We start from the raw sequence: 136,550 nt of genomic DNA, 5'->3' as shown, positions 1-136,550 counted from the left end.
CTCACAACATCATCTTGGTGCCCTACGGCCTAAAGCGAAAATGAGCACAGCTGGGCAGCAGCTACCAACAAGCCTTGGTGCCTGCAGGAATTGGCCTAGAGATGAAAGGAAATATCCCAGGACAATCCCTTCTTGTTTGCTTAGTATCTGCATCTTTTTAGCAAGGGCTGCTCTGCCAAATTATTGAATCCACTGAAACAAACCCAGCCCGGCACCGCGCAGGAGGCAGGGGCACCCCCCGCATGGGGAACAGCCGGTGCTGAACGGGGGGCAGAGAGTGCACACAATAAATAACACACGCGCGCGTTACTACACATTAAGTGTGTAATAAATCACACAAGCGCGCGTTATTACACGATAAAAGTGTAATGAATCACACAGGCGCAGAGGCTGCCCGGCCTCACTCCGGGGCGCTGCCCGAGCCCCTGCCGCAGGCCCAAGCGCTCACGGCAAGGCCCGCCAGGGGCGCCGTAACGGCCGGGTCAGCTCCCCGGGCCCGACCTTGCCCCGGGCGCTTACCTGCCTGGCAGCGGCGCGGCGGAGGGCAGCGGCACCCCCCATCGCGGTGGCCGCCGGCCGCCATGGCGCGGCCTGCGCGGGGGCAAAGGGCGGGGTCAGGGGTCAGGGCCGCGTCCTCCGCCGCGCTAGGGGGCGCTGTGGCCCGGCGGCGGCCGCCACTTCCGGCGCGCTGTGGCGGGCGGGCGATGGCGGCGCAGTTCCGCAGCTACGTGTGGGATCCGGCGCTGATCGTGGCGCAGATGGTGCTGCTGCAGGCGGGCTACTACAGCTCGCTCGGGCTCTGGCTCGCCCTCCTCGGCACCCTGGGCAGCACCGGGCCCTCCCTCCACCAGGTCTTCAGCGACGAGGTGAGGGCGCGGGCCCGGGCCCGGGCCCGGGGGGCCGCCGTGGGCACAGCGGGGCCTTGCTCGGGGCTCCCCTGAGGGGAGGCGGGCCCCGTGCGGGCATTTCCCAGCGTTACAGGCAGCCCCCCGCCGCGGGTAGCACCCCGGTATAGAGGCAGACCTGCCCACCCCACGGAGCTGCCCCCCAGTGTAAAGACAAGACCCCTGGCAGTGTGGGTGCCCCTGGTATGGAGGCCGGCCCCTCCCTCCCATAGCTGGTACCCCGGTATAGAGGCAGCACCTTGCTGTATAGGTGGTACCTCCCGTATAACAACAGACGCCCTGTATAGGTACCCCCACTATAAAGACAGCTGCCCCCTCCCCCGTATAGGTAACCCCCGTGCAGAGACACACACTGCACACCCTGTTTAAGTGGTACCCCACAGTATAGAAACAGACCTGTCCCTTTTCTATAGATACCCCCAGACAGACAGACAGACAGACCTCTTAGGACTGCCATAACTGCTCAGGCTCCTCTTATAATCAGCGCAGGGCCATGCCGACGCGGCTGGGCCATGGGAGGAGATTATGTGCTGTGATTTGTGCCACTGTTTCCTACTAACAGTCCCATGTAGATTTTAGGCTTCTCAACCCCACCGGGGAGGCTCTCCATGATGGCTTTCATCCTCAATGCGCTCACCTGGTAAGTTGGCAACTAGCTGGAGCACCTGTGTCTTGTTCTTTCTTAACATTAAACTTTAAGAAAATTCAGCGTGGCGTACTGCCTCTCTCAAAACATCTCCTGAACGCCCTGTGCCTTGCTGAGGGCAGTTGGGAACTGCTGACTCCTAGCTTTATCTAGAGTCTGAGTAAGTCATTTCACTCCACTGCCTCCATGTCCCAGGTGGGAATGAGATTTTCTTGCTTCTGCGAGAGATTTCACTGAAAGTTAGAATTAACAGATCTCTGCGAACACTAATCTGTAAACAAGAATGCATTTTGCTCCTGCCACTGGGCAAAGATTACTGGGGGAGATAGTTTAAAAATTCCTGCCTGGCTTTCTGTGCTAAAAATCATTTCCCTGCCATCTTTTAATTAAAAAGCTGTAAGCATTTAAGTCTTGCTGCTGCGGCTGGGAGAGAGGTCAGAAACAACTTATCCTTAAAACAGTTAAGAAGTTTTAAAACAGCTAAATAATCAGCACTGGCAACTGCTGATAGCTCTTGATGTATCCCCTTTTCCACAGGCATGGCACAGTTTATTTATTAATCTCTGTCTTTATTTTGCAGTGCTCTGGGCTTGCTATACTTCATCCGTCGAGGAAAGCAGTGCCTGGATTTCACAGTCACAGTTCACTTCTTCCACCTTTTGGGCTGCTGGATTTATAATTCGCACTTTCCCTCCACCCTGACGTGGTGGCTGGTGCACATTGTGTGCACTGCGCTGATGGCTGCAATCGGGGAGTATCTCTGCATGAGGATAGAACTCAGAGAAATCCCCCTCAATTCTGCCCCCAAATCCAACGTATAGACTCGCTCTGGCAACGACATGCTGCATTGTGTCATTGTTTCCAGCACAAGTGCATCTAACACCTGAGAATCATCACTAAAGAAGCACAGCAGGTCTGTTTAGACTTTTTTTTTTTTTTTTGGACCTTGGTGACTGCATGAGTGTGAGCATATGCTCTGGCATCAGCCGACAACAGTGGAGGAAGAGATGTTTATTTTGTTAACACAAAGCATTTAATATGACTATATGGCGAGTGTGCTCTTAAACTCTTCGCTCATGAGACTGTTAAAAGCCAGGTAGCAAAACTTTATGCGTGAGGAGCATCTTGAATTTAAGAGACATGGGAGCACCCTGCATGGGTATTGCAATGGTCAGCTCTTCTTGCAGGAGCTGGCACAGTGAGCAGTGGAGCTGGGAGCTGCAGCTTCCAACCTGTAATTGTTTGGGCTTTCGTTGGAAAAAATGTCGAGGAAGCGAATGAATGGGGAGAAGGAGAATAGTTGTACTTACCTGAATCACCAGCTGAGACCCTAAATAACCTATGACATTAGATGGGTTTGTTTGCTGTTTCAGTGTTTAATACATAGAGATGTCAGACAGCAGTTTGCTGAAGAAATCTTTTGTAATAATAAAAATATTATGTTGCTGTGAGTGTGTTACTGTTCTCCTGGGAAGCTGAGCACCTAAATACCTTGAGTGTCTATATCATGGCAACAGAAAGATGTGGCCAGAGAACATGTGGCAGTGAGATGCCCCCTGTCTAGGGCACATAAAATTTCCTACAATAAATATTTCATACCTCTGCTTTGAAATGAAGGCATCAGTGAGTACTGTCTTGGGAAGTCAGCCAGCATAATCCTCACTTCAGGAGGCATGTCAGCAATCCAGGGTCTCCACGCGTTCGGCCTGAGGCTGGAGTGGTCCTGGGGAAGCTTGCAAAGGTGTCCCGGAGCCATGCTGCCTCCCCCATATGTCTCGGTCTTCCTGTCAGGCTTGAGAAGTAGCAACAGATGTGGTCTGGTGGAGGTGGTGTTTAGTTAAGTGAGAGACTGCTGCTTGTTTCTCAAAATAACAGGATGTGCCTTTCTTTAGAGGCACTTCACATAAACACCACCTGTGGGCAGGCAGGAGCGACACCTTACTGCTAAGGGGCCAAAGCTGGAGGGTTCCTCCGGGTCCCACGGACCAGTCTCCTGCTTGGTTTCCACGGAGGGATGGCCAATTTGTGCCATCCCAAACAAGGGCAAAGCCAGTTTTAAAGACAGACAGATTTTCCTCCTGTGCAGCTTTTTGCTGCAGTAACTTTGCTTTGTATGTTAATATTTGTAAGTGTTCATTTGCATAAATTATTTGCTAATTCAGCTTCTTGAAAAGAGGTGGGATGACTTGACATGCAGAAGTTGATATACTCTTTGAAGCTGCTCTTTTGACTTTTGTTACTGGGATAGCTATTATTTCAGTTCCTGTGCTCATATTCAGATGCTATAAATTGAGGCAGGATAATATTCTGATGATTTAAATATTTGGCAGGTCTGCCACAGAGGAGGATTTTTGGTTACATTTGTTTAGACAGAACTTTTTATATTCTGAGATTTCACCAGGACCTTTTCCTGACCAAAACCTCCTCTAAGCACGGTTTTAAACAGTAGCAGCCCTTCACAGCAAGGAGTTTACACAAGTATTTCTCTGGGCAGGAGCCAACACTTGCTGGACTGCCACCCCGAGGTCACTTCCCAGGGCTTTCCCTGCCACTCTGTTAAGCAGTCAGCAAGACAAGTTTATCCCTCCTTGAAATCTGCTCGTTTCTTGTATATCGGGATACTTGCCTTTCTTCCAGTCACCTTCCGCCCAGATATAAACTGGTCTTCCAGTAGGTGCCAGTATCTCCTTCAGACAAGCAGAGTGTGCGTGCAATGGGGATCAGGGTGCGCAGCAGAGGATGTGCTCTGCCTCGGGGCTGACAAACACTGGCTTGGTGTCAGTCATATTTTAAGACTCCCTCAGGGTCATTTTGTCCTCTCCTGCTTTTTGTTGCTGTTCTCGAGAAAGAACAGCCCAGTCCTACACAGGGAAAGTCTGGGGGTTTAATTCAAGGCTTAATACCACACCAAACCCCGGTGTGAACTCCTGTGTTCTTCAGAGGTAGTCTTTGGGCAAGTGGGAGCTAGAAGACTTAATTACAGTGACTTTGAGAGTGAGGAGGGACGAATGTGGCTTTCCCATTTCTTAAAGGAGAATGGGCAGCTGACGACCGAGTTCCTGTGAGAACACATTGAAAGAGGTGCTATTTTTATTCCCCTGTAAGAACAGAGATGAAAACTGTGGACCAAGGAACACTTACACCCTTATTTTCTGAATACGTGAGGTATGCTGTAGCTGCTTCAGCAGTCCCCCTTGCTGGGGGGGGTGAAGTCTAGGTACAGCTTTGGATCTAGAGAAACTCATAGCAAGGCCACGAGAAGATTCCTTGACAAATGTGGATTTAACGCTGAGGCTGTGGGACATCCAACAAGCTGCACTGCATCAGCATGAAGTACTTTTCAGGATCAGGAATGCTTTCTGGAAGTCTGCTGACTGCTTATGCAGACTAAATCTGTATATATATATATATTTATTTTTTAAAAGGAAATATATCCTAGTCATAGGGGAGGTTCTGTTAAAAAATGAAAAATCAATTGAGAAGGGAACCTCTGAAACTCATCACTCCCATTCTGCGAGACCTAATTTTCACTCGCATGCTTTCAGTCAGATTTAGAGGCACCTTTGGCTTTAAAAAGAAATCTGCTGCTCTGTACCAGAATGGTGGCAGATGGTCTTCGTTTCTTAATGAATCTTTGGGTTTTGTGTGCAATAATTGAGAGATTTGCTTCCAGGGAAGATATGCCCCAACACCTGCTCTTCTTAGAGACAGCAGTAGTGTCAGCTAGCCATTTGCATCCATGGGTTTGGAAAAAGAAGACTTGGAGACCTCTGCTGCAGCTTTTACATTCCCCTTCCCCAAAGCTGTTTAAAAGTAGAAAATTTTAACAGAGAGGAATTTAAAAAATCCAAAGAGAAGCTAAGGGTTGTAGGATTGGGGGGGGGGGGGGGGGGGCTGTGCTTATTTATTTTCCTAAAGGTATTAAACATCTGTTCTAAACAAAGAGCAGGTAGAGGATTTAGATCCAAAAGACTCCAGCCTTGGCTGTATGCAATACCCACCTGCTTCAGCTTTCCCCAGCTACAAACCACAGGCAGGAGAAGAGCTAACAGGGAGGGGGGGAACAGAAGCAAACAGCATACGCTGCTGTTGGAGCAGAATAAGAAAAAAACCTGAAGCAACTGAGTGATTCACTCCAGGTTTTGCAGTGCTCTGGTTTACCCTTTTTCCACTACTTGCCATAGGGCTTTGCTCCGGAGATGCTTAAGGACTCTGTTGTCTGTAGAAAGCCTACATGCCTTGCGCTGAAGTGTTGTCTGAACACCAGCTGCTCCTCCCTGACTTATTTCTTGGAATTTGCCTCAATTTTTTCCTTCCTGCTGCTGCAGGAGCAGCATGTTAAGTGGCAGGGAAGGTCAGAGGAAGAACATGTGAATGCCAAAGGAGAGCAGTGTGCCCCAACACTACTTTTGGCAAGAAGATCCTTTGCTGTAGAAGCTTGCCCATGTGCCTGTAATGCATCCAGTGGGATTTCTGGGGCTAGCAGGGCCCCAGATCCCCCGTTCACGCTGTAAAGCACATTTTCACATTTCAAGACACCATTTCAGAACCTCCTGATCCATTTACAGCTGGTGGTACCTACTGCTGGGCTCACTCCCATGGCAGGCAGCACTCAAACCATCCCTGCGAGGTTCTTGTTCAACGTTTCTCAGGACCGTGAGGAGCCATGAGCTTCCCCAGCTCTGCACAGGGCTATCCTTCGCTGTTAGCAGCTGCCTGCCCTACTGAAGACAAAGCAAGTGCCCTGAAAAGGGGCCAAACAGTCTGTGGAAACAGCCAAAGTGATGTGTGACACATCTAGAAAAGGCAGGCTGAAATACCCCGCTAGTTATAGCTCCTATGGCCCTGTGCAGCCAGGCAGGGCACAGAGCTTCATCAGCACCCTTAGAACTGCCCTGTACTGCCCAACAGTACTGTGTTTTTCTAACATGCCTGGTAATCACTTGCAAGCACTCTATTGCAAATATTTTCATGCTTGCACTGAAGCTGCAAAACTAACAAAGCTCTGAGCTGGGGAGGAGACAAGAAGAGACCGTGCTGTTGAACAAGAGCCAGGACAAATAACTTCTACCATGCTGTAGGCTCTACAACAAACTTTAATAGTCTGGAATTACACTGCCATCCACGGAGCTGCTTATAGGTAACTTGGGGAAAGCTCTAAAGCAAAAGAGTTGCTATAAATCCTTTTTGTCCTGCTAGCTCAACATTCCCTTTCCCCAAATATATTTTTGCCCTCTGTTTCTTTAGAAAAGGGATTTACACATAACACAGGAGTTACTCAGGAATCCAGATGTGTGCTAAAGATGAAGTCATGCACCTGTGATTATTCTTCAGCAGGGGTTTCACCATGTCCTCAAAGAAAAAAGGCCAGTACAGGGCAGTAAGGTCTCCCTTCTGCCTTTGACAGGACATACACCATCCCCTGCACATTACAAATCAGTGGTAAAAACACCCTTCTTGTTTTCAGAGCCCAAATAAAAAATCTGGAGAGTTGATCTGGTGGAAAGAGTCAGCAAAGTAAACAGTTTTCCTTCCAGTAGCCATAGAAGAGTACAAAAGAATCCAGCGTCACAACCAAATCATCATTCCTCCCCAAATCCTCTGCCCCGTTATCTGCAAGTTCCCAAACTCTGCAGTCAGCCAGACCTGCACCTGTGTCTTGAGGCAGGAGGGAACAAGCGTTATTCCAAGTTACAGAGAAACAGCAAAACCCAGGAGATGCTGCTGAGCTCTTCCGTGTCTCATAGGTGCAGGATGGAACCAAGCATTTGCTGAGCACCACACAAAGTATTCCTCAAAGGTTTGGAAAAATGACCAGAAAGACGCCACGACACACGCTGCCACCACCTCTGTCACAATACTTACAGAGCTGCAGTTTACAAGTTCAGCCAAGTGACAATGAGGGGGATGCTGAGGATGGAAACGTTGGGAACATGGGTCCAGGTAAAGCTCTGGGTCATGCTGGGGCTGCAGAGGTCAAACAAGCTGCCTTGAAATTTGATTTTCTGAGACTCCCTTCTCAGCATCTCCCAGATGGCTGCTGCTTCCTTCTGGCACTCCCAGAGCGCTGTCAGGGCACACGTGTGAAATTCATCCCAGTACCTGCAGCCAGGGGAGACACCACACCATCAGTCCCTTTGCATTAGCACAGTGCCAGGATGCCAGGCAGAGCCTTGCTGCTCTGAGCCTGCCCTTCAAGCAGAAACAGCCTCTGTGTTTTATGCAAGTTGCCCAGACTATTGATCCCCTCCATCATCTCCCAGAACATCTTGACTAAAACTCCAAACCTCAAAACACACTGAAGTTATTTCATGGGTTGTTTTTGTTGGGTTTTTTTTTTCCCCCCTTTCTCTGGAAGTCAATAAAATCCATTATTTTCCATCAACAAATGCTTCCCTTCAGCACCGAGCACCCCGAGTATCTAAAACAGGCTGCAAACAAAGGCCCAGCACATTTCATTCATAGCTTCCTCCAAGCTGAGTCAAGGGCGAAACGCAAGCACAAAGCAAGGAGAAGGACAACAGCTCCTGCAGACTGTCGCAGCTTTATAACTGGGGTGTGGGGGAGTTATTCACTGTTCTCATTAGACACAACTCCATTTATCTGCTGGGTATTGCCCTGTGTGAGTAGAAGCTGTTCAATGGAAAGAGGCTCTTGGAGAGCACCAGGGAAAAAACAAGACAGGCAAAGATAACCCATGGTCCTGCGGGAATGAACCGGGAGCTGCTCGCTGAAGACCCCCTTGGGCAGCCATCCCCTGGGGCTGGCACTTTGGAATTGTTTTTTTCAGATCCACAGCTAGAACCAGGCAGGGAAAAACCCTGGAAGAAATGGGGCCAAAACCCACAGCCCCTGAAAAAGACTTCCAGGAGGGGCACAGTGGACACCACCCTACTGGTCTGGTACACTGGAGCCAGCACCATGCAGGATGGCCCTGCTCTGCATTTATCCAGAGCAGCATCCAGCCTGCCAAGGCTTTACCCTCTCCCTGAGCTCCTTCCTTACTCTTGGTGAAGAAGCGTGGTGGCTCTGAAGAAGCTGGTTTGGAGCTGTTTCCAGCGAGATCCCTGTGCACCAGTGACAAGCTGAGCAGGGAGGGATGGGCTCCAGCTGTCCAGGGACAAGGACAGCAGGTACCAGGCTGGGCCATGTGTCCCCACGCGGTGTGAGGAAGGACCAGAATGGGCACCCCATCCGATTTTTTTTTTTTTTTTTTTTTTGCTGCTGAGTATGGGAGAATTAGACTCAGTACCAGATCCCTCAAAGGCTGCTGTAGGCACTGCTCTGTGACAAGGAGGGCACCCAAAGCCTGGCAGGTTGCTGCACGCACACCAGCGTGTCCACAAGTCCTGACACAGCTGAATTCACAGGCGAGGTCTCTGTTTTGTAAGTACAAACCCACAAAATAAAACGGCAGGAGCCTGAAAGTCTCAGCAAATGCCACAGACCATCACATCCTCTGGAAGTGGTTCCTCTCCAAAACAAAAACTTCCCCAAGAGACAGAAGAGGCTCTGTGCCACGCTTGCCACTAACCTTCCCCCCATGGATTCTTTCAAACAGAGTTTCTTTTACCTGAAGAGAGTTCTGCAAAAGCATTTTTCTATTGCAGCTTCTTTGGAGCAACGTGTCCTGGCACCCGGTACCAGGGCAAGAGGGACCAGCTGCGGGCAGCACCCCCTGAGTCCTAGCCAGCTCCCCCAGCCCACAGCACCGAGTGATGAGTGACTTGCACCCCGAGGTACCTGATTGCCCTCCCCTCCACCCCAGTTTTGCTGTCCTGTCCTACATTGTTGGGGCTGGGCACCACCTCCAGGCCATAGATTACCTGCAAGCTGGGGACTGCTTAGAGGACAGGAGCAACTGCTCTGCCACCTTCCCCGTGCCCTCCAGGACACCAGGCACACATGCCACCCCTCGGGAAGGAGATGTAGCCCGGCCAGCTGAGCAGGGACCCTGCACATGGGAAGGGGACAGCTCAGTTTTGTCCAAATGCCCAGTGCTGGAGATGACACCTTGTGCAGACCCAAGCACTCTGTTTATTTAGTTTTCCTACCAGGGCCTACATCAGAGCGCCAGCTGTGAGGGAGTTCATTAAACTGAGTCACTGTGGCAGAAGAAATGTCCCCAGATAATGAGAAAAGCTGGTGCCAACACAAGTAACCTCCTGTGCTTGCTCCCGAGCTGTGGCAGCAGCAGCAGCAGGCAGCTCTGCCAGGTGAGAGTTAAACCTAGCCTGTGTCTTCAGGCAAAGGATGGCTGGGGGAAGGTGAAGAGGGATGACAGCTCCTGTCTGGTTCTGCTTTCAGCCCGGATGGCAGCTCCCAATGTTTCAGCCTTCACAGCCTCCATCTGCTCAGCCAGGCAGGCTGCTGTCAGACAGCTCGCCCAGGCTGGCTCTGGGGCAGCATCCTGCACATAGGGCTGAGATGCCACCAGCCCCATGCTGGCTCCCAGCTCTGTGTCTGTCCCCCACCCACACTCCCGGAGAGGGGACCACGGCACCAGAAAAACCAACAGCGGTGGGGAAGGCTGAGAGTTAAGGTCAATAATTCAGAAATACTTCCTGGCAGGAAGCTGGGAAATCAGCTTTTTCCTCCAGCCAGGGAAGCCCAGCTAGCCATGCACCAGGACCAGCAGGAGAAGCTGGCACGTCACAGAAGGCACAGAGTTTCAGCCCTGCCAGCGGGGAAGACCCCAGGACCTGTTCTGTGATGGTTAGAGCCCCAGAGCCTGTAAAAAAACCTTAACTCACACATTTTGTGCGAGTTTCAGCAAAGGAACTACTCCTCCAGCAATCAACCACAGCACATGTTGGGCTGTAGGCTCAGTTGTTTCCCGATACCAAGAAGCCACATTAAAAAAAAAAAAAAAAAAAAAAAAAAAAGCAGCATACATCAATGTTAAGACCCTGCTGAGCGGCACCTCTGACCCAGCATGGGCAAGGCCAGGAGCGAAGGCAGCCAAGCCCCCACACTTACAAAAGTAGCCCCCAGGGCACATGTGACCAGGAGTGCAGTGACCACGGTGGGCAAACAGGGCATGCTGCCGCAGCTGCTGCAGGGCAGGCACAAGAGGCTCCCAGAGGCGAGCTCCAGGAGTGGTCATCACCCTCCCAGAAGAAACCTAGCCATGGTTGCCACTTGGCCAAAAGCCAGCGTCAGAAGGCATCAGGCAACCCAGACAGAGCTCCCAGTGAACATGTGGGTCACGGGGAGTGCCTGAGCCTGTCGGTGCTGCCCAAGGGCAGCAGAACACCAGCGTGAGGGGTGACAGGGTGAATGATCTGCTCAGCCTGGTGGCAGAGCTGGAAGAGGACATAGAAACATTGCCGTAAGGGATGAGGAAAAGACTGAAGTATTTAATGCTTTGACTCAGTCTTCACTAGTAAGACCAGCTACCCTCTGGGCGCACAGCCAGCGCAGGGGCAGTGCACCACAGATAACTGCCCCAACCCTCTCTCTTCCAGGGATCAGCCCCAAGGGTGGGACACGCAGGGGGTCCTGGCCTGGGGCCGTACTCACCCACAGACTTGGTGCAGGCCCTGCAGCTCGATGCCATCCGCCTCCTCGTATGTGGCCATGTTTTCCCCCAGCTTGAGGATGCAGTCCGAGAAGCCTTGGTAAACGTTGGCACAGGTGGTGCCCGATGCCAGCAGCCCAGCCAGGTGCCCTGTCAGCCACCCAAGGGGTCAGTATGAGCACCGAGACCCTTGGGAACAGAGACCACCTCCTTCTTGGGGTGACCTGGGCAGCCCTGGGCCACCACAGTGCCAGTGCCACCGAGGCATGGCGAGCTCCCACTTCCATGCAGGACACACGTGAACCACACACCGTCCCTCACCCATGCCCAGCCCTGCCTGTGTTTGCAGAGAGCCTGAAACAGCCGCTCTGCGTGGGTAGGGAGCCGATGCAGGGGAAGCCCCCTGCCCACCCACCCCCAGCACCCACCCCCCGGCCCAGGGAGGGCAGGGACAGGCAGGGGGTGCACAGCCAGCGCAGCACTGGCAGCCAGGACCCAGGGAGGAGGGAGGGGACCGCGCATCGCCCCCACCTTGGGCACCCCAGATGTCACCTGGGAAGTGGCCACGACCCCGGCCCGGCCACCCCCGGCAGCCTTACCCAGGGCGAGGAGCAGCACGGCCGTGCCCCGCCGCTGCCCCATCCCGCCGCCGGCTCCGCCCGGGCTCGGGCTCGGGCTCCAGCCCCGCTGCTGCCGCTGCTGCCGCTAATGCTGCCGCTGCCGCTAATGCTGCCGCTAATGCTGCCGCTGCCCGTACCCCCATGGCCGGCAGCGCTCCGCGCCCGCCTCCGCGGGGAGAGCGCCCGGCCCCGGCTGCCGCTAATGAGCAGCTTTGGCCGCGGCTAATTAAGGAGGGGGCTGGACGGCAGCTAACGAGTTGCCGGGGGCAGCTCCCGTGCCCGCATCCCGCGGCTCCCTGGATCCTGCACCCCTGGACCTCACAGCATCGCATCCCCTCAGGACTCTGTCAGCACCCACGGCTCCCCCCCCCTGCACCCCACACCCAGGGACTCTGCGCCCATGGGCCCCATGGCACCCCTTGACCGGCACCCTCATAGCCCCCTGCGCCCTCACCCACGCAGGCTGCGCTGCCCACTCCGTGCATCACCCCGAGTGGGGAAGAGGGGCCGGTGCCCGCTGCCAGCAGCAGGAACGCGGGCAGGACCAGGGTTGCTTTGCTCCAGATTTAGTCTCTTTAACAGCACAGGGTAAAGCAATGCAGGACGTGAAGCAAAGACCTGAGAGCGTGTAGGTTCAAAGCCTTAAATGTCAGCACCTACAAAACCTTCTCCCCTGATCCTGGCACCAGCCGTTCCCAAGGCTGTCACAGCCTTCAGGGCATTCGTTGGGATTTTGCATCGCTATGGCCTGATCCTGGCTTTTGCCTAGTGAGTCTCTTGTCTCTTCCTCCAGCAGGAAGGGAAGCAGAAGGATTCCTGGCTGCTTTGATGGCATCACTGCAGGGGTCGGTCACACCAAAACTCACTCTGCTGGTGACAGCTTTGCTGTTGGGGACATGACTCTCCACTTGCCCATGAACGTCACTGGTGCCCAGTGCCATGACCTCCGTAAGTGGGAGCCCCTCAGTGCACAGGTACCACCTGCCCCCAGGGTGGCCGTGCCAGCACCCCAGCCACCTCCAGCACCCGGAACACAGAGCAAGTGAAAATCACAACTCTGCAAACCCTGTGGGTGCCCAAGGAAAATGCAGAGAGAGCTTGGGTCTGAAAAACATAAATAAATCTATTTACAGAACAACAACTCAACACAAGAAACTACAAACCTTCTTGGAAGCGCCCCCCCAGCTCTGCCAAGCCCTGCATCTCCATCAGCCCGGGAAGAAAAGCAAGCGGCAATCATTTCAGTTAGGCTGCTGGTGGTCCTTGTGTTTGCCGCAATGCTGGGACACATTGTGGCGAGCGGGACTCTGCTGCCAGAGCTAAGCCCTGGCTGGGCATGGGAGCTGGGCACTGCATGGAATGACTTGGGTTGCCTGGCCCAAGGAGAGCGCAGGGCAGTGCAGTGGTGGCAGTTGTGCTGCCAGGACAAGGGGACCGAGTGCTGTGTCCCTGCTGCTGGTGTGCCCGCTCACCCCAGCCCCAGCCCAGCAGCAGGCAACCCACCCTCGCTGAGGGTAGTGGATGTGAAGCACATGTCTGTCCTGCTGCTGGTGGGTCTGTCACCATCTCCTCCACCTCCTCCTCCATCTCCACACCCACTTCCACACTGCTGGCACCCACCTCTGCAGCCTCCAGCACGAGGCAGCATATCCTAAGCCAGAAATCAAGCAGAAAAGTGCATTGGTCCTGCCCTGGCCACCTTAGTGCACCTGTGGAATGGGCGTCTCGGCACCCCTGGCCCCTCTTGCCACCTGGGGGGAACCATGGGGTGATATGGGGCCACTGGGCACATCCCCTGCAGCTGCTGGCTGGAGGCTGGGAGGCTCCTTTGCCACCATCACCTACCACCACTGATGGGCCAGCACCTGCAGCTGGAGGATCCTGTGCTCTGTGTGCTTCAGCAGCTTGGGGAGCGGCAAGGTTTTGTGGATCTGCCAGAGGAGGGAGGGCAGGGGTGAGCATCCCTGTGGCCCCTGAGCACTCCCCTCCCAGGGTGGCTGCAGGACCATGCTGTAGCCGTTTCTGCTCTCACCCCCAAGGGAAAGCCTTGTTTTGCCATCTTGCCCTCCATGCCAGGTCAATCCTTGGTCACAATTTCCCGCTGCTTAGCAGTTACAATCTGAATTTTGCCTTCAGGGATCAGCTTGGGAGGGTGACACAGCTCGAGGCTCAGCTGGGAGTGGCTGTGCCCCTCCTGAGGCCAGCACCCAGCCCTGCAGTCCCAAAGGGACAGCTCTGGCTCCCTCTTCTCCTGAGCTCCTGGCACCCCCTTGCTAGGCCCAGGGAAGGGGGGCAGGGGACAGCCCAGGACACCGGTGTGGGCAGAGGGGACCTGCCAGCTTGCCATCCACTCCCCACCACTTCACCTTGATGGCAGCCACAGATGCACTGAGCCGGTCCAAGCTGCAGAAGGGCTGGGGCACAGGGCCAGCTCCGCAGGGTGAGGACCATCTCCTTTGCTCTTCCATTGTCCCACGAGCAGCCAGAGAGCTGACCCAAGCACTGCTGATGCCTCCAGTTCAGATACAGCCACGGGGGTGGAATTCATCCCTCTCAGGCTTCTGGATGCAGGTGGCCATAGGACACAGATGCGCTGCCACGTGTCCCAGCTGGGCACGTCATGGGATGAACCCATACAAGAACCTGAGCCCAACACACACCAAAGGCCCTGCTGGGACCTGCCCACAGCCCACACAATGCCTGAGGACACAGGGCTGCCCGATGGCAGGGAGAGCAGGCCCCATGGAGGACAGCTCAGCCTACTTAGCCTGCCCCTGAAGAAGTGGGAGCTGATGGAGGGGAAAACCCTTTTGGGCCCAGGGCTGCCCTGGGCAACCATGTTCTGGCAGCACCATGGCAGCCATGCTCCGCCAGCCCTGCTTGCCCAGGAGGCAGCAGGCAGCTGCTTGGGTGCTGCCCAGGGCTGCCTGGCTCTCGTCTGACTGGGCAAACCCAGCAGCTCCTGCGGGGATCTGGCAGCTGCAGGTGAGATCCACCCTGCCAGGCTGTGTGGTGGATGCTGACAGCATGGCGGGCACCACCGATGGGGCAGCACCGGGCTGCGGGCAGCCTCCAGGCACAGCTGCTCCTGCGGAAGGGGCTGGGGCATGTCCAACCCCGAGGGCACCCCTAGATTTATCATGGAGCCAGGGGCTGCCTGCACGCCGTGGCCTGGAGGTTGCTCCGCAGGCAGCATGCAGGCAGGCAGGCCAGAGGGCTGGGGACGGTGGTGGCCCTTGCCAGGGCACTGGTCTCCAGCCAGCCCCATGGCACTGGCAGGGGCTGAGCCTGGGGCAGGGGCAGAGCTGGACAGGGACCCCCCCAGCCGCACCACTGCCCGCAGTCTGTATGACCAGGCATAGGTGTGCTGCGGTCTGCCTGCCCCCGGCTTGGCAGTGGCTACAAACGAGTTGGGCAGGGATGGGGCCACCATGCAGGGTGCTAGGGCTGCTCCCACCACGCCGCCTGTGCCCTGCTTGGCAGCCAGTCATCTCCCCCCCCAGCCCCTCAGAGCCCCCCAGCCCCTCACCTCTGCCTTCAGCTGGTGCTGACTCCCTGCAGCTCCTGGCATCCTGATGGCTGGGTCGGATTTCTGGAGGCCAGGCTGGCCCCATCCCTTCAGCAGAGGGGGTCAGTGCCTGAGGAAGGTCGAATCAGGTGAAGCCCAGCTCTGCCACTGATGTGCTGCATGGCCTCGGTCGTGTCTCTTGATGCAGGGGGATAAAATGAAGCTGCAGGGCCCAGGGAGGCTGGTGGGTTTACCAGGGGCAAACACACCACGGCTGAGCATGGCTGGGAAGGAGCCAACCTGCCCAAACTGTGGGCCACGTAGGTGAGAGTGAACGGCAGGGGGGCTGCCCCCACCCCAGCCTGACGCAGGGCCTCTCCTCACTCTGCTTAGCTGTCTGTCGAGCTGCTCCAGGAACACCCCTTCTCCCCCCGGGGCCGGGTGTCCTGCTGCCCACACACGACCTCCCATCTCTACCAGCTCCCGTGCCCGCAGCCAGCCACTGGGGACATCTGCGTGGTGTGGAGCCCAAGGATGGAGGACATGACACCCCCAGGGCTTGGCAGGAGCCTCCTCCAGCACCGCACCAGGACCACTGGCACAAGGACTGGGCTCCCTTCCCTCTGGGCAGGGCATGGCCAAGGAGCCAGCTGGCTCTGGCACGGAGTGGTGCTGTGAACCCTGGCCAGGCAGCACCTTGGCACAGCCTGGCTCCCCCGCATCGCCCCCCCAGCCCTGCCGAGATGCTCATTTCTCAGCAGCCACTCGAGGGTGTTTATGGCTTTTCTGTCTCCCCGCTGTCCCAGACTAAAATCACCCCTTTTAAGGGAGCCACAGGACCACAGGTTGCTGGAGCCTTGCCTGCTGTGCGCTGCAGGCTGCTCCCTTGCGATGTATCACCTCGTTTACTGGGAAAGCAGCCTTGCCTTATTTTTCTCTTGACTCCACAATTTACTGATCAAGGCAAGCTGCAGCTCACTCGCAGCCCCATCCACGCACGCCTCCTAGAGAATAAGATCTATTTTCACCAGCAAGTGATTCACCTGCCTGGCATGGGTTCACCTTTCCCTTAGCAGCTGACTCCTCCCCAGCTCCATCCTGGCCCCACAGCTCCCTGAGTCACCTCCCAAACCTCTAATAGATGGGAGAAACCTGAGCGGGAAGGGCAGGAGGAACAAGTCATGTTACATTTTCTCCTGATGACCGGTGCACTTTGATGCTGGCTTCCCTGGGGACTTCTGGCAGGAGCTGAACTCTGCATCGTGGAAAGAAGAGGCGTCATTCCTACCTGGGCTTGTGACCAGATCTCCAGGGGACACCTCCCAAGGACCTGGGCATTTGCAGTTAGGGTGAGGGCTGTTGACACCAGACGGTGCCATCAGCTTTTGCTGGAGGCACAAGGGAAGCAGGGGTGCTGCAGCAGCCAAGGCAGACCCTGCAGGTATCTGGCAAGGCTTATTCCTAGGGCTCCTGACCAGAAGTGGAGACTCTCCACCAACTTCAGTGTCACCTCTGTCCCCTCTCACCTTTTTGCCAGGGGCAGGCACACTTGGCCACAAGCGAAAATATCATTATGTGGAGCTGGCTTGCCTGTGTTGGTTTAATTGGAATAAAATGTGTGCCCCGCTGAGCAGCACGGCTTGTGCTGAAGAGCTGGGATGAGTCAGGCTCCGTGCCGATGATATCACTGCTTTTCCAATCCCCTCCCGGCAAGGCAGGCTGGAGGGGCCACAGCAGCGGGGGACCCGGGTGCGTGTCACTCTGCATGGGCAGCACCCACACATGTCGTCCCTACGGCGGGGACTCAGGCCGTAGTGAGCCCCAGGGAACGCAGGGTGCTGGGGGCACTTGTGTGCACAGAAACGGTCTCCATGCCTGGCAGTAGTAACTGGTGCCAACCAACACAGGCACATAGCAGAGACCTGAGCTCATTCCCTGGCCCGGCCACCTCGCCTCCCCGCTGGCAGGGCAGGGCGGGGCAGGGCAGGGGGTCAGCGGGGATGGTGGTGGATGGCTGATGCTGCCCGGAGGCTATGCCAGACCGCACAGAGCTGTGAGCAAGCCAGAGCCGGCAGGTACACAGCAGAGATTTGCTCCTGCGGCTCCTCAGAGACCATAAGCACCCACCCTTGCTACACCAGCCTGCCTCCCCCAGCCCTTCAGGCATACTGTGCTCAGGTGGAAACCATCAGGCAGGACTGAGGGTGCTTTTTGGGTATGGATAAACATTCACATGGACAAAGTTCATCCCCTGTAACCACCACATGAGCCGAAGCCAGCAGCTCTGGGCAAGTGCACAGGATGCACATGGGGTCCCTGGCACAAAGCAGGAGCTCCCAGGAGGCATGGGGTTGGGGGGACAGCAAAGCAACAGTAGCCAAAACAGAGCTGGGACACAAACAATACCCAGTTATCTTTAGTCAACCAGGCAGTGAGAGAAACATGCTGAGAACAGGGCAGGCAGGACATGCCACAGACACTGGAAACTCCCTTTCAGCCCGAGAAAAGGGCAGAATGGATGCCCCCTGGCCCAGCTTGGCAGTGCCCAGGCTGCGGGCAGAGCTGGCGCTGGCACTGGGCGCGGCGAGGCACTGACTCACCCTGGTGCGATACAGGAAGGGGGCAGGCGGCCAAGGCCACTTCTCTGCCAAGGAGCAGCCTGATGTGCAGGGCTGAACGTGGGAGAAAACACCCCAGAGCAGGACCTGCTGCAGGATGAGGGTCTCACAAGGCTGGAGGTGAGCTGGGGAGGGAGCCCATGGCCCATTCACGCAGCGTGCCGTTGTCTCTCCCGCGTGAGTTGGGCATTTAAGAAAAGAAAAGCAAAAAAGACAAAGCCTGGACGGTAACTGTGCTCCCTGCCCAGGTACAGCCACCCTGGCCCAGCTCTCACCGGAGCACAGCACCTGCAGCCAGGCGCTGCTGGGGCGGCTGTGGGGGGGGGGGGGGGGGGGGCGGCTCTGCGCGGACCCTCCTTGGGGCCCAGGGACCCTTCATGGGGACTCTCCACGGGTCCCGGCAGCGCAGAGACCCTCCGCGAGCACCGGGTGCCGTCCACCCTCTGGATGACCCTCCCCGGGGGCCGCAGACCGGCCCCCACCCCCTCCGCAGGACCCCCCCCCCGCTGGGGCCGGGCAGCTGCCGGCGGCGCCGCCGCGATGCCGCGGGGATGGGCGCGCTGGCACCGCCCCGCGCCGCGCACAGCACCGCCCCGCAGCGCAGCATGGGCGAGCGGCCGGCGGCGGCGGGGGGGGCGGCCGCCCCCAGCTGAGCCCAGCCGCCCCGGCCCGCTCCAGCCCATCGCAGCAGCCACCCGCCGCATGTCCGGGCCCGGGGCGCAGAGCCGCGGCCGGCGGCTGCCCGGTAAGTGCCGGCCGCGGGAGGGGAGCGGGGCACCGGGCGGGCAGGGCTCGGGCTGCTCGCAGCCCCTCTCATGCTCCCCGCAACACCTGCCCGCTGCCCCTAGCAAGGCAGCGATGCCCCCCCCTCCCCGCCCCCGCATCCCCCCAGCCCCGGACGCCCCCCAGCCCCCGCTGCGCCAACCTGCTGCGCCGGCCCCGCTCCCCGGGCTGCGCTGGGCAGGGGCTGCCCGGGAGGCGCCGCGCCTGGGATGGGGATGCTCGGGGCGGGGAGGGGGGTTTCCTGCCTGGGAAGCGGCAGAGGTCGGGGACCTGTTGGCCCACGGGCTTGTGGCAGAGTGGCATCGGTCCCCCTCGGAGCCCCGAGGCCCCCGGGAGGAGCGGAGCCCCCCGCACCTGTGGGGTTTTGGGAAAGAGGAGGCTGAGCAGAGCGAACGCACCAGCGAGCGCAGCAGGGTGGGCGGCAGCCGGGGTGACGGGGGGCTGGCCGGGGGACAGCCTGCCGCAGGTCCCCGCCGGGTCTCGCACGCCGTGCTGCCCTCCTGGCTTTTTGGTCCTCACGCCGCTTTCTGCATGAATCCAGGCAGGGCCCCGTAAATAGCAGGGTCTTATGACACAGCCTCCGCTGGGGAAGGAGCTCTGGGCAGCAGGGATATTTTTAGTGCCGAGACTCAGGGGATTTGGAGAACGCTCAGAGGAGCGCAGGCGATGAAACCGCGGCACAGACAGGGGTTACAAGGTGCCATGTCCTCCCTCTCTCGTTCACCCACCCCCCTGCTTTCCCCAGCAAGCAACTCTGCCAAAACCACTGCCTCCCTCACACTTGCCTGGTACATTTCCTCTCGCTGGGGCTACGGTTATTTTTTGCTGTGCTGCACCACGAGGTCAGATGTGCCAATCGAGACAAGACTGTGCAGGGAATTAACACTCAGGCAGCCAGCGTGTTCAGGCATCCCGTCTCTGCACAGCCAGGCCCTGCGTGATTCTTTGGGGCATTCCCAGCTCTCCACACTGGCTGCTTCTCCCAGGGCTGAAGATGCTGAAAGCCCTTGGGATTTACCCTTGCCCCACAGCGGTTTTGCTGGGGCAGGGTGATAGGGAAAGGCTTGCAATCCTGCAGAGCCTCCTGGAAGGTGCTGTGGCAGCCAAGGAGCTGCATCTTCCCCCAGCTGATCTCCTCACAGCACTGCATGCAGGGACTGGGCAGCCAAGGCGTCGTCCAGCAAGCTGGGCAGCTGTGGCGTGCCCTGGGCCTCTCTGGAGGAGCGGAGCCAGCGGTTCGGGCTCTGGGAAAGCACAGGGAGAAGGGCAAAAGCTGGCTGGGCCAGCCTGCCCCAGCTCTCATTCACCAGGGAACTGGCCCATGCTTGGAGTGACCCCTCACTTAAACTCTGCTCACCTCCCCATCACCCCCTGTCCCTTTCCACAGCCCAGATTATTTTTCAATACCTTTTTTAAATCCCTCTAAATCTCTGCAAGGTGTTGCAGAGCCATGGCCTTGAGAACAGGCCGTCCCCATCCTCGCCTGGCCTTCTGCCTCTGCTAACAAGCCTTCTCCCACCCCCAAATACACCCCTCCTATTCACTGGCACAGAGGGGCGGTTGTGCTGGGATCCCACAGACTAAAGAAGAATGAAAAACGCATCCCCTCTCAGTGGAAACATGATTGAAGCAGCCAGATAATTGAACCATGCTCCACTCCCAGCCCAGATGCTGGGTCGGAGAACACCCTGAGCTGGTGCTCTGAGCATTCCCAAGCCCTGCCTGGCCCTCACCCCATGCTCCTTGCACCCCAGGAATTGCCCCTCCCCCAGCCTGCTTTGGTGAGGGTGTGGATGGGGGAGCTTGCAGCAGTTTGTTTCACAGCCAGCCCCCCCAACGCCTTTCCCCACCACGGTGGTGGCCGTGAGCCCACACCATGCGAGGGCTGGTTCCTCGGTGTGCTCTGCCAGAGAAGAGGGGCCAGTGGGACCAGCGTCCTTGCCCACAACCCATGCTGTGAGCAGTTGCCCAGGAGCAGATGAGAAGGAAATCCCTGCCTGCAACTCCGAGGGGGGATCCTGCCCTGCCCGCCCAACCTCTGCACCAGCGTTTGGCCCTGGTTTCTCTCCAAGCTGTGCTCGTTAATAGCATGAGAGCCGGAAGGATCTGAAGGCAGCGGGGCACTTGGTGCCTTCGCAGCCGCTCTGGGCGGTTCAGCCAGCGGGGAAGAGCCTGGCTCTGAATGCTGATCAGCCTCCAGCCTCTTGGCTGAGTGGGCTGTAGTAATAACCATGATAATAGTAATAAAAGCCAGGCCACCAGCAGGTACCGACAGATCCCCCACGGTGCACAGGGGCCGCATTGTGTGTGCGAACGTGTCCCGCGGTGGGAACATGCCAGCCGGATGAGACAATCCCCGCGACTGACAGCCGAGTGTGACTGCCCGTCACATGGGGAAGGGCCGCGGCAGGGAACGACGCTCTCCTTTATTTCCCTGGCAAGGGATGCTGAGAGGCAGCTACACTAGCTGGGCTGTTCACCCCCGCCAGGCCCGGAAGAGCCCCGGGAGGAGGGAAGGCTCTGTCCCCGACTCTCACCGTGGTCACGGGTCAGGCAGGGCCAAGCACAGCCCAGCTGCCGTCTCCTGCTGCTGGTGTTCCTTACATAATGGGATCTCAGTGCTCGTGCCCGACTCCACGGCGAGAGCTCAAAAACAAGTTCATAAACAGGTCCTGCTAATTTCTCCCACAAGAGAAATCCCGGTGCCCACAGGAATGCTGCCACCAGCACCCATCCTGACTCTCCCCAAGCACTCTTATCCCAAGTTTCGGTCACGTGCCAGGGAGAGATGAGAACATTAATGGCACAGATTAACCACACTCACGGCACTTGGGACAGCACCCACTAGCATTTTGGTTTATTTTGTAAGTGTGCTGCAGGAGGATTTAGAGACTTTCCTCCTTACCTCCATGCTGGAGTCCCTTTGGCAAGATGTTGCATGGAGAGCCGGTCTGTCGCCCTGAAGCTGGGAGCCAAAGCAGCCTCCACCTTGAGCGCGGCATCCTGAAGCTGGAGCCCGATGGGCTCTCCTCAGTTGCAGAGCTGCCAGAGTTTGCCATGGATTCAGCACAGCTGGGCTGGGGAGTAGAGCTCTGCCTGGGACAGACAGGACAGGGCTGGCTCTAGCTGCTGAAAGGAGCCAGCTCTGTAATCAGCGCCCTGGTCACCCCCTCCTTGTCCTTGGCTCCATTCTCTTTTGCACGTAGCACAGGGGAGAGAGGAGGTTTTTGCTTTACCCCCGTGGCACTGAGCTGCTTCACCAGCACGGTGCATCTGCCACCACAGCTGTTAGCCTGGGTGCTGCACAGCGCACCGAATCTCAAGTCTCGGCACCAGAGCAGGCACCCAGTGCTTAGGTCAGACATACCGAGGCAAAAGCCCCTTCAGGCAGCTAGAATCACTGCCCTGGGCATCAGGAAGATGCTGAGCATCCAGAAGAGGACCAGAGCCTCTTCCAGAAACCACATGGTGACTGGCCCTGAGTCACGGTGCATCCCCACACTGTGCTGCAGGCACAACCCAGCCTCCTGGGGCAGGTGCCTGCAGATGATGGGGTTTAGCTGTAGCATGCCCCAAAAACAGGGTGCAGAGGAGCCCTGGGAAGGCTCTCAGGAAGATTGATCTCCAGGACATCTCACCAGGCCCACTATCTCTTCCCTGTTTGGGTCCTATGCTGCTACATATTGCTGGCAGCCTGGCCCCTGCTATCCTCACCCCCACTCCTGCCAGACAGGGTGGGGATGCTGCTCCCTCTGCTCCCGCCTCCCCAGCCTGGAGGAGCAGAGGGTTTGGGCCACGCTTAGGCAGAGCAGAGGATGTTTGTTTGGTTTCCTTGGTTACTGCACCGCCTGCTCCAGTAATCACATTTTCCTTGTGCCGGATGGGCCAAGAGGAGCAGAGAGGAAATCTGGAATGGCTGAGGTCAAACACCAGCCTGGGAACAGCCGGGGCCACCAACCGCAGACCCTCTGTGCCATTTGGGTCTGCTGTTGTGGGTACCCAACTGGAAAGGGTAGTACCAGGCCCAGAGATGCAGTGACAAGCTCCTTCAGCAACAGCCCGAGGGCTCCCATCACTCCCTCCTGTGCAAGCCGAGGACACAGGCACTGGCGTTGAACTGCAGGAGGAATTACAGGAATGAAAATGTTTGTGCAGGCAGAAGCCAAGCTGGCTGTGCAAGCCAGGGATGTGAATGGGGGAGCCTGCGAGCGTGGGTGCGGCTGTATTTATAGCGACAATGGCAGCAGGGGTGCGCGTGTGCAGGGGTGACAGGGTTGCTGATGCCTTTTATTCCTTATGCATCCCCTCAGCCCAGAAAGCCTGGAGCACTAATGCCAGTTCTTGTCCCTGGGAGTTTTTCCTGTTGTTAGTGTTCACACACAACCCTCTGTTTTGTAGCAAGGTAACTGAAACCTAAACACGTGCAAACCATGGCTGATCTCATAATAACGCCCTTTTCCCTCCTCGACAATTCATTTCAGCAGTTGTGAACACAGCATATGAGCTCCCCACTCCTGACTATCCTGCATCTCAGAAGCAAGATCTGAAGCTGCAGCACAAGTGCTGGTGACGCTGCCATTCTAGTGCATAACATCTATTCACAGTGAATTAGTCAACTGGTAAAGCAGAGGGGAAGGAAATCATCTACCCTCCAGCACAGCCTTACTGCGTGAGCTGGGACAGGCAGAAGGGCTTGGGCAGTCCTGCCTGGTCTGACCCCCCTCACCTTTCTCCCCAGCTGACATGGAGCAGGCGCAGCGGAGCCTGGATGCAGAGCAGATGCAGCAGCAGCAGCTGAAACTACGGGACCGGCAGAAGTTCTTTGAGGAGGTGTTCCAGCATGATGTGGATTTCTTCTTCCCTATGTCTCACCTGCAGATAGAACATCGAAGACGTAAGCGCTGTGGGCAACAGCACTGGGCTGGGGGTGTTTCAGGGGACAGTGACACAGGCGTTAAGAGATTGGTGAGATATCCCCAGTCTAAGGGCAGCCAGGGACACACATGTCTTGCACTGAGGCAGGACCACACACACTGCGTGTGGGCGTGCTGTGGATTACTCACACCACTTAAATCACTGCACATGGGCACCCAGGCTGGCGCCCTGCATAGTCACTGGCTTCAGACAGGCTCCTCTAGACAGCAGTATGGGGCAGTGACAAGGACTGCAGTGAGACAGCAGGGGCTTCCAGAGGGATGTTTTAAAGAAACGTGATTTTCCTAAGTGCCTCTTACAGCAAGCAGAATCCAGTTCCCCATGGCAAGGCTGGCCTCCCTCCTGGCATCCTGCCTGTACAGGGCTCACGATGACCTTTGCCTGGCGGCAGCACTCACCTTTTCACTGGCCTCTGTCTCTGCAGCCCCCTTAGGCAGCATTTCCTCCATGGAGGTGAATGTGGACATGCTGGAGCAGATGGACATGATGGACCTGTCAGACCATGACACTGTGGACGTGTTTCTGGGCTGTGGGACAGAGGAGAGCAGCGTTGCTGGGACCCTGCCAGGTAATGTGCAGTTGTGTGCCTTTTGCAGGCCAGGCTGGGAGCCCTTCCTTCCCCCAGTGCCCACGTTGGCTTGTTCCTCAGCCCTGGCCACCCTGCGTGCAGATCCACACATGCTCATACAAAGACAGACACTTGGTGCTGGGGTCTGTGAGGCTGCAGGGACCTTTCCCTGGGCTGGTCCACATCAGTACCCACCTCTGCAGCCCAGAGGTATAGATCCCTGTAAATACCTTATGCTGCAGAAGAGAGCCCAGGCACTTTACAGAATCTGTGAAGCAAATTCTCTTGTCCTGCAGCAGCCAGCATCTTGTCACGATTTCCCAGGTCCCCACCGCACTGCAGAGCTCAATGCACCGAGTGGGAAGGCTGTAGGACCCCTCTATCTCCCAGCCAGATGCCAAGGAGCTAGGCTTGGGTCCCACAGGGAAACCCGGGGTGCCAGCACCTTCTTCCCCATACACACACTGTACTGGTTCACTGAGGCCAAGCCAAATGTCTCCTGCCTGCTGCAGCCAACAACTTCACACAGCATAGTTCCAACCCGTGCTTCATGCAAGACGCAGAAGGCTCCACTGCCAAAAACGGGGAAGGAATGTGCAGCACTGCCCAGAGCCAAGCCAGGGGCATGAGGTTAGGAGCAGCCATGGCAGCCATGTGAGGGGCAGCCAGGAAAGCATAGCTTGCCGAGGAATAAGATGTGTGTGTTGGAGGGACTATCCATGGAGCTTAGGGAGCAATAAACCTCCAGAAGCCTTTTTCTTTCTCTTACCGCTCTCTCCTCCAGGGGCAGATGCCAGCCAGTGCCCAGAGGAAATCACCCTGCAAGTGCCCAGTGGAGCAGAGAGCAAGTCACGCATTTCTTCCACATCCTCTGTCTCCACGGATCTGAACAGCCTGGACACCAGCGAGGAGGGGGCTGAGACCCCTGTGGTGCAGTCAGATGAGGAGGACCTGCAGGAGGACAGTCCCAAAAAGCAGGTTGCAAAAAGCTAGCAGCCAGCTTTGCCCTGCTCCCAGCCTCCTTTGTATGGACCTGCCAGCCCAGAGGAAGGAAAGCTGCTGGCACTCAGTATACCCCATCCTGGACTGCTGCCCTGCAGGAGGGGAGAGATGATTTTCCCCTCCTCTCCCTTTGCAGGTTCTCCTGGCAGCCAAAGGAGAAGGAAAGGGGTATTGTAGGCTCCCAAAATTAACTCTTCCAGCTTTGCTGCTAACACTCCCTGCTTCACTCCCCCAAAACGCTCAGTGGCCCACAGCTCCGCCATTCCCAGAAAGCAGCTTGGGACCCTGGCTCCCCATGCTGCTGACAGAGGTCCTGTCCAGACAAGCGTTTAACGATGGCATACAGAGAAATAACACTCTAATCTAAACAAGAAGTGGGTGTGTGTGTTAATTGGGAGAAAACAGCACTGGGGGTGAGGGTTATTATGAGGATTGCAGGAGGGAGAGCAGTGTAAAGACAGTGTGCTATGGGCACCATGTAGTAGCAGGTGAAGCTGGCTGTTGCACAGCCCAGCTCCAGCGCAGGGACGGTTCCTGCGCCCGGGGTAGGAACAGGCAGCACAGACCTCGGCAGAGAAGAGCTGCTGTTAGTGGAACAGGTCACCCTACCGAGCAACTTGGTGCTGCCCCCAGGAGCGAGAGAGCCAGCGGCTGCAGTACTGACACAGCTGACGTAAGCAGAGCTGCTGGTGACCTGTAACTACCTGCCATGAGTACACTGGGGGATTTCCCACGCAAAATAGCTGAGTGGAGAACACCAGCACATGGAGCACCAGTAGCAACTGCTCCCCCAGCACAGCATGAGGGCAGCAGCCCTGGCTGGAGGCTGCTTTAGAGGAGCAAAGAAAGAGCCATCAAAACGAAACCATTTTGCAGCCTGCTACACTTGTTCCCTGCAGGACAGGTGAAGAGGAGCCAGGCACAAAGCTAGCCTGAGGCCCGCTGCCACTATCAGTGGCTGCAGGCCAGGAAAGTGCTGTCCCTGCTCGGGCTGCGTCAGCACAACCGTGGTCACCCCCATGAGGAAAGGAGCCTGGGAGATAAGTGACAGGAGACAGGGAACGCTCCTCCTCCTGGCTGCTTCCCAGGGGGTGTTCAGGCCTTCCTGCACTCTGTCCTGTGCCAGCCGACGCTTCATGAGACTGGCTGGAGCGCACCAGTTACCTGGGAATGGCCGGCCAGAGCGGGAGGCATGGTGAGCTCCATCGGACCGCTGTCCCCAGCGCTGCCTCGCTGCAGCTCGCTCCCTCCCGGGCCGGGCCCAGGCTGGCCGGGGCTGGCAGCCAGTGGAAGCAGGGTGCTTCCCGACGGCTCTGCGCCCGGAGATAGACGGTGCCCTCCGGAAAGGGGACGTCAAGGAAAGAGGGAGAGAGCGGGAAGAGCTGAGACGAGGAAGTCACCCCGGGGACAAGTACACCCTCTCGGAGCCCTGACGCATGGCAGCGCCTTGCAGCGAACCGGCGCCGCTCAGGCCGCACAAGCGCTTCCCCTGCAGCACCGATCCGAAAAGCCAGGGGAGGGAGCCCTCGGGGCGCACCCCACAGCCAGCCGCCCTGGCCGCTAGGCAGGCCCCCCCACCCCCGCCCCGGGCCGGGCAGGCCCCAGGCTCGCTCCCCGGCCCCTGCGAGCGGGAGCCCCGCCGGGCCCTCACCGTGAGGAAGGAGGCGAGGCCGGGCCTGGGCTGCGGCGCCGCGTCTCCATGACGACGCCGGAAGCGGTCGCCATTGGCCGCGCGGCCGGAAGCGGAAGTGGGCGGTGGGGCGGCGGGATGTTGGCGGCGGTGCTGCTGCTGCTGCTGCTTCTGGCGGCGGGGCCAGGGCGGGCGGGCGCGGGGCGGGCGCGGCGGGACGCGCTGCGGGAGGAGCTGCTGCTGAGCCCGCTGCCCGCCGGCGACGTGGCCGCCACCTTCCAGTTCCGTACGCGGTGGGACGCCGACCTGCAGCGCGGCGCAGGTAGGGCGGGGCGGGGCCGGGCCGCTATTGGCTGGGGCGCGGCGCAGGGGGCGGGGCTATGTCGGAGGGGGCGGGGCTGCACTGGGATGATGACGCCACCGCGTTAGCGGATGACGCCAGCGTGTGGAGTGATGTCAGAGCGGGGATGCTGAGGTCAGCAGGAACGGGGCAGAGCGAGGCCGCGGGGGCTGAGGGTTGCGGTGACATTGGCACGAGGGGGCTCGGTGCGGTGATGCAGGCAGGCTGTGAGTGATGGTGTGAGCTGCCAGGGTACGATGTTGTGTCTAGTCGGGCCCTGGTGTGCCATCAGGGGAGGGGGCCGGGGGATGAGATGGGCAGGGGCTAACGCTGCCCACAGTCTCTCACTACAGGCTCTTCCCGAAGGCGCTGGGGCAGCTGGTGGCGGCGCTGGGTGTGCGGGAGCTCCACCTCGCCCTCACCCAGGGCTTCTGGCGCACCCGGGCCTGGGGGCAGCCACCCCTCCAGGCACCTGCTGGTGCTGAGCTCTGGGTCTGGTTCCAGCCCACCGTCACCGAGTAGGTACCCCGGCTGCGGGTCTGCTCCTCTGGGTCTCCTCTGTGGCCACCACTTCCAGGAACTGTTGTCCTTCTCACATGAGGCAGCCACAGTGTGTGTGGAGGCCTCCTAGGTGGGAAAACATATGCTGGAATAAAGTCCCTGCAACCCCCGGAGCAGCTCCAAGGAAAAGCAGAATGTAGCCCCTCTCAGGGCATGGGGCAGAATGTGGTGCTGAGGGCAAACCCTTGTTGACTAAAGGAACAAGTAATTCCTCTGTGGGCTCTGTGATGACAAACCCCTTGCTGCACTGATATGACAGGGTTATATCCTGAGCTGTCATCCATGACTCACTTCCTTTGACTTCCATCCAATACCTGTCTCCCTTAGTACACAGCCCCTCTTCGAGCCACAGCAGCTCTCTGTGGACTCACGGAGCTCTCTCCTCACTACAAGTGGCCCATTCCAGGTCTGCTGGTCAGGTCAGCTTTCAGAGCTGTACCAAAGTGTTGCTTTAGGTCTCACAGCCCCTTCCCCATACACTGCATGTCACCTACCGCGTGCTCCCTGCTCCTCCCAGGCTCTTTCCTCACATACCAGCTGCACCCACCACTGGGTCCCTGGATGTGTGAAGCCCTGCCAGCCCAGCGGCTGCCCCCATGGTGAACATTCCCCAGGGCTCATGCATTGGAATAAAATACCAAGAGAGCTGGAGAGTGCATGAGCAGCGGCCTCTACGTGCACGCTCCTTACAGCTTCTAAAAGCCAGCATTTTATTTATTTTTGTACAGCCAGGTGTATTTATTGAATGTCACTGACTTAATGCTTGTTCCAAGGATTCGAGCTGCTGAGCAATCTCTGCTATTTGTTCTCACACAGTGTTGACAAAGCCTGGAAAGAACTCAGTAACATTCTCTCAGGAATATTCTGTGCTTCTCTCAACTTCATTGACTCAACCAACACAGTCACTCCAACAGCATCCTTCAAACCCCTGGGCTTAGCCAATGGTAAGCTCAGCCTGCACATGGCTATCCAGCTCTGCTCTCTCATTCTTGCCTCTAGCTTTTGTTTTGCCCCATGCCACTGCAGGCAGTCTGGGTGCAGGTCCTGCAATGACTCGGGGTCCGGGTGTGTACAACAGGGTTTGTTAACCTCCTCCTGGATGTGTTTCCTGTCCCTACGAATGAGGCTCGGATTTGAACACAGGAAACCCACAAGCAGTATGTGGCAAATGCTCCCAGGCCCTTGTCTGTCTCTCTGAAAAGTATTTTACGAAACAGGACTAGAGGATTTAAGGCACTCATGAAAAAAAATATACTAGAATATACTGTTACCTATTCTTTCCAAACCACTCTGAACTCTGGCACTTCAGGAATTTTGAGGGGGTGGTGGGCTATGGGGTGGAACAGCTCCGCTTCTGCTCTCATGCCTGTGGCAGTACCAGCCTGTTGACCCTCCACTTTCCTGCCCAGGGACAGATCACCATCTCCTGCGATACGCCGTCCTGCCCCGGGAGGTTGTCTGCACAGAGAACCTCACACCTTGGAAGAAGCTGCTCCCATGTGGCTCAAAGGTAATGCAAGTCCCGCTGCCTCACTGGGCCACTCCTGACGGCGCTGGGTTCCCAGCAGCAATCCAGGAATGTGCACTGGGAGGTCTCAGCAGGGCCTTTCTCTCAGTGGGAGCAGAGAACAGATCAGGGGCTGAGTTTCTCCTTTTCTCCCTGCAGGCTGGGCTTGCTGTGCTGCTGAAGGCCGAGCGCTTGTTCCACAGCAGCTACCACTCGCAGGCAGTGCACATCCGCCCCATCTGCAGGGTAAGGGCGAGCTTGGCTCAGGGCTCCCTACTTTAACACCCCCCAGAGAAAATCCAAGGCCTTCTTGTGACACTGCAAGGTGACACACCGGTTTGCCCAGCTCCCCTGCGGTGGGTTTGCTGTGTCTATCACAGCTGTTGTCCTGCTTCTCTGGTTTCACCTGCGTAGGGATGGGATTCCTGGGAGTCCTGGTGGAGTTCCAGCTGTGTCCTCCCCCTCTAGAAGGTGTGATCAGGGCTGCCTGTCTCTCTTGTCCAGGATGCCTCCTGCCTGGCTGTGTCCTGGGAGCTCAGACAGACCCTTACTGTGGTGTTCGACACCTTTTCCAGTGGCCAAGGAAAGAAAGGTAAGCTTGGCAGCAGTCCGCTGTGGTCCTCGAGTGCCCCCAGCCTGCAGCATTGCACTTTGCCTGCCACTGACTTTGCTTCCCACAGACTGGTCCCTCTTTAAGATGTTCTCTCGCACACTTACTGACGCATGTCCCCTGGCATCACAGAGCAAAGTCTACGTTGACATCTCCCCTAAGAACAAGGTAATGCTCGTGGGCCGGAGAACAGCCCCCTGCCCCCCCAGTTCAGCCACTTTGTGTGGTTCTGAAATGTCCTCGCGTCCACCCCCTGCACGGCCGGGCCCCACCGGAGCCCACTGGGGCTAACAAAGGGAGGTGGTTTCCCTCCTCTGAGCAGGGCTGTGGGGATGTGCGCGGGTGTGTTCGTAAGAGCACCAACAGTGGGGTGGGAGAGCCCAGGGCTAGCCCGAGGGCCTTTGCCCAGTGCTGCCAGCTACTTCGAGGGGCACTTTTCCTTTCGTGGTCCATTTGCTTTCTCAGGAGAAGGAGCTACTGGAAGTGACCCCCCCTCCGACATCTGTACATGAAGCTATTGTCCAGGGAGACAAGAGAACCTATGCTGTCTATGACCTGCTGAGCCCCTCACTCTTCAATACGTCTCGCAGCCTTAATGTGCAGCTGAAGTGGAAACGGCCCCAAGACAGCTGTGAGTGACCAGAACTTCACTCCATCTACACCTCCGGTCAGGGCTCCAGGCCTAAAAATCCCATACCGTGCCCCGCCCCATTCCTGTGTCCTTTTATCTTTTCGCAGCGGAACTGCCGACACCCATACTCCATGCTCAGCGCTACGTGAGTGGATACGGGCTGCAGACCGGAGAGATCAGCACTCTCATCTACAACACCCACCCGTACCGGGCCTTCCCCGTGATCCTGCTGGAGACCGTGCCGTGGTATCTGCGGCTCTACGTGCACACTCTGACTATCATCACAAAGGGAAAGGAAAACAAGCCAAGTAAGTAAACCCTCCGGAGAGCACATGCCACCCGATTCCCTTGGCACAAGCGGCTCATTCCAGAGATGGTTTAGTCCCTCCCTTGGGCCCCAGTGATCACTGGGAAACTGGACTGGGAAACAAAAACATCTCAGGATGTTTTTCTAGTCTTCAGTTCAATGCTCACAGCAGATGAGACTTTATTAAGTCTTATACTAAGTTTTGTAAGAGGCGCATGGATGGTGTTTCATAATCCAACAAGGGTCTAAACAGAACTGAATTGATTTTCATAGTAAAGGAGGCTCAATTTAAAACAGATGACTGGGTCTTACTTTGCATTTCTACCTTTCCTTGCGAACACCTGACTTGCATGGGTCATCAGCTCTAAAGATGCCAGATTTAGCCTTAACACATGCTTTTTGCTAGCTGTGCATCTTCACTTGCCCAGAAGACCTCTCCTAGGACAGTGGAAGCAGGAGCACCCACCCCATGGGAGATGTCCAGGCAACGTGAACTTGTCCAAGGTGCCCCCCGCTGCCACTGACGCGTCTCTTTGCGGTTAGGTTACATCCACTACCAGCCAGCCCAGGACCGGAGACGGCCTCACCTCTTGGAAATGCTGATCCAGCTGCCAGCCAACTCTGTAACCAAGATCACAATCCAGTTTGAGAGGGCCTTATTGAAGTGGACAGAGTACACACCTGACCCCAATCACGGCTTTTACGTCAGGTAATGACATAACTTGGCTCCTCATTCCCTTCTGGGCCTCGGGTAGGACTGCCCAGGTTTCTGGGGATGCGAAAAACTCTTGTCATCTCTTTACTGGCAGAACTGACACTAGCACATCCTTTGTCTCCTTAGCTCATCTGTGCTTAGTGCTCTGGTGCCCAGCGTCATTGCGATGAAGGACGTGGATGTGGAGCAGAGCCCTCTCTTCACCTCGCTGTGAGTGTGCCTGTGCTGGGGAGCGGGGCCATACAGCAGTGCCTGCATGCTGCCGCTGTCATCCCATCGGGTGAGCATGAAGCAGCGGCCCTGTGCGGGCTGACATTCCCTTTCCTGATTCCACTCTCCAGGTTTCCTTCCTCTGATGGCTCCAGCTATTTTGTGCGCCTGTACACTGAGCCACTGCTGGTGAACTTGCCAACGCCAGACTTCAGCATGCCCTATAACGTCATCTGCCTGACCTGCACTGTGGTGGCAGTGTGCTACGGCTCCTTCTACAACCTGCTGACTAGAACATTTCACGTGGAAGAGCCAAGCCGGGGTGGGCTGGCCAAGCGGCTGGCCAACGTCATCCGCAAATTCAGGGGTGTGCCCCCCCTCTGAGAGAAACCAGGGCAGCTGGCGCTGGCCACGGAGACCCAGGGAGCAGAGTGCTGCTGCCTCTTGTCTTTGCTGGAAGCAGCCTGCTCCGTTTTGCTGCCTGCATCTCTCTTCGGGATCCAACAAGCTGAGAGATTGCTAACACAGGAAGATGCTCTAAACCCACTGACTACTGAACTGCACTGCTACAGGATTAGGAAAGGTATAAGACTTCTGTTTGAGAAGGGGGTAACTTCTGTGCTGGGAATGATGCTGGAAGTAAACTTGAGCTGTTTTGTACATTTTTGCTGCTCCTGGTTGGTTTTACTTTCTCAGCCCCACAGGCAGAGTTGACCCTGTAAGATTCTGCAGGCTGCTAAGTCTCTGGCACGCTACCCGAGTCAGCTGGGAGGAGAGGCAGACATGGCAAGGGGAAGGGGTGTGATCTGCAGCAGACAGATGGGTTCATCAGCTCTACCATCTCACCTTCTACAACTGCCACATTTCACAACTCCCTCCTGCCACACTTCACCACATCTGAGCCAGTTTGCAAGTTAATTGTTGGACATGGTGTAAGTCTGTCCCCTCAGCCATGGCAAGGATTTATTTACTTTCTCAGGAAAAAGCATCTTTTGCTCCCAGCTTCTATTTGCAGTGTTTTGAAACCCACCCACCAGCTCATTCCTCTGCTGCAGCACAAGATCCTCCTCTGCCTCCTCAGTATAAATTCCACACATCTGCCTGACAGCTCCCCTGCACCCACAGGGTCCCCAAAGTTTCGCAGAGCCTCCGGGCTCTGCACACCCCATGTGCTGAGCTGCGGCCAGTTGAGCTCTGCTGGTGGGTGGCAGCCTCAGCCCTCGCAGAGCCCTGGGCTGGGAATACAGGAACACTGGCACCACTCTACTCTTCAGATATTTTCATAAAATACAAGGTACCGCCTTGCTGCAGTTCACACAGAGCAGTGAGAGGACTCTGTGGTGCTGCTCGGCCTCCAACAGTGCTGTTCCCAGGGGTATGTCCTTTGCATCTCGGATGTGGCTTTTGTGATAGGAACAGACACCTGCCTACAAGCAGCTAAACAAAGCACAAGGGAATCATTGGAAGAAATATTCCCCAGAATCAATGCGAAACACAGCCAGGGGTCCTTTAAAAGCTTCCGCTTGAACAGAAAGACCACAAAACCCCTGTTGCCTCCTGTCCTGCACAGAACAGTCTGTTCCCACTGGCCTGGAATTACCTTTATCTTCCCTCCTGGAGGTGCCCTTCTCTGCAGTTCTTTACAGATCTGCTCCATTGGATGGCTCCATGCAGCCTGCAGAGCTGCCGAAGTAGGGGAGCTTGGGATGCGACAATCCTGGGAGCTCACGCTGCTTCCAGCCACAGGACTGCTGCTACAGCTCTGCTAGCCAGGGTTCCAGTGCAAAACGGAATTTCTTTCTAGAAAGCTAGAACTACAACCAAACAAAACCCAAGCGAGCATGCAGCTCCCACAATAGCACAGAGGCAGGGGCTTGCAGCCAGGAGTCTCAGGCATGAGGGTCCACGTTGCAGCTGGCAAAAGGATTTGGAGAGCTCAAGTTGTTTCAGGTTGGGTCTGGTATAAACCCCACAGACTGCAACCATCAGCATGTGCCAGAGCAGCTCAGAGCAGCCGAGGTCCCCCCAGCCCGGCTCCCTGGGTGAAGCATGCATGCTCTGTGTGTTAGGTGGGATCTGGCAAAGCCCCCCTGAGCACCGAGGCCAGCACCCATGGATGCTGCTGGCACCGCGAGCCAAACCAATCAAAAATAGCGCAAAAACCACAACTCAGTTGTCACTCCTGCAGAAAAAAAAGGTCTCTGTGCTGAGGACGATGAGGGCAGCCTGTGCCGGGGCCAGCTGGGAGCAACCACCGGCAAAGGGTGCCAGAGCTGGCATCAGCCAAAGGCTTTGGGGGCCATTCCCATGCAATACCATAAATCAGGAATTTAAACAGCCCATAAAGAGGCCAGCCCAGGGTAATAGCAGAGCAGGGGGGGAAACTGTCCCTGGCCAGATTCACACCTGACAGGCCATGGAGGGAGCGGGTCTTATCACACCCATCAAACGCATGGGCCAGCCAAGTGGAAAACCCTGCGGGAAATGTGGGTGGCCCTGCAATCACAGCTAGGTGGCTTTTAAACAGCTGGGGAAAAGTGTTTGGGGTGTTTGTCCTGGAATGTTTCTCTCCCTTTGCTCCATGGCCCTTTTGGGAACGCAGCCGGAGCTGGGCATGGCTGAGCTGTGCTCGGTAACATGCTGCTGGGTGTCCTCAGCAAGAGGGGCTGGAGCTGGAGCGCTCGTGGCAGCCCAGGCTTTGCTGCCAGCCCCCTGGCACTCGGCTGGAGGGCTGCCAGCAACCTGGGGTTCAGGGAAGCATCGAAGGGGAGAAGCCGCGGAGCAGTGTCTGCTCTACCAATCTCTGAGACATTGCGCCAGGAAGGGTGCAGGTGCCCATGCACCTGCAGCATCAAAAACTGGGGCCAACTGGGGCTGGATGGGGCCAAGTCAACAACAAAAGCACATTGCCATGCATGACAAGGAAGCAGCATGTAAGCAAGCCTAAAAATAGTATGCAGTGCAGTGCAAGAAAGCATGGACTTGGCATGCCACGCAGTGCCAGCTCTGCGAGCACACGAACAGCATGCAATGGTGTGCAAGGACACATGCCAACTGCATGCAAAGCAAAGCCTGCAAACAGCATACAACCACATGTAAGCAAGCATACAAAACAGCCTGCCCTCCACGGAATCATGAAAGTTGCCTGCGAAAACGCAGTGCCCTTCGCTGTACAAGCGAGCAGGCAAACAGCATGCAAAGAGCATGCGAAAATCTGTGTGAACGGCACGCCATAAGCACGGTGCGAGCATGCACAGCACAAACCCCGCCATGTGCATGCAAACCCCGCGCAAGGCAGGCCGGCGAGAAGCGTGCCATGGGGTGCAAAGAAGCGTACAAACGGTACTTTACGTAGAAAAAATATTTTATATATATATACCTATACCTATATATATATATATGTAAATACGTCTGCATTTTGAAGAAGCAAGGGACCGCTCACGCTCCACCGCGCGAGGCCGCGTGCGCCGCGCTGCCCCCTCCCCCCGCGCATGCGCAGTGCCCGTCGCGCCGGGCTGCCCTCGGCGCTGCCTGCCGGAGCGGCGCCCCCACCCCCGGCCGCCGCCGGAGCTGCTGCGCGGCGGGGCCGGGCCGGGCTCCGGGACAGGCGGGCGGGGCCCCGGTGGGACGGCGGCGCCCTGCCGGGGCGGGCGGGGGCCGTCCCCCGGGCGGCGCGGCCTCTCCCTTCCCTCCGCAGGGTGCGGCGCGGGCCCGGCACGGCGGCGTGAGGCGGCGGCACCGCGCCGTGAGTACGGGGGGCAGCGGGCGGGGCGGGGGGTGCCCGGGGCGGGGGGTGCCGCCGGGGCCCAGCCTGCCCCCGGGCCGGCGGCGGGGGGAGAGGAGCCCGCTGGAAGCGGCCCGGCTGCCAGCGCAGGCCTGCCGCGGGCGGCCGTGGCCGCTGGGGCCCGGCGGGGCCCGGCGCGGGGGCGGCGGGGCAGCCGCTGCTGCGGAGATGCGGTTTCAGGCTCCCGAGGGCAGCCGAGGGTCTTGGCGACCCGACGTGGCATTTCAGGACGGCACTGCATGCCCCCCCCCGCCCCGTACCTCTGGCCTCAGCAGGGCCATCCCGTAGCTCGCTGTGGCACCTTCCCACAGCGGAGGCAGGCCCGTGTCCCCCCAGGGCAAGGCGACCCTGCGACATCCTTTTGTCTGGCGGAGCGCACGGCCCTCCGCAGCGCTGCTCTGCCCGGCCAGGCGCCCTCCCTGCAACCCCGCGGATGCTTCGGGCTGGTGACGACAAAGCAAATTTGCAAGCTGTTCTGTTGTGTAAACGCTGCTGATTCCATCCCAAACACAGAAGTTCAAGAGAAGATTTAAAAACGAAGCTGTTGAATGCAGCCCGCAGCTCTCTGAACTCTACTATGCTTCATTACCCCGTACTGAAACATTACACTGATCTTGTAAATGCTGTTGTAGCAGAGTAACTTCTGCCTTTCCAAGCTATGCATCATAACTACCTAGAACATGTTGCCAATACTGCATTTTTGCCTCTCTTTACTGGACACACAGAAAACTGGCCTTTATCAGGCTGTATTCAGACTTCTGAAGCCTGTTGAAGGCACAAAAAGTAGAAAAGAGATCCAGATTAAAACTAAAAATAACTTGTGTTTTTCTGGGGACTTGGAATGGACCTGGAATTCATGATATTCAGCAGTTAAACAAAGGCAGAGGGCAGGAGTGAGGATCACGGAGAATTAACAGGTTAGCGCAAATGAAAGTGGCAGTACTTCAGATGACAACTGTCAATGTTGACATCTCTTATAACCACAGAGCTGGCTGACTTACGGTTCTGCTGTGATTTACTGTGCAGAGAAACGGGGATCACACTGCTGCCTTCCCACTCGCAGGCTTTGCTCACCCTGGTGCTGAGTGTGCTTCGGTCCAAAGGGAGTGGACTCTGCACTGCCTGTGGAGACTGGCTAATCAATCTTCCAAACAGTAACGAAGCTCGGAGAGCAGCAGTGGAGTGGCTCAACAGAGAGCTTCTGCTCTTCATGAAATGGGTTGCCGTGGCATGTCTCTAGCTTGAGAAATCTGAACACTTCATAACCCCGAGGCTTGGTTAGTCAAGGATTTGCTGCTATTTTGGAAACTTTGCAATTGTGTTGCACCATTTCTTGGTCTACATCAAGTGTTCAAGGCATGAACTTATCAAAGGCTGGGATAAGGCCTTTGCCAAAAATTGAAGACTCACTTTTTCCAGCTGAGTCATAGCAGCATATAAGGCTTTAAAAACCAGGAAAAAATAGCAGCAAGGCCAGAAAAAATCCTGAAGAAGTTAAATACCTGATACTGAAATGGGTCATAAAAGTTTGAACAGTTATGGTTCTTGGCATTTTGGGGAGAGAGGGTTGGCATCTAGAAAACTGGTTTCCTGTTGCTTTTTTTTAACTGAACTCCTCAAACTCATTACTTGTTGTCTCTTTCACCCGTTCCCCTGCCCCTCAGCAATGCTTTGGATATTGTGTATTGTTTAGCAGCTGTTTTGGGTGCTACCTGGTGTTTGAGAGTTGGTTTTGAACACAAGCTGGCAGCATGAAGGACTGCCTACACACATCAGTTCAAGTTATGTCGCTGCGACAGGGTTTTTGATTTAAACAATTTTAAGCAAACTGTGCTACAGGTGAGCCTTATAGGTAAGAAGCTCAGTGCAAGTCCCTCTTAAGTTTATGTGCACCATGTAACTGGAGTCATTTTTATTTAGACAATGCAGCTTTTCATTCCCAGGCAGAAACTCTGGCTTCTGGGAAAGGGGAAGATTGGTGCCACCACCACCCTGCCCTCAATAAAAATGTTGCTTGGTCTTTTATTGCAGACCTTTCAGCTGCCAGCCTGGGTGACTATTTCTGTAGCATCAGCTGGGGAAGTTCCTTGCAGACGGTGCTGGTTTAATAGCTGCTTTAGTAAGGTCTGAACAAGCTTACCTTTTAAGTGCTTAGTGAAAGCCGGCTGATTATTCTCCCCTGTCAGGGTAAATGGACTGTTAAGGAATTAAGACATTCTTGAGAAAGGTACAGACTTGGTGTTGGCATACTGATGTATAAAATCTATGGTACAGGAGCACCTCTTGGCCTCTTAATTGCTGAATTAGCTTGTAGAATGCCAAGGAACAGCTTGCTAGCTCCTCAGATGGATTTATTCTAAAATGTGACTGATCCATTGCAAAGTACTATAGACTTGTGCTGTGCTACTCGCTTTTGCTGTAACTCAAGTTTTGTTTCTGGCTGGGAAAGGCGTGCAGCTACCCTCGCACTGGAATTTTAAAATCCTCCCCACAAACATGTGCCAGTAGGAGCTGGTTTGGAATGGTCTTGGGAGGGAAGATGACAGAAAGAAGGGATGCGAACATGATTGTAAGCTGGTTAATAAGCATGTGGAAAAGTATTTTGTGTTTGCTTATTGGTGAGGTGTGCAGGGAACCTCCCCAGGCTGTTCCTCTCCCTGCAGGAGCAGGCAGGGAGGAGGCAGGGAGGAGGCTCTGGCAGCACATGGAGATCAGTGGAGCCACCGAGGGCTGACTGTGGGCAGAGCAGCAGGAGCATCACCTGCTCTCTGCTGCTGAGGAATCTGAAACAAGTTCAAGTGGCTCTCAGAGCCGTGGAGGAGCGAGAGGAGGCACTGGCGGTCAGATGACTTGAGCAGGAGGACGAGAGCAGTCTTGAGGAGAGCAGGACACCAGGCTGGCTAAGGAGGGATGAGTCAGGCAGGGGAGAACAAGAGCAACTGGTTGAGGAAAAGCAGGATGTGGTTGTGAAACAGAGAGGTGGTAGAATTACTGTTGGGTGACAGGTTATTATTTGCTCTGGGAGATGCTAATCTTTAGCTTGGATCATCAGGAGGGGACAAAGACAACAAGGTAGGAATTTTTCATTTGCAAGTTTCGTCTTGTTTGAGAATCTAGGCAAAACTGAATATTGGTATGCCTTTGAGACGGGACTGCCCATCCTGGGCACCAAGGAGAGTCACAGTTCCCAGCTCACTAAAGAGCTGGTGGTAGCAGGAGATGTTGTTTCTCTTTGGTCAGTAGCATGGAAAGAGAACTTTGTCTCATTGCCAGCTGTATAAAGGAATCTCTGGTGAAGAGCTAGGACAGTATGTAACTAGTAGCACTAGTGGAAAGTCCCTTGAGGAAGACAGAGCTGCAGAAGTCTCTAGTAAGCAGAGGTACCTTTGTAGGATCAGCTGTGGGATACAGCAAAGGGTCTTGAGCCTTTAACTGGCGGATCGCAAAGGGGTGCAAGAAGATTGAAGCAAACTGACTAGAGATACAAGACTAACTGTTCTAACGACTGCATTTGTTAGAAGTCCAAGAGGTTTGCAGATTGAAGGGCACTGACAGTGAAACTTCGTTAGTAAAAATAACTGCTATTAAGTCATTCTTTATTCTGCGGAGTAGTTGCATTGATTGCTACAAGCCACTGGCTCTTGCAGGAAATAACAGTGATTTACAAGTGGGTAACTTGTTCTAAGATGAATTTATTTTTGTAGGAAGTGTTTAGGCAACACTTACATGCTTAGAATCAACTTGCTCTTTAGAGCATTACCGCTTAAGTCTCTGCTGTGGTGAGGAGGCCAGACAATGGAGTGGAATGCAGCTGTGTCACATATTATGATTATACTCGAACTGTAGTCAGTTGTAAAGTTCAGGGGCTAAAGGTTCAATAGCAACACGTGGCCATATGAAAGCTGAGAGATTTATGACATTAGTCCTGGAAGATTTTAGAGCTTTGTTCCAGCCTTGTGCTCTTCTAACACACATTGTCTTAGGTTGGCTTTTATCCATTTTTTTATTATAGAGACAGAAAGCCCAAAGCAGTTGCCTGTAGGCACCTTAAACTAAAGCTTCAAGAATGGGCCACACGTGTCCAGTTACAGAAGTCAAGCTGATGTGACTTCAGGGCTGGATCTCGTGAAAGTATGATGTGATATTTATGCAGTGATTTGTACTGCTCAATGTTTGGAGCACTTCAGAAAGAAAGACTGTAAGAAACTTCAAGGAAGGAACATTTCAGGAGGATTAAGGCGGTTGCAGACCATTGATTTGGTGCAGCTTTGTTGTATTCAGTGCAGTCTGAACTAAAAAGTTGGGTGGTGGGGTTTAATTACCTTTCTGATCAAGTATTTGTTGTTAAATCTTTTCCCTCCGTTCTTCCCCTTGGAAAAGAGTTACCTAATGCTTCTGCAGTACTTTTACTCCAGAAACATCTACGTGGTTCACAAAGGCTAGCAGACATCATGTTTTGTTATGAAATAAATAATCCTTATTGCCAGTTTACAGATGGGGGAATAGGCTTGGGACTAGACTTGCCCTTAAAGGTACAACTGACCCGCATAAAACAGGACTAACGTTGGGAGTTTTATTCCTTTGGCTTGAATTTATCCATACTGCAATGTAAAATAACTTTTCCCTTACTCTTCGGCTGCCTAACTGCAGCTTAGTTTTACTAACTGAACCCCAGCTGCCCTCTCTCTGCTGGAGAACACTTTCTTGCAGGAGTGACAGCACAATATACTTTTCCCCAAAATACTCTTTTCTGTTTGCCCTGGTGGAGATTTTGGCCTGCATTCTCTCTTGCTAACATTAAATTAGATTCTGCTGCTAAGAACATGCAAAGTGGATGGCAGCGTGCTTCCCGTTCCTGACAACGGAGCAGGGTGGTACCTGCGAGCTTGCAGAGCTGTAAGACAAGTCTGACCTTAGTGTTTTTTTGGAACTGTGCGTGGTTTTCTCTTGGCTTTTCTGTGCAATCCCTCATTCTCTCTCCATTCTCCAGGAAATCCCTTCTCCTGCCAACAGGAGCCAGTGGAATGTGCTGTTTGTTTACCTTCTCACTCCTTCATCCTACAAACCTTCCCACCCCCCATTTGTAATCCCTAGCAGGCTGGGCTCAGGCCTTCTTCCTTCTGACAGAGCACTGCTCAGTTGAGTATTTTCAGATAAAAGGATTGCTGCAAGAAGCTGTACTGACCAGGGTCTACTTAGTAGGGGTGAGGCTGTGGCACTCTGCAAGGCTGGAGCTGTCCTCCTGCCTGTCTTTCTGTGCCCTGGCTGGCAGCTGCTTCGTTCAGTGTTGCTGCATATCATCATGATGTCCTGCAGGATGGCAGGGAACAGCGCGCTTCCCAAACTCTTCCCTTTTCCAGCACTCCTCTGCATGGTTTTACCTTTTTGGGGCAGCAAGCTAGGAGTACTCTCCTCTGATGGTTTCCCTGTTGCATGAACTGAAGGAAAACTTGCAGTTATTCCCTCCCAGCAATACTGGTGTCTTCTAGTCTGACCTGCTACCCCAGTCCCAGACTGCTAAACTCTACTCAGCTGTCCCCATTCAACAGTTCTGGCTCTGTAAAAACACCTGTAAGGCATTTATTACTTTTAAAGCCATCTGAAGTTCTTTAAGATGTTTGTACTGCTTAGAACTTAAAAAACCCTACATGCTTAGTGTAGTTGATGTGGTTGCTAAAAGTAGAAGCATGTTTTCTGGACATGTAGTGTGCTGCCATTGCTGCTTAGAGCCCTTAAAGCTCACTATTTTCCACAGGGTTTTATAATAATCCAAATGAGGAAATCCTGTGTTTACAGCACTTAGGAAAATTGCCGTTTTGAGACTGTCCCCTCTTTGATCTATTCACATACTTTGTCTTCTCCGACTTTAGCTGATTGGCAAGGATTATAAATCCCTTAAGCAGGGACTGTCCTCCCCTTTGTTTTGCAGCCTGGACACGGTCAGGGCTTTCCTGGGTAGCTCCATGTACAGCTTGAATGTCATGCTGTCCTGGTAGAAGACTTTATAATGGATCTGTGTCCAGGGAGGAAGCAGTCTGCGTGCTTAACGCTTCCTAGACATTTTTTACATTAATGCTTCCTTAACACTTCCTTGTAGCACCTAGCAGTTTACCCCTCATTGCATTCCTCTATATCATCACTGAAGTTTATGGCCGGTTTGGATAGATGGGTGTGCGGGGAGGGCTGTGGCAGCTTGTTTTCCTTTCCATTTCCCCCTCTCCATTTCTGTTCCTGAACTATGCTGAAGAAAAGGGTCTCATAGGTCCTAGCCTGGGTAAAAGGCTGAGGTGGGGAGTGCACAAGTGGTACGCTTCTACACTAGCAGTAGATAATGGTGTCCTCAGCTGGGAAGCAGAGAAAGCAGGAAACTTTCCACCAGCAGTGAGGCACGCCAGGATTTAGTACTGGGAGTTCAAGCATCAGCATATGATTCTTGGGAGCAAATGAAGCTGTATAAGAAGGATGTTGATTTTTTTGCTGTGTTTCTCTGATGGTCTCACTTTTTACCCCTCCCTACAGAACAGCCTGCCTGCCAGAGGAGTTGCTGGACACTGTTTTGGAGCACATCTGGTTGCTGCTGCCGCAAGGCCCCAGCCAGCCAGCCACAATGTACTGCCTGCAGTGGTTGTTACCTGTCCTGCTCATACCCAAGCCCCTCAACCCAGCATTGTGGTTCAGTCACTCGATGTTCATGGGCTTCTACCTGCTCAGTTTCCTCTTGGAACGGAAACCTTGCACGATTTGTGCCTTGGTCTTCCTGGCAGCTCTATTCCTCATCTGCTACAGCTGCTGGGGGAACTGCTTCTTGTATCACTGCACAGGATCCCAGCTGCCAGAATCGGCTCATGATCCCAGCATAGTGGGCACCTAGAAAAAGATGATCTTCCAGTCGGCTGAGGGCTCTTGTTTTGCTTTTAAAAAGGGGGTAGGGCTAGGGAGGAGGGAGGGGGTGTTAGGCATGTGACTGGAGTAAAAACAGCCTGTTTCCTGTAACTATGTGTGGATTGGAGTGGCAAATTCCTCCCACTCAGCCTGTGAAACTCGACTTGTTTACTGTGTGAACTCTGGCAGCGCCACCTGCTTTTTTAGAAGCAGAATTTTTTTTTTTCCTTCCTGTATCACCAGGATCAGACACCAGCCCTCCTAACTGAGAACTGGTGGAGGCCCGAGCTGCTGGCCTCTGCCCAGCTGTTGCACGGTGGTGGAGTTGTGTGTCACTCACTTGTCTGCATTAGGCCATGGTGGTCTAACTCAGGGCTCTCAGCCCACTGATCCTGCTCGAGTAGCTACAAGATTCTCTCCGTCTTTCTCTTTGCGGGGAGCCAGCCTTCCTGCCTTGCTGATCAAGGGCAAGCTCAACAGCTCACAGATGCACTGGGCCAAAAGCTGCTGGAGCCAGAGGCAGTTGAGTCATCTCCTCCTGCTCAGCCTGCCAAAGAGATGCGTGCACTGCCGAAGTGCTTTCTGAACTACTTATGCTCCGAGATCATAGCCTGAAAGCCTCAGTTATGCTGCTGCTTTTATAAAGCCTCACAGGTTGTGGAGACTGTCTCTTCCCCTCCTCCTAGATTTCCAGGGTTTACCGAGGACTGTTGGGTATGCTGTGAGATGTGGGGTGTTGAAAGCCACTGTGAACCTCACCCTATAAAACTGATGCTAGCCCAAAAGGCCAGGCGTGGGCAGGAGAGGATCTGGAGGTGGAGGCATGGCTTGAAGCATTAAATGCTTCAGCCATTTTCAGTGATAGCATTTTCAGGCCAGGGGTGACAGAAGGTGCTGGTGCTACTGACTGGAAGGGAAGAGGCTGGAGGAGTGCCCGGTGCCTCCACCTGCCCTGGCAGTAGGATGTCAAGAAACCTGGGGGGTGGTGGGTTAGTCCCACAGCCACAGCTGTGCAGAGCTCCACCCTGCGTGCATCACTCTACAGCCGTGGCTCCTGGGGCGTCCAGCCTGGGACAGAGGTTTGAGAAGCCTTAGAGGTTAACACAAAATACTGCCTCTGAACTTTAAAGGTTTTCCTCCCCTTTGCCATCTCTTTGTCTTTACTTCAGTCTCATAGGGGAGAGCAGCAGAAGTGGCTGTTGCTGTCCTGAGGAAGTTCAAGCTATGAGGTTGTGAAACTTCCAGAGTATTGTTTGTTCATTGCACAGCTGTTCAAAATGTTTAATAAAGCTTTATAAACTTTGGTCTATGGCCTCCTGCCCAGCATGATGCATTGACTGCTCATTGCAGATGCCTTAGCCCAGCGATCATGTGTCTCTGTATTGTTCTGTTCCCAGCACAGTAACCCCGGAAAGTCTCCAGCAAGAGACAGAGCCTGTTCGCCCCGTAGCTCCCAGTACTGACTCTTCTTAACGGTTCAACCTGACCGTGGGCAGACAGAACCATACTGGTGATTCCTAACCAGACTCATCTTGCAACCAGAAGTGACCTCCTGCGTTATGTGTATCTCTGCAGTTTCGTGACAGATTCCCCCTTTCCTTACTGCTTATGAAACTAAACCACAGAGCTGTGCCCTGAAAGCTGCTAATCCCCAGTGCTGGCAGGGTGTTATCTGATGGGCACCTACGCAGTGTAAGCACGTCCCACGACACCGTGTCTTCCTGACCTGTCCTGCTGTGGGCAGAGACCAGGCTGCCAGAGCCATCCAGGGGAGATGTGGTTGTGGGAGATGTCCCCAGCTCCGGCCATGACCCCACGTAGTACTGGGGGGGAAGAAGGGGGCACATGCTGCAGCCGGACACAGGACTATCGGACACTGCAGCGCCCAGGAAGCATCTTGGAGGGTTAAAGGGGTGGGAGCTGTGCTGCCAGAGCTGAAACAGGCTTCCTCTACCCTTGCGCCACTGAAGCCCGAGTCCAAGTTGGAGAGGGTTCAGGGCGTATTAGTGTTTACATGTTTAAGAAAAGTGTTTGCCACGTCACTAAGAATAGATGTGACAGGTCTGTCACCACCTGTCATGCCTGGGGAAATCCCAGTAGCTGTCATATCAGCTACAGCACAGATAGGAGAGGGAAGGGCATCCCATTTGCAAGCTATAGCGAGACTTGTCTGCATGCTGAGCAACTTTTAAATTTAATTGAAGCTAACACAGTCACTTCTTTCAATTGCTAACTAGCCAAGTTGCACTTTATAGCAATTTAAATAAATCCTAGCCACCAAGCCAGACAGTCCTTTGGATAAGAGCAAGCCCTGGCTTTGTTCATGGGGTTCACGACAAACGCAGCTGCAGGCTTTCCCTTCTGCGAGAAAAAAGCACTTCAAAAGAGGAAGGGTGCCAGTGTAGCAACAGGAGAGATCTCGGCAGGCTGATGGGTAAGAAACCTCCTTTTTGCAGCCCTCCCACCCCAAATGTAGATAAAGAGCACTCTTTGATATGCGCGCAGCCCGCACCAGTGCACAGTCTTACCCTCTTCAGGGCACTGAGATACCGTCTTCATTTTAAAGATAGAAAATTGAAGCAACTTCATCATGGTCAGACAGAAAGCCTCAGGCAGAGTGAGGAACTCAACCAGGTCTCACATCCCACGCTAATGCCCTGCTTGTCCTTCTCTATAAAGAGGCCACGAAAAACCAGCCTGCAACTGCAGAACAGGTCGAACCCGATGGCTTTTGAAAAGCATCACCCCAGCTTCCCTGCCTGCGCACCGCAAATTGGACGGAGCCCGTACAGACGCAGCACCTGTGCTCTCGGGTAGGCGTTTGCTGGCATCATGGCAGAAAGCTCCGAGGAGATGTTTTGCCTGGTCTCATGGAGCTTCTCTGCCAGAAAGGCAGTGCGGTGGCTCTGTCCCCTGGTATCTGGGAGGCACCAAGGGGTCTCTGCATGGGGACCGCACTGGTGGGCAGTCACTCCCTGGGGGTTAAGCTACACAAGTGACTTAAAGCAGTGGGGTTTAAAACGTAACCACTGTGTTGTGCCAGGTCCTGCTGAGCCTGGACACTGCCCGCAAGGGCTTTGGCACAGAGCAAGTCTCACCACCTTGCTGTGTTATAAAGTGTCCATCTGCCTGGTGCTCCCTAGATATGAGGAGGAGGAGCCTTGAGCTGTCCCCCTTTTTTTTTTTTTTCCCCATTTGAAGAAGAGATAATTTTCTTTTCTGGGTCGTGTAAGAGATCAGTGACACAGCAGGGTCAGGAAAGGGGAGGAAAAAAAAAAAATCCCCAAAACTCAGGTTCAGATCCCTAAGAAGAGACGCAGCTTAGCTCAGGCAGTCCTTGGGCTTCTCACTGCAGCCTCGGGGTCTGGGGGCTTCTCACTCCCTTCCTCACCACTTGTCAGGGAGAGGCAGCAAGTGGGACACCACAAGGCTTCCCACAAAAACGGTTTGGCCGTGACTGCCAGGCTGGTGTGGCTTTCTGAACCCTAGATCTGCCAGACGTCCGTGTCGGTGCATCTCTTTCAGGGGCTGATGTTTGCAGTCGAGCTCCCCAGCACCACTCGGGGTGCAGGTTGGGAACCATGCTGCTCTCCCAGCGTCTGCCTCTCCATCCCCGGATCCTGCTGGGTGATTAGTGCCTCCTGCCTGGATACTGTCCCTGCATACCTTGAGTCAAGCCGGCAACGTGGCCTTATTAACTTAGCAGCAGATGGAGGAGCGGTTGATCCCATTGAAGCGCCCTTTGGGCTGGAAGCACCTGCTGGCCGGCTCAGCCCAGAGGTGCCCGCAGCGCCGGGCTCCCAGCCTCGTCCCCTCGTGCTGTTACCCTGGGGCTGGTCCAGCCAAACCCCCCGAGCCAGGGAAGTCGCAAACATCTCTCAGGGCCACAGACAGCTCTGCCCTGCCAGTGCTCTTTGGTCTTGCCCGTCTCTTGCTCCTTGCACCCGAGTGGTTTCCTAGCCCTCGCCACCGTGGGAGCCGCCCGACGCTCAGGTAAGGACTTTAGTCCTTCTCACCAGAACCTGGGGATTGGCCCTTGGCAAGACGGTTCTGCTACTCCTTTGAGCAAAGGCAAACCCTCTGGTAGAAGGACAAGGGAGGACAGATGGCTCAGGTGCTGCCCAGACCTGATGACGAGTTAAGATGGGATGAGACCTGAGCGACAGAGACCTCAGGGGACAGAGGCAGGCTTTGCCCTCCGGGTCTTCACGTGCCAGCAGCCTCCCCCTCGCCCCTCGCTAGCAGCAGGCACAGCAGGGGCTATAGCGGCATGGCCAGCAAGACCCCAAAGCCTGGCACGGGGGCACAGCCCTGCTGTGAGCCAGCCCTTTAACCACCACCCCCCTGCTCCTGCCCCAAGAGACCTGCTGGGTCTGGGCTATGGGAGAGACCCCAGACCCACAGCACAGCCCAGGATTTGCTCTGGGGGATCCTCAGCACACGGAGCAGTTCAGGGCTGCCCCCTGCGTGCTCACAAACATTAATCCTCAGGGAGCCTGGATCAAGAGCAGAGGCTTGATGCACTTTGGGGGTGCTACCACTGAGCTTTGGGGAAAGTGAGGGGCTTGTTCAGGCCAAACAACGACTCATCCTTGCCATTTTAGAAACCCCTTGCCAGCCCAAGCTGCCGAGCACAGGACCCCCAGCTCCTTGCCAGACCTGCTGTGGGGGTAGCCCCAGCCCCCACCCCCTAACATCCAAATCCTCTCCCAGGCTTACAGGGTGCAACACAAGCGCGAAGCAAACAGCAAGATTAAGTCCATTAAAGGGAGCACGCGGTGTAATCCCCAGACACATCTGTCTGGATCAGGCTGGTGTCGCCTGGTGGGGGCTCCCACTGGTCCAAGCGCATCCTGGCGGCGATTCCCATTTCAGACCTCCTGCCCCAGCAAGCCTCTGCCCCTCCAGGCTAACATCACCCCCTTCATAGGGCTGGCCTCTGTTGAGAGGGGTATCACCAAGGCGGGGTGACCCCATGGCAAAACAGCCACTAAGCACGGCCAGGGTGAGCTGCAGGTACTGCCGACTGCCCCGACCGTCTTTTTAAGATGCCTCAGCTGCCACCAGGGCTGAAGACTGGACACAGAGCAACGGGAACAGCGAGAGGAGAACGCGAGCAATGCCATAGCCAGGGCTCAGAAGCACTGAATCCCCTCACCCCCAGGGCTCAGGCTGCTCTGCAGCACCCTGGCCACCCCACAGCACCCCTGCCTCCTCCTCAGCGCACCCTCCCCATGGCTGCCCCACTCCCAGCAGCGATGCTGAAGGTGCAAAACCAAGGGCTGGAGGAGCCCAAACCCCGGCTCCACTCCCAGGGAGGACCTTGCCAGTCCACACTGCACCCAGACCAAGGGACTTGCCAGCCTGAGATAATCCCTCACTTAATTGCTTTAAAAAGAAACAAAACATGAAGCATTAAACATTTAAGGTGATAAGACCAAATCACTTACCAGCCCAAGGAGCCAGAGGCAGGGTGCTCTCAGAGGGCCTGCCCCCTGCAAGGCTGTGCTATATATATCAATTACTTAATTACCAAGTGGGGGATCCCAATCAGCACCCACTAATTATCCTAAAAAAGCAGGTAAGATTCTTGTCCTTGCTGATGAAGCAGGTCCTGCTGAAGGGAGGGCTGCCCCCCATCCCACCCCCTCAGCCTTGGGCTGGCAGCCCGCTCTCCTGCCTGCTGCTCTTGGGGCAGCTCTGCTGGCCCCAGCTTTGGCCAGATCAATGTGCACGCCAGGGTCACTGTGTCACTCGGTCCCGTGGGGCCATGCTCCCTGTCTGCGGGCAGGGACCCAGGTGTCCCAGCATGCAGAGGCTGGGAAGCACAGATGGGTGCAGCAGAGGAGTCCCTGGGGTCCCTCATGGCTAACGGCACGTGCCAGCAGCGTGTGCCACAGCCCTCTGCTCAGCACCAGCAGCTGCGGCTGGGATCCCAGCTCAGCTTGGGGCTTGTTGGCCTGATACTGTGCCCACCATGGCAGTGCTCCCCCATGGGAGCAGTCCGGGCACCGGGTGGTTGCCCATCACCATCACCCGGCTGTCCCTGGCCTCAGAGCAGGGATGCAGTGGATGAGGTTCATCCTGCTGGAGCAAGCACTGCGACTGTGTGGGACCATGAGCCCACGCGGGGAGACAGGAATGGCTCTGACAGCACAGAAGTGGCACCAGATCCCAGAACACTGTCCAGAAACAGCATCTGAAGCACCAGGAGCCACACGTGGACATTGCACGTGCTCCAGGAACCACCAGCTCCTGTAACAGGGGTGCTAAGTCCTCTCACACACGAGCCACACTTTTTGTTTTTGTGAGGTCTGTTTGTATTTAATTATCAAATTGCAAAGTATTTACATCAACATTAGAGTTTCAAAGCCTCTCCACCCCCCACCACCCACAAAGCTGGACCTTTTCAGTATTTTTTCCAAAATTTTATTATTATCCAAAAAAAAAAAAAAAAGCTAAATATTTTACTTAGACACCAAAGAAGGCAGGTGAGGGTAGAGGGGAGCTGGGGAGAGAGACACAGATCCACATGTTCTCTGCATAGTTGGTTGGAGATCTTACAAAACAGTTTAAAAAAAATGCTAACAGCAGAGGAGAATAACTTGTCGGGCATTACTGACCCTGGGAAACCAAAGAGCATCCTTAGGTGGGGGCTCCCTTCTGGAGTTTATTGGCTTAAAAAATAAATTGGCAGACAACAACGGTGATGGAGGAGAGGCTCTTGATCCCCAGGGCCTCCAGGCAGTGCCAGCTGCAGCGGCAAGTCTGGAGATGCTGGGTCCCACCGAAACCGCTGCACCAACACACGGATGGGCACACGGACATGCAGCCACACCAACCCTGCCCTGTGCAGCAGGGCTCCGCCGGGATTGCTCTACTGTCCTCTGCCCCGAAACGTCCCCAGCCCATCTCCTTCATCAGAGCTTGCCAAAAGCCATGGGGAATTAAGCCACCCTGGGGTGTTCCTGCTCGGCTGCTTGCTGGAAAGAGCCAGAAAATGGAACTGCTGGGTTAAGCCCATTCCCGTCCTGCTGCGCTCATGCAAGACCCTGTATGTGCTGCAGACAACCAAACCTCAACATGTGCGCGTGCCTTCTCTCTCCCCAGCTTTCAGATCAAACCTGGCTTCTGCACGTTACAGTTCTAAGGGGTTTCTCCCGGGGATGGGGATTTTGTGTAATTTAGGCAGAGCTATGGCACAGGCCACCCCCTGGACCGGCGGCTGTGGGATGGGGCTCCTCGAGCAGTGCCGATGGGGACGCGGCAGCCACCTGTCCCAGGCATGCAAACATGGGAAGACCCAGAACGTCAAGGTTTGGAGAATCCCTGCCCAAACACAGAAATGCAGGCACAGCAAATCTGCTAGGAAAGGCGGCGGGAAAGGGTCCAAGTCCCAAAATGCTTAAAAAAAAACAACAAACCATTAAACCAGTTGCTGTTCTCCAAGCCAGCAGGATCTCTCCATACTGCTCAAGAAGCCATTCTGGCTGATTTTCAAGGTTTTACTCGTTAAAAACAAGCCACCAACCAACCAAGCCAGCACTTGGTTCCTAAGGAAGCAGCTGGGGACCGATGGGAGCGAGCGGGAGGCAGCAGTGTGCCCAGGTTCTGCTCCAGCAGAGGTTTGGGGAGGGAGTTTTGGCTGCTCCCCTGCCCACACTTGCCTCCCACCTGGCTTTCATGGGACACCAGCACTGTGGTGGGAGCTGGTGAGGGGTGATTGGGGTCTACTGCCTGCAAGGAGGCTGTTCTGGAGGGAAACCCCATCCCACAAGTGATGGGGAGGCAAAAAATCCCACCACCTGAGGACTGACGGATGGGTGAAGCCACTGGCTCCCCTCTCCAGGTCCTTCCTACCAGTGCAAGCCAGCACCCCTGCCCCACAGCACCCCTGCCCTGCAGCATCCCCTCAAGCCCCCATCCCACCCCTGGTCCAGGAGAGCATCCGAAGAGCCCCCAGGTCTTTTGGAGTGAGGGTGCCTGGGACCCGAGAGGTGAGGGAGCAAAGCCCCATGAGCCACCAGGGCGAAGGGTTTCCAGCTGGGTACAGCCACAGGAGGGGGAAAAAAACCAACACATGCAACAAAGTCAACGTTTTGGAGGGTGTGGGAACCACCCAAGGGCTATGTACAAGCAGGTGCTGGGTGGGGGAGCACAGGCGCTGGGTGCCCCCCCGCTGGCCCTGGGGTTCAGCCCCACAGGAGGTGTGTGGGGGCAAAACTGGGCACGGCTGGTCACCCACCACCGAAACACAGCTGAGACCTTCGAGAGCAAGCAGGCGGGAGATGAGGATGCAGATGTCTCCCGTGTGGCACAGCACTTCCCAGGACTCTCTTCCAGGGTGGTGGCCCATGGCTGGGGATGCTTCCAGTGCGTGGGGACTGCAGCCCAGCAGCTGAGATGCAAGAGGTGGAGGGAAGGCAGCTAAAAATGTACCAGGTGGACAGAAGCATCTGTGAAAGATGACTGTTTCCCCCAAAATGCTCCCACACCCTGAACAGCCACATGTGCCATGCACCCATGCCCCATGGTGGCACCTTATTTGGTAGAAGGGCCAGCTTTGGGGACTCTGCCAGTGGCAGAGCTGGCAGCAGAGCCGGGGAGGGTGGCTGGGTGGGCTGTGGTGCACTTCCCAGGGGGCTGGCTGGAAGACCAGGAATGCCTGGTGGAAGCGCAGCCGGGGTGGCCGGGCTGGCTCAGGCAGGGTGAGGGCTCTGCCAGCATCCCTCCAGGTGATGCTCCCAGCAGAGATGAGGTGGGTCCCTTGGGGGAAGAGATGTAGCTGGAAGATTCAAACGTGCACCCGGGTGCTCCCATGGCATGGTGTCAGTCACCGGAGTCATGAGCAGCCACATGTCATCTCTCCGTGCCTGCTACCCAGCGAGGCTGAAGCATGCCTGAGGAAGGGGGACCACCAGGCAGGTTCCACTGCCACCAGCACTGCCCTGGCACATCACCCCATCCCCACCAGGCAGGGATTGTGCCTTCCCCATGGTGAAACATCTCTGCCAGTGCCCTCGGGAGAACTGGAGCCAAGGGGGATGGGGGGGGGGGGGGGGGGCAAAGGGGCAGGGAAACTTGTGCTGATTTAGAAAGGGTGTGCAGGAGACTGGGGCTGGGTGTCCGAAGTGGGGTGATGCTGTCCCCCAATTCCTCTGGGATCACCCCAGAGCTGCTGTGGGGGGAAAAGGTCTCCTGAAAGTCAAGTCTCTCGGCAGGAGATGCCCCGCTCACCCTCCCAAGCTGGCTCCGCCGGCGCCCACAGGCTCCTCTCGCCAGCGGGATGGTGCCGCTTTGTCAAACGTGGGCCAGAAGTCTTAATGAGTGATGGGAGGACCCAGCACCTCCCCTGGCCGCATCTGGAGATGATGCCCCATCCTGCTCTGGGGCTGCTCCACAAAAAAATGGCCCCTTGGCGGGGAGGCCAGCCTTCAGTGCCCTGCGGCGAGGAGGGCAGCGTCCCTGGTGCCAGGAGCTCCGGGTCTATAGGTTCTCGCCAGGCTGGTACTGGGGCTCTGTCGAGGTGAAGTAGTCCTCCAGGAAAGCCTGCAGGTACTCGAAGGTGGGTCGCTCCTCTGGGTCCTTCCTCCAGCACTGGCACATGAGGTCATGCAGGGACTCGGGGCACTCGGGCGGGCAGGGCATGCGGTACCCTCGCTCCACCTGGTCCAGCACCTCCCGGTTCACCATCCCTGCGTGCGGCCAGGGGAGACATTGCATCGATTTAGAACCAGGCCAGACCCTGCACCACGCCTTTCCCAGAGGAGACAGCGGGCATTGTGCTGAGATGAGCCTTATGAGCAACCCCTTTGACCCAGGGAGAGAGGGAACCCCCAGCCCAAGAGCACTCGTGCCTGCCAGCTTGTCACCTTGCTCAGACTAGAGCAGAGCAGAGCTTGGGCTAGGGTGGGACAGGCTGGCTGTGACCCCGCATCCCGGATGGGCTCTGCTCAGCCTCCCCAGCAGGGCAGGATCCGACCCAGGCAGGGGCAGCTCACCCCCACACCTGCTCTCCCTGTCCAACCTGCAGGAGAAACTTTGCATCAGTTTGCTCCTCTGCAAAGCTGGCTCTGGGGCTGCGGAGTGCCAGGGGCAAGCGCTGGGCACAGGCAGCTGGGGTGGGGGCACCACAATGGGGACGGGGCTTCTGCCGGCGGGTGCCAGCCCTCACCTGGGTACGGCACTCTGCCCTTGGTGGTCAGCTCGGTCAAGAGGATGCCAAAGGACCAGACGTCCGACTTGATGGTAAACCTGCCGTACAGAGCAGCTTCGGGAGCCGTCCACTTGATGGGGAACTTCGCGCCTGGATGGAGAGGCAGGGTGAGGGGCTGCTCCCAGCCCCGCAGTGCCCGGGGGTGCCCGAGGCTGTGAGTGCCTCTGGGACCCCGGTGCAACCAGCGCCAGCTTGAGATGCAACGCACAGCCCTGGGGACCAGGGACCGGTGGCTGTTGCTCTGGTGCCACCCGCCTGGGCACGGTGCCGGCAGCCCCGGCGAGCCCCAGGCACGCACCTTGCCGAGCGGTGTACTCGTTGTCCTCGATGAGGCGTGCCAAGCCGAAGTCAGCCACTTTGCACACCAGGTTCTCCCCCACGAGGATGTTGGCTGCCCGGAGGTCCCGGTGGACGTAGTTCATCCTCTCCACGTAGGCCATGCCAGATGCGATCTGTGGGGACAGGCACATGGGGTATGGAGGCTGGTGGGGTGACACGAGGGTCCCTGGGGAGCGCCTGGCAGCGCCGAGGGGAACAGCTCTGCAGCGGGACCCACCCGGGGTGTGGGAACAGGTTGCAGGAAACCCCCACACGGGCGCAGGTTTGCCAGCCAGGGAGCGCCGGCAGCAACGGGAACGGGCAAAATGATGGTCCCCGACTGTAGCCGGAGCACCCAGGGGGGATGGTGGCACCCACTGGACTGCAGCTGCAGGGCACCCACCAGGCGACAGGCGCTAGCCAGGACAGTGTGAGGTGCTCAGGCAGCCAGCACCCTGAGCAGGGGATGCCGGAGGCCCAGGGACGCACAAACCCACCTGAGCTGCCATATCCACGAGCTGGGGCAGCCGCAGGTACTTGCCCATCTCGCCCTTCAAGAAGTCCAGGAGGCTCCCTGCGAGGAAGACCATGGTCACCACAGTCCAGAGGAGCAGAGCCCCTTGGCTGCCCATCCCCCCGGCATCGCTCCCACGCTCACCCTTGCTCATGTACTCGGTGACAATGTAAATGGGCTCCTCTGAAACCACGGCGTAGAGCTGAACCAGCTTCTCATGCCGGAGCTTCTTCATGACCTGGGCTTCCTGCAGGAAGGCCTCCGGGGACATGGTGCCAGGCTTCAGGGTCTTGATGGCCACCCGGGTGGTGCCGTTCCAGGTCCCTACAGCATAGGACACGCTACTCAGGACACATTTATGGGGTTGGGGGGCCATGTCCTGTGCCTGCTCCCCCACCCCCCTGCAGGCTCTGGGCACCTGCAGATGGCTGGGCAGAGGATGCAGGTGGTGACACAGGGGGGACAGCAGGGTGGGAATGGTCCTTACCCATCCACACTTCTCCGAAGCAGCCCTGTCCCAGCTTGACCTCCAGCCGCAGCGATTCCCGGGGGATTTCCCAGGCATCCTTGGCAAGGCCTTGGGTCTGGGGCTTGGACGTGGGGCACACATTGGTGAGGCGGTGGCACAAGCCGTCAGCGTGTTCTAGCACAGGAGGGGACAACACCAGGGTGACACTTGGGCACTTAGGCACACGATGCCTTTACGCCACATCTTCCCTGCAAAACACCTCGGGAACCTGTACCCACACCCTCCCCCTCCTCCCTAAAACAAGTTTTTCATCAGGTCCCCCCCAACTGCTTTGGGGTCCCCCAGCCCCACACTGGCTTCCCAGCAGTACCCGTCCTGTGGCGAGGGCAGGCACAGCACGCAGGGTGCCACCCAGACCCCAGGGGGACCCCAAGCGGCTACCCACTGGAGTAATAGGCCACCAGCTGCTGCAGGCTGTTGAACTGGGTGCGGGAGGTGATGTAGAAGCCACCACTGTCCAGCTTGCGGATCTTGTAGTGCTTCACATTGAGCCCCTTGGCATTGTCGAAGTCGGAGACGGAGAGGCAGTAGGCACCTGCGGGCAGGACCGAGCGGTTGAGGGGGGAGATGCACCACGGATGGGTGCTCCCCATGGGGTCCTGCTGATGGGTGGGCACAAGGAAGCAGGGCTAAGCATGCAGGCTGCTGCTTTCACCCGAAAGCAGAGGGTGGGGAGCAGCTCCTAGCTGCACGAGCTGGCAACTCGTGCCCGGGAGGGATGCACGTACCCCCAGCTACAGCCACGCCACGTAATCACAACTGCCAGCAGCCCCCGCTTGCACAGCAGCTCTGCCAAGCCTTGCCACCAGCCGGGCTGGCACTGCAGAAGGAGGTGGCTGTTGGGTCAGTCATCTGGGTATGGGTGATCCCCGCAGCTCCTTCAGCCCCAGCAGCCGAGAGCCTGCTCAGCATCCCCATGGGATGTGCTAACAAGGAGCACCACCCTCTCCAGCCCTGCCAGGTCCTTCCCTCCGGCAACATGCAGCGCCCAGCACTGCTGTCGCTCCCTCTGCAGCCAACGCTGCTCTTGGCTGGCACGCACAGGGGCTCTCACGGCTCGGGAGCCAGCACAGCAGAGGGGGGACTGTGGTGCCCAGGCTGGCACTGAAGAAGGGAACCCACTGGGTTTGGGGGGGCCCAGCAGGTGGGAGGGCAAGGAGCCCCCAGAATACAGGGATGAACATGGCTCTGATGGCAAAGAGGGGACACCAACAGGAGGGGGGAGCACTGGATGGGAGGCAGGCTGGGGGGAGCTGCTGACCCATAGCCCCAGCATCTTAGCATCTCAGAGGGGAGCCAAGGCGCTGGGGGGCCCTGTTCCTTCCTCCACAAATCCCACTGTGGGCATGGCTTCAGAAGCTCGTCTCTGCTTTGTCCCTGCGAGAGCAACACACTGCTGCTGGGGCCACATATAACAGAAAGGAAGATTTATGCCACGGCTTGAATGAGCTGTTTCCACCAGAATAAAACAAATAGTGGCAAGTTCAAGGCATCAAACCAGAAAGAAACATCAAGGAGCTTTTCCCAAAGGTGCATTTGGAGCCAAACTAAACCACATTTCCAGGTAAGAAACAGCATCCTCAGGCAGCCAAACCATGAAGATAACAACTCACACTTTCGGGAGGCACAAAACAAGTATAAAGACTTGTTAGACTTGAAAGAAAGACCTAAAGATTCATCACTACCTCTGCCTGGTTGCCCAGGAAGCACATGTTCAAGATTCTGACACTATGCAAGGACCAGGAAAAAACTAAAAAACATCTACTTGGGGGTGTAAAAATACAAAAAAACGGGAAAAAAGAGCATCCTGCCTGGTGGTCCTGCCAGAACTGGTGAATCACCCGCCTCCCACCCTGCCATAAACTGAACCAGCTCTTGGAAGGGCATCGCAGCAGCGGGAGAGAAGCAGCCGCATCCCTCCAGCCCTGCAGGCTCGGTGCTATCACAGTGCGTCCGACACAGAAATGTCACCGGTGATTTAACGGGTGCGTCAGCACCTGCTCCCTGGGGACTGGCACCGGCAGGGAGATGCCAGGAGGCTGCCCGTGCGGAGGGGCATCGCTCAGTCACCCTGAACACTGGCGCCTGCCTACAACTCTTCCCCTTCTCCCTCCCAGTGCGCCTAAGCCAGGGGAACTGGGGCCGCACAGACTGACCCAGGGGACCTGGGTCCCCCCGTGGATGCCCACCCACCCCCCGGACAGGGGCTCCCCCAGGCTGCCCCCCCCAGCCCCATTCACCTTTCGTGGTCTCGCTCTCCCGGACCAGGAAGGTCCCTCGGGGGTTTTCGGGGTTGAGCAGCAGCCGCTCGGATTCCCGGCGAGTGATCTTCCCGAAGTACCACCTGCAGGAGCAAGGCAGCGGCTCAGCACCCGGCACTCGCCCACCCCCTCCGCTGCCTGTCCAAGCAGCGGGCTCAGCCCTGCCCTCTCCCCCCAGGTTTTGGAGCCCACGGGCTGCATCCTGGGGCTCGGGCACCTCGGGGTGCACCCTGCCCCCATACAGCCAGGGCTGGGCATCGCCCAGGGAGCAACCCTGCACCACAGACCACGAGATGCCTTCACCCCAAAAGCCTCCTCAGATGAGGGGCTCTGGGGACCCCTCAAGCTCTTGCTGGGGGGGGTTGCCATGCTGCTGGCTGGGGATGGGCTACAGGGATGCAGCTGGCACCTCCTGCTCTGGGACTTATGGCCGGCTTCGCCCCTGTCTGCTCTCCCCTGTGACGGTCACCTCCGTGCTCAGCCTGATCCGCACAGGTGGAGCCGGCAGCACCCTCACGCACGGGTGCATGTCCATGCGGAAATGTAAAAACCAGACTCAGGTAATGCAAAAACCAGCACCAGGTCCGCCGTGGCCCCTGCTGCGCCACCTCTCACCCCTCCACCGCACAAGCACACCGCACCTCCGCACTTCACGTGCCTTAATGAAAGGCTGGGAAACGTTTAAGGGGTTTGCAAATCCGAAGGGGAAAAATAACAGAAAATAAAAACCCGGAGGCCTTTGCCCAGGAGTGGGACAGGGGGAAGGAGGAGCGCTCAGGGTGTGTTTGCTATCCCTTGGCTTTAAACTGTCTAAAAGATGGCAATTACTCTTCAGCCTGGATGGAGTCTGAGGGCGCGACATAGTTACTGGGGATGTAGCCCGTCTGTCCTGTAGTGAGGGAATGAGCCAGCCACCAGTCACCTTCCCTGCAAGAGAACCAAAACACACTCAGTGTGAAGCCAGGAGCCCCCCGGCTGGCCCCTCTCCTGCCCGAAGGCACCGGGGCCGGTGGGGGGCAAGCCAGCGCAGAGCCCCGCCAGGAAGGGGTGCAGCCCCCACAGCCCCCAGCCCTGCAGCCGGACCCCAGCCAGGAGGGCTCCTGCTGCCAGCCCCTGCCCATCCGCATACGGGATGCTTGACTTAAATCGGGCAGGGCAGCCAGCGAGCCAAAATACCTTCGGAGCCACCTGAATGCCAGCGGGGTCTGGCTGCAGGGTGAGGGGCATTGGGGATCCAAGGCAGCAGGGCAGCAGGGAGCAACAGCCGCAGGCGAGGAAGGGGGAATGAGGAAAAGCAACAGAATGATGGCAGTGCTTAAAAAAAAGTGCCAGGAAACCCCAGGAGTTTGTTAAACACAGGCTGCAGAAAAGCAACAGGATGGGGCTGAGGTTTAAGTGGTGGGGGTGAGACCTGCCCCACTGCAATGCCCAGCCTGGAGGCAGCGGGCTCCATCCAGCTTGGGTGCTCTGTCTGCAGCCCCGGGCTGGGCACCCTGCAGCCCTGACCGTGAGCTTCCCCACTGCCCCAGCACGGGCTGTGCCTGCGGGAGCCCCAGTGCCACCCCAAAACCCCAGGGCTGACCCACCATCCCTCCTGACCCCGGCGTGGTGGCCCCAGGCACGTCCCCGGGAGCTGGCAGGGAGCAGGCGCCTTCCCACTGCACGGGATGGGGCAGGAAAGGACAATAAATAGAGAACAACAGGACGGCAGGAGGTGGCTTCCCCTTCCCTGCAGACAGCAGGGCTTCCTCCCACCACCTGCATCTTCTCGCCCATCAAATGATGACGGAGTCACCTAAATTATCCTGACCACGAGGGAGACGAGGCTATGGGAAAACTAGATTCGTGGGAACAGCACCACAAGGATGCAAGAACTTGGCAGGACAACTCCAGAAACACTTTACAGAAAAACCTTAATAACCTCAATCACCACTAAAAGACTCATCAGACCACATCCAGACCCATCCCCGACCCCTGCAGACGTGTAAACCTCCATCCTCGCTCCAGACACACCAGCAGCTTGGGACTTTTGCTTGTCCCAGCTAAACCAGCGATGCTTTGAAGCAGACGGGAGAAGCCAGACGTGGCCCCTGGCTCCCCACAATGGTGTCAGCGGGGCCGGGGAAAGCAGGGACCCTCCGGGCATCTCCTCCCACCCAGTGAGCTGGGCTCTGCCACCAGCCCGGAGCTTGTCCCCAGCCTCACAGCAGCCCCAGCTGGTATTTTAGCTTCTCCTGGCCCCAGCGCATCTCATGGCAGGTAGCTTGGGCTCCCCAGCTGGAGCTGCTGCTCCAGCCACCTTTACTAAGGTGGCTCCAAAGAGGACAGGAGGCTGGTCGGGCTCCTTTCCCACAGGACTGGAGAAAACATCTGCTTGAGAAATGCCCAGCTTTTGACTTGTGGCTTTATTCCAGCTTGGGCTGCAAGGCTGCAAGCTGGGAATTCAGCAAAAACAAACTATTCCAAAAATGTCTTGGTGGGGAAAAAATAATAATAATCATCATCATCAAAACAAAGCATTTCAACAATTCCCTATACAATCTTACCCAAAATACCCCACCACATCCCCGCTGGCAGCCAGCTGGATGGGAGGAGATCTCCTCCCGCTGGAAAGAGTACCATGAGAGCCTTTCTGCACTGGGGTGGATGGATTTGGCCTGTCCCGGAGGCTGAGGGTCACCACAGACAGCCTGGGCTTTGCTGGGACACAGGAGCAGGGAGATGAGCAACGTGGAGGCTGCTCCTCTCGCCCTGCACAATCCCAGCACCATCAGAGCAGCCAAAACCCACAGGCACCCCGCAAAGCTGCTGGTGGCCGGTTGTCCCCGTGGCCATGGGCTCTGCTGTGCCCATGACCTGCCAGCCCTTCCCAGGCTGACCCCAAGCACCCTCCCCACAGCTCCAGGGCACCCACCATGCCCTGGCGGGAGCCCAGAGGAAGGGAACATCGCATGCCTGCCTTTTGCTGTCCCTGAAGTGCAGCAGCCCAAGCTGCTCCCGGACCGTCCGAGCATCTCTGGGCACTCAGCAAGATTTACTGCCCCGAGCACTGCACAAACCGCACAGCTTTCTCCACTGGCTCTCCCCCTGTGGACATGCCACCCACGTAGCCACAGCAGACACCAGAAGGTGGGCAGCTAGACCCTGCACCTTCCACCGATGGGCTGCATTGCCAAAACAAAGCCTTTTTGCTCCCCAGGATGTTGCAGAGCCCATCACACCCCGACCTTTCCCTCTGACGGAGCCTTTGACAAACAGCAGCAGAGGAAAAAAAGTATGGAAATCCCAGAAGTGATACAAGTGCTATCACTTGTATCTAAACAAGTGTGAGGCCCCCCTCACACAGGGGCCCAACCTGGACCCCCAGCGGGCTGAGCTCACTTTGTAACAGCCCAAACTAGAACCCAAGCCTGGGGCTAGTATGCTGCTGAGGCTGTGAAAGCAAGAAGCACCAAAACCCCCAAATTCAGTTGTGCCCTGTGGTGTTGAAGCCCTGCACATCCTAGACTTCATGGATTAAATGAATCACAATTAATAAACAGCGTTGGAACAAAGAGAACAAGGATCAGACTGAAAACACGTCTGTGCAACACTGCCCAGCCATTGCAAGAGAAATATCACCCCTGGGATGTTCCCTTGTCTTCCCACCCTTTGGCTCTGCAAAACTGTTTTGGGTGCCCAGGTGGGAAGGCAGCAGTGGGGGAACCAGCAGGAGCTGCAGACCTGAGGGATCCCCATGGCTGGGGACACGCCAGCCAGGCTCCAGACTGTGTATGCCATGTGTCAGGACAGACTGTACGTGGGTTTAATACAGGATCACGTTTAGGAGCATCTTCCAGCTGGTCATACTACCCTGCTCTATGCAGCAAGTGATGGGTGTGTGGCTACGACCAGGATGGAGAGCAAATAAGTGGGAGCCAGACCGCTAAGGCAGTGCTTGAGTCTCTGAGCCACTCACAAAAAATGAAAGTAAAATTATAAAATGCAAAAATAAAAGCCAAAAAGGCCAGGAGTGAGCAGAGAAAAGGGACTGCAGGGGTGCTGGGTGCAGACAAGGGAAGCGGGCCAGGTTCAGAGCTCGTGGGTGCAGACACAGCTCTGGGTGGAGCAGCTCCCCGGCATGGGAAAGGGCTCCCAGCTCTGCCCGGGTTGCTCAGGGATGACAAACACAACTGACCACAAAACCATCGGGCATCCATCTCCCAGCCCCGCTCCGTCCAACTTTGCCCTAATGTGGGCAGCAGACAGGCTTATATCATTTAAGAGCTTTAACAATAATAATAGTAATAATCTGCAATACACACCTGACATCCACCTTTCTCCTAAACGACAGCATGGCACAGAGGGGAGAAAAAAAAGAGTCAAGAGAGAAGCTGAGATCAGAGACATCGCGCAAGCACAGGGAAAGCACCTGTGGCAATATCCAGGCAAACGAGGGCGCTGAGCACTGATGGGGACAGGGCACCAGCAGGGATGTGGCCCGGCACTGGAGGGCAGGGACTGGCCAGCAAGCAGTGGAGATGGCTTGGTGACAAGGCTGCAAGGCAGCGGTGACCAGCAGCAGGGCCAGGAGGACAAATGATTGCCTCCAGCACCAGTGTCCTTGGACAAGTCACTGCATCTGTGAGTTTTGGGCACCCCTCTCTGAGCACCCATCCCTGGGGACAGCCAGCCCTGCTGGGGCTGGGCTCACGGGCTCCGCAGGAGGGACAAAGGTGGCAGCTCACCCAGGTGGGCTTGGCTGCAGGGACAGGGACACTCACGTGTTGTTGACAATTTGCAGGCGCTCTCCTTTCTTGAAGGACAAGTCTGTTTCGGTCCGGGACTCGTAGTCGTAGAGGGCCACGAAGGTGGTGACTCCACCTGCAACAAGAGAGCACTCAGGATAGGCGCAGCCACCAGCACTGCCATGGCATGGCACTGGCTGCCCCTTGTTGGGGACCCTCCTGTCCCATCGCCCTCCTGCCAGCTGATAAGACACAGATCTCCTCCCCCTCCAGCTCAGAGTCCCTCAAAAAAAGGAGACCCCATCACCACAAGCAAAAGCTGGAACCAAACCCACAGAGACCCAAGTGAGCCCCTTCCCACCCCACCAAGCCCCAGCCCACACCGACCGGCCAGTGCCCCGGCACGCTGCGGCGAGGTGACCGTGTCGGAGGTGTTGAAGCCTCCAAAGAGTTTGGACTCAGCGGCCATGGTCCCGAAGGAGCGGCTGGGGGTGCGATGGGCATCAGGAGCGGCTGCCTTGCTGGGTGTCTGCGAGGCCGGGTAGCCCCCGTGGTGGGTGTTGTCGGTGGGCTCCAGGCTGCGCCGGCGCTGGCTGGGGTCTTTGGGCTTGCTCTTGCTGCTCCCCATGGTCCCGGGCTGCCAGAGACAGACAGACATGCAGAAAGCCTCTATTATTGTTAGTATTACTATTATTATTATTAAGAAGTTGCTTCCCAGAGCTTGTGCGACAGATGCCTGCCCACTAGGAAATGAAACAACCTCTGGAGTCTGTTCAAGCATCAGCTGCTGGAAGGTCTGGCCATCCTGCCCTTGCCCTTGGATAGCATCGCCCCTCATTAACGCTAAGCCACCTCCCGCATGGCCGCAGCAGCCAGCAGAACGCCGGGAGCTGAGCTGCCAGGCATGCTTTGGGAGCAGAGGGAAGCAAGCTTAGCTGTGGGAGTGCAGAATGAGGATGCTGAGCACCGAGCCTGGACCGGTGCTGGGAGCGTGGCTGCTCTGGGGCCAGGCGTCCACTGTGGGATGTAGCTCAGTACCCCATACTGCCACGTTTCTCCTACGTGAGGGTTTCTGCCAGGGCACGGACAGGAGAAGGCAAGACCCAGACAAACATCCACGAATCTGGATTACTCCGACGGCAGAAGTTTGGAGAACCCATAGCTGCATCACTCTGCTTGCTCTTTAGATGGGGATTTAAATTTAGATGGGGATCTAAATGCTTGAGGATGTTCCCGTGAAGTCCAAAACGTGCAGCAAATGGGATAAAAGTTTAAAACAGGAAGAGTTTCAGGCAGTTACCAGCTAAGGAACAAGGGATCTCGGCTTTATATATATAGTCATGCCTTCCTTTCCACTCAAGATCATGCTCTATAAATACCTTCAAGGTAATGACATAAATGAAGGAAGGGAATTATTTGCAGTCTCCAAAGATGGCAGGATACCCAGCAGTGTCCTGAAGCTATGGAAGGAAATATTTAGGCTAGATCACGCATGGCTGGAGGGAAAAGGGAGGTGGAACAACCAGGGAGGAGAGTATTTCCGACAAGAAAAAACGAGCAGGGAAGGAGCAGAGGAGGCAGCCACTGTCCGTGACGCGTGGACCTGGATGCAGCCACCTGCGAGGCTTTGCTGAGGGCTCAGCCTCACGCAACAGATGGTTTTCCCAACCCAGCTTCTGAGAGAAGCTTGGGCCAAGCCTCCATGAGCGGGGCAGAGCCACAGGGCAGCTCCAGCAGCCTGCACAGCCCCAGCGTCGGCGGAGCAGAGCTCCCTGGCTCCTGCCGTGGGGAAGCTTAGGGGTGCCAGGCACAAGCTCTGCTCCCCTCCGCAGAGTGAGGGCTTTGCCTAACAATCGGGGCTTATTTTCCTAAAGACCCAACTTCCATCGGCTGTTTTCCAGCTCCCAAATTGCACAGACAACCAGCAGCATCCCCTGTCCTGCTTTCATGCAGGTTTGCTTCAGCTGCCACTGTGCTGGCAGGATCAGACCCTGCCAGGATTTGGGAAGCAGAATAAACCGATTTTTCACTGCTCGGTGGAGAGTGGAGCCGTCCTTCCTCCTGCACATGCAGGCGATGAGGAGGGACCGGTGCCTCTATCTGCCATGGGACCCGGCCCATGCATGTCTGTGCTGGGCTTTGGGGCCCTCAGAGCAAGGGAAGGTCACATACAAGCTTTGCGCTTGAAAATCGCCACCACTGGCAATCCAGAGGCAGTTCCTGCAGTGGAAGGGAGGGGGTCTATCCTGTAAATAAATGCACTTTCAAAAGCCTGGTGCAGAAGATGCTAAAGCAGAACTGCGGGGGAAAGCACGACTTTAGAAACAAGAAAAAGCCCCCACCGCTAAGGAAAGCAAACCTCCCTGTCCCCCAGCCAGCCCACTGCTCACCTCTGCCCGGGGCTCCGGCAGCCACTGGTGCTCCCGGGATGCCAGTGGCGGCGCGGGGACAAAAGCGGGAGCACAGTGGGGCTGTGACCGCGCAGCTTGTGACTGCCCACGCGACCGTGAGCAAGGGGTACAGCCGCTCAGAGTTTCCCCTGGAAGCAGCACTTCCCCAGGCAGGAAAACACCCGAGCCGGGGTGGCGGATTTAGCAGCGCTATGGGGACGCCGAGTGTCCCCTGAGCATGCCCTGTGGGACTGCCAGCCTGGGTCGGCAACTGATTTATCAGCACGCTGAGAAAAATCGGAGTATGAAATAGTCAATATGCCTAGAGATAAGCCAGGAGCAGAGCACAGAAGGGGAACAGCGGATCCCCAGGCACTTCCCCAGTGTCCCCAAAGCACAGCGGTCCTCATCCTCCCACTCATCAGCCTGTGGGCACAGGACATGCACCTTCCAGGCATGTCCTGGCCAGGGATGCCATGGACCATGAGTTCATCCCACCTTGAGCAGTGGTTTTAGGGAGGGAGAGCTCTCCAACACCCATTGCAAGCTCTCAGCTTGTGCCTGGGTGCCAAGCCTCCTTGGCAAGGGCTTTGCTGGGTCTGTGCTGCTCACCGGGATGTGCTGCTCTGACAGGGCCCAATCCGGCTGCCGGGGCTTTGGCTGCAGGAGCCAAAGATGGGAGAGGAGGAGACACGAGCCTGCGATCCTCTGGGGAAGGGGCTGCAGAGCAGCAAGCCCCACTCCCAGCTCTCCTGTTGCAAACAGCTTTGCACCTAAACAGCTGCACACACTTGCTTCCATCTGACTAGTGCAAAATGTAGGCAACCCCAAACCGTGCCCAGAGGCACTGCCAGCCTTGCCCCAACCCCGCTCCAGTCCCAGGTAACTCAGCCAACGCAATGAGGCTTTAGCCTTGCAGCTGCCTCAGGGGGGCACATTCCTCACCTGCCCCCAGGGGGGAGCGGGGGGGGGGGGGGACCCGAGAAAACCCCTGCAGCCCCCGCATCGCCTGGCAGACGGCGAGGGAAGGGTGCACACCCTGGAAGGATGCAGGGGTTGTGCAAGAACCTGGCAGAGGAGTTATTAATCATGGCAGGAATGTGCTGTGCCCTCAGGTCCTGGGCGAAAGGAGGGGGGGGTTGTGCACCAGCCCTGCCGGTGGGGAGAGAACCCCCCCCTGCCTCCAGCAGAGCGGGTGACGAAACCTCACAGAGCCAAGGGACAGAGAAGTGGGTGAACCCACCGGCCAGCCATGGGCACATCCCAGCAGCATCACTGGGAGCTGTGGGACAGCATCCCAGCACCAGATTGCAGATACCCACGGCCACAGCTGTGCTGTACCGGTGCCTCACGTACAGTGCTCCTGCACGGGACAGGCTGCAGGTGCGCTCAGAGCCGCCAGGGTCCAGCCAGTATCTCCCTGCTCCCGTGCTTCTCCCAGCCAACCGTGCTGCGATGGGGGGGCTGCGATGGGGGGGGCTCAGCACCGCTCCCCACCTGACAGTGCAATAGGGGGGGCTCAGCACCGCTCCCCACCTGACAGTGCTGCAATGGGGGGGCTCAGCACCACTCCCCACCTGACAGTGCTGCAATGGGGGGGCTCAGCACCACTCCCCACCTGACAGTGCAATAGGGGGGGCTCAGCACCGCTCCCCACCTGACAGTGCTGCGATGGGGGGGGCTCAGCATCGCTCCACACCTGACAATGCTGCGATGGGGGGGCTGCGATGGGGGGGGCTCAGCACCACTCCCCACCTGACAGTGCAATAGGGGGGGCTCAGCATCGCTCCCCACCTGACAGTGCTGCGATAGGGGGGGCTCAGCACTGCTCCACACCTGACAATGCTGCGATGGGGGGGGCTCAGCACCGCTCCACACCTGACAATGCTGCGATGGGGGGGGCTCAGCACCGCTCCCCATCCCAGCCAGTGCCTCGGCTTCCAGCCAGCCTTCCCCTCCCGAGGTCTGTGCGGCAGCGGCGGGCTGGAGTGCGGCCAGCGGGAGGTGCTCGCCTCTGACTGATGCGAGGCAGCGTAGCGTACGGAGGCAGCTTTCCTGCAGCGGGGATTAGCACCCCGGGCACGTCGCAGCCTGCAGGAACTCCCCTGCTTTCCGCTCCGGGGGTCAGCGCCAGCGGCAAACTGCAAACCACCGCGGCGGCGAGCTGCGAGGCCTCAGCTCTGCCCCATGGCCGGCCACGCTGTGGGACCACCAAGGGGTGGGCAGGACAACGGGAGGGGTCTGCATTTCGCTCTTGCACCCAGCGCCCAACCCACCCACCGATGCTCAAGGGCCAAATCTGGCTGTTGCAGAGCAGCCGGTACCCCAGATCTGAGCCCCCCCAGGGGGGCAGGAGGGTTTCCCGTTTCCTGGGTGGGTTCATTCAGCAAAGCAGCCTGGTCCCCCCTCCCCGGGCTGTCGGAGATGCCTTACCAGTGCTTTGGAGATGCCTTACCAGTGCTTTCTGGCTACAGCCTCGCCGCGGGGTGGGGAGGGGCCGCCGGCGAAGTCAGCTCAGCTCCAGCCGCAGCCTGCCAGACGGAGGGAACGTCAGCACCCGCAGCACCCGCCGCCAGCCCCGCACCCCGCTGCCCTCTCCCCCCGCACTGCCTCTGGCACCCTGGGCTGCTGCTGCCTTCCTCCTCCTCCTCCTCCTCCTTGCCATCCCTCCAGCACACGGCCGGCAGCGCACGCCCGCTCGCTCTGATCTCTCATGTGTGAAGAGGGGACGATTCTCTGCTCCACTTCATCAAACCCACCCGGGGATGGGAGAGGAGGCGGCTGGAGCCACCCCCAGAGATGTCCCGGGGCAGGAGGGGAGCGCAGACACCCCCAGCCCACCGAGGGATTTTCTGGGGGGGAAGCGAAGCTGGTTCCTCCAGACACACCAGCATTTCCAGCCCTGCCTCTCAATGGATGGGCAGGACTGGTGGCAGGGAGCACTGGCCACCAACTGGGGACCTTGTCCCCATATGAGAGTCACCTTCTCCATCCCCAACACACAGACAGATGCTACGGCATGAACCAAGCACAAGGTCTGGGAGCACTTGGTGCTGCTCGCGCCCTGACTCAGCCAGAAAAGCACATTTTAGCCAATTTTTTCAAAAAGGACAGTGTACGATGGGGGGACGCTTCTCAGCTGCAGTGGTTTGGGGCAGAGCTTCAGGTTAAAAGTAGAGCAGGGCATGGCCCCACAGCCTGGCTCTGCCACCCCCTCCCAGCCCTGAGGTCCTGCAGGAACTGCCCTTTCTTCCCTCTCACCTACCAAAAGCAAAATCTTTCTCCAGCCGGCCCTGCTCACCCAGCGCTGGGCAGAGGCTTCAGCAAGGGGCTCCCGCTTGCCTGGCACAGAGGGGATCCAGCCCCCCAGCCTCACAGCCCTGCGCAGCATCCCAACAGGCTCCTGTCCCCCCAGGCTTCACATCTCATGGGGTGGGGACGGGACATCCCAGACGGATGGGTACAGGGCAGGCAGGTTTTCGCTACCCTGCGATCTAACCCTGCTGGGAGCAAGCCTGGAAGCGAGACCAGCCACAGCCTCCTGCCTTTACGCAAGGGCCTTCAGCCATGAAGGTGCAGCGAGGAGAGGGCTCGTACAGACCAGCAGTAAAGGAGAAAGCGCTGCCGCTCCCCCAGCACCGCTGGCTGCCATCGCAGCCTACCCTGCCCCAGCCGTCCCGCCCCGATCTGCTCGGCCTGTGCGTTACCCAGATCATGGCACGCAGCCCCACAGCACACACCCCAGCCTTGTTAACCTCGCAACCGCTGCAGCGCGGTGGTGGAAACTACCGAGTTAACCTCCGTGGGGTCAGCGTGATGCCAGGCACCTGCCCCATGTCCCTCTTCCTGGGGAGGGGGTGCCCAGGACAGTGGCTGCCACGCAGAGGATGGACCACACCGCAGGTTTATTTTGATGGCCTCTCCTTCCCCCCACTAATAAGTTTTGTCACTATTTTTAGTGCATTTGATTAGGATAATAAGCAGCGGCTGATTGACAGCTCTTTAAGACTTTGAATGGTTTGTAATTTGTACTTGACTAATATTCGCTGGCAATAATTGCACAGCGGGATGGAAGGTGGGGGAAGCTGCAGACTCAACTCCAGGCTGCAGCACATACAAATAAGCCACGTACGCACACGGTGCCTGTGTCCCGCCACCCCTGCACGCTGTGCCACTTGGGCTCCTGGCCTCACGCTGTGCGGCCATGGGCGTGTTTAGACAAAATAGGACCAAAACAGCCACCAGGGAAACCCAAATACTCCTCAGGCTGGTGCCAACCACGTGCCCGGGCAGTGGGGTGCGAGGTCCTCTGAGGGGGAAGGGACAGGTCCCTGCGCAGAGGGATGCGCTTGCAGCCCTCGTGCTCCCAGGTTTGGGTATTTGGTGGCTGCAATGGTAGCAGCCCTGCACAGCCCTGCCACTCGCTCGGCTGGGGGGCTGCCACCCCCACAGCGCATCGCTGGCACAGCCGTGACCGGGCTCAGGCCATCTGCCAGCACTGCCACCCCCGTGTGTCCCCGTGTGCTGCTGGGCTCTGCAGCTGGAGGGAAGGGTGCACCCTGCCCTGGCCAGAGGCTGCAGCAAGGAGAGCTGCAGCGAGAGGCCACCCCCGCCCTCCCCTCTCCAAAAGCAATTAAAAATGAAGCACACTTGGCTGCACAACTCAGCTCTGATCAGATCACGGCACGCGAGACAGCAACATCCCCGTCCTCCCCTGCCAGTGCTGGAAATGCTGCCTGACCTGCCCAGCATCCCCATGCCTCTGACACTCGTATCCCCAGGGTTTCTCCCCCCCAAAAAATGAAATGGCAAGTTGGGATGCGGGGAAAGGCTCCATCCTCTGCCCTACCTCCCCACGGCTGAGATGCTCTTGCAAAGGCAACAGGGAGGGGAACCGGCTGCTCTCAATCAAGTCCCGCTCGGACTGTTTTCCACTGCACCCTGCTCTCTCAAGGATCCATACAATGCCTGTGGTATTGCCAGGCTGATAGCGGGGCTGGTGGCGAAGGGGAAGGATCTTATCTTCTTTTCAAAGACACTAACAAAAGACAGTGATTGGGAGCAGACAAAACACAGCAGCACGGCTTCTGGGAGGCAGCAGAAACCTTGGGAAATGCCGTGACAGGCTGGGGCCCAACACCAGACACGGAGCCTTGGGGAGGGAGAATTCTCCGGCAAAACAGGCTCTGTCCTTGGGGCTGCTGAGAAGCTGGGTGGGCACCGAGCATCCCTGCTGGCAGACGGGATGGGAGAGGTGGTGGGGGAGAGGTGGCGAGGGGCCAGGGGCACCAGTGCCCACCCGCTGCCAGAGGGAGCCGAGCCACGTCCCCGGCTTGCAAAGCCCCAGCAAGATTAATAACAGCAACTGTCTCACGCCAGACTGAAAAATGAAGCATGCAGGACGGCAGGCGAGACAAAGCAGCCTCACGGCACCCAGCCCGCAGCAGCAGCTCCCGGGGATGGGAAGGAGCAGGGAGCCGCGATCTCAAACCCACCCTGACCCACTCCATCCCCCCTTGCATACAACCAACCCCCTCCCAGCAGGGCTGGGGTCCAGCCAGGGCAGATCCATCCAGAACAAACCGAAGGCACCTTTGAGGTGTGCCATTAAAGCCAGAGATGCCCAGCTGGAGGCAGGCAGGCAGCCAAGAGCCAACGGGCACTTCGCCGTCCCTCACGTCTGTCCCCCCCTGTGAGGGCAGCACCGCCAGCAGGGTCAGTGCCATGGCACCACACCACGGCGACATGGTGGAGACGCTGGCCACCGTGCCGGGGGTGATGAATTGCTGCTTGGTCGGCCCTGCTGTAAGCACGGCGAGGTGGTACCCCAAGAGCCACCACCCTGTCCCCCCTCCCTGCACTGCCTCCTGCTCCCTCCCCACATTCCGGTAGGAAATGCAGCCCCGGACACACTCACGCAGCAGTTTCCCCCTTGGTCCCAGGGGATGCTACTGAAGTTTTGCTTTTTCCCATGAAAAGCATCGCGGCTGGGGCCAGCGAACAGCAGCACAGCCCCAGTGCTTCGGGGAAAGCCTCGCTGCCCCGGCTCAGCCCACCATCCCCTCCCGCCACCAAACACAGCAGGGCACAGCATTCCCCATGGAAAAAGCAATTCCTGGCCCCTGTCCCATGCCATCGGGCTTTGCCTGGTACAAGGGGGGTAACACAGAGGCACATCTCTGCCCAGCTGGCATCAGCTCTGCTGCAGTGAGTCCCAGGTGCTGGTGAAATGGGGGAACTGCTCCCCCAGCCCCACAAACCTGGGTTTGATGCTGCAGATCCTCTCCCTGCCCAGCTGACACAAGGAGGGCACGCCTGGGTTGTGCCTCCAGCCTTCCCCCTCCGCAAGGGCACTCGTTTCTCACCTGCACTGATTCCTAAAACTGGAGAGATGCAGAGATGCTCACTTCATCTCTTGGCTCCAACTCGGGGACCAGGGAAGCTGCAGGCAGGTGACCCTGATGCCCTCCTGGGACCCCTACTTTGCCCAGCAACTGCATGTTGAAGGCACCTGAGTTAAGGCACCCCAGCCCTCCCCTGGCTCCCCACAGCTGATGGGAACCTCTCCCAGATGGAAGGAATCGCTGGTGGAGGAGGGCAGCACAGCTGCTGCACGGGGGCCTGGCTACACGCTCCCCACACATGTAAGTCCCAGCCCCTCCCATCTGACCCTGTCAACCCCCGTTAAATTTAAAACCATCTTAATTAAAGCTCCACAGCTCAAGCTAGGAGGGGCCAGTGGGTCACAAAAGGGGAAAGGATAATTAAATCAACCATCCAAATTCACTGCCCCCCAAGCATGTGGGAGAGTCATGGTCAGGAGCAATGCAAAATGCCTCCCCAAAAGATGTGTCAAAACAGGGAGTTCAGAAGACCAAAACAAACCCCTGAGAAGCACAAAATCAGGTTTTGGATATTTATCTGGCCAAGAAACTGGGGAACACCAAACACACAGAGGGGGAGCCATGCAGGGAGCTCAAGCCCTCCCCATGGGGCAGGGCCAGCCCCTCCACAGGCAGATTTTGGCTTGCCGGGGTGATGGGCAGCAGCTCTCCCAACACTGCAGCTGCACACAGCTGCAGGCAGTGCCCCCCGCTATCCCTGTAGCACCCCGACACCAGCCGAGGCCAGAGGCAGCCTGACAGTGTAAGACTGGCAAGAAAAAGTCGCAAGCCTTATCTCCCCGAAATAACACAGCTGGCTGCTTGGAGCAAGCAGGATGCACGGCAAGTCGTGCTTGCTGGTGCCGAGCGCCCAGTTTTAAGCCTTTTTCTCTCCCAAGGGATGGGAGAAGGGAAGGTGTCACACCCCCATCCCCACATTGCAGCAGATCTGGGTACCGATGGGGCCATACCTTCAGATCCCCCGGCGTGCGGGTGCAGGCAGCCTGGGCTGACCCACTGTGACGCTCACCCACTCACAGCCCCACGCTTCAAGTTCCTGGGAGCTGGCAAAGCTTTGCACACTCAAAGCTGCCTCCACGGCAGTGGTTTTTAATATACATCACCGAGCAGCATGGAGGGCTCCAGAGGGAGCTGGCAGCTGCCCCTCCTGCCAGACATGTCACCGAGCAGAGCTTGCGGGAGCTCCTGGCACACCCCTGCATCACACCGAGCCGTGCTGGGAGCTGCAGCCCCTTGCAGAGGGCTGCACTGGGAGCCGCTGCTCCAACAAGGGAGTGTGGGCAACCATCAGTGCCCCACCGCTCCTGTCCACCTCCATGCAGCAGCAAAGCCACTCCAAAAATCAGGGCTTCCACAGCTCTGCCAGCCCCATGCCCTGGTCCAAAGGAGACCCCCTGGCTTCAGGACGCTGCTAGAAAGTGTTTGGGGTTGATAAAAGTCAACTGAAGGCTCCTGGAGCCCCCACTGTCCCCTGTTATCCATGCATGAGCGCTTTGGGAGAGCTCTGGGACAGGCGGAGAACAAACACACGCGTCCTGCAAACCCAGCCCAAGCCTGCTGCTTGCACGCACAGAGAAAGGGAAGCCACAGGGGAGCGGGGAGCACCTCGCTTCCCAGCCAGCACGCATCCCCTTCGGCATCCTGGCAATTAGAGACGGGGGAAAAAAAAAGCTTTCTCACCACAAGGGTGGTCCACCACGGGAACAGGGGCCAGAGAGGCGGTGGGATCTCCAGCAGGAGATGCTCAAAGCTGCCCGGGTGCTGTGCAGCCTGACCTCGTTGGCGCAGCTCTGGGTTGGAGCAGGGATGCCCATCAGTGCCTCCCAGCCTGACTCAGCCTGCACTTCCAGCATTCCCACCAGGACACCAGCCAAAGCAAGGAATTGCCCAACCAGCTCCAGCAAATGCTTTCTAAAGACACACAAAGCCTTTGGCCTGCGTTAACCCTAAGCCAGCTTCTCCCAGACAGGTGATGAGGGCACTGCTCTCCGCCTGCCAAGGAGAAGGAAAGAAAATGCTTCCAAGGGCAGGAGTGCCTGTGGGGCTGGGAAGCGCCGAAGCTGGGCAGGGAAGCACTGATGTCAAGCTGAGCCGGTGCTAGGAGCCAGAGCTCCTGGCCACGGGGACTGCCTGGAGCCGCAGAGTGATGCTTCCCCAAGAGCCCTCTAGCCCAGCACTGGGATTCCGTGTCCCTCAAAACATGCCTTTGTAATACTAGACCATGGGCATGGTGACAACCACAAGCTCCCACTGCCTGCCACCTAATTCTCCAGTTTCCCACAGCCCCATCACATCAGTGCTGTTCCCATCCTTCTCCAGGTGAAGTACCGGGGTGAGGGATCAGCCCCACTGGAAGGGGTGATGGAGACACGGTGACACAAGCTGGCCTCTCAAGCAAGAGGGAGGATTTCTGTTCCCCATTTCTGCAGCACGTCTCCCAGCGCAGCCAGCCTCAGGCTCCAGGAAATGGAGTTTGCTTCTGCTTTTGGGGGAGAGGGAGAGGTCCATCTGCCCTGGCTGCTCTCCGGGGATGGCCGTGGCGCAGCACCCAGCCTGCCCTGCACCCGGCTCCTGGGGAAGCAGGAGGCTGATGTGACTCATGGGTGGCTCAGATCCGGCCAAAACGGTGCTGCCACCTGTGCGTGCCCCAGCTGGAGGGCTGCCGCACCCCACAGCACCCAACAGTGCCACAGAAATTTCACCCCAGGGCAAGGACAGCGGAGCAGGCAGGCAGCAAATCTCTAGGGCAGGGGGAGGAAGGGGGCAAGGAACACGGCAGGAGGCAGAAAAGCTCCAGATCTGAGCAAGTTACAACCACCCCTGGCCACACTGGCGTCACTGTTAAAACATTTCCACTTTCAGAGAAACCAGCCCATCCAGTCCAGCCAGGAGAGGAGCTCCCTGTGGCTACACCAGCCCTCCGGGGCTGGAGCCGCAGCCCCACCGGCCCCGCAAAGGGGTCCTGCAGGACTCCTATGGCAGGCAACCCCCCCAACAAACCTCCTGACATGGAACAGGAACTGAAAAGCTCACTGGTAAAACAGGGAAAATGCAGGGTGGATATCTGCACCCTCAACACAAACCCCGTGCATCACCCCGCTGCCGGCCAGGAGTCACAGGGACCTGGCAGGATGCGTGCTGGGGCTCACTGCAATGGGAGGGTATGAAGAAGGAGAAGCCAAGCAGAGGCCAGGGGTCTTCCATCAGCAATTTTCAACACTTCCCACTTCACAGACTCCTGAACAGTTTCAAATGAATAAGCAGGATCCCACACAGCAAACTCATGCTGATTATTGGCTTATTTTCCTGGGTTACTTTGGGACTCTGGGACATGTGCCCGACACAAACCATGTGTTCCACAGAACCGTGGGGCCACCGGCCCTAATGCACACATGCTATGGGGGCAGCGGGTGGCTGCAGGTCAAGGCTGGGTGATCAGGATCAGCCTCCAGCCATGCACGCTCGACTCCGCTTTCACCTCAGCAGGCATGGATGCGTCAGGTGGCAGCTGGCACAGCCTGGGACCATAGCTCTGGTCTCAGCACCATCAGACCCCATGTCGAGGCATGCCTGGGGAGCCTGGACTTCACTGGTGGCTGAGCCCCAGGAGATGCTGGTCTCCACAGCCACTCCCATCTGCACCACCGAAACAAAGCAACTCGCTCGGATGCATCAGAGGAAGCAACCCGGGAGGGTCTTGAGAAGATCAGCCAGCCCCGGACAGCGTTTCTATATCCAAAAAGCTGTGCCGATTCCCCGGTCTCTCCCAGTGTGAGCGGGATGCTCAGCAGCTCCACTGGAGCTGCCGGGAGAGGAGCCGGCCAGGAGGTGCAGCCCCAGACGGTGCTCACTATAAACAGCCTGAGCAGATGAAAAACAAAGAAAAACGCTGAGCTGGTGTCTTTTATCCCTGCCACTCCTGGAGGGGGGAGCCGGGCTCCGCGCACCTCTGGCTGCAGCGGTGGTGGGGAGTGGAGATGGGCTATGGGTGAGGTGGACGGGACCAGCCCCGCGCTGCCGACACCAGTCAGTGGCATGGGACAAGCTGCAAGTGGACCCTGCAGCCTCCCGTGGCATCTCTCCAGCCCTCGCTTGTGCTGCTGTTCCTACTCAAAATAACCACACCAGAGCCTGCAGGGATGGGATGAAGGGACAAAGAGCATCTCCTGTGCTTTCCATCACCTGTAGCTCACGGTGGCTTCAGCACAGCCCACCCAGAGCACAGTGTGAGAGCTATCCCCATCCCCGAAGCACCAAGAAGGGCTCAGATTAGGGTACGTACACACGTGTGCATGCACATCCACACATGGCTGTGCACACGTGCAAGCAGCCGGGGTGGGCAGGCAGCTCTCCCCACGTGCTGCCCTCCTTGCCCAGCCCCAGCCACACACACCGGTCCCAGCACCTCGAGCCTTTCCACCCCACGCACTTCCAAACTCAACTGTCCATGATGCTGGAGCACGAAACTCATCCTGGTCACAGTGACTTCTGCAGCTACATATGCACCCTTCCTTGTCCCCCGACACCCTCCCTGCCCCGCACAGCAAAGTGCTCACCAGCAGCTCCCCTTCAGCCGTGCCGATCCCTTCCCTGGCACAGCGGTTCCCCACCAACGCTTGCCCGATGGGCAGGGGAAGGAAAGGGCCTGTCCAAGCTGGAAGTGACTCTGACAGCCTTTTCGTGTGGGTTTGTTTTGCAGAAGTCACCAAGCGCACGCTTCCGCCCCGAGAGCATCCAGAGCCCAGGACAGGACCTCCCGACCCTGCTGCTGCTGGCACCAACTGCAGCCCGGTGGCACTGCAAAGCCACCAAGCCACAAGGGCTGGCTTCGGTCAGGGAGACCAGTGCTCAGCTGGGCCACGGTCTGGGGAGGAAGCCCTCGAAAGCCGCTGCGGCCAAGGAAGGTGGTGGCACTTAACAGAGATAAGATTATATTTGCCCTGCCTAAGGAAGAGCTTTGCCCATGGCACCTGCATGGTGTAGAGCAGTGCAGCTGATGCTGGTGAAGGAGGGGGGAGAGGGGGAAACTGAGGCACACAGTGCTTCTCACCGAGTGGGGAAGCAAGGTGGAGCAGTGAAACCCAGACACGGTGCTGCACCTCCAACCCCAAATTCCTGCTAAAGGGTGCTCCAAGGCAAGACATTTTTGGGATTTGTTTAGCACCGACCTGACCCTGTCACGCTACCCCCAAACCAGGGCACAGCGTGGGAAGGGGCACATGGCTTGGGACAGGCTGGCCATGTTAACCTCACCCACGGTGGAGGGGACAATGCAGCTGTCAGCTTTTACCCTCATTGCCCAGGTTTTTCATGGCCGGGATTGCCAAACACGGTTGGGAAGGCTGGGAGCAGCCACACCGGGTGGAAGCTGGTTTTGCAGCATGCAGTCAGGTTTTCCTCCATCCACCCAGCCCTAACACGGCAAGTTTGGGGCCAGCCAAAACCTCACGGTCACTGGATGAGACCACAACAGGTCAAGGATGGGATGGGGCTGGGAAACTCAGGGCCAGCCTCCAAAACTTGCAGCAAGGGGAAGGAAGCACAGCACAGCCCGAGTCACAAGTGTCACCAGATCACACGTGGGCAGAGGCAGTGACCCAGCAAAGCCCGCTCGCCCTTCGCTGCAGCCCCCCAAGCCATCCTGGCGCCCTCCCAGCGTGGCAGCCCACGCGTGCCAGGCTGCACGCCTTGCCCGAACCTCTGCTACTTCCCCGGCTGCGAGGCGAGGGCAGGCTCACCACGCACGTGCCCCATTTCATATATTTTTGCCTTAAACGCCCAGGCAGTTCTGTTCCCCACATTCCTCCAGGCGATCCCACCAGTCCCACACGCCAGCCAACAGGTATTTCAGATGCTGCATCTCCACCGAGACCGCCTGGAGCCAAGGGGCTTGGGGAGGTTAACTGAAGGTCTGAATTAAAACCAGTGACCACCCCCCCTTGCCCAGAAGCTGACGCCTCACGGCAGCCCTGCCACCCCCTGCCCTCCCAAACAGCTCCCCGCTCCGCAGCGAGGGCAGCCAGGAGATCCGTAGCCCGAAGGGAAGTCAGCGCAAGACGCAGATTTGCAGGTCCTGGTTCCTGGCCCAGGTTCAAACCACATTTGTTCCTGAAATCTGTTTCAGGGCTGTATTTTCAAAGCGTGCGTGTGCAGAGGCATGTGCAAAGCCGCACAGGTTCCCGCTGCAGCAAGCGCCAACGTTGCCCGTGCCAACACGGGGCCAAGGTGGGGGCCTGGATGCACCTGAGCACCGACTGCAGCCCACGCTGATGTAGCCATCCATGCTCAGCCAATTAATTATATATATATTTTTTTTCCTCCTAAGCACACAATATACCATGCTATCTCACAGCTTGCTGCCCATTTAAAAGATGAGGGCTGAAGGCATTGCTATTCTTCTGAGGCCTGCTTTAAAATAGCCCCACGACACACTGCACATTTTCTTTTGCTGATGGGCGGAAACTTCAGCAAGATGCGAGCCCCGCGGGAGCTGGTCCGCACCACCCACAGCTACAGGCAGCTGAGGAGCCTGGACTGGCAACAGCGACGATCCACGCTCCTGTCCCAGGAACAGCCCTGCAAGGATGGTTATCTCCATCCAGAGGTCGGAGCTGCTCGCCGGGCTTGGGATTAAAGGGATGTCTCCTGCATGGAGCAGCACGGGGCCATGCCACTGTCTGCTGATGGGATGCTCGCTGTCCGCATCTCCAGGCGGGCGCTGGGGCGAGATGTGGAGTGCTGCGGAAGTGAGCTCAGATGGGAATTGTTCCGAGAGATAAAGGAACAAGTTGGAAACCGAGCTGCAAAATAGACAGTACAGGAAACAATAGCGCTTCAGATAGGCTTTCAAATTTCCCCCAGCAATGCCGGGAGCACAGCACTGTGTCCCAGTGGTGCTCAGGGGGTTTGTCCGCCTTAGACTTGCTGGGAGGAGGCACAGACTGTTTGCTCGCTGCTACCTTTTCCCTTTCGAGATGTCACAGGCATTTGCTGGTTGTTAAAATGAGAGGTTATGGACCAAGACCTTCAGGTCTCACTAGATAAGACTTTTAGCTCCGTGATGATTTCAAAGGCCAGGCACGATTCTGGTACCAGTAGCAGGGAGAGGCAGGCTGGATTTTGGAGGCACAGGAGCCCTGGTCCATCCCCTCCTCACCTCAGTGAGCCTGGCAAAACGACACTCCTTCCCAGGAGCTGCCCACGTTGCTAAACGCTGTCCCTACCTCAGGACCGCTGATGTCCTCGCCGTGCCACCAAGGAAGCAAAGGAGCCTCTTCTCTCTGCATCAGAGCCTCCGCATAGGTCAGTCACCACGAACTGCAGCTCTTGCTTCGACTCGTCCCCCAGCTCCTTTGCCAGGGGCCGGGACGGCCCTTTCTGCCTCCCTGTGGTACCTCCATGATTTTCCATCACTCCAGCACAAAGTCATTAAAGGGCAGAGCTATCGTTAGGGCATCTCCATCACACAGGGAGCACTGCAAGGCCACTAACGATCGAGACAGGGAACATTGGACTTCCCTGAGCTGCTGCTGCTGCGCCAGCCCATAAATAACCCCGTCTCCAAAAAAATAATAATAAATTCATCAGGCTGCATTTTGGCAAAGCCACCCAGGAGAGGTGTTTGGAGGAGTCTCTGCCCTGCTGCTCCCAGGTCAAAGCTTGGAACCAGGAACTGACCCTCTATCTTTCAAGCAAAGGTGCCCTTCTCTGACAAATGAGCATTAACTGGCTAATGATTACAGAGACGCGGCTCCCCGGGGAGCCGGCACACGAGACTCATCTCAGAGACACCGAGCAGCCAAGGTTTTGCTGTGGGCTGGATCCTGAGCCAGCACGAAGTGGTGCAGAACAGCTGGCTTAGCCCAGGGCAGCCCAGGATCAGCCTCGCTGGCTGCAGAGGTGTCAGGAGCAGCCCCACAGTGGAAATAACAAAAAGGATGCTGCTTTAAAGTGCAAGATTGCTGATGTCCCCCTGCATGTCCCCATCCTCATGCCTATCCAGAAAGCCTTGCCAGCCCCCTGCCCTTGTCTGACCACCACGTGCTGCACAGGGGGCCTGGGCACGTGTTGATGTCTGCGTGCTGAGGGGGGTCTCCAAGCCTGGCCGGGACAAATGGCTTCCCACCATTAACGGCTGGACCTTGGGAGGGTTTGCCGTGACTCGGTTCTCCCACCCATGCAGCAGTCGCTGCTGGCAGCGGGTATCCCCTTGGCTGAGAGAAGAGCGACAAAGCCCTCCTGCTCCCTCCTGCTGTACACCTCCTCCTCAGGGGAGAACCAGCTGGGCAGGAGGAAGAAAAATCAAGTCTTTTGTTGCCACCTTCTCGCAGCTCAGTCTGCACGCAGCGCTGCTTGGTACGTGCTGTCCTGTCCCCATCCTCACCGCGCAGGCAGCACCGCCCAGGGCAGGACCCCCCCGGGCTCTGCACCCTCCACTGCCCCCAGCTCCTAATGCCACGGGGCAGTGGGACCTGTCCTGGGGGAACCCCTGGCTGCATTAGGCAGCCCCAATCATGTCCTGGGGAGCCAGGATGGGCAAGCCAGCGGTGCACACAGGGTAGCACAACTCACGCCCTGCCACCTACAACCTTTACTGCTGCTCAATGGCACTGGGACCAGGGCCAGGACCACAGTCACCTCCCGGCCCCAAGTCCAGGGGGCTGAGCCCTGGCAGCTGCCACAGCAGCCACCGGGGCGGGAGGAGCGTGCTGGGCAGGGCCAGCGGACCGTGGGGAGATGCGGCAGATCCCTGCTCATTTCCAGCGGGTCTTGCAGGAGGCTGCGCAGCTCCCCGAGACGATGCTTGGTGCCAGACAGGACCACGCCACGAGATGCCATCCCCCCTCCAGCCCTGTCCCCAGCACAGGCAGCTCTGCATGGTGGGCCCCATCCCCGCAGGCTGCCCCCCCCCATGCCCATCCCAAACGGTGCCAGGACTGCCAGCCCCAGCTCCCGCATGGCCCCCCGGCAGCCAGCTGGGATAAAGCCCATCCCGGCCCCAGGGTGGCTCAGGGCAAAGCCCACGGTGCTGTTCCGTGGCACTGGGGGCTGTAACAGGGGCAGCGGGGACAGGCCAGTGCCACCGCTCGCTGCCACACAAGGGGGTTGGATTGCCCAGGCTGCAACGGGGGAACTTCCCGGGTGGATAAAGCCTTTCATCAGGCATACCGGGGGTCCGCAGCCCCCCTGCAGGCTGGAGCCTGCCAGCCCCGGCAAGGGGCACAGCGAGCAGCCTGGCCGGCCACGGCCCCCCAGGCCCACCGGGGCTGGACACGAGCCCCTGAATTACCGGTGGGTGAGCAAACACGGCGAGGGAAGCGGATCAGGAGACATCAAAGCAGGGGGGCGATGAATATTTCATGTCCTGGCCTACATACAGCCCGGCTGTCCCCGCCCTGCACTCCCGGGGGTCCCCCACAGCCCCTGATCACAACAAAGGGGAGTTGCAGGCAGGCGGTGCCGCCCCGCCGGACCCTCAGCACCCCCGGCCGGGCCCATCTCTGCCCCTCCGGCCAGTGGCACCCCCAGCCAGACCCACAGCTGCCCCACCACACCATGTGCACCCGCCGCTGGACACACAGCCGCCCCACCGAAACCCACAGCCAGACCGCGAGCATCCCTGTGGGGACCCATCGCCGGCCGCGGGCATTCCCCGCCACCGGACCCACAGCTGCCCCACCGGAGCCTGGGCACCCTCGGCTGGACCCACAGCCTCCTCGCCAAACTGCCAGCAGCCCCGATTCGACCCACAGCCAGCTCGACCCGAGTGTGGACAGCCCCCCGCCGGCCCCCACGGCCGGCCCCCGCGCATCCCACTCCGGCCCCACGGTTGGACCCCCGCGCATCCCCCCCCCCGGCCCCGCAGCCGGACCCCCGGACATCCCCCCTCCGGCCCCGCAGCCGGACCCCCGGACATCCCCCCTCCGGCCCCACAGCCGCCCCCCGCCGCCGCCCGCTCACCTCCCGCCTGTGCGCGGAGCGGGGCCGGCCCCACCGCTCGCCTCCAGCGCTCGGTCCCGGCTTTGTCTCCGCGCCGGGGGCGCGGCCGCCGCCCCCCGCCGCCCCCCGCCGCAGCCGCCGCCGCGCTGGGTGCCCGCTCCGGGCCGAGCCGCGCCGGGGCTCAGGGCTGCGCCGCCGGCAGCAGCATCGCGCAGCGCCGCGGATCCGGCGCGCTGCTGGCTCGCCCGCCCCCGCTCACCCCTTCTGCGGGGCGGGGGGGGGGGGGGGGGGGGGGGGCAACCCACGGGGAGGGGAAAAAAAATAGAAAAAAAAAAAAGAGGAATATGGCAGCAAACCGGAAACGGGGGAAAAAAAGGCAGCAGCCCCTCCCCTCGGCGGGGTGGGTGTTTTTAAGGGGCAGGCTTCGGGCCGCAGCGCTCCGGGCTGCCGGGCTCCGCGGGGCGCGCAGCAGCGAGGGGCCGCCCCCGTCCGGGGCTCCGCCGGCGCTTCCCGGCCCGCGGAGGGGGGGGGGAACCGCTTGGTCGCGCCGGGGACACGCGTGGGAGCGGCGGTCGCGGTCGCCTCTGCGCGGCGCCGCGGGTGAGGGGCTGCGCGGGGGTCGGCGCCGCGTTGTGGCGGTCACCTGGCAGCCGGGGCCGGTGACAGCGAACGGATGTTCAGGGGGTCGGGACCCGGCCGGTCTGGGGTTGGTTTTGTGAGATGTGACGCGCGGTGAGCGGGTGGAGCATCGCTTGGCTGCGTCCTGCACTGAACCTGTGCATCTCCATCCCCGGGAGGGACACCTCGCCCACCCAGGGGGCTGCAGTCTGCGACCCCCTCCATCTCTGAACTCGGGAGGAGGCAAAACTTGAGCGTTGAGGAAAAGCAAGGAATGATAAACCACCTCCTGGGGCCGCCCGGGTAGCTGCGAGGCCCTGGGGAGGCAGCGGTGGCTGTGTCCCACTGGGGCATCTGCCCCGCTCTTGGGTTAATGCCCCGGCCGGTGCCACCCTGCAGCCGGTGCCAGCCTCCGAAACAAGGCAGAGAGGAGCTGCCGGTGTTCCTGGGGTGCCTGGTCCCTGGCTGGCAGCGTCACCCCACGTAGGGCCAGGTGAGGTGTGGGTCCCCCTGAGTCCTGCTCAGGCAGGTGGGCACACGGAGAGCTCCAGCCGTTCCTCCCCTTGCTCCTCAGCACCTTCCCCTTCCAGCGCTGGGAGCAGGTGGGCGTGGAGTGGTGCTGGGGCGCACATGCGGGTCAGGCTCCGGGTGCCCCGATGCCTGCACCCAGCCCGTCGGGGCTGCCTGACCAGCTCCGCGGCGCAGCCCTCCCACCTCCCCCATTAGCCATCCACTAAGGTGTTCCCTGCCACTTTGTCCTCCAGGAAGAAACGGGGTGAAGCAGTCCACTCCTGAAACCCCCACTCGGCTGGCTTACGAGGCACGCTCGGCTGCCAGCTGGCTCCGGCAACCCGTGGGCTGTATTTTCACAGCCAGCACTGCCTCCACCACCCCCTGCCCACCCTCCGACCACCCCTCACAGCGACGCACTGGGGATTTCTGCAACCCTCATTATGCTGAGCAAGACCTGACGCTTCAGAAACAATGTGGGAAGCTCACAAGTTTGAGAGAACTATGTGGCGGAGTTTTTCTTTCTGTTTCCCACCCTCCCCTGCCTTGTTCTTTTGAGTTATTAAAGAAATATTTCCCATGGCACTGGCGAAGGCCAGCAAATCCATGAGTCACCAGGAACAAGGAGTCACGCACGCACCGATCCATCACCCCTGGCCAGCACATGGTGGAGGGGCCCTTCCCTGGGAGGAGCTGCCCGCTGATAAGGTCCCTACACAAGCAGCCAGGGCTGACGCTTTCCCTCCTGCCTCTCGGCTCCCTCCCAGGGCTGGGCGAGGGTGCTGAGCTCCCCCAGCACCCATGGGGCGGCTGGTGCTGGGGAGCGGCTGCGTTGGGGGTAGCAGCCCTGTTTGCTCCTTGCCGGAGCATCAAACCACAGCCCGGTTTGTCCTGAGGCTTTTTGGGGGTGTTCATTCATAGCCACCCCCTCCGCCAGCCTGGCGTGGGGATGCGCAGGGAGGCATTCCCAGACCCAGTGTCTGGCGTGGGATTCAGGAATTACCCACACGGTGTGGGGCAGTCCCGGGGTGCTGCCCTGCTCACTCATACATTAATACTTAGGGCATACTGTCGGCCAAAGAGGGGGGGCACATCAATACCTGGGGTCCCTCACACCTTCTCCCCGCTGTGCCCACACAGGGACACGGGGACGCTCCCATCTCCGTCCTGATCCCTGGGGCACCCGCTCCCACAGCCCCGGAGAGGAGAGCGCCCAGGGGAGCGGGGACCCAGCCCCAGCCCCGGGTGAGCTGGTTACGATGACTCAGCCTCTACTGGATCCAGACCCAAATCTAAGATGCAATTATGACTTATAAATATTTGAATTTTGTTTTCCTCTTTTGCAATCAACTCCCTTTCTACAGGCTGTCCTACAATGGTAGTTTTCATCTCTGGCGATGCTGGCCTGTTGCTGGAAGGCAAACAGCAAAGGCACCGTGCCTTTTCACACGCTGGACTAAGTCCACGACATAATCTCTTCTTCGAAGAAGATGCCAACGTGTAAATTTAAAATGGCAAATAGATACTCTCCAAAACCAGCCTCTTATCTTTTGGGCTCAGATTCAGGAATGTGCCCTTACAAGACTCTGACATTAAACATGCAGCGCTGGTGATAATGTGATTTAAGACCATTTAGGTTTAAGCAACCCAGCACACCTCAGTGCATCCCTGGCTCAGCCGTGGGGTCCTCAGCCTGACGCACCCCCCCCAGCTGCCCACCTTCCTTTCCCTCCTGCCCCGCTCCAAGTATTTATCTTTAAACAGTCTAATTCATAAATACGTTTCTTTTTAACCAACCAGAGATTTCAGTCTCTTCTCTGAAACTTACTTTCTTGAGATGATTCTTTATCTTCACTTTTAAATAGCACTGACATAAACCCATCCCAGGGAGAGGAAGACGGTTACAGAAACTGAAAACCAGGTACTTTCAAATTAAAAACCAGTAGCGCTGAATATTTCTGGTGGCTTAGTTATTACAGCATGTCTTGAAATGATACTCTAACAAGAAATCAAGACGTGCTTAGCTATTCCTGCGCCTTCTTGCTTTACATGAGTTTCATCAAGAAAAAGAATGAGAGTTACTACAGGCAGAGTGCTGTCACGCTCACGAGTAGGTAAGTACAAGGCTCCTTCCCCCTCCCAGTGTGCAGATCAAACTGCTCCACGGGGCTCCTGAAATCTTCCTATGAAATAAGAGGGTGCTGTTTGGGTCCAGTTATTGATCTGAGTCCTGACCTCTCCAACATAGCTGTGGATTTACAACAAAACATCTATTCATTTCCAGCCAGATTTATTTTTAAGCAACCCCTTGGCAAGCATGAATAAGTTTTGTCTAATGGATTCTGTTCCCGAGGCTAGCTGCATTTTGTTCACTGCAAGTTCCAGATATATTTGCACTAATTATTACTATTAATAATATAATGGTTGACGTTTAAGATGCTGGACAGACGCAGAAGCAGCCACAGCTTTTGCCCTGAGATTTTACAATCATTGAGCTTTACAGCCCTGCAAATAGTGGGTGTGTGACAGCAAACGATCGGCACTGCTGGCCCTGGTAGGGAAGCTGCAGTTATGAGCTCAGGAGCTGATTTACTAAGGGGGATTAACCAGAGGAACTCCCGTAGCATGAGCCATTTGGCAATATTTCACAGTAGAAATGCTACTTCTGGCCATTCTCTCTCACACTGAGCATCAGGGCTGCAGGAGCCGAGCGGCAAACACCAGTGTTCCGCAGGTTGTAGTATAAAAAGGCGAGAAGAAAACACCAGGAGGGTTCAGGACACCTCAGGACCCATCGTGTCGCTCAGCACGACGATAATCTGCTGTGCAAAAGGGGCTCTTAGCCCCAGCACCGAGGTGGCCCCAGCTGTGAAGCGGAACTGCAAAATTCCCTGGGGGAAAGCGGGGCGGGGCGAGGAGGGGGGGAACCACTGACTTGGTGATGTGCAGATGTTTGATAAAGAGGCACGAAGTTCACCAGCTGTGGGGGAAAATTACTTGCATGTTTGATAGAGGCACAACATTTTCCGTCAGGTTTCTGACTGATAAAATATGACGTTTTGATGCCGTCTGAATTAGCTATCTTGGAATAGCTCATTTGGGCAAAAATCCGACACTTTCTGCTTCTTACCTCAGCTCAGTGGAAAAGCCATACACAAAATGTTAGCATTTCCCAGCGGTGGAAATTCGGCTTTTTGGCCAATCTCAGTATCAATAGAAAAGAACAGTTCAGAAAAGCCCACGGAAACTTGTCCAGGTGAGATTTATTGCCCTTGTTCCAGCTTGCTTTGCTAACAGAGCAGCAGGGGGATGGCTGGCTAGTGCAAAGCTCTGGTAGCCACATCCAGGCGACCCTGCCCTGGGGGCTGTGGCATCCCCTGGGCACAGAGAAGTCCCAGGCAGTCTCCCTGCCAGCACCCGGCTGCTCAGCGGCCCGCAAGCGGCTGCAGCCTGCGTCAAACGGAGCCGGAGCAGACACAAGGGTGTTTCCCCTTAATCATCCAGCCTTGGTCCTTCCAGCGAGGGACGGGCTAGGGAGGCCAAAGTCTGAATCTGAAAAATTTAAACCATATGACGTTTGGATCCATGCTCAGTTTAAAGTGAGCTAAATCGGGGAGGAGGGAGGGAGCAGAAATGGCTGCAGCTTCTCCCCTTCTCTCAAAAACTGCTCCCTCGGCGATTCCCTTCACCACAGAGGCCTCACGCTTGGGGACATCTGCTTCAGCCACCCAAAGGAGCTGCCACAGCATCACAAGTTGCTGCTTTGCGGGGACCACAGCCATGAGGACCCTCTCCTGCGCAGATCCCAGCAGCCACGGTCCAGTTGGCCCCCCCAGCACACACCGATGTGCAAGAGCTGCCCCAGGGAGCCGGAGGGACACGACCCTGCAAGCCCCATGCCGGCAGCACCGCTCCAGCACGGCTCCTGCCCGCGCTGCCAGAGCAGAGGCACAAATAACAGCGGGAAGTGTCTGGAGCCGGTTCCCTGAGCGGAAGGAGCGGCTTTGCCCTGCGTAAGCTCGCTGGTGCCTGTCGTACTCTGGACTCCGGCTTCTGGCTGAGGTGAATGGCGAGCTCGGGATGGCTTTTGCAGAAGCAGCAGCCAAGGGGAAGGCAGTAGGAACCAGCCTTGGAGCCAGGGACACTGAGGTTGTAGCCTCAGCTTGGGCAAAATAGGAGACGTGTCAAGCTGGAGCTGATGCCTTCTGTGGCCCCAATCCATGAACTGGGACTGGCTGAACCTGACACTTCCGGGGCAGCAGCTCAGAGGCTTGGACAGCCTTCTGGCAAGAAACATGGGGATGGTCCAGAGTGCAGGTTTCACAAACAAGGAAGGCTGCGTTTAGCATGTAAACAGGACTTCCAGTAGAGTACAGTACTAGGGACACAGCTCCTTGCCTAGAGCCAAAGACAGGAAGAAATGCGAGCCCCTCAACCCCCTCCACCCACAGCATCCCCCATTTGGCATGCCGAGCTCTTCAAGTGCGACAAGAGACCTCAGCCAGGCAACAAGTATTTTTAAAAAGCAAAGCAGATGTGATCCAAAGCAGGTTTACCTTGTACCTACCAGCCAAAAAGGCTGGACTCAAGCCACGGAGGAACCTGCCAGCCTCTCTGCTCCAACCACCTGCTCTGTGTTGCTGCGGTCCTCAGCAGGACCGCGGCTTCCCGGTGTGTGGCTGCTCACGCCTCCAGCAAGCAGGGTGCGAGGAGCATCAAAGCCACACCGGGGCCTCCAGGCACTAAATGAAACCAGGGAAGCTGGAGGAGAGAAGCAAGCACTGCAAGAGGTTTGGGATTGCGCAAGACATATCTGTGTGTGCTGGCGAGGAGCAGGATCTGAATGGGCGGTGTGAAGCATGCACAGCACCACAGCACTCACTTATCACAAGAGCTCAGAAGCACAGTGTTTGATCGTTTTAACTCCTTGTGGCTCAGGCGTAGGCTGATGTGCATGGCACAGCTTCCTGGTATACCTGGGGCTCCCAAAGAGGAGAGCTGTCCTTCCCCAGCAGTTACATCTGCTGGTTGAAAAAATCATCAGGGAAGAGAAACATGCTGAAGGGGCTGATTACAAGGGGACACCTTTCTCCATCCTGGATGCTTCTCCATGTGTTCTTAATTTGTATCAGTCCTTATAACAGCAGGTGATACCCACTGTCTGTCACTGCAATGTAAGATTTGGCTACAAGGACAGAGGAACTGCACTGGGCATGAGCCTAAATGGTGGAAGCAACAAGAGGGAGCATGGGGATGAATTACAGTGACAGAAAAGCCACAAACTGGGAAGAATCAACATGAAACGGGAAAATCGGCTGCATTTCAAGGGAGAGGCAGGAAGTGGAGTTCATTGCCCTGCAATTGCCAGCCCCAAGCTACTGCACACTGGCCAGATACCAAAAGCCAGAAAACATCCCCACAAACAACCGCTCAAAAGCCACAAACTACCAGAGAAGAAGAGCAGGATCTTGGACCTACAGTAACTGCCAATTTAAGAATAAATGCAAACATTGATTACAGCCAGTTGTCACTTGCCAGAGAGAAAGGGAATGCTCCCCAGCTGAATCATCCCTTCTGGTTGGATGAGGAAGAGGAGGATGGTCAGATCCCTCCCCAGTGCCAAAGCTGGCAATCAACCTAATCACCAAACAGCCATACTCTGTACTCCAGCTCTCTCCATTCATCATCCCATTTTCTCTCTGCAGTCAGTCTCTGATGCCTCATGAGATTAACAAACAAACAACTCAATCAATACAGTCATCTCAATCCCTGCAGGCCACAGGCTGCGAACAACATTAACTTCTGCCTGAAAGAAGTATCAGCATGTAAGAGTGGCTCCCAGGAGAGAAGTCCAGCACCCCAGCTCTCAACTGCCCAAAAATTAACACACGCACACAGGGGAACAGTTCAGCAGTGCCCTGGGAAAGATACCGAGCAGGTCCTCCCTCCTACAGCTTCCTTATTTTCTCCTCGAGCTTCATCAGATCCAGCCTTGACCCTCCCTAAAATCCAGGCACTGAAGGAGTATTTTCAAACTCTTCAAGACAGGCTGGGAAATAATCTTAGCTTATTGACTCGACGAGGGGGCTGCTCTGCAAACATTCCGCTTCAAAGATGGCCTCGGGCTCTTCAGTTCCTGTCAGTAGGGAACCTCACAGAATCCCTCTGAAGCAGAGAGGAGTGTGTGTATGAGAATGAAAGTAAATTAGGTCTGAACAAGATTAACAGGGATTTAATTGAACTATGTGAACTGGAACTCGTCACGAGCTACTTATAAGCCGGTCTCAAGGGATTGTGCTGCTTGCACTGGAGGAGCACAAGGATGCATTGTGAGCGTTGGACAGCTCAAGGGGATGGTGATGGCCACAGCTCTCAGAGATGAGCGTGGCCAGAGAGGCAGAGCTGCTTGAATGTGATCAAAAACAAAGCAAGGAATTCTCTTGTTTCCTCAGAGCTGAGGTTTGGCCTGTTGAGGGAAAGGAACTTTGTAACATACATTAGCAGAGGAAACCCAGCCCTCAGCCCAGCTCCTGGGCTTTGGGTGGCAGAGCAAGGTGCTGCTCACCGAGGTGCTGCCTACTGGCTGGTATCTGGAAGCAGACCTTTAAAAAACTCCCCTTCAATAAAATTGACTTAATGAGGTCTTCAGCTCCCTTTGGGATGTTAATTACAAAACAGCCTGGAGAAAAGGGCTAGGGAATTAAAGAAGTCACCACACTAGTCCTGTCATTTTGGTTTTCTGGTGAGGGAACCAACAGATGCTTGCCAGAGCGTGGCTACCACCCTGGTCTTCCCGCAGCCAAGAAGAGGCACCAGACAGCTTCACGCTCCAGCCATGTAAACCTGAGCTACAATCACACACCGAGGGGCTACTGAAAATCCCTATTACCAGTCTACTGAATCCCCACCTAATCCCTTGCTTGTATTATGAACAAATGATGCCTTATTACTGCTACCTTCATGGGGGCTCTCGAAGCCAAAATCTTTCTCAAAGAGGATAATTTAGTCATCGCACCATTTCCTCCTTCCTTCCAGGAAGGTGAAGCTGTACTGGGAGAGTTTGCTACTTCCAAGTCGAACACAGATACAGATGCACATATGCCTGACAGTATAGCTAACCAATTTCTCACAGATTAAAGGATCTGAAAGGCTTTCCCTTAATGGATCATTTTTATGAATAGGATACTTATGTCCCTGTGCTCCTATAGTCTGAGAGTTCTGGCAGCTTTCACAATGAATGCATGGAAAGAGGCAGCGCAACTTTAAAAAGAGATTTCTTTTTAAACAAAGAGATTCTGATTATATTTATTACACACTTCCAGAGAAACTACAATACACAGGATATTGGTAAACTCTAGAATCATACTATAAATTCAGCTAACACAAGCATTCGAATAGATATAAAGCTGTTACGAACAGACTGGGAAATTTATCTTAACCCCTCTTCCTCCCAACAAAACCAAACCCCAATATTCAAGATTTCTACTTAGCAATGAGGAAGCCAGCCTGCAAACAGCTAGACGTAGATGTTGATGTAGCAGCCTGCTACTTCAGGTAACAGCCACACAGTGCTCATTACTAACTGGTTCTCAGCTGTAGAAGCGCTTCTATGTTTTGGGTAATGTGTGTGCTACTCTTTCAATAGTTGCAATTCTGCTAAAGCATTAAGCCCTCCTTTAGGTAACCTGCAGAAAGCCAGGGTTGTTAAGATAAAACCACCACCATCCTCATTTATTAAAATGGAAGAAGTGATCTGCAGTACCTATCCTGGGCGGTGGCAATGCTTTTCTTTTCTCTACAGATCACAGACAAGAACACAGGTCCGTAATGGAAACTTATAGCACAGTATTGTTGTTATTTGCGTGGGAAATTTTTGTAACGTTTCTTTGTACTGAGAACTCAAAGCAACTTCTATAGTGCTTGTGTCTCCTATGCTTTGTTCTGTCCTTCTAGTATTGCCTTTATGTAGCTCAAAAAAAAAAAAACCAGTAAGAAAAAGAAAATGCTGAATTTAAAGCAGAACTCTAAGCTGGATTTTAAGCAGTGCAACCCGGTGTCAGCATTCTGGTTAACAGACACAGAGAGCCTGGAGCAGGGAAGCAGTGAGAGGTTAGGATCAAACTGGTACTGGGATTCATCTGTCTCGCCCACCAAAAGCAACAGTGAGCACAGAACGCAGCCATTCTCAACACCAATGGTTTCTCTAAACGGTTACTCAACTCCTGCTAAAGAACACCCAGCACAACACTGCTACCATATCTGGGCTCACAAGGCATTTGAATTGAGGATGGGAGTCTATGTATGCAAAAAGGATCACAGACTTGCAGTCCTGCCAGAGAGAACCCTTTCCTTCAAAGCCACTCTGAACCCTGGGTGCGCCTAAAAGAGCAGGTTCTCCTCCCATTGACTCATTCGTGATCAAACAAACCAAGATGTGAGCTGGCACTGGGAAGCTCGAGCTGCCCTACAGAGACTCTGTGGCTACGTCACCACCTATCTCTTTCCAGTCCTGTCTAGCCGTATTTAAATCTAATACTAGATTGTCCTTGGACCTGGAGAGCCAGAGCCTGAAGGAATGTAGTGTATGTATCTCTTGCCATACAGTCATGCTACACAGCCAGGCTGCCACCCCTTGAATCTTAAAATACCACATCTCCTCAGGCTGAGATCCTATTTAACTCCAGGAAGAATTCAGCAAGAGGAGATGCAGCAGCTATAGCAGGTAAGGTTGGGAGGCTGTTTGCAAATGCAGCAAACCCCAGCTGTGTCGAAACGGAGCGCACGGCTGGGACTCGTCCAGCTGACAGGAGGGTTCGTACAGCCAGGCAGTGCTGTCATACATGACCAACACAGCACTCCGAGACTCTGCCTCAGAGCAGCTTTTCTCCAACATGCAGTACCTGGTCTTCCCAAGTTTCCAAGAACACCCCATTAGCACAGGCACTGAATTCTGTACCATCTAGAACCAAACCGTTCCCTGATTCTTGTAGTCATTGCAGTCCCTGCCACAGCCTCAAATCCCTGAAACATACTCACTTTCAAGGGTGGGAATAGAAATGGGAAAGTGCATGGGTGGGGAATAAGAAAGAGGCAGCGACGCTGGGGAAATGAAAGCTTTCATCTACAGCAGTCTGGTATGTGATGAGTTATTACCCGAAGAATTAAAGAATATGACAAAGACATTATTATTAAGCCATAAAATGCAGCTATGTATTTCAGACTAGATGACAACAGAGATGAATACAAAGCTGTGTAGTGTGGTATCCTTGACCCATTTGATCCCTCCGCCTTCAAAAAATACAACACAAACCGGTATCCAAAGTAGCAAACCCATGCTCCACCTTCCACAGGGACTTTCCTACCAATCCTAGCCAGCATGGAGGAGCTAGGACAACAGGCCTCTCCGCCTGTCAGAAATGACAGAAGTCACTTTAATGGTGACTGACACATTAATTATGTCAAATTAAGTCCTGGATATGTGAAGTCCTCTTTGCTTGTAAGAAATCTATGGCAGAACCCCACCCCTTCCACTCTTACAAGTTCCTTCTCCCTTGTCCACAAAAGGTAAAACATGGCAATGCCAGAAAACCATTTAATATAGATAGTTGCCTTTGATGTCACCTCTGAGGAAGCATGATTACAGATGACTGTTCTGTCTTTTGAGGCTCATCACTCATGCCTTTATCGTTTCTTTTTGGTTTCCTTCTTGGGTTTCTTGCTTATCTGTGGAGCAGTTGCCTTTGGCTTCTTCACTGTCTCTGAATTCTTAGGCTCAAAACTGTCCGAGTCCTACAAGAATCAATTAAGAAACAGTCAGTAACTTTTTTTTACAATTTGCTGACAGCTCACTTTGAGAATCTGAGTATAAAGCTAAAGGAAGCAAGTGCTGGGTATCTCTGTTGGAACACATCTATATCAAACTGAGTCCACATTTAATGAGACTCAAGCGGTACCATCTCTACTTCTTCTGCATGTGCTTTTTGATGAGTGTGAGTTTATGCACAGAAACAGCTTGTTACCAGAGAAGCCGTTAAAAGCTTAAGAGTCTAAAACAGGCTTTGGAGAAGAAAAACAAAACCAACTTTAAAGGCAAGAAGAAAACCAACACTAAATGAAAACTATTCAAATTAGGAAAAGGAGAAGATACCATATAATCACCAGTGTGCATGGAAACTTTCAGCAGGTATTTCTGCAAAGCGTTAATCATCATCATGTGCAAGAGAAAAAATATTCCCCAAAACAGTAGTAAGAATGTAAAGTTCAGAGCCTCTAAATGAAGCCTAAAATCCAGGGAGGGAATTGCAGGCAAAGCTTTCTTCACCTGGACTAACAAGGAATGCTTAGATATGCTGCTTGTTTCCTTCAGGGGAGATGACAGATAATATTTCAGCCATGGGAAATAAAGTCTAGTTATCTTGTAAAAACAGAAGGGAACAGCGCCAGTCTCATCTGAGAAAGTGCACACATGCAGATTGCCTCCTTTCATTAAATGCATTTGAGTATAAATATTGCTTTAGCATCTTGGTTTCTATCAGTCAGAGTGTGCCAACTGGAAAAGGACACACAAAAAATGGCTGAGCAAGACGTGCTAGTTTCAAGCTTCCAAGACAGAACTCCAGATAATGGAGGGGGAGGCGAGCATCTGACAGTATCCTTTTAATCAAAGAGCTTGGTTCAAACGTCTCTCAAGTTACTGGGCTATTACAGTTCACATCTGTGTGGCTTTCCAAGGAAGGAGACTTGGCTGACTTTCCAAAGGCTGCAGTCGGCGCACGGGGAGCTGGCAGGCTCGGGAGAAATGGAGCAACAGGCAGTTATTAGTCAGGGATGCAGTGCACTGCTGCTGGAAAGTGAACACTGCTGCCTTCTAATGTTCAAACCAAGGTAGACTTCAAAGCATGAAGTCTCCAAGACGGAGGCTCCTCAAAACCCTACCCAGACTCAAGCATCATTCCCAAGATCTGGAGGGGTAGCTTCTGGCATTTACGGTCTTGTAAATTAGTCATATGGACAGTGGCTCAAGAGGACAGTATAGATACAGAGAAAATAACAAGTAGAGCATGCAAACATCAAAGTGTGCTTGCAAACTTGAACAGTGACAGGTCCTCGAGCTTTACTGTTTTAACTGGGGGCCTGGTCTTCAGTTTCTCACTTACAACTAAAACTTTCATTCTTTTCAGCTTTCAAGAACCAGGCTACTCAGTATTTCTCAAAAAAATTCTCAGGGGAAACCACGGCCTCTGGCAGACAGGTGCTGGTGGCTGCAGAATAATGGCGTGAGACTTGCAATGTCACTGCATCGTGACCGGCAGCCTTCATCTCCTTGCTGGGAACTGCAGCTTTGGTGGCAGGACTAGCAGGAAGGAGCATGTGCCCATGTCGGGGCAGTGTCTTTAATCCAGTACATCAACGCAACTTCACATCACACCAGCAGTTAAAGGTGAAAAAGTTGGGTCATGAACTCTATGTATCCCTCACACTGTACCTCATCCACAGACATTCCCTTCCCCAGACAGGCTGAAAATTTCCATGCTTCCTAGGGAACAAACATGGCAATAAAGACAGCCTGAAACCAAAACTTCCCATGCTGAGGTATTACTGAAAATATACCATACATATTTATACAAAATCTGTATCAAACCACCAAACCTGCAGCTTGATCACCAACACTGAAAATATCTGTCCCCAGCACGACAGGCATCATCAAGCATGTGGAACTCTTATCAGAAAAGCCAGGCTGAGCCAGGTCATCCCACTGTGGCCCGGTCCAGAGGAATCGGAGCCCTGTAGCTCACCGCAACCTTTCACTTCAACTCTCTCCTGTACTAACTGCATCAAAGGACCCTCCACTTGCTGGCACAGGATTGCGTGTCAGTACAGAAAACTGCCTCCCTCATGTTAGAAAATACTAGGAATTTCACCTGTATCTTGTTTCCAAAAATCACACATAAACTAGAGCCCAAAGTCGTTTCCTGAAAGGCAGGTCCTGCAAAGGGGACACCCTGCCTGGCAATTAATAAAGCAAATCAACAGCAGGATGACAATATGGGACTAAAGCCTTCTCATGTACAGTCAGGACCAGTGTGCACATTTAGCACATCTTGCCGGTGCTTCAGGTCACTTTTTTCACTGATATTCTGACAGACCCTGGCTCAGGTATTTGTTCCTGACTTTCTAATCCAAGGATAAATCACAAGACAAAAGCTGAAGGTGGGAAAGCTAGAAGGAAGGAAAGAGAGTGAACAATGAAACCGTAATCCCAGGGGAAAACCACTGTGTCTCCATTAGCTACTCAGAGTTACCGCCCATCCTAACTTCTATGACTCTACCCATCTCTAGCAATATTAAAGAACACTGCTTACTGTTTTATGGGACTTTGAAACTGGCAGGATTATGGCTAGCACACAGACAAGCTGGAAAATGGCTCCAAAGAAGAGTCCGTAGCGTAGAACATTCTCCATGAATGTAGGCTCAGGGATTTCAGGTGGGGAGAAATCCAGCTCAGCAGCCATCGTGAGTGCACCCTTCTTCTCTAACGCTCTCAAGAAGACTAGTTACTACAAGAAGGGGGGAAAAAAGCGCAATTATTTGCATCATGCTTTCTGGTATTCACTTTCCATTATCAAAAAATGAGACTACCTCATGCAGGTTTTTTGAAGATACCCTTGATCTACAGAACCAGTAACAAAAGAGGGAAATGAAAGTTGCATTTTATTTGGATGCTTGTCTTTTACTACCTGCCTATGAAAATATTACTCAAGCATTAGTATTAGTCCATTTGCAGGTGAGGGGGAAAAAGATGAACAATATTCATGAAACAATAAGGGCAAAACTTAATAAGCAAGAATATACTTCTCCCTGAAGTCAATCAACCATGCAAGATTACTATTATTCACTTTCACTTACATTTTATATGTGGTCACAGCCTGGTTGTTTTAGATGGCGTACAAAACCAACTGCTACTTAGGTAAAGCACACAGAAGGCAGATCTGTTGAAGACAGAGGAATGAGTTACGTGTTTGAAGTTAAGCGTGGCTTTAGTGGCTAGTTACATTAAGCACATATACCTTGCAACGGTCACACAGGTAGTTTGTGGCACAGTTAGATACTGATCTCCTGGGTCCCAGGCTAGCTTCTCAGCCGAGACCATCCTTTCTTCCTTTATCTTTCGCTAATGGAGTTGTCAATTCATTCTATGAATGACTAATGGCTTTCCACAACAGAGAACTCTCCTGCCAGAATTGCTGGAGTACGCCACAGAAGGTCCCAAAAGGGAAATTTAATTAGTCTGAGATGCCATCAGAACTCAGTTGTGATTAGTGTCTTACTCAGTTTTCCAGACCTGTGTGAGCCTGGTGTGTACTTACTAAATCAGCACTACTTACTGATACTCACAATTCTCTGTATTACTGAAGCTTGGGCGTGAGTGTGTGCTGCATGCATGTTTCAGCTGAATGGTAGTAATCTGCCTCCTAAAAATTACCTCCAAAGCAGGCTCTGTATTTCTCAGGCTAGGAGGAGATTTCTACAACCTGCAGATGTGACCCATTTCAGGACAGAAAACTTAAAGAGTATAATTTCAGTAAAGTTATAGTTGATCAATTTGAGAATCAACCAACAATTCAATGCCAGCGCCTAAGAGGCAAATCTCATTTGGGGGCATACTAAAAGGAGTGGTATATAAATTACAAGAAATAGTAATAGTGGGTTTTTTTAATTCACCTGAAATACAGGATATTATTATGAATTTTAAAAGACAGGAAAAAATTCCCAACTGCACGGACTGCCAGGCACTGGAATGCACAGACTGTAGAATCCCTGTTACTGGTGATTCAGAAGAGCGTATCAGATAAGTGTTCGCCTGGGATGGGGTGTGAGTATATATAATCCTGCCTTTGAATCAGGTGATAAGAATAGGTGACCTCTCGTGGTCCCTTCTGGGTCTGTACTTCAGTGAAAGAATTTTTTTTGTATTCCAATTACAATTCAAAAAGCAAAGGCTGCATGGGACCTGTACATGAAGGTCAAATACACACTGGGCCACTCAGACTCAGCAAGTCCCAACACAGACCCAAAGGCTGTACTGGACATACAATGGTGTCCACAAACCATGCATAAATGTGGGTCATCCCTAACTGCTTACAAGGTTTAAACACCCTCTCCCCCAATCCACTAAGGCAGCAGTTCCTCAGCAAGAAACAGAATCACACGAAACTTCACTCTTGAGTTTCATTTCATCTCAACTTAATTTAAAGGCATATCTTTTGAAAACATTATTCTTGCCCACGCCCTTCCTCAAACAGAGCAGGAGGGGATGTGGCTTCATTCCTCACCTGGAGTTTTTCGCAGAACTGATAATCCCGATTCATTCACCTGAAATACAACACACAAAAATAAACTAGAAAAGGAAACCAATAAAATGAAAGCAAAAAATCTCCATCCTCATCTCCCACAAGTCTCCTCTCCTTTCCCTTTTTCTACTTCACTTCCCTTGAGGGTATTAGCAATGGTCTAACAAATCCCAGGTGACATGACCAGCATCAAGAACTCTCACACAGGCTGTCAGCAGCTGCCACTACCATTTTAAATGTTGCCCCATGAAATATGCTCAGACAAGACCTGACATTATGCACCAACTAGTCATAGTAGAGCATCCTTGCTGGCACAACAGCCACAGCAGGCAACCACTTTTGGAGCATTAGTTTTCTAGCTATCAGTGGAGCTGAATGACTATTAGCAAAATTCCTCCCTGTTTTAAAAAACTCCAGTGGTTAACACAATGCCCAAACCTGCACAGGCAAGAAGGTTAAACCTTACACAAATGAGCAGGCTGAAGTGGAACACTGAGGAACCAGGGCTCAACATCAGGCACACAGCCTTCCGCACCGAGCACAAAACTTGGAAATTGAGTTTTCTCACCAAGAGCACTACCCCCTTACACTCTGCCTTGCAGCTAATCCCGCAGGTCCCTGGATGATAATGGAGTCTTCCTCTCTGTTCATGAGAAGCTAACAGCATCACCACCTCTTCCTTGGCTAACATCTTCTCCACAGGTTATTGACCATCTTTTTCCTCAGACTGCCTCACCTATTAGCATGGCAACACTTAAAGTAATTGTTCTTAAATTGCATTTAAAGATCAGTACTCCTATTTCAGATCCTGAGAGGAAGCTCCCCCTCCACCTTACTCATTTGGTCTAACAGCAGGTACTGCCTCTCCCCACAAGCCTGGCCACCTCACTGGAACAGAGCAACAGAAACAGGTCACAAACACTTGCAGTGCACTACAGGAGTCGATTTTGACTATGTTTAAAAACAGTCAGTCTTGCCTCCATTCAGGTTTCACAGCAAACTAGCTACTCCCACACAAAAGGACTTGTAGCAAAGCCAGAGCTGTACCACAGCACCAGCGAGGGGCTACTCAGGGCTCCAGGCTCATGCTTTTGCTTGGTGACACCACTGGAAGAGGATGCGGCTGTCACCCATAATATATATACATGATAAATGTGCAGGATCAGGGCCATAAATTAGCCATCTCAACTGAGCTAGGAGAGGCACAAACCTTTCTTTTTGCTGTCCTGTGCTTCTCAGCTGGCATCTTCAAGCATGATACATACATAGCACTATATAAATAATTAGCTTAGGACAAAGCCACAGGAGCACTTCAAGTAATATGTATGAGCTTCCTCTTGGGGTGGAAATAAAGAGCACCAGTATTGGTGCAGAACATGAACGCTTCTGTCAAAGGATGAGGCAAAAAAATCCTCACACTAGATTTCTGAAATAACTTAGCAGGTGCTGGGATGGAGACTGGCCAATTCCTATTGGCTTCAGGAGGATCTGCGTGTGCTTGGCACCGCTGAAAACATGACCATTAATGAGGCCGAGGAGCCCACCTGCAGGCTTACAGGCCCGGCGCCACGCAGCCGGGTCCCAGCCGTGCCCAGGGGTTGTAAGGAGAAGCAGCCGTGCAGCCCCAGAGCAGGGGACACCCAGAGCTCCTCCTCCTTTCCGGAGAGGGCAGATCTGCACCGTTTCCTCCCGCCTGCAGCGGCCGCCAGCCCTGGCTGCAGCAGGCCGAGCGGGCCCTCAGGGAGCCGGCGAGGCTCCCCTGCGCCCCAGGCCCTCCCACCCGCTTCCCGGGGGGCCGGGGCGGTGCTGAGGCCACCGCCGCACCCCTCCCAACACGGCCCCTTCCAGCGGATCCCCGCACCGCTCCGGACCCCTCCTGCTGCCCCCGACCCCCCCGGGAACCCCCCCAGCCAGCCCCTCGCGGTAGCCCGGCCCGCTCACCGCCCCTCTCGGCTAGGCCGCGCCGCCCCGGAAGTGATTGCCGCCCGGCAGGAAGTGCACCCCGCCCCGCCCCTAGCAACCGCCCGGGGCGCTGCGTTGCTAAGGGCGGCCTGCAGGCCGGTGGGGCCCAGCCGCCGGGTTCCTGCCGAAAGGCCCCTGAAGCCACTCGGCTTCTCGCTGGTGCGGGCCCCGCCCCACCTGCGGGCCCCGGTGGGTGCCACCCCCCGGTGGGTGCCCAGGGCCAGGCCTGGGTTGGCCCCTCGGGCAGCGAAGCCCCCCAGGCCTTTAGGCCTCAGGGTTAATGCACTCGCCCCCTAAATCTGTGCTAGCATTTTAATCCTCACCATCAATAGTGTGGCCTTGCAGTCCTGGCAGGCTTCTCTTTATCTGAGAGGTTTTGATCAGCTCCCTTGATGTGCCCTGGCCGCAACAATTAAAAGACGTGTGCTTCTGGCTCTGCTCTTGCAGGGGATTTTTTGTTTATTTTTAATGTCCTGATTCAGTATCCAGCTCTGAAATGAAGATGTCTTGATAAGATGACTTACAAAGGGAAAAATGGCTTGTGCTCTGTTTTCCTTGCTTGCGGTATTTAAAGAATCTGATTTGTTTTGCCCTTTTCTTAACCCTAAAATATCAGTAGCGCCAGGTTTTGCTGCAGAGCTGTATTATCAGAGAGCCTAAATAATCTGGGGAAAACCTAATCGGTTGCTTATCTACTGACAGAGGAAGGTATGGCATTTGTAATAAAAGGATTTTCTAGGCTGTTACCAAGCATTTGAATTAAATGGGTATTAATGAAAACAATTTCAAAGGTTTTGAGCAATTGGATTAAAAACCTTTCATCTTTTGTAGTGCGGAAGACTTTACAGACAACTGGAGAATTTGCACGGCTGTGAGTTGCAGAGGCCAGAGACACTTGTACAAAGAAATTCTTTTAGCATAAAAATCCCAAGAAAAAAAAATCACTCTTAAATGATTACCAGAGCTTTCACTGCCCCTGGTGAGTGGCTGTACCAGCAGTGGAATAAATGCAGAGCTCAGGCAAGGCGGTAAATTCTGCCCTTTCAACTCCCAAACACTGACTATTTAGGACACAAAAACACTGAGAAGGGAGAAATAATTCATGTGAATGTCAGGAGAGATCCTATCAGCATGGGTTAATCGAACAGATTAAATTCTTCCCAATACTACCAGTGCACTAAATTTGGTGGTGCTGCCGTCACACCTTCTCATGAGCTCTCATCCTTGTGGTTTGAAGTTTGCAGGCAAAGGGGAAAATACACACTTAGATTGCAACCAATACCGTACGTTTTCTTTCCTTCTCCTCGTCTCCCCCAGCAGAAACGGCACTACTTATTCTAAGCAGAAGTAGGTAGGTGAAATTGCGGCTTTTATACAGCTCCTACCCATTCCCTTTACTGCTGTCCTGCCCCGAGACCATCAAACACTTGCACAGTAACGCCTGGCTCTGCGCAGAGACACTCAGCCTTTGAACCACAAGCAGGTGGTGCCATTAGCCCGCTTTGGCTGCGTGCCTTTCACCAGCACCACACTGACCCATTTGTTTCAGCTGATTGTGAAACGATAAAAAAGGAAGTTCTTTATAAAAACAGGGAAGATTTTTCCAAAGCCTGCAAGATGTGACTGGGTTTCAAAGCTAAAATTGATTCAACAAGTGGAAATGGCAATTTTGTCAGCACTCAGTTCTAAGTAGAGTCAGAGCTCGGGCATGAACTCTTTCTCCAAACCATCCTTAGCTTTTTAGTTCTTTCTACATTTCTTCTTTGGTTTGCAAAGCAATATTTCCTGCATGTCTTTTCAGTGAGACCCATTTATTACCACTCATTGTACATGTACAACATCCTTGTGCACCAAGGTCTTTTCATGCTCAGGTTGCATATTATTATTCAGCCAGGAAAAAAATAGTAACAACTGCTTTCATTTTTCAACCCTTACTGGAAATGTGGCCTTCCTCATCCCTCTCCATAAATTACATTTTACCTTCTCAATAGCAGTAACACATTTTACTCAAATGCTGTTTTTTTTATCAGAAGCCTTCAAAGCACTTTGCTATTACAAAGCAGTAATAGCAGCATTTGGATTCTGATGGGAAACCAAGTCACAGAAAATAGACCAACACCCAGCCTGCCCTGATGGGAAGGGATGTCATTGAGGTAGTCACTAGAGCCCTTTGAGTAGAGGGCGGGCGTTCACAGACCCCTTCCTACACTGCCTTTCCCTCCCAGAGTATAAAGGTCTCAGTGCTTCCAAAAATCAGGAGTAGAATCCTCAAGTGGGGCACCAGCACCCAGGAATTGGCAGCTGAAGGACCTGGTCACTGCTAGTTGGTGGCGGGGTGAGGGTTGAAGCCGGCTCTCATTGTTCATTGATTCTGGCTATAATATGCTGTGCAACCTTCTAGCCGAGGCTCCTTTACTAACTGAAATGAGAGTGGCAAGAGCAAAGACGAACTCCTTAATTACTGAGGTTCACTGCTGGCATCTGAGCTCTGTCTGCTGGGCTTGGGAGAAGGAGATGGTATTTAGAGAGCCAGAAATTCAGGAACAAGTAACTCTCAAGCCTACAGCTGAGTGTAACATGATGACGTCTGGCTGAAACTCTTGGCAGTTCACCTGCACGATGCTGAAATGCTCCAGCAGCTCTGCTAGGAAATAAACAGAGCCAGACAGGTATGGGCTCTATAAATGGATCTCACCCACAGAGCTCATCAGGCTCCTGACAGATACACATCATGCAGGCCACTGTCATTTGTTCTATTGTAGTCTCAGTGATACGTTAACATTTGAAGATTAAGTAGGCTTTTCAAGCAGGCTTTTAACACTATGAGACAGTCCTTTCTGATAGCTCTTCTTGCACATTTTGAATTACTGATTTATTTTGTCTGTTTTAATCTGATCCCTTGCTTCAGGCTCATTCTTATAGTGCAAACTGTGCTCTCATCCAGAGGGACTCCTTCCTTCAGATTATTTTGATAAATGTCTGTATTCACCTTCCTACCAACCTGGATTCCTCAAGGGAAAATTATCTCCAGGAAATCTATTGATGTTCAAAGAATTGAGCCAGAAGGATCTGAAGATCCAAATCCCAGCACTTTATCCTTCCAAGGTGGAGAAACCAAGTCTATATGATTTTCTAATGGCAAGCCTCCCCACACCTGCTGGGTTCAAATTTTGGGTCCTCTGCTTCTTCTTTAAACTGGCAACACTGGCCAAATCTCATCTTTCTCATCTCATTTTTGTTTGCTTGCCTTCCACAGAAATGACTGCATTTTTGCAAAGAACTTAGGAATGCAGTTACTTTGTATGCACCAGTAATGGACAACGCAAATGACTGATGATCAACTTAATTATAACGTGCCTTAGTTTTGCCACTTGGGATAAGACATTTGAAGCAAAATATGTCCCATCCTACCTCTAAGATGGCAAACCTATGCAAAAAATATAACCTTAGGCAGTTCTGTTTAATTTACCATTAGGACATATGTGATGTTAGTCACCACCACATCTCTCAAGTAAACGAAAACCAGTGAGAACAGTTGTGTGGGGCTCTCTCAGGAGTGGTGGAGTTTGGAGAAGCTGGGGACCAACATCCACTGTCTGTGCCATTTTTGAGAAGCGCAGAAAAGCTTTTGATAGCTGAGAATACAGGATGGGGTTTTTTTTGCCATTTGCTGAGCTCTTACTGTCATTAGTTTCAACCTCACAAGGTGAGCAGGACCATTTCACATGCTGCTCAGCTTATCTGAAGCTGTATGTTGTGCACCTGGAATAGACAGGGGCAATTTTTTAAAGCATGGCATGGAGACCGGAGGAGGTAAAGCTAAGAGGAAATCAATATCTGGGAAATTACTGCAGGATCCTAACACTGTGTCCTTTGTCAGTGAAGGATTGGCACTGAATAAAAGTAGCTGGCATGTGCTTCACCCAAGGACCCTAGGGAGGTTGGGTCCACATGGATGTGGCTCCAAAGCCGGGCAGTTCCAGCTGCAGAAGGACCTGTGGCAGCTCATACCTGGCTGTAGGCTCCATCAGGCTTGCACTGGTGTAGGCTTGGGTTTAGAGGGCAAATAGACAGTTACCCATGGTGCGGTGCTAACCTGAAGCGATGATCTGTGGGAGGTAATTTGAGGGTTACATACCTCTGGTTTGGGAGCCGATGGATGTTGACACCACTAGCTGTGGTAGCGAGAGGTGGGGAGGAACTGGGAAGGTTCTAGCGACAAACCAAGAGATTTTTATGGGCCCCTTCCAACCTGAGATATTCTATGATTCTACATTTTGAAGAGAAAAAGCCATTCATTTTGCAAAAGCATGTTATGCCGAATTATTACTGATATTACCCCTAAAATCAATGCCACTGATAAGCACAGAGCAGCTCTCAGGCTGTGGAGTGCAGAACTGAAGCAAGAGCATGCAGGGCGTACCAGCTCCACCTGTGTGACTACTCTACTAAAAAAAAATGACCACGAGAACAAAGACCATAGTTTCCAGCTCCAAAGATGCACTGCAACACAACACAGATGGATGCAAAACTGGCTCCAAACAACACTGGATCCTGTCACAGTCTGTGGCATCTTCATTCAGAGATGTTAGCAGCCAGAGCATCCATCGTGGGACTCAAGCTGAGGCTAACTGCTGGCAGTAGCAGGGATCACAGCCATTTCTGCTGCAGCAGAAGTAGCCTCGGTAGCCAGAAGGAGAGCTCAAAGAGTCTGGTAGAGGAGCTCCACAAATGACCCTTCTGGGTCCTATGAAGACATGAAGGTTTTGACTAAAGCTGGGACAGGAAATCCCAAGGACAGAAAAGCTGCTCTATTTCAGAACTCCTAAGCTGGATACACCCAACAGAGCTTGGAGGGTTTTTTAGAAATTTCTGCTGCCTCTCATAATTAATCTGAAGTCATGAAGACAGCTTGTTGTTGTGTGAGCCTTGCTGGATCCAGCTGTGAATGACAGAAACCCAATCCAGGCAGTGCAAAGAAACCCTGAGGACGATGAAGCTTTAGAGACCCTTCTTTGAAAGCAGCCCACTTGAGATATGAACACAGATCACAGCCCTCCTAATCCAAGCTAGGCAGCAGGCAGCTATAAACAAGTCAATTACAGACTGATTCTCCTTGATCTGAGAGATACTGCCCCGTATCTTACAGCAGCTCTGTGTAAGGCAAAGGGCCAGGCGGATAGAGAATTATCTCAAAACCACACTGTAGAATGAAATTACCTTGATATAGTGTTGGCTCTCAACTAGTTTAACAACATGGTCTGATTCATCTGTTCAGCCAGTGTAGCACCAAGACAGTGGAAGAAAAATGTCATGCTGAAAAATTGGTGCAACCAGCCTCACACATGAGAGAACATGAGCAGATTGTTTCAAAAAAGCAAACAAAAATCCCTTTCCAGTTTGCAGAGACAGTGTGCAGCTGTGTGAACCAGTACATGGATTTTGGAAAACCTGCTCTGTGCTACCCAAAAATCTGCTTCTCCAGCGTTCATGAGTAGATGATACAAATGATGTACCTTCCTGATTTGCACAGCAGATCCTCTCCCCATGAACAGGCTAGTGCTGTTTCTTTTTACAACTGGAAGAAGGCGGTAGTTCTTGCTTCTTTTCACATTGTTGTTCTGTTTCTGGATTCCACTGCAAGGCCCCTGGTCAGCTCAAGCTCCTGCTTTGGTCCATTCAATCATTGTTCATGATTTCTCTGTGGAGTGGCCTGGTTCTGATTTGATACCAAAGGGAACGTGAGCCCTTGGAGCACTCAAAGCTGGGAGAGCCCAAAGGCATCGGTGTACATCTGTCTAGGTATACAGCGACTGTTATTTAACACCAGAGTCATTCAGCATGCCAGGCTCACTCAAGCCTTTCCGACTGTTGGGTTATTGCTTACTGAGAGCCTACGGTGTGGAAGGAGGATATTGCTTGATAAAGGAGTGAGCCATAATCACAGTGCTGATTTCTCACCTCAGCAAGAAGCAAAGGGGCAGTGGCAGAGTCAGACCAGCCCTGAATGCTTCAGACTGCCTGCACACGCAGGTACCCACGTGTACACCAGATGCACTTGTCCTTCCCTACAATCCATCTCTGCCACCGATAGCTGCGATGAGCCCTCCAGTGCAAGGGGAAAGTATTCCGCAGCAGGCAGGTATGTGTCATCTCATCTGCTGAAACTTCTCCCCAGCAACGAGTTACACAAGCCCCAACGGATCCCCATCAATTCTGGGCATTATAAAGTCAATATGAAAAATCTTGCAGGTGGAGCTCATGCTGGCACCTCATTTTTAACTCCTCTGAACTGTCCTGGTCTTCTGGGCACCAAGGCTATGTGTTCTTTTTAATGGGGCTTTCATATACCTTGTTCCAGGAATGAAAACAGCTGCCAGTGCATGCAGCACCCCAGGGAAGACCCTTGCCTTTTTCCAGAGCACATGAACGGAGCGGAGCTCTCCAGCTGCTCTGTGTGCTTGATATGAAGCTGTGCTATTTGCGAGGGACTGAAGCATGAACTGCCCTGCTAATGCTAGCAGGTGTGAGTAACAAAGGAGAAGGAGGAAAAGGCTGATAATCAAAGAAAATAGCAAAAAGACAAATCTTCCTGAGCAGGCAGTGTGAGGAAGTATTAATGGTTAACTCACTCTCATTGTGGAGCAGGAGGAAAAAATGCAATTGCAAAGAGAAAGTTTACCTTGCAAAGCAAATTTGTCATTTACTCTGCCAGATTATCATTATTATTTGCTCTTCATTCTTTGAACAATAGAGAAGGCATGCAAATGACGCTCGACTACAGGCATAACCCTCTCCCTGCAACCTCCCTGCCTTCGTCCTTGCACACACAAAAAAAGAGGATGCTAAACACAGGCTTTGAAATTCGGGAGGATAATTGATTCTCTGACGTGTAGAAGCCCACAGGATTCCTGAGGGAGCCACAGGTATATAAGGAGGAGTTGCACCTCCCCAGCAGCCAGAGGACAGCTGGGGGGAGATCCGAGAGTGTCCTCCCTGCTCAGCACACATCCCGGGTCCTGCCCAGGCACTGCACGGAGGGGACGAACCCAGCAGGGCTCACAAAAGCAGGTCTGGAGAGGAAGAAGTTGTATTCACAACAGGGGAAGGAAACACCTGGGCAGGAGCCGATCGAGGAAACGCTTGTTTTCTAAGGGAACGGTAAGTGTAAGTTTCTGTATGTGCATTTAACAAGATAACGCCTACTTGGAAATTGGAAACAATTAAAATACACTGAAATGCAATCAAAACTGGCATCAGTAATTAGCTTTGCCAGGTATGATATCCTTTGTACCATACAAGATTTTTTTGTACCAAGTATAGATGGAAACAATAATCAAACTACAGGATAAATGCAAACCAATAGAACTGTAATATAGATAAGCCTTGTAAAAACATGTTAGATGTTACTAGCTGTAGCACAGTTTTCCTCTTTTACTGTAACTGATGAGAGTTCCTTTCCCCTGGAAAACGAACGCTGTTTTACTCACCTGTCAATAAAACCGTGTTTCAGCCAAACCAAAGTGTGAGGAGAAATGCAACGGTAAGGCATTTAAAAGGATTTCTGCTTTTCTAATGTAGTATTTCATAGTACAAAAGTCTGAACTTTATAAAACAGCAGGCATGTTAAAAGCTTCGTTTCATCTACATAGTGGTATTTTTAAGACTGACCAGGTTAAGGTTTCAGAAACAGTAAGGGATAGTTACCCCGTCTCTCCAACATCATTTTCACAATGCTGCTGTTAGCATTGCATAGGATGGAATGAAGCTGTTATGCTTTATATCTGCAGGAATGGTGCTAAAAGCTCTTCATCTTAAGGGGTATTTATTTATTTATTTATTTTCCACATGCTGCCAGAATGGAAAGTAAGGTGTCCTTCATCTCAGGAGAATTTCAAAGGTGACAAGGTTTTGCAGAGCTGTCAAGCTGCCTGTATGCAGGGTGACACTTCAATTCACCCCAGCTTCTCCTCTGAAATAGCAGACACTTCTGGGAAGGGGTGTAGGACTTTCTGTCTCCCTTTTTCCCTTGGAAATGAATTACCCAACAAGATGAGAAGTGAACTCCAGTTATGGAGAAGACAGAGAAGACAAAGCAAGACAGGGGAAGAAAGGCAAAGCCAGAAACAAAAAAAAATATTGCAAAGAAACTAAGAGTCGAGAAAGAAAAATAAATCTCAAAGGAACAAAAAATTATTCCAGAGAAAACCCTAGCATTCAAAGAGAAACCAGATACAGAAAGAAAGTGGTAATCAGGGCTGTATCCTAGGAAGAAAAAAGGGAAGCAGACAATGTTGGGCTAGGTTTTCATTTACATTGATACTTGAACTTCTCAGCTCACATAGCAGCTTTCCTGGTACTGATTAAATCTCCTGGTTGACACTTCCTATAGATGGTGATGCCACAGTCTCCTGGTACCCCCTGACAGATGCTTTAGATCATTTCCTCTATCTAGAAAGACCTGGTTTCGGATTTGTCTTGGAGATATTTAGGGGAGAGGCACAAAACAGGCATGCTTTTTCAAGTTCAAATGAACAAGGAAAAAAGCAAGCAGGAAATTTGCTCTAAAACACGAAGTCCTGGAAGTCTTCCAGTCACTTTTTTGCTTCTTCTGAGCATTCCTCCACTCTCTGGGGGGCCAGAGTGATTCTCTAAGAGACCAGATCTTGGGAGGTAGGGATGCCACACAAGAAGCTCTGCTGGAGCTAGGAGCAATAGTGCTGCTCCCAGGGGAACAGGTGGGGAAGCTGCTGGTCCCCCAGCTGGAAGCATGAGCAGCTGGAAACAGGGACAGGGCTGAGAATAAGTTTGTGATAAGAAATGTCATTTCTTAGTGCACCACCTTTTCCCTTGTCTGTCCATGCACTTCTGCCACTGCCACTAATTCTGTTAACTTCCACAGTATCAAGGCTGGACCCCCTTGAAGACCACCGGTCCTTAATTAGCCTTCCCCTCACTATCCTGATCTACAGTCAGGAGAGTGGGCAGCTCTGTCCCAGCAGTGAATCACAGCTCACTGCTGATGTTTTTCATCAGAAAGGGCCCCCTCCTACCATCACCGTCAGTAAAAGTCACTGCTTGGAAAGTTCGGTTAGGCAATTAGAAGCCCAACCAAACGCTTTCCATGTGAAAACTGCTCTTTTTGCAACAAAGTATTGTTATACATTTGGAAGGAAGGGGTTTTTTTTCCTCTTACGGAGATCAAACGTCTTTCTGCTCTTCTCTTGTGTAAAATAAGACAGGGAACGGGGAAACTTGGTATTTTAAAGATTTATATCCATATTCTTAAGGAATCTTTTTTTGAGCAAAAGATCAATTGCTCTCAATCAAAACTCAGGAAGAGCATTCACTGAAATACCCTCCTACTGTCCTTTGCTTCCAATGACAAAAGCATCGCATTCGGCTCTGGAGGGTGTGCGACCTCAGACGACTCTGTCCTGAATCATTCACAGCACTTCAGCCAGCAGCAGGACACGAAGCCCCACAGCGGCTGTTGGAGGGCAGACACGCACGGCTCGAGCCTGTCTCGCCTCCCACCAAAGCCAGTGCTCAGAGCTGCGTAGGCGCTGACTGACGGGGGGGGCTCCTCTCAACACAGCAGCAGTTCAGCTCTCCCAAAGGGATGTATTTTGGTCCATTCCCTCTTCTACCCAAGCATGACGACTGAAGGAATGGTCTGTGTTTCATATGGCTAACCAAGCTCAGCACTGCTGCCTTTGATAAATGGGTTTGCCAGGGTAACCTCTGGGCCGGTACTACCCCTCTGCTCAGGAATTTCATTTGGACTTTCCTATTTCTCCCTGAGCTCTGGACGCCCACAAGACATCCCCAGTCAGTTTTTATACACGCATCTGTGCTGTACAGCCATGTGAGCAAGTACACGTCCCCGGGACAGCGGAGGGCAGGAGAGGTCCCAGGGGCTGGTTGCAGATGGTCCCATGCAGGCAGCAAGGTCGCTTTTGGCAGCCCCTGCTAACTGCTGCCCTCCAGCACCCAGGTGCTTTTGCAGCCCATGCAGCAGTCCCTGGGGCTCACCCCAGCCTCAGAGCTCTCCTTCAACCACAGCAGCAGGACAGGTCAACAACAGGGTCCCACAGCGTGAAACCCTGCCAACCAGCCCTGCCTCCCAACCCAAGGAAGACAGCAGCTCCCTGAGGGGTCACACGCAGCCACTGCCTCCAGGAACCGCACACCCTGAGGAAGACTCTGCCACATCAAGATACCTCTGCATTGGGAAACTCCATAACCACAAACATGGAGGCATGTTCCCAGTCCCTTGGTGCTGATAAGTGAGCAGGGGGACCAAGTATACAGAGGTGCCACCTGGGCTTTTCTCCTGGCCTGGAGCACCTCACTGCCGCTGACTCAGACTGCTCTGTGTTTCAGGTGACTCCAAAGGGTGGAAGATGCTGGATAAGGCTGCCCTGCTCCTGTTCTTGCATTTAGTTTCATGCTCCATCTCCCCTCCTCTCTACCCAGCTCTCAGGTAAGCTGCTGAGTGTTTTATCCACGCTCTCGGTTCCTACCTCTTCTCTGACCTTGTGCAAAATAAGCACGTGCCGAATTAAGGTTGCCAGCACTTCTGAAAGCCAGATGAACCGTATGTGCATTGCTAAGCCTAGTTCTTTGTCCTGGCTTAATTTTTTGGGTACATTGCTAGCCTAGGAGTGGTTTCTGAAGGCAGGCACCTGACAGAATATTTCAGCCCAAACAGTTGGTTTTATAATTGAATGTTGGGTTCTATAAAGGGAAATATGACAATCTTCAGAGCAGGCAGCACCTCCAGCTCCATCACTGATTTGTGCTGGCAGGCCACCTGCATTGAAGTCAGAACTGCAGATATTCTAGTACATGAACTCAACAGCTGCCTATTAATATTTCAAGCATTTCCTTGTCAACTGTTAGAAGTTGTAATATTACTTCATACCACTACAAATCGATGGAAATACAAAACTGAGCATTGGGTTCTATAATGTGGATTTGCAACGTCACATAGAAAATTCTTTAGCCCTGTGCCAAAGCCATGGCATAACGATACCAGAATTGCCAAGGATGCCTGAGGATGCTGGAAGCTCAGCAAGAGGCAAGTATGTTTGAGGCAGGACACTTTCTAGCTGGGGAGAGCGATGGACAACATTTGCATTACTGATGAGATGGAGATGACAAAAGGAGAAAGAAAAAGCAAGCGAAGAGGGAGCAGTGGTCAAGAAGACTGATCCCCGACTGGCAATTGAGCACATCTTGTAGTATGCCCTGGGTTTGTCTTGCAGGTACAGTCCAGGGCTGGTTGCTGGCAAGGCTGTGAACTTCCAGCTACAGCACAGCAGCCCGCTGCAGAGCCATAACCCCTTGGCAGAGGAACAAGAGGAGGAGGGTTTGTTAACAGAACCCACTGAGAAAAGGTTTGTACCTCACCCCTCGGCCCCGCTGCAGCACGGGTACACTGGTTACAATCTTCCCCCATCCCAGCAGGTCACTCAGTCCCACCAGAACCACAAAGTCCAGGCTCCAGGAGGGGAACTCAGCAGAGCCCTGCAACCAGAGCAGAAGGCTGGGACCATGCCAGATCTCGTGGCTTGTGCTTCCCTTACCGTGGAGGGTACCCTTCTGGGAGCCTGGGTCTAACCACAGGCTAGAGACCTGCTGGAGGCTCCTGTCACCCTCCCGGGAGGTGACAGTGCTGCTGCAAAGCACAGAAATGTCCCAGCCCCAGCGCTGCCCACTCCCATCCTGTGGTTCTCCTCCTCCCTTCCACTGGTTCTCTGACCTCATCTCTAGCTTGCAGGCACTTCTCCTTACTTGTTTTAGTGTGGGTAAACGGATTAACAGACATTTTATTTTGCTTGCTGCTTCCACATCAAGACTGAACTCCCTCAAATCCTTTTTACCCTCCAACAACTAACAGTCCAAAACCAAAAGGCATTTGCTATAGTTATCTGCTCCCGATATCAGCAGTATCACATCCGAAACACCCATTTCTCACCTAGAAGGTTCATCACTAGCTCTGAGAGCACACCCTGTGCTTGTCTTTCATACCCAGGATGCAGCGCCACGCTGATGCCATATTCACTGACAACTACCGGAAATTCCTGGGGCAGATTTCCGCCCGCAAATTCTTACAGACCATCATTGGCAAGCGGCTTGGGTAAGCCACGGCGTTTTGCTGTCCTAGGGCTAACATTTTCACACTGGGCAGTTTCTTCCATGCGTGCGGCAGAAATGGCTGCCTTCCACTGCAACAGAAGCAATCTCTCCTGCTGTCCCACATCCCAAAGGGCACCTTGCATCCCTGTCTCAGATCCCCCTAATCACAACTATCATTAAGCAGCCTAAATTAATCCTTTCCTCTAAGGCTGTAAGTATCAGATCAGCTGAGAGCTCAGCATAATATCAACAAGCAATAATATTTGCAAATAATAGTTGCGATGATCATTCAGTGGTAGGGAACAGTTATCCCTGGTCTAGTTTGAACACAGAAAACAGCCTCTCCACTAACACTTGGGTAGCTTTGGCTAGATAGATCAGTGACTGCCACTGAGACCAACTAGTCAGATGTGAGCCAGCTCCAATCCCTCTTCTAACACAGCAGAAATACAGCTGATCAGTTTCTTACTGAAACCGAGTAGAATGGCCCTAGGCTTAGACCCAGCAGGTTCTCTTGCAGTGCTGCTCAGCCTGAGCCATGCTTTGAGTGAGAGGCTAAAAAGCATCTCTGAAACAAAGATGTTTCTCATCTTTGCATAACAGGAGCGGTGAGAACAGCCCAGCAGAAGGGGTGCATGAATTTCTGACAAGGCGCCAGTCTGACAGCATCCTGATGGACAGCCGCTACCACCAACAGACGGTACTAAGGGACTTCCTGGGAGCCATTCTGCAGAATCAAAGGTAGGTGGGAATCAGTTCATTATCTGCTCACCACAGGAATAAGACAAGGTCCTTATTGCTGTCTGGCTTCCAGATGTGAAGCTACTGGATCAAGTATCATCTTTCAGGTATACTCAGGGAAAGAATAAAGCTCCTAGCTGAACCCAGCCCTTCCCTAACGTGGCCAAGTGGGGTGCAAATAAGGAACAGCCTGTCCTGAGCCAGCCAGCACCACACAGCAGTCCATCACTGTGCTGTCTTCTCAAGCCCATAATTCAGTAAACAAGTAGAGGAAAAAAAGGATTTATCTCTCAATCTCAATTACGCCATCACCGTTCTCTTCTTTCACAGGCCTCAGGACATCACCAGCAGTCGGTTAAAAGGCCTTCCTGGCACCCTGGCTAAGCTCATGTAAATACTTCTCCCTTTTTCATCTCCCCATGCTCTGGTGAGTAACATTCCCTGCTTAATTCTGTACATAACACACTGCTACTGCACTGCTCAAGTGGTTTGAAGACTCTTCTTCAGCAAAGTCAGCTCCCACTGCTGTCCATGAAAAGGGGTGCTTGCTGCAATTTAAGAGGAAAAAAAACTTCCAATCAAATTTGCCAAGTACCTAAAGTCCTGTTAGTCTGAGCAGATAAGACCACGAGTGTTATGAAGCTGCACACGGATGTCTGGGAACAGGCTTGCAGCAACCAAAAGCAGCCTGTAAAGCCATCTGAGACAGTAAGCCTGAATGCCTAAGCTAGGCTAAAGGCAGATAAAAGTCTTCCTCCAGGAGAAGAACCTGCCTCTAGGTCCCTGAGACATTTCAGGTTTTCCCTGTGCTGAATAGGAGAGGAAGTCTTACTGTTTTCAGTACCCCTCAGTCCTCAAAGTGGTCACTTGGAACTTAAATTACACTCTGAATCTCACCAGCCCTGGGGGACTGGCGTCCATCCTTGGGAATACCTTCACTCGTACAAATGTCAGTTGCCCTGTTTGAACTAACCTCATCTTGCTCCTCTGTCCGTACACATTAAGCCAGTCCAACCATAGCCAGCACAGTATAAAGGGGTGTGGAGAGACCTGTGTGCATACTGAAAAAAAAGGAGGCTGGGGAGCAGGGGAAGATCAGAGCTTCACATAAATTGTGTCTATAGATTCAGCTGGGAGAGCACAGCATTTCAGCATTTCTCTTACCATGCTTAACTCTGTTACCTTTCCACAAATAAGGTCAGCTAGGAAAAACCTCCAAAGAATGAAAAACCTTCTGTGCGTGCCCACAAAGTTTTCTAATAATTCTCTTTTCCTCCTGCTTCTTTCTAGAATAACTCAGAGCTCATGGACCTAACTGTACAGTAAGCCCTTCACAGCAATCAAGACATTCCCAGATGCGAGCAGCTAGAAACTGATGCATACACTCCTCAGATCTGTTCAAAGGAACGCAGTTCTGATGCACTACTTAATTTACTTCATTCTTTACCATTTAACTGCCCACTCTAAATAGTGGTCTGTGTACTGAACCAGAAAAAAAATACCTCCGTGGTTTAACCTCAGGCTGCTTTGCATACAAAGACTAAACCAACCAGTAAACTTGTAATCCTGGGGACATACTGTCTACTAATTAAGGCTTTCAAATCACGAAGCGTAGCAAAATTTCTGCCAAGTCATCATTCCGTTTGAGGGCCTGATTAGTAAACATGAGGCCACCAAAAGGCACCTTTAGGCAACTTTGTAAATTGATTACAGTCTGCTCTAAATAGATGCTGGCGGCACAACCACACACAGAGCTCGGATTGGGATAAGGTAAGATGTGAATCCACACACCTGCCACCCATTAGAAATGCCGCTGTGGGCTGCTGCTGTCTAGCTCCTTGATACAGAGCCCTGGCAGCAAAACTGAACTCTTAAAAAGCTCAGCTACAGTTACTGCTCAGCTTTGAGGTGTTCAAACTGAAGCCACAGCTCTGCAAGAGTTAAAGGAGATCCCTGAGCATCAAATTGTGCTGTCACTATGTTTTAATTCAATGTGCCATCCAGCGGACTCCACCATGGCTAGTTACAACTGTAAATGTTTTCAAAGAAATTATTAACCCAGTGATCTCATACAGATATTTCCTTTCCTGTCACCCCGGTTCTCCCATTGTCTGTGTAATAATTATGTCTTCAGAAATGTAAATAACGTCAGGATGGGGGCTGCTTTCCCCTCGTTAGCAGGAAATAAAAGTTGTTCTAAATAAACCTGTCCAACAGCAGGTCAAGATGGCTCTTTGTCTCTTGAGACGTTTCTTGATTCTGGGCCCAGAATGGAAGATTTCACTCAGTCAGCGGCCAAGGGCACTGCAGATGACCCAGAGCTGTGCTACTGAAGGCACCAGGTCAGAAATACAGTGGCATGCAAACATATATTAAGGCCTCTGGAATCATCCCTCCTTGCACCTGAACAATTCCTTGATAGTCTGCAGTAGATACTGTCTCATTTTTCCTCAGGTGACCATGTTTCAGGATGGTAGGTTTCAGTATGCATGGAAATTAATTCATACTTGCACTGAATCCTTACATTCTCCCTGTTCAGTTTTTACAGTTCCAGCACTATGACAGTATTGCTAACCGCCCAGCACGATGGGAAGCATCAAGGGGATGTTGAAGGAGATCAGGGAAGCTGTGACAGCACCAAGGGCACTAATGAGCAATCTGTTACTCTTCTGCAGGCAGGCAGCTGTCACAGTGAGACACAAGCCGTTCTTCTGCTTCACAGCACAGCTGGACAGAGAACCCGCAAAAGAAAAAACAACCCAAGTAGGCCTGGTTCAAATTGTGTTTGTAAACCTGTGCTGTAACGACTAATGCACTTGAAGCCATTAGGACTTACTTGCTCCAAGGAAAGGAAATATAAAAAACAAAGCAGCTTCCTAAAGTAGTAAGTAAACATGACAGCAAAAATAATTACAATTCTGTTAAGTGGCATAAAAGTCATATGCAAACACTAGATTGGATACTCCCAATAAAATGAAAAGACCTATCAAAACACACTTTGGAAAGACCTAAGTCTGTATGATGAACAGCTGGGTGAGTGCAGCTATTTGAAATAAAAGGGAGTCCTTTGGAAGTTCAGTTGGCACCGAAGTGAGGAAACAAATTCTCAAGACTCTGGGAGGTTAAATATAAAAACAAATAAACCAAACCAGAAAACATCTGAGGAATAAGAGGCCAAAAGAATAAAACCCACCTTTCCTAATGCATAGCCAAGGAGATAGAAAAATCAATAGCAACACACGCAGCTTAGAGGAGATACATCACAGTAACGCTCCATGGTTTTTGCATCTGTGCTCTCCATGGATAACATGTCAGGGCTCTACGGGCACAGGGAAATACTGTCCTAGCACGAAGCATTTTTTCAGTAGAAAAAATTAGTTATAAACCAAAGCTGGTAAGTGAGCACTAACAAAATATCAGGCTCAAAAAACCTCACCAGGGTGAAAATGAATTTCAGGGTAAAATACTACAAATAGTAGTTTAACTATTTCTTGCTTAAAACTTTAGTCCCAGAGGATTCGCATGCAGCATGAGATCAGGTTTTTGAAGGAGTGCAGAGGAGGTCAAAGGAATAGTTCATTAAACCTCTACACACCCAGTATAATGTTCACAATGAACAAACGGGTAGGAACTACTACAAAGAACAGAAACAGTGAGCTAAGTGTGAATTACTGCAGCGGGGAAGAGGCAAGACAGCTTTATAAAGTGGAGTCATGTCTCACACATGTGAAGTTCTTTGGAGGATTTGGCTCCACAACCTTTATCCACATGCTTGCTGGTTGATATAATTTTCTTGGATCTCCAAAACACAATTGATAAAGTTCCTTTGCCAAAAGGCCTTTAAAGAAACGAGTCTGACATAGGACAAACAGGAGCCAACACATAGACGCAGGGGAGGGAGCAACTCTTAAAGTTTCCCATGCGGAAGCTGCTCATCAGGAAGATTTTGGCCTTTGGTTATCAGCACATCCTTCAATAAAGCCCAAATCTGCTGCTTCACCACTGCTTAGTGATCTTGGAGGTAGTTAATAGAGAAGTTAGAGTTCAAGTAACTCAAACATAGCCACATGGCAACCAGCAGATTCCTGGCATTCGGTTTCATAGAGGAAGAGAGGCAATAACCTCAGTCAAACTCATACTTGGAATGAAAAGGTTCCTTCCAGGGGAAGAAAGTCAAGTCACTCATGGGACCCACCACACTTGCCAAGGCCAGACACAGCCAGGCATGCCAGCACCACAGCTGGCTCCTGGCAAGGGCCAGGCCCCGAGGGCTCCTCCTGCCTGAGCCCTGGTGGCCCACAGCAGCCCAGCACGGCACAGAGGGCACGGAGAGAACAGCCGTTAGCGGAGAAATGCAGATGACAGCATCGCACAAGGGACAGGCAGGAGTGGGAAGTCCCCCCAGTAAGCACAACCCTCCAGCAAAGGACATGAAAGAACAGGAAGCTTCACACACAGCAATGACTCACGCACAGAATTATCCACCAGAAAAAGCTCTTTCCATTCTCATGTGAGCCCAACTTGCAATCACAGCCTCTGAGACAGCCAAAAACCCAAACTTTAGGACCATTCTTTCCTTTTTATTCACACGTCTTTTAGGATGAGGAGAGGGCATCTGGGGAAAGGCAGAACAGTATTTTCTTCTTCCTCTTTTTCTAAAGGAAATTCAAATGTCCTGGGAGAAAAAGGGGGGAGGATCCAGGGAGGAAAGCATTTTCTGGATTCATATGAAAAGCACTCAAGTAGCATGAACACAATGATGAAAATCAGATTTTTAAAAAAGTATAACTGGCACCCTTTTGACTCAATATAAAAAAAACCCCAAAAACCCGAAAACTGCTTCTGCCTTCCATCTTCTGGTCTTTCAGTTATTTATTCAATTCTGTTCTGAAGGCATTTGCTTTGTTTTTCCACATTTCTTCCTTTCTTCTGGTACTAGTGTGTCCTGGAAAGAAAAATCCAAAAAGTTAACTCTTCCAGGCAACAAAGCACTTCCTTACACAGTAAAGGTGTCCCCAGACCCCTCATTCTTTGTCAAGGGAAGCTTGTCAGAGCAATAAAACCAGTACTGCAATGGAATGGAGGACTGATTTCAAGGAGAATGGAAATGTTCAGACAAAATGAAGGTTAATTTCTGGTGCAAAAGGGATGAATGAGCCTTGTAAGTTACAGAACTGAACAAAAAATTGGTTGAATGCAAAGCTTGCAGGTGCTTTAACCACCCTTCTTTAAACAGGGCCAATTATCTGCTTGGAATCAGCTGGTCCATGTACAAACAAAAGATCTTCATATCCCCAAGATGAAGTAGTCTAACATGGGCACAGCAGACCCATCTTTTTGAGGTCCTTTTGCCTTCAACATGCCAGACACAGGCATAGCCACGGATGCTGAGTACCTAACAGTCAGCCCTAGGACGGTAATGATACACTGGCATATCTGGGGCATCAGAAAACCCAGCAACACAGAAAAACACTTGTGCCTGCACATGCAGCAAAAACTAACTTACAGTTAGTTTGTGGACAATTTATTCGCAAGATCTTCCAGAGTTACTCACAGCCCATGGGGAATTAAGGAGTTAAAATATGAGGCCGAGAAACAGAAAACATGCAAGCTCTAGAGAATACACTGATGAGGCATTTGGTAACAGGCCACTAAAGCCAAAAATGACTGGCCCAAGCTACGGTATAAAGAATTGTCCAGGGTCCAGAACAGTACCAGCAAACACAGCCGGGATGCAGCCAGCATTCATCTGCTAGAACAAACAACAGCCATCTCCAGTTCCTCTCCCGTTACCTGTCGTAGCTTGTTCTGTGCTCAGATAACTCAAAACACTCCAGGGAGAGAAGAGATTAACAGGGTGTTTCTCTATGGGACGTGATGCCAAATTTTCCATAGGTAATTTTCATGAAACCATTCTCCATACTATCTGATCTGCAGACAGAAGCTTGTATCACAGCGCACATCGTTTCTGTGACACAGCCACCCACGCTGGTTTTGTTTTGCACCACAAAAACTGAGCTCCATTCAATGCACTGTGTGTGTGTGCCTGGTGCACTGATTATGAACATGAGAGCAAGCAGACGCTCATGAGATGTACCAGTCCAAGCATGCTATACAATGATTTCAGTCTCTTTACAAGACTTGTCCCAGATGCTCTGTCCCTTCCCCAAAATAAAACAGTGCACTGAGTGAGAAATGAAGCCACACACACACATTCAGGATTGGGCAGCATGCAGAGCCGCAGGCAGTCCTGCCTCCCACGCCACAGTAGATATAGCAAACTGGGACCTTACCTGCTCAGAGTGAAAGGAAACAAAGGACTTTCACTGGTAAATGGTAATGGAGACCTATTAGACAATTGTATTGAATGGGGGGGGGAGGGCTGGGTGCTGCTGCTGCCTGAGCCATCATGACCAGTTCAGTCTAACAGGAGGATGAACCCTCAAATGGGTCATGTTCTCAGCTGAATGAGGTGGTGCTGACCTGGCTCTGCTGCACACAGAGCTCTTGCCACCCCAGGCAAGGATGTCATTCAGCAGTCAGAGTGCCTGGAAGCTGAATAACCAGAATACTGCAGATGGGGATAGGGAGTACCAATAGCAGGACAGGAACAGCCCAGATATCAGCCATCTTCATCGTGTTCTCCTCCAGCTGACATTACTAATAACTTATTTACAGCAACAATACTGCTTAAACTAGGTTTATTTCATCACCTGATAGCTGCTTGATGCTTAAGACAGCATATTCACATACACACATATTATCATACAGACTACAAATGATTACGGAAATCAAACAAAAGCAGTTTAGTCTCAGAGGATACGTACTGCTAATATGCAAACCCAGCTGTAGCCAAGGACACCCAAGGACTGATTTAAAGCCCAGTAAGTGATGTCAAAAGGAAGCAGCTTCAGCTCAGGTATCTTTTCATACAAGGAGTGATGCAGTGAAATGAAACAGGCAGCGTGCCCAGGAAATGCATTCCAAAAAGGCCCTTACTTCTAGAAGAGATGGTCACTAGCAAAACCCCCTTTTACCGCAGCGTTCTATACTTTGCCAACCTACTGCTTTGCTCTGCAGCGATCCTGCCAAAAGGAGAGAGGAAGAAAGGTTCAGAGAAGATGGGAAGGAGGAAAGCAGCCCTGCTCCAGGAACCAGAGCCAGTGACAGAACTGCAAAAAGCAAAACCAGGCCTTCTGGTAACTTCTGTAAAGAGACGGTTTATACAGTCCCCTTCCCACACCTGCCAGCAGTCTCCACAGTGGAACAGCAGCTTTGCCTCAAAGTGCAATTTAGTTAATTATCACTGCACTTCAACATCTGAGACAGGCTAGCAGCGCGTTAACAAAAAGATGTCTTTTTGAACTTTAAAGTAATGTACAAAGGGTTTAACTTTAGCTGAAGGTAGAAGTTTTACTTTTAAATTTGTCATTGTAGTTGCAGCTTCATGTCATTTACAGTGGAAAAGCACACAGACACCCCCTGCAGTGTTTTGAAGTAGGAACCAACCGCCTGCATTTATGTGCTAACAGAAGCCCTGGTTGAGCGAAGACACTTAGAAGTAAGCTTCATTGTACCACTGTATTATTTTTCCCCAAATCTGTATCCTAGGTAATCTGTAATTAATAACGATTGTATCATTACTCTTTAAATTAAACAGGAAATATTATTGAATGTCATAACAGCCCCGTTGGCAACAAAATCCCAGTAGGAACTGTTATGCTAACAAGAGAAAGTGCCACAGTGGAGAGGGCTGGACATCCAAGACAGCAAGGCTGAGAAAGCTGGGAGGATAGTAGGGAAAGGGTTAATTACCACAATGCTCCTCCCTGCCACAGCCATGCAAGCAGAGTTGTTTTAAAGACAACAAATCAATGCCAAACACCTGAAAATTAGATTCTTGTGGTTTGTTTTTCTTACAGCTTTTATCCTGGTTTTAATACAGTGTAATCAAACAAGTGAGAACCCAGGGTTGTCTATGCAAATCGGTATGTAAGGATAAACAACAACTAGTGGCTCAAAAAGGGGAAAGTAAGAAAAGCACAGGTCTGATGGCAAAGCAGGTCACTAAGATCATCTTCAAAGACAAACTCTACATTATACAAAAGAGCTAAACCTGAAGTCTCACATGGAAACCCCGTGTGGCAGAAATGAAGGAGAGGGAACGGTTTGACCTCTAATTAATGCACTGTGTGGGAAGCTTGGGTCAGCAAGCCTGCAGGCTGTCTAAGCCAGGGCACATTCACAAGACACTGCGTGGCCAAAGACACAAGTGTGAAGAATCAGTACAGTGCCAGTACAGAAACGAATGTTGTATCCCTAACATTTACCAGAATTTTCCCTGGTTTTGCTTGAGTGTGTTTCCCTTTGCAGCTGCCAACCTCTGATAAGCATCTGCTTCCCTTTTGTCTATAAACTCCCTTTAAGGTAGGGGAAGACAGCAGTAAGATACTACTGCCTTACCTTGCTCCTCCCAAAACTTATCTCACAAGCACAGCTACAGAAGAGTTTGGCCTCTTCTGCATTTACGGCTTTCGTTACATAACAATATTGTAAGAGCTTGATATATTGTGTAGTAAAGCAAATTTGTCAGTGAATGCATCTCGCCAAATGTAGACTTCCCCACGTCGAAGTGCACATACTTCCACTCTTTGCTTTCTCTGTGTGTGCCTGATGGCTTCAGCCAGCGGGCCATTCTCTCTGAAGGAGCTCTACCTCAGTGAGGGCACCGCACGGCCCTAGTCAGTTCAAGCCCTTATTCTGAAAACAGGCACTAAAGTGGGACCAAGCAGCCCATCCCCACACCCAAGAACCAACAGCAGCGTTCATTACTGTATCAGTTACTGACACACAGTAACATCAGCGTGATCTCCTCCCGGCTGATTTTAAAAGCAGCTCCCACCAACACATCCACCCCTGGCCTACCGCTTTACTGCTTTCTGAGCCAGCATCCTGTTGCCTGCGAGGAATGTGATGCCACCCAAAATGGCCAAGTACTTCAGAGTTTGGAACATGTTGAGCTGAGTCCAGTAGACATACATGAGTCCTAACATCGCTGTGAAAAAAGACAAGAGTCCATGGCTGAAATTGCATTTCAAAGACTCATCATGTGTTATCCTCAGAACAGCTGCTGTGTTGCACTGCCAGGCCTAAGCATTTGGTTTGTATCTCAGCTCTGAAGCTTGGAAATGGCAGATCTAAAGACTAGGCATTACTGCCAGGGGAAGAAGGCATCTGGGTCTTCATACTGGAGAAAAATGTGACACCGATGGCTTGCAGCCAACCCTCTTGTGGCAGAATTATGGACATATTATAGACATTAAGGGCTATCAAAAGGAGGAGAATACTTTTGATTTCAGTAGAGGATGTTAACCTTTGCACATCTGTAGGAGCTTACAGCTTCATAAAACTTCCAAGGAAACTAGCTTGGATTAAGCAACACACTGTCATTTTGGAAACAGTAGATCCAACATTCTCCCAGCCCGCTATGTTTTTGAAATTCTACCAAGACAGTAAATAACTCTGCAACCAAGGGCACAATAAAATTGATGAAAAAATAATATTGGTCCAGCCAAAGAACAAGAGCTTTCATGGGAACAGCTTTAAAGAAAAGATGTAGTCTTTCACTGTAGATGACAGTCCTGCAGGTTTCAATCCTCCCAGAAACTCCCTGCTTACAAAGGATAAACATGCAATAAAGAAAGGGTGACCTCTGGAAATAAGAAGTTCTACTAAGTACAGATAAATGGTGTGAGAGAGGAGCCCAGATAATGACAGCTGTTATAAGCTGATGGCCAAAAAGGGTTTATTGCCGTATTAACAATCATGAAAAGCAGGAAGGCAGATGAAAACAAGAGAACAAATGTTATGCTATTATGTCATTACAGTTAATAGACCACAAGCCCATTAACCACCAAGGCTCTCATCCGTAACTCCCAGGTGAGAAGGTCAAACAAAGCAGAAAGCCTGTGACACTTACCAGCATGTCCCATGTGAAAAACAATGGTGCTGGGAGCAAAGCTGAAGTTGGAAATGTTGGCACCTATCTTTATCCACTAAAAGAAAAAGAAACAAAACCTGAGTTACGACAGCCTTGTAAACACAAGCTTTTATTTTAAACTTCAGTATCTTTTTTCAAGTCTGTTTGCTTTAAGTTCTTCAATGAATACAGTGTGTTCTCTACAGAAGCACTTGTTTGCTACTGCAGGAGGACAGAGCAGTAATTTCTACTACTAGTAGAACTAGTAGCACTGTCAAGCTCCTTTAGTGAAAATTTCTCCTGCTGCTTCCATTTGCCCAAATGCAGTTCCTCAATTATCTTTCTTAAACTGATAGGAGGATACTGCTCCAAATCCACATTTCTCAGAAAAAATAAACATTGCTATTTCTATCCATCTGAATTAATTTCAATTAAAAAGACATAAAAGCCAAGGTTCTAGTTTTGGACTTGGCAGAACAGCTATAGATACAAGATGTTTGCTCATAAAACCAATTTCAGTTTCTAAAGTACAAAAGAGAAAGGCATATAGGATGGGAAACAAGAGCAGCACCAATAAGATCTTTCATTAAAGTGTCACCAACACATATACTGTGAACTTCAGAGGCCAGTGGACACAACTATCTGAACGCCAGCTTTCAGTGAGACTAGCTAATGGGAAATTACTGCCAAGCAAATAAGGGATCAGTTTCATCCTCCCAATAAGGAGTAATATAACTTACCTAAATGAGAGTTTTGTATTGCATTAGGTTCAAAACACTGATCTGATGATACAGTGAGTAGCAGTAGATGTTTCAACTACAGACATACAAATACTAATTATGTCCATAAATGGGAATCAATCTGATAGGATTAAGTAACACATTTTGTGATGGACATACCAAGGGCAAGGCAGAAGCAATGCTTTCTTACTGTGGAAGTCTAATGTTAGTTATAACTTAATCTGCCTACTGTTATTCAACATCCCTAGCAGAAGCACACTGGAGAAACTCACAAACTCACCCCACCTACTTCCACTTGGCAGCAGTGTTTTTCTGTTTTGACCATAAACTGAAAAAATAAACAATTTAGGAAAGAGACAACACCAGATCAACTCTCTGCACTGACATTTGCTAGCTACAACTCCAGCACTGCTGTGCTAGTCATAGTTAACCAAGTTTTAGTAAGAAGTTTAGCTGGCCAACCTCCTAGGTGACTTTGGACTGTACGGAAAAAAATTTTCTTCTTCTGTGGCCCAGTTCACTCACCAGAATGAGCAGCAAAAGCAGGGGAGAGAGAATGAGTGCTGTGAAAGTGTTTGATACCACAGTGGGAGGCCTCTTCTCGGGTTCCCTGAAGAGGTGCTGCAAACAAACAAAACCAACTCATAAGTAGGAGCATTCCAACAGAGCAGCTTCTCACCTCCCCAGAGGACCAGCTGCAGCCCTGGTGCTGTTCCCAGGCACTATTCTGGATGCTAAGCATTCCTCTTAAGGCAAAGACTGACTCTTTAAAGTACTGTCCAGTCCAGCCTCTGCACATTTGACCTCTTGTACAGTTAACTTTTCCTTGCACTCACAGAAGCACTTATTAGCTTGTCGATGAGCACAGATGGCTGGAATGGAGCAAGTTAAATCTTCACAAGCAGAGAGCTTTCTGTGGTGCTTACCTAGTCAGATTTTCATATTTGAATCTTCACAGTGACACCAGTTGCTCTCTCACAGGTAGGACAAACAGCTTATTTATATACTCCAGGACTGCAACAAATTTCTTCCCGTTAAGCACTTACTCTGGTTTTCATTTAATTACTTGCAGAGTATTACTTTTTTTTTAATTATATGACTTTTCAAAAACCAATTATGATCAGAACAAATTATACTAGTAGGACTAGCTCCCCATCTCTGCATGTAATTTTTCTTTTTGACTGTACCTGGATTTCAGGTTTGGGAACAAACAGGTCCTTGGACTGGACTGTGGATGGTGCATCCTCTTCTGGGAATGTGATCACAACATCAGCCTGAAAAGAAATCATGCAGCTTTATGAAGTTTGGTCTTAATGTATTAAAAGTTTTATAAAAACTATTACATTACTGTGGCCTATTTCCATATTTGTCGATCTATGACTGACATGATTTTTAAATGAAATTACAAAAAAGCCACCAGACTTTTCAAGGGGCAATTTCTCCTAAACACACAGTAATGCTATTCACCCATCACTAAGAACTGGAGTTATTTCCAGCATAGCAAGCACAGAAGGCTAAACCTTGAAGTGCTTGCTTTGAAATTACAAGCAAACCCATAAACACTCTGAAGTTTCTCTTCCACCACATGATAAAATGAATACTCATTTCTTTCTTGCTTTAATGCTTACTTAAAAACTTAAAATGAACAGCAAACCTCAGAGCCCATAAATGGACAAAAGGTTTCTGGTTCACTACAAAGAACAAAACATTTGAGCCTTTTCTTTCCAAGCCTGTACCATGCACTCCTGTTAGACTGCCAGTAATCTCAAAACCACATCACCACGCTTCCAGCTACATACCACATTCCACAGGATAGGATTTTCAAGCGTGGCATCTCCAATTATCAAGTAAAGAGTGTAGGTACCAGAGGCAGAGTCAAATTCAGTCTTTCTTTCAGAGGTATCCAGCTCAAACTTGTACACATTCTTGCTGTCTGGTTCTGCAACAAACACTACCTCCTGGCCAGTCTTTTGGTTGTGAAGTCGGACAAAAGTCTGAAAGGAAAGATTATAATGTCTCCAGAATATCTCATAGCATGTTTACAAATGCCAGTGAAATGAGAGATTTACCCCCACATCAAAAAGCACAACATTAACTGAAGTTGGGAGTATAAACTAGGAGCCTGAGTGTCTAGATACCTGCAAATTAGCAAAGCTCTGTATCGCTCTGAGTAACTACATTAACAAAGGACCAAGACCATCCATCCAGTGGCCCACTTGGGGTACAGGGCAATATATTGGATGTTACTCAGCTGGATATATCTGACAGCATGTAATAGGGACATATGCATATATGGCTTTTGTTGTGTTGTGTTATGCTGTCCACGTCCCGCCCCCCCCCTGCCCCCCCCCCCCTTTTTTTTCCCTATTTTATACAGGAAAAATAAAACTACAAAAAATGTCTACATTCAAGACTTCTTCAGCAAACAATCTATACAATATATAAAATCCAAACTGTGGTTCTGCAGTGCAGGCTCTCTGCACCCATTTTGTTGAGTTAAATAAGACATAGTACCAGAGCCAGAAGAGGCTTCATTTAACATACAGCCAAAACAAATGAACTGAATCCACTTCCCATCTACCAAGATCAGCCATCTTTCACAGTTCCTGACAGAAACATATGGCTTCTCAAAACCTATCAAATCTTTTCAAAAGCAACTGTCACCTCAGATACTTCCAAGATGGAACATCTTTGTGAAACAGCAATGACAAAAATTTGTCCTAACCTGGTGAGGGATAAGTTCAGCTCCACTGTTCACATCTATCAGCTGGAAGGATAAAGCAAAATTCTGATGGCTGTCAGCAGTGAACAAGCCCTTGGCTTTGGCTGGGTAAGCTACCCTAGGAGGAAAAAAAACAAACAGAATTGAGGCGATCTTCCAAGAGAAGGCCTGGCGTTTAAAGAAACAGAGGCATGCAAGACTCTTTAGCAGCACTGCAGTCTACTCAGCATATATGAGCTATTTTATCAAAAAGTCAGGTGAACTAAGATGTCTTTCTCTTTCCCCCCAAATTTAATGAAAATAAATGAATGGCATTTTTGTAGTAGGATTTTTGTGAGCTACATACCTTGCCTGTTTTCAAGTAAAACAGTTGTTTGTTGTAAGGTTCAAAGGAACACTGGAAGGTTTTGTTAATACTACACCCCACATTCCACTTAGCCAATGCTATACTACAATCAAAGGTGCGAAGGAAGCAGAATGGAAAAAACAGGCACTCAAACTTCAGCACACGAAGGCTGTACCAACACAGAGGGGCTTCAGCAAGGCTGTGCGACCTAAGTTAAGTTCCACACATTACGTTCTAACTGATGTCAGTTAAAAAAACGATTACATGAAGTACACATAGCAATGGTACAGCCACACCTCCCAAATACAGCACACGTGCTGCTTTAGAGCATCTCTGTGGAAGCCCAATAATACCAGAAACACTTTTTAAACTTGCTTTCACTATGGAGATGCCAATAGAGGAACAGAAGACTCAGATTGCCTGGCTTCTGTTAGTACTTATTTCAGTATTAAGGAAAACCACCTATACAAATAATCAGTATTCTCCCAATGAACACACAGGTGTAAGAGAAACAGCATGGATGTAACTCTGTAGTTATTTCAATACAAGATTCCTCTGGTTTAGCTGAAGCAGTTAAAGCTCAGAAGACCTCCAGTCTAGAGCCAGAGCTGCCCCTTAAAGGATCACACATACTGAGTTGTTTTACCTGGTTGTTTTTGGTGCAATGCTCTGATCCTTATCCACAGTAGAAAGATCTACATTAGTAATCCCAACTTCTGTGGAAACTTTTACTTTCAGCTGCAACAAAAAACAACAGAAAATTACTCAAAATACTCTGCCTATACTAATTACAATCATGTTCACTGCAAAAGCTTTAGCTCTTCTGTCCCCTTCCAGAGTTTCACACTAAGCAAAAGACAGAACCTGACCAGAAGGATTTACAGCACTTTACCTTCTGGCAAAGCCCCTGCATCGGTCACTAACCCAAACCCAACCCTTTCCTCCCTGCACAAGCAGCCAGCTCTGAAGACACAAGCTTCTCAGTCATGCTGGAGTTTGCTGCCCTTTGGAGAACTGTTTTTAGTGAAACAGTCCAGCAATCCAGATCCAACTATTTTCCTTTTGAACCAGCAGAAACTAGCTGTTAAAACATTACATCACATATGATACAACTTAAAACTGCACGTGCATATGTACTTCTGCTTACTGGATAGCAATTTGAGATGAGAGAGGTCTCTGGACAGCAACCACTTATGCCTTTGTTGGCTCCTGAAGCCTAACAGGTTTCGGCTGATTTTATTACCAGCAGGCAAAAGTCAAAGCATTCCTGCAGACCTGCACTTTGTTCGGCAAGCTTTCCTTTGGAGTCACAGCATTCATCACTTGGTGCAGGGCAGCCAGTAAGGCCCTGCCATTTATCACACTCCTTTGTGCTAAGCGCAATATAAACCCCAAGCAGAGAAATGACTTCCTGCCCTCTCCCCAGTCCCAAACCACAGACCATCTAGGCAGTGAACCTCGGTGGGTTTGACCGATTTCAATCCTTCTCTCAAACACAAGCAGTTACTGCAGTCTGTGGTTTTTAATTAGCACATTTGTTCTCACAGCTTACAAATGCTCCCCTGGAGAATTAAAGTTTCATTGCCAAGATATTTTTCATCATATACTACGATTTGTTATTACAGGTTTGCTCATGTGAACCAGACCCACACCCTCACCCTGAAAAATAATTCACAGGGAACCTGTGGGAGAAATATGTAAAAACATAAACCAAACTATTCAGGTCAGACTTCAAACACAACAATCTTGGCAGTTCCTGTACAAGAAGTGTAATTTAAGATAGAGGTTACCTCTGAAAATCGATCCATTAACATGTAGACTATTTTTTATTAAAGCCTTAGTTTGTTCCAAGATGGGAGCAAAGAAAGGTGGATTAATGAAATATTAAACTTATGTGAAAGCAACTCGGAGCTGCTGCACACAGCCCCTCCGGCTGAACAGTACACAAACATCTCTCAAATATTTTAATGCCAGGAAATGTAGTCTCTGCCGGAGTAATAACCCACTGGTTTAGCTCATTACTGTCAAAACGATGGTGCATTAAGGACAATTAATGCTAATAACAGTAAGGAAAAAAAAGCAGTTCCCCCAGCAGTCCTCCCCCGTAACAATGTGTCTTATTAGAAGCGATTCGCACAAAGCTGCCCCAGCGTTAATACATTCCTAACTGGTACCTTTGTGTGCCAGCAGCAAGCTTAAGCAGGACCAATCAATCCCCTTTTGACGCTCCTAAGTGCCATTACTGATACAATGACAACATCAATTTGATACACAGAATAAAGGTCAGCAGTTGTAAAATAAATGTCCACTCCAAGCTGACCATGATGGAAGACTTCAAAAGCTAATCTTTTCTTTAAACAGGAGACTGAGGGCAAAAACTAACCCTGAGAATAGACATTATTGGAGAAGAGCATTCTCAGCTGTTGACACTGGGGTGACTATATGAATAGTCACAGAGGTCACGTTCTTCCCACTGTAACAAATTTGAGGAAGGTAAAAAACTCTTTTATACAGAAGAGTTATATATACTTAACTTTTCTTCAGAAAGCTGTGGTATAACAGCTTTTGCCACCAAAAAATGGGGTTATGTATGCATGAAATAAAGACTTCATGTGCATTTGCTTTGGTCACTGTTTCTCCACTACAAAAGCATCACCATATACGCAGTTAGGAGATGCCAAGACGACCCCCCTGACTCTTTCCTAGCGTCCTAGAGCTTATACAAACCGACAACAAATGCTCAGCTTCCATACATCAGGCAATCACCAGACAACTGCTAGCCAAGCCTTGAGATTTACAGACTCCAATCTTGAATGCTCTGAAGAACTAACATTCTTAGAAACTGTTTTTGCATAGCTGCTTTGGGCTGCTATATAAACACTTCCACTGTTAGCTTTTGTTCATACGCTGTCAGATCAGCATCTAAGTGATAAATCAGTTTTGGAATTTACACAAGTCTCTTTTGATCATATACCAGTCTGGTTATTTGCCATACTCCCGAGTCAAAATTCATTGCACTACAGAAAAATACGTGATAAAAATGCTGTACAACTGACAACATCCTTAACAGGTATAAATAAAAAGCTGTTTCAGTGAATAGTCACAGAATTAAAACGCCATCAAAAAGCATACCCACCTCAACTTTGTTAGCAATAAATCGCTTATCTCCATCAACGCTGATAGAGAAATCATAATATCCACTTGCAGGTTTCACATTCATGAAGTTCAGCTCAAAGACATCTCTATAACAAAAAAAGGTGTTAAGCACCCTCTAGGACAGTAACAGCAGCCTATAAACAGGTAACACCTTGCTACCAAGAAGTTTCCAAATACGCCAGATTAAACAGGCTGACAGACAAATGGAACACAAAACTCATATTGCCAAGTGCAGCAGAAAAAGAATTCTTCGAAATTCCCCTGAAGTCAGAAAAGCATTGCAATTTCCCATTCCCAATCGAAAGAAGAAAAAACAGAAATTCACCATCACTACTAAATGTGATGCTCAGTCACCTGTTACCAACAAAACACAACTACAGCATTGAGGTCTCCATCATACAAACAACTCTCTGGTGGAAGAACACATAAGGAAAGTAAGTCCAACACTATTTAAACAACAGTCATTTGCCTTATGAACTGTAAAAATAAGATTGTTTTCTTACCCCGACAGAGTAAATGCTGTCTGTTGAAGGACAGTGGCTTTGCTAGATGCAGACTTGGCATAGTCGAGCTTCACAGAAGCTTGAGTCAGTGGCTGGGACATAACATTGGTCACTTGTAGCTACAAGAGAAAAACAAGAATTTCCATGAATCCATTGTCCCAGAAGGAATGCAGCGGCACAGATGACTTGCTACCCCTCTCTCTGTATTACGCAACAGGAATTCTCCCCTGCCCAGCATGCCAGACTCACCTAGCTCTTTCTAACATAGCTGGAAAAGCTACAGTTTGTAATTAGCAGAACTGACTTCCACGCAGTGCCTTCTCGATGTGCTGTCTGGTAAGCCCTGGGTAAGCAGAAGCTCCTAAGAATCACTTTATAAAAGCACTAAACCCCCAGATCTACTAGAACCTGACTCCTGGAGCTAAACACGAAAGACATCACCTTATACATTCAGTCAGCCCAGACCTATGTTACTAAAGACTGAGCCAAGAGATGAGTTAAGATTTGGGGCTAAGGACTCACCCTGAGTACGGGCTGATGGTGAGAGACAGCTGCAGGCCCATCAGGGACAACAATGACAGGCAAGTGGTAGCGGTTCCGGGATAAAGAACCTGCAGCACAAGCAACGCTGAAAGCCTCCGAGAGTGTCTCAAAGTTTTTCTTGCTAAAAATTGCATTCATTAACTGGATAATTTGATCCTGAAAGAGGAAAATCAAATCACATATAAGCACCAGCAGCTTCCCACAACACTGCAAACTGGCTCAGTTATAATGTTATTAATAAAAACATCATTCTGATGTTTAAAAGACTGTTTAATTTCCCATTTGCTTTAAAAGTATTTCAAGTTACAAGGTAACTCAAAATTAGCTGCTTTTTGAATGTCACATTAGCATTCTTATTCTTGGCTGGGTGGTTTCAACCACAATCACTGTAATTGCGCTACAAACTTGCAAAAACAGAATTTGGATCTCCTGCTTCTAACTATGTGTTTCAGAATGGAAGATGCCGTCAGTTCAACTACCCAGACTTCATGCAGCTGCAAAAAGACAAATCTGGCTTTAGGAGCCATGCAGTTGTCTTCATCCAGTGGAGAAGGACTAGGCTGGATGTCCTGGCTACCTGCCAAGCTGGGAAGGCCACAGAGTGATGATGCAAAGCATCCTAATGGCTCTGGAAAGAACCAGTCTAGGCCCATGCCAGCTTATCCCCTTAGGCTCAGCAGTGTCCTCAAGCTAAGAGGATTAGCTTTAAAGCAGTACCACCAGGAGCACAGAGCCAGCTCTGGCTCTGGGATGTGCCAAAGCTAATTTGTTCTCTCCAAAGTAGGAGTGGGACCATGTCCCCCAGCTGGTTTTGCAGTCTGACTACGTAGAGTTAGTGCATCTGCAGCACACTCTGCAGGGTATGCCATGTTAGATAGATTACTCCATCATTCCCTGCTAGTCTGGAAAACAGAAGCATTGGTAACCTGTACTTTGATCCAAGCAAGGATTGTGGGCTAAATTCTAATCAGAAACGAGAATAATCAAAGACAATCCCAAATAAAGCAATAGCATACACCTACAAAGAATGCTTTTAAATGAAATCCTCTGCATCTCAAATTTTCACCCTACTACTTGTATTAATGAGCACCAACGTACATCACAACTAGAGAAAGCATCCAGACAGATGCTACAAAACTTCTTAGTGCAAATCCTGCAGTGTTTTTCATTTATATTGAGGGCATGGCATAGCTCCAGAGCCTAATCAGCAACTGACACTCTCCTTCAAATGGGGGGGGGGGCGGGGAAGGGAGCTATTTTTTCAAATACTGTATTTTAATTTTTAAAGAGAGTTTTGTGGCATTCTGGAGGCACTCTCACCATTCACAAGAGGTAAAGCTTTAAGACCCAACAACAGCACTTCTGACAGAACAATTCTGAAACAACACTAAACAATTTTCCTTAATTGGTCTTTTTTTTAAACATCATTTGGATGCTGACAGTTTGAATTGTGTGTAGCAGAATCACCACCTCAAAAATGACAGCAAAATTACTTTGCATTAGTCTGTTTGGCAGCAGCATGGAAGAGAGCCAGGAACGAACTCAGATGTCTTACACTGGCTTCTGTCTCAACCCTGCCACTTTGGCTTGTGCTTCAAGGAGCTGCCATTCTCAATCAAAAGTACATCTACCTCAGTTAACTCGTTGTGGGGAAAAAAAATTACCGAGTGCACAGCTTGCAATAATGACTTCTAGCTTAATCAAGCTCAAAAGGAATTTCCAACAGTTTTTATTTTAAACAAGTTTTTGCATCTGGATTCCTGTAGGCGTATGGTACTAATATTGTCCCTCTTTCAGGCACCCCAAACTAGGGTGCCTGCATTTCCTCACAGGTAAATAACATTTGCAAAACACTTTGAAATACTGGAAAGTGCTAGACAAGTGCCAAATACCAGAGCAAACTCTGAAACAAGACTTTTTTTTTTCACACAGCTTGTCTCAATAAACAAAGAAAAACTAGGCTGCACATGCAATTTCCTTCTGTACATTTGAAAAAGGAAGAAACAAACCAAATTCAGCCTGTGAGCTCGAAGGTGGAATTTCCTCTAGACTCTGCTACTTAGCATTCCTTCTGACATGTCCCTTTTCACTGAGTGTGCTCATTTTTTTCAGTAGACATACTAACCAGTTATACTGGCCTCTTGCGCTGTGCAACAATGACCAGGCAGATCCTTTTTGTGAGCTAGTGTGCAAGGGAGGAAAAGGCAGATACAGACCTCCTTCATTGCTGGCTCTGTACCCACATGGTCTGACAGCTTATAGGCAGCAGCAACAAACAGTGCAGTAGTCTCAATTCCTTCTTCAAACTGCAGATAAACTCCACCCAAGTCATCCAGACGAGCAACAAGATCCTAACAGAAAGTTATTAAAATGTAAATTCCATTCTAGTAGACCCACAGAAGTTTACTGTCAGGTCTGTAATCAACAGTATCTGTCTGAGATCACCGATGTATTTTGTAAGTTGTTTAGAAACAGGAAGAAAAAGAAACCTTCAGCATTTAGTGGATTTAATGGTATTTAAAAGTCATGACTTTCTGTGTTTCAGGCCACTATGAAACAGTTAAAAAGCCCAGAAGAAATATCTGCTAGGAAGGAAGAGCCAAGCCAACCCAAATTATGCAGGCAAGAAATTAGCCAGGCTGGTTTTTCATTTTGTGTTTCACATCAATACATCTGTTAGACCTCTGTAGTACTAAAAAATTCATGAATAATTAGAGAGCAAAGCATGTTCCTACCTCTATCTCCTCAACAATGCCACTTAGATCTGCCTGCTGGGACAAGTAAGACGCCGTCTCCAAAGCCTGGATGGTTCTTAAACAAAAACAAACAAAACAACCGTATGATTTTTCCTTCCTTAAAAGCCAAACATAATTTAAATCAAAGCTACTACAGTTCCTATTCTGAATGAAGTGTAAAACAGCTGTTACTGCATTCAGTTGACTCAAGACAATGAATCTGAAGTGATTTAGTGGAAACTTAGAATTCATTACAGAGTGCCACCTTAGCTGCATCAATGCTGCAATAAACTCAGAGATTCAAAGGCAGAGAAGAAACCAAACTTTGATCCCTGCACAGCACAGATCCCCAGACTTGCTACTGAGGTTTCCACAAATCCATTCTTTTCATCAAAAAGCAAGTTTTAGTTTCCCTTTCTTCCCCAGCTTTTAAGGAATGCTCTGTTCTCTCATTTCACGGTAAAACTACTTAACTCTTTGGTGATAAATACCAAGATTCCTTCTGCTTACTGCTGTGTTTTTTCCACCTCACAACACAGGCATCCCAACCTACAAACAGGGCTGAGGAGGAGCATCAAGTCTACTGCAACCATACACGACACAGAACCATGGCTGAGAATAAAGTCAAAAATCTGTTGTGATTTTTTTAAAAGAGGAGGCTTCTTTGGGGCATGTTCTCTTTACGGACCATTACCATAACTAAACTGAATACACAAGCCCATTTGCAAAATCACACAGAAAATAGCCCCAAACCATATTTTTTATTCACCCAGAGGGACAATAATGAACTGGACGGATACATCAAATGAAAACACAGCACCTACTCTACTACATCTATATGAAAAAATCCGTTACAATACTCTTTACTCCAAAATCCAACTACCTAGAGGATAAGCATGCAACAGTGAATCACTTCCATCCGAAAGACTTACGCCAGCACATTTTCTTCTTTGCTAAGACGAGCAGTAAGAGCGCTGAGTGCTTCCTGAGATGCCAAAGGAAGGCCAAAGCCACTCAGGGCCCCAACAGCATGGAAGATCTGGGTGATGGAGGAATCCTCACTGACAGCTGCAAGCAGCAGCTCCCTGGTCTCATTTGAAATGGTAACCTGAGGAAGAACACAGGGAACATGTTGATTCACACTTGTAAAAACAAGGCCTTCTAGTCACCACTGGTTTCTTCCTGAAGCAATACGCTTGACTGGTGAACTTATGAAGAAAAGCCATTTATCATTAACTTTTAGTTTAATTAATTAAATCCCTAAGTTTTGCTGTCAATTATCATATAGTCAGGATAATCCACGGTTTAGATTTATCACAGTAACCTGCTACTGATTTTCATCTGGCATCACATCATTGTGCAGCAGCTGGTGGTACCGATGAAAAACAGGGCTTGCATAACCCACCCACAGTTCAGCAAGGCTAGCCTGCATTTGTACTATCGCAGTGTTCCAGCAAAGGGCTTACATCCAAACAGTTTATCATCCACCCAAAGAGTTTTTAATTGACACAGCTGCTGTGAATTCTATTAAAATGTGATGGCTCTTTTCTTCTTAGCCACCAATATTTAATCAAGAAACATCCCTTCAGAATTACTCTGGACCAAATACTTGCTTCATGTATCTTTACAGTTTGCCTTGTACAGAGTAATCCCAGACACTTCAGAAGTTATTTACATATGACACAACAGAGTACAACCTGCTAAAAGAAAGCAAAAGTAGAAATTACGCATAAAATAAAACCAAGAAAAATATCAAGGTAAATATTTCCTTGGTAACGTCTGTCTGTGGAGCTCAGGGCTCCAAACGCACCTCACAGCCAGACAGGGCCTGGATGGACTGTGCAGCATAGAAGAGGGAATCAACACTGCTGGAGTCCACATGAGATTTGATAAAATTGCACGCAGCCTGTGAAGAAACAGAAGTTAACTTACAGCAACAGTCTTTACTTAAGGCACTGGGAGGAGATTTAATGATACTCCAAGACAATTTCATGTACACTAGTGTTCATTTTTATACTGAAAACAAGCAAACAAAATCCCTAGTAATATTTGTGACACAGCAGAGCCTAGAACCCTCCAGATCCTACTCTGCTAAGTGCTGCACAAGGTGGCTCCTGCTAAAAGACATAAGTGATTTTCACATAAACTCTACTTCAATGAGAATTCAAATTTAAATTGAGTCTAATTATAGAACCTATAAAAATAAAAATCCCTTGGGTATACTTAATAGGGAAAATCTCCAAGGACAGTGAACAGATGAATAGAAATTCTGAGGGCAAATTTCCCTCCCAGCTGTGTATCAGTCATTAATGGTTGCAAAATATAAAATTTCAAAGCATACAGAAAGACAAGTCAGGTAAGGAGCTACTGTATGAAGGCAAGCAATGAGACTGCTCATTAATCTGTAGCCAGCTTATTATTAACTGACAGCTAGCTAGCTAGATCATTAAGATTTCATTTCAATCAGAAAATAATGAAGAATTCAATTGCTCATACATAAATCACTGCTTTTTGAGCACGTGGATCATAGGCCTTTACAAGTAGGACAGGATTTTCATGCTACAGTTATCTAGGAATACGGATATACGTTCAAGTGCTATGCCTAGCTATTATTTTTATTACCTCTACCTTTTAAAGTCTCACCCCATGAAGAGGAATACTGTCCAGAAAAAAAAGTCTCATCACAAACCTTCAAAGAACAAATAAACAATTACTGTTTACCTGCAAAGCAAAGGGTGTATTACCATTGGCAACACTAGGAACTATTAAAAACCCCAGCCATGCTGAGATAAATGGAAGCAGCAATTCTCAGCCTAGCCCGCAGATGACCAGTAACCAGCCACAACAAGGTGTCCAGTGTAGTGAACCGCAGCATCTTCAGGACTCTCACAGTTACAAGTTTGTGGTGCAAATGCACAAGACTCAAAGAGGAACTAAGTCAAAATGGTTTAGAACCACGGAACTAGCTGAATTTGAGGAAAGAACAAACACATGTTTTACAGCTGATGTGCATAGGTAAGCATGCATGCGCACATAAGCAGGCATGCCTATGTAAACAGGTTGTTACAAAGACAGCCTGCAACATTTGAACTAGAAATGCCTAAAGGCATGAAAGGGCAGTAAGCATCACGCTGATACCACAAGCTTTTCTTTCTAGTCTGCACAGAAGGGTACATATATTATATACAAAACCAGCAAGGTCACACGACTGGGCTGAATTTGATGTTGGAAGTGAAACAAAGCAATGAGAACTCTATTTAACAGGATGGTGAAGCAAACATGCCACAGGCAGGTTTGGGGGGTTTTTTTGGTTTGTTTTTTTTTTTGCTTTCTTTTTTTTTTTTTTTTTTTCACAAAACAGTGAAACAAATTGGTAACTACAGCAATATCTGAACAGGCTATGGAGCGGCGAGCCCTGAAACTAAGGCTCTAAGTGTGCGGGAGCACACAGCAGTCCCCGCTCTGACAAAGATGCGGTTTATTCAAACAGCACACCCCAAGGACTGTCAGAAATTACTAACGATTCGCTCCGCTACTTGCTAAGGACATCACACACGTGCGCTTTACATTTCCTCAGAGTGCAGCCGAAGCGCAGCTCATAGATAAACTCATTTCGCCTCGTCTTTCGCCGCTGCGCTGCGCCGCGCCGACAGCTGCCAGCGCTCTAGCCCCTGCGCGGGGCCTGGGCCTGGGGCGCCCAGGGCAGCCGGCGGCGGGGCGCGAGCTGCGGAGCGGCCCTCCCAGGCCCTCGGCCGCTCACCTTTTCGGCCGCTCACCTTTTCGTCCGCCACCCGCACCCCCAGGCTGCCGAGGCCCACGATGGAGTAGAAGGCGGCCTGCACGTCGGCGAAGGGCCGCTCCAGCGCCGCCCGCAGCCGGGCCAGGTCGCGGGCGGTGAGGCGGTGGCTGGGGGCCAGGGCCTGGGCACCGGCGAGGAGGAGGAGGCTGAGAGCCGCCGCCACACGCAGCCGCGGGCCTGCGGAGAGACAAGCGAGTTACCCCGCGGCCCTTCCCAGCCGCGTCGCCCTCCCCAGCCCCCTCCCCGCCCGGCCCGCGCCTCACCCGGCACCGCCATGATGCCGCCCGCCACCTGGGCCACGGCGCCGCTTCCGCCCCGGGCCCCGCCCTCCGGCCCGCCCCATCGCGCCCGCGCCACGGGGAGGCAGCGGGGACGGTGTAATTTGCGAGGGGGCTTGAGCCCCACGGACGCCCGCTGGAGACACGGCGAAAAACTGTGAGAAAGCGCAAATGGCAGGGGGCTGGCGGGAGACGGCCAGGGACCGGGCGGCGGCGGGGTCGCCTCAGAAGAGGCAGCGGCGGCTCCCCTGGGCGGCGGCAGTGGTACGGGCCTCCCGGCGGCCCTCGGCGGCGGGCGGGGGCGGCCCCTGGCGAGGATGTGGGCTGCGCTGATTGGCCGAGCCGTCTGCGGCGCTCAGCGCGCCGGGGCGCCTTAAAGGGGAAGCGGCGTGAAGGTACGCCGCGTGCAGTGCTCTTGTTAGCTTAAGGGTTTGTTAATTTATGTTAACGTTATGTTATGCCTGTCATTTTATATCATGCTTCCGTGCCATGGCACGATGTGCTGTGTCACACTGTGTGATGCCATGCCATGGTGTGCTGTGCTGTGTTGTGCCACGTCACGTTGTATGATGCCGCACCATGCCATGATGTGCTGTGTCACCCTGTGTCACCTTGTATGACACTGTGCCATGCCATGGTGTGCCATGCAACCTCCTGCCGTGCTGGTTCCTGTTGCCCTGTGCCATGCTGCATGCCATACCGTGCTGTGTCATGCCATACCGTGCTGTGTCATGCCATACCGTGCTGTGTCATGCCATACCGTGCTGTCGTGCAACACCAGCCCCTGCCTTCTGGAGCTCCCGCACCAGTGCACCATTTCCTGCTGTCCCACCAGCTCCAGGTGTCTTGGCACCTTCCCTGCAGCTGTGCTGGGAAGGTGCTTGCCTACCCCAGCGAAGGGCAGTGGTCTCCTGGGGCATCTGCAAACCCCCAAATGCCCTGGGACTCATTGGACCTGCCAGTGAGCAGTGTGGGGCTGCTGATACGCTGGGATACCGTTACCCCTGCCACCCCCGAGTGACTGGCAGTGGGTGCCAGCCTCTCCCATCACCTCTGCTGTAATCACCTGCTCTTAATTGCAGCTGACCGCCACAGTCGGCCTCTGGCAAAGCCTCTGGTTCCTTGGCTGCTGCTCCCCAAAAAGCTTTCTCTTCCCAGCAATACAGGGGCATAAAGGGCAGTGTCCGGCTGCACGCTTCCCGGTGGGATGGGCCAGCTCTGACAGCCTGGACCGGGCATTTCTCATCAGCTTCATCGGTGGGACGCCGGGACCGGTGCCATTGCTCCTGTGTGGGGTCAGTGGGGAGGGGGCAGCTCCCCGGGGCAGCAGCAGTGTCAGGAAGGGACTTGACAAGTGAACAAGTCTGTGCAACGCTGCTCCATCAGATTCCTCGATGGAGGCGTGCAAGCTTTAAGGGATTGTTTCAGCAATCCCCGCTTCAGGGGAGCCTTATTTTCATCGCTTCATTTCTTACCCCTTGTTTTTCCCTAAGTACCAAATAAAAAACCAGACAAAAAAGCAAGTGTAAGGTTAAGCCCCAGCTCTGCTGTGCGAAATGCAAACCTGTCAGTTAACCAAGCTGGATTTCCCTCTGGGAATAAACAGCCCTGTCTGTTTGCCCCACGTTGATTATTGCAGGTGACTCTTGGGAATGGCCACAGCCACGCCAGCGGGGACCTCAGGCTCCTGCAGTGGAGCAATGCACGCATCCATGTGCCAGCCCCTGGGGACGGACATGTGGGCCTCCAGGTCCCTGTCCCATGGGGGACACAGCAAGCTGCCTGTGACAGACACCTGTCCCGCTGCTCACTGCCCTCCTGGAAGGCCCCAAAATTTGGGGAA

At 52.8% G+C, this 136,550-nt stretch overlaps 10 protein-coding genes and 2 long non-coding RNA genes across 28 annotated transcripts in view; 6 read left to right on the top strand and 6 right to left on the bottom strand.

The window, feature by feature from the left end:
• SDC4 (syndecan 4) overlaps positions 1–586 on the bottom strand; it is a 26,095-nt gene extending 25,509 nt beyond the window's left edge. Inside the window, exon 1 of the mRNA XM_080406043.1 lies at positions 520–586. Coding sequence (XP_080262169.1) covers positions 520–561 — 42 coding nt within the window. The 5' untranslated portion in view covers positions 562–586. The remainder of the gene's footprint in view (positions 1–519) is intronic.
• A 76-nt stretch (positions 587–662) lies between these two features.
• Positions 663–2,997, top strand: SYS1 (SYS1 golgi trafficking protein). The gene is made up of 3 exons (XM_080406044.1): positions 663–866; positions 1,478–1,545; positions 2,132–2,997. The coding sequence occupies exons 1-3, from the start codon at positions 705–707 to the stop codon at positions 2,370–2,372; spliced, it is 471 nt and encodes a 156-aa protein (XP_080262170.1). The 5' UTR covers positions 663–704; the 3' UTR covers positions 2,373–2,997.
• Positions 2,998–3,149: 152 nt separating this feature from the next.
• LOC308071115 (neuritin-like) lies at positions 3,150–17,656 on the bottom strand. 3 transcript variants are annotated; one of them, XM_080406047.1, is made up of 3 exons: positions 15,221–17,656; positions 11,074–11,221; positions 3,150–7,653 (listed from the first exon to the last, which is right to left on the bottom strand). In XM_080406047.1, the coding sequence occupies exons 1-3, from the start codon at positions 15,303–15,305 to the stop codon at positions 7,428–7,430; spliced, it is 459 nt and encodes a 152-aa protein (XP_080262173.1). In that variant the 5' UTR covers positions 15,306–17,656; the 3' UTR covers positions 3,150–7,427. The 3 variants fall into 3 exon arrangements, 2 of the variants coding, with proteins under 2 accessions (XP_080262173.1, XP_080262174.1); XM_080406048.1 differs by lacking the exon at positions 15,221–17,656 and adding an exon at positions 11,671–13,074; XR_013930990.1 differs by lacking the exons at positions 3,150–7,653; positions 11,074–11,221 and adding exons at positions 12,797–13,622; positions 14,058–14,334.
• Positions 17,657–17,967: 311 nt separating this feature from the next.
• DBNDD2 (dysbindin domain containing 2) lies at positions 17,968–25,479 on the top strand. Of its 2 annotated transcripts, none has more exons than XM_080406041.1 (4): positions 17,968–18,562; positions 23,339–23,494; positions 23,960–24,103; positions 24,894–25,479. In XM_080406041.1, the coding sequence occupies exons 1-4, from the start codon at positions 18,265–18,267 to the stop codon at positions 25,094–25,096; spliced, it is 801 nt and encodes a 266-aa protein (XP_080262167.1). In that variant the 5' UTR covers positions 17,968–18,264; the 3' UTR covers positions 25,097–25,479. The 2 variants fall into 2 exon arrangements, with proteins under 2 accessions (XP_080262167.1, XP_080262166.1); XM_080406040.1 differs by having other exon boundaries at positions 18,338–18,562; positions 24,888–25,479.
• On the bottom strand, positions 21,443–36,324 carry LOC308071122. Of its 2 annotated transcripts, none has more exons than XR_013930991.1 (5): positions 35,661–36,324; positions 24,873–25,054; positions 23,934–24,062; positions 23,327–23,472; positions 21,443–22,717 (listed from the first exon to the last, which is right to left on the bottom strand). It is a non-coding gene; the product is annotated as an uncharacterized lncRNA (long non-coding RNA). The 2 variants fall into 2 exon arrangements; XR_013930992.1 differs by lacking the exon at positions 35,661–36,324 and adding an exon at positions 26,270–26,750.
• Positions 26,790–32,278, top strand: PIGT (phosphatidylinositol glycan anchor biosynthesis class T). Its single transcript, XM_080406023.1, has 12 exons — positions 26,790–27,057; positions 27,416–27,593; positions 28,453–28,580; positions 29,046–29,146; positions 29,303–29,389; positions 29,648–29,735; positions 29,824–29,921; positions 30,219–30,384; positions 30,492–30,692; positions 31,235–31,400; positions 31,533–31,616; positions 31,748–32,278. Exons 1-12 carry the CDS (start codon positions 26,805–26,807, stop codon positions 31,998–32,000), a joined length of 1,803 nt encoding a protein of 600 aa, XP_080262149.1. The 5' UTR covers positions 26,790–26,804; the 3' UTR covers positions 32,001–32,278.
• BLCAP (BLCAP apoptosis inducing factor) lies at positions 35,102–43,586 on the top strand. 2 transcript variants are annotated; one of them, XM_080406049.1, is made up of 2 exons: positions 35,102–35,361; positions 41,920–43,586. In XM_080406049.1, exon 2 carries the CDS (start codon positions 42,008–42,010, stop codon positions 42,269–42,271), a length of 264 nt encoding a protein of 87 aa, XP_080262175.1. In that variant the 5' UTR covers positions 35,102–35,361; positions 41,920–42,007; the 3' UTR covers positions 42,272–43,586. The 2 variants fall into 2 exon arrangements, with proteins under 2 accessions (XP_080262175.1, XP_080262176.1); XM_080406050.1 differs by lacking the exon at positions 35,102–35,361 and adding an exon at positions 36,526–36,677.
• A 6,105-nt stretch (positions 43,587–49,691) lies between these two features.
• Positions 49,692–79,819, bottom strand: SRC (SRC proto-oncogene, non-receptor tyrosine kinase). Of its 3 annotated transcripts, none has more exons than XM_080406024.1 (14): positions 79,602–79,819; positions 65,693–65,768; positions 61,235–61,484; positions 60,884–60,983; positions 60,425–60,442; positions 56,949–57,047; positions 56,100–56,203; positions 54,245–54,394; positions 53,818–53,973; positions 53,475–53,654; positions 53,314–53,390; positions 52,797–52,950; positions 52,457–52,588; positions 49,692–51,977 (listed from the first exon to the last, which is right to left on the bottom strand). In XM_080406024.1, exons 3-14 carry the CDS (start codon positions 61,473–61,475, stop codon positions 51,769–51,771), a joined length of 1,620 nt encoding a protein of 539 aa, XP_080262150.1. In that variant the 5' UTR covers positions 61,476–61,484; positions 65,693–65,768; positions 79,602–79,819; the 3' UTR covers positions 49,692–51,768. The 3 variants fall into 3 exon arrangements, with proteins under 3 accessions (XP_080262150.1, XP_080262151.1, XP_080262152.1); XM_080406025.1 differs by lacking the exon at positions 79,602–79,819 and adding an exon at positions 74,198–79,554; XM_080406026.1 differs by lacking the exon at positions 60,425–60,442.
• An 861-nt stretch (positions 79,820–80,680) lies between these two features.
• LOC308071124 lies at positions 80,681–88,667 on the top strand. The gene is made up of 2 exons (XR_013930994.1): positions 80,681–80,800; positions 80,963–88,667. It is a non-coding gene; the product is annotated as an uncharacterized lncRNA (long non-coding RNA).
• Positions 88,668–90,286: 1,619 nt separating this feature from the next.
• On the bottom strand, positions 90,287–97,072 carry MANBAL (mannosidase beta like). 6 transcript variants are annotated; one of them, XM_080406051.1, is made up of 5 exons: positions 97,001–97,072; positions 95,042–95,081; positions 93,615–93,697; positions 93,071–93,265; positions 90,287–90,497 (listed from the first exon to the last, which is right to left on the bottom strand). In XM_080406051.1, the coding sequence occupies exons 4-5, from the start codon at positions 93,218–93,220 to the stop codon at positions 90,390–90,392; spliced, it is 258 nt and encodes an 85-aa protein (XP_080262177.1). In that variant the 5' UTR covers positions 93,221–93,265; positions 93,615–93,697; positions 95,042–95,081; positions 97,001–97,072; the 3' UTR covers positions 90,287–90,389. The 6 variants fall into 6 exon arrangements, with proteins under 6 accessions (XP_080262177.1, XP_080262179.1, XP_080262178.1 ...); XM_080406053.1 differs by lacking the exon at positions 97,001–97,072 and adding an exon at positions 96,604–96,921; XM_080406052.1 differs by lacking the exon at positions 97,001–97,072 and adding an exon at positions 96,270–96,590.
• A 274-nt stretch (positions 97,073–97,346) lies between these two features.
• GHRH (growth hormone releasing hormone) lies at positions 97,347–112,245 on the top strand. Of its 2 annotated transcripts, none has more exons than XM_080406045.1 (6): positions 97,347–104,182; positions 107,408–107,507; positions 108,292–108,423; positions 109,062–109,166; positions 109,769–109,906; positions 110,237–112,245. In XM_080406045.1, exons 2-6 carry the CDS (start codon positions 107,428–107,430, stop codon positions 110,298–110,300), a joined length of 519 nt encoding a protein of 172 aa, XP_080262171.1. In that variant the 5' UTR covers positions 97,347–104,182; positions 107,408–107,427; the 3' UTR covers positions 110,301–112,245. The 2 variants fall into 2 exon arrangements, with proteins under 2 accessions (XP_080262171.1, XP_080262172.1); XM_080406046.1 differs by having other exon boundaries at positions 97,347–107,507; positions 110,237–110,333; positions 111,197–112,245.
• A 2,220-nt stretch (positions 112,246–114,465) lies between these two features.
• On the bottom strand, positions 114,466–134,841 carry RPN2 (ribophorin II; the record flags this gene model as incomplete). 4 transcript variants are annotated; one of them, XM_080406019.1, is made up of 18 exons in its annotated part: positions 134,693–134,841; positions 134,407–134,606; positions 132,441–132,536; positions 131,563–131,738; positions 130,631–130,706; positions 130,112–130,246; positions 127,875–128,051; positions 127,353–127,471; positions 126,830–126,935; positions 124,340–124,431; positions 123,351–123,465; positions 122,425–122,619; positions 121,813–121,899; positions 121,151–121,246; positions 119,886–119,961; positions 118,832–118,961; positions 116,906–116,991; positions 114,754–115,837 (listed from the first exon to the last, which is right to left on the bottom strand). In XM_080406019.1, exons 1-17 carry the CDS (start codon positions 134,703–134,705, stop codon positions 116,940–116,942), a joined length of 1,941 nt encoding a protein of 646 aa, XP_080262145.1. In that variant the 5' UTR covers positions 134,706–134,841. The 4 variants fall into 4 exon arrangements, with proteins under 4 accessions (XP_080262146.1, XP_080262145.1, XP_080262144.1 ...); XM_080406020.1 differs by lacking the exon at positions 116,906–116,991 and having other exon boundaries at positions 114,466–114,851; XM_080406018.1 differs by having other exon boundaries at positions 114,754–116,991.
• Between the last annotated feature and the right edge of the window lie 1,709 nt (positions 134,842–136,550).

Source organism: Falco punctatus (genome assembly GCF_963210335.1).
Source record: "Falco punctatus genome assembly, chromosome: 10".
Classification (NCBI taxonomy): domain Eukaryota; kingdom Metazoa; phylum Chordata; class Aves; order Falconiformes; family Falconidae; genus Falco; species Falco punctatus.
This window is presented reverse-complemented; position numbering and strand designations above follow the sequence as displayed.

Excerpts from the sequence above, each read along its gene's own strand:
- SYS1 (XM_080406044.1), top strand. The coding sequence starts at position 705 with ATGGCGGCGCAGTTCCGCAGCTACGTGTGGGATCCGGCGCTGATCGTG. Across the intron at positions 867-1,477 it reads ACCAGGTCTTCAGCGACGAG|ATTTTAGGCTTCTCAACCCC; the intron begins GTGAGGGCGCGG and ends AGTCCCATGTAG. Across the intron at positions 1,546-2,131 it reads ATCCTCAATGCGCTCACCTG|TGCTCTGGGCTTGCTATACT; the intron begins GTAAGTTGGCAA and ends TTTATTTTGCAG.
- LOC308071115 (XM_080406047.1), bottom strand. The coding sequence starts at position 15,305 with ATGGGGCCAGCCTGGCCTCCAGAAATCCGACCCAGCCATCAGGATGCC. Across the intron at positions 11,222-15,220 it reads AGCACCAGCTGAAGGCAGAG|GGCACCTGGCTGGGCTGCTG; the intron begins GTGAGGGGCTGG and ends GGTGGCTGACAG. Across the intron at positions 7,654-11,073 it reads GGCCTGCACCAAGTCTGTGG|GTACTGGGATGAATTTCACA; the intron begins GTGAGTACGGCC and ends CCCTGGCTGCAG.
- DBNDD2 (XM_080406041.1), top strand. The coding sequence starts at position 18,265 with ATGACCCTCCCCGGGGGCCGCAGACCGGCCCCCACCCCCTCCGCAGGA. Across the intron at positions 18,563-23,338 it reads CCGCGGCCGGCGGCTGCCCG|CTGACATGGAGCAGGCGCAG; the intron begins GTAAGTGCCGGC and ends CTTTCTCCCCAG. Across the intron at positions 23,495-23,959 it reads GCAGATAGAACATCGAAGAC|CCCCCTTAGGCAGCATTTCC; the intron begins GTAAGCGCTGTG and ends CTGTCTCTGCAG.
- PIGT (XM_080406023.1), top strand. The coding sequence starts at position 26,805 with ATGACGACGCCGGAAGCGGTCGCCATTGGCCGCGCGGCCGGAAGCGGA. Across the intron at positions 27,058-27,415 it reads CGACCTGCAGCGCGGCGCAG|TCTCTCACTACAGGCTCTTC; the intron begins GTAGGGCGGGGC and ends CGCTGCCCACAG. Across the intron at positions 29,736-29,823 it reads CAGTGGCCAAGGAAAGAAAG|ACTGGTCCCTCTTTAAGATG; the intron begins GTAAGCTTGGCA and ends TGCTTCCCACAG.
- BLCAP (XM_080406049.1), top strand. The coding sequence starts at position 42,008 with ATGTACTGCCTGCAGTGGTTGTTACCTGTCCTGCTCATACCCAAGCCC.
- SRC (XM_080406024.1), bottom strand. The coding sequence starts at position 61,475 with ATGGGGAGCAGCAAGAGCAAGCCCAAAGACCCCAGCCAGCGCCGGCGC. Across the intron at positions 54,395-56,099 it reads GGAGAGCGAGACCACGAAAG|GTGCCTACTGCCTCTCCGTC; the intron begins GTGAATGGGGCT and ends TCCTGCCCGCAG. Across the intron at positions 51,978-52,456 it reads GGGCAGAGTGCCGTACCCAG|GGATGGTGAACCGGGAGGTG; the intron begins GTGAGGGCTGGC and ends GGCCGCACGCAG.
- MANBAL (XM_080406051.1), bottom strand. The coding sequence starts at position 93,220 with ATGGCTGCTGAGCTGGATTTCTCCCCACCTGAAATCCCTGAGCCTACA. Across the intron at positions 90,498-93,070 it reads TTTCAAAGTCCCATAAAACA|GACTCGGACAGTTTTGAGCC; the intron begins GTAAGCAGTGTT and ends TGATTCTTGTAG.
- GHRH (XM_080406045.1), top strand. The coding sequence starts at position 107,428 with ATGCTGGATAAGGCTGCCCTGCTCCTGTTCTTGCATTTAGTTTCATGC. Across the intron at positions 107,508-108,291 it reads CCTCTCTACCCAGCTCTCAG|GTACAGTCCAGGGCTGGTTG; the intron begins GTAAGCTGCTGA and ends TTTGTCTTGCAG. Across the intron at positions 108,424-109,061 it reads ACAGAACCCACTGAGAAAAG|GATGCAGCGCCACGCTGATG; the intron begins GTTTGTACCTCA and ends TTTCATACCCAG.